General features: G+C 39.3%; 3 protein-coding genes across 3 annotated transcripts; 1 reads left to right on the top strand and 2 right to left on the bottom strand.

Annotated features, from left to right (window-relative positions):
• The first annotated feature begins 13,377 nt into the window (after window positions 1–13,377).
• On the top strand, window positions 13,378–51,257 carry LOC140237993 (aminopeptidase N-like). Its single transcript, XM_072317921.1, has 18 exons — window positions 13,378–13,478; window positions 24,859–25,606; window positions 26,496–26,769; window positions 27,857–27,977; window positions 28,685–28,839; window positions 29,278–29,391; window positions 31,976–32,110; window positions 34,566–34,697; window positions 34,919–35,094; window positions 35,809–35,900; window positions 36,428–36,564; window positions 37,470–37,673; window positions 41,517–41,596; window positions 42,147–42,284; window positions 44,454–44,621; window positions 44,848–44,988; window positions 45,727–45,808; window positions 49,133–51,257. Exons 2-18 carry the CDS (start codon window positions 24,891–24,893, stop codon window positions 49,286–49,288), a joined length of 3,021 nt encoding a protein of 1,006 aa, XP_072174022.1. The 5' UTR covers window positions 13,378–13,478; window positions 24,859–24,890; the 3' UTR covers window positions 49,289–51,257.
• A 26,205-nt stretch (window positions 51,258–77,462) lies between these two features.
• On the bottom strand, window positions 77,463–98,379 carry LOC140237901 (uncharacterized). Its single transcript, XM_072317833.1, has 8 exons — window positions 98,243–98,379; window positions 89,327–89,599; window positions 85,568–86,116; window positions 85,127–85,260; window positions 83,814–83,940; window positions 81,880–82,085; window positions 79,425–79,690; window positions 77,463–78,745 (listed from the first exon to the last, which is right to left on the bottom strand). Exons 2-8 carry the CDS (start codon window positions 89,585–89,587, stop codon window positions 78,066–78,068), a joined length of 2,223 nt encoding a protein of 740 aa, XP_072173934.1. The 5' UTR covers window positions 89,588–89,599; window positions 98,243–98,379; the 3' UTR covers window positions 77,463–78,065.
• A 22,658-nt stretch (window positions 98,380–121,037) lies between these two features.
• On the bottom strand, window positions 121,038–140,285 carry LOC140237639 (uncharacterized). The gene is made up of 8 exons (XM_072317565.1): window positions 139,753–140,285; window positions 136,597–136,869; window positions 134,436–134,984; window positions 133,972–134,105; window positions 125,526–125,652; window positions 124,671–124,876; window positions 123,568–123,827; window positions 121,038–122,998 (listed from the first exon to the last, which is right to left on the bottom strand). The coding sequence occupies exons 2-8, from the start codon at window positions 136,855–136,857 to the stop codon at window positions 122,319–122,321; spliced, it is 2,217 nt and encodes a 738-aa protein (XP_072173666.1). The 5' UTR covers window positions 136,858–136,869; window positions 139,753–140,285; the 3' UTR covers window positions 121,038–122,318.
• Between the last annotated feature and the right edge of the window lie 409 nt (window positions 140,286–140,694).

Here is a 140,694-nt window from a genome sequence, read left to right as displayed (position 1 = left end):
CTGGCAAAAGATGATGTAAAAGGAAGCTTCATCAATTTCCTCAAATTGAAATTTGTTTATTGCGATTGCCATCAAATTAGCTTCCGTCAAAGTAGAGTCACACTGCTCCCAAGACCGGCTGAAATAAAACCATTCAGTACAATGTCCTTCTTTCCAGGATTTCGTTCTGAGCACCAGCAGTCTTCAGAATGCGTCTTTCATTATCTAACTAATGTCCCCTTGATGCTTAAAATACCCTCTTTCTTTTATAATTTATTCCTGCAGCTGTAACTGTTTGCTGAACGTAGAAACAATGAAGCCAAAACGCAACTATTATTAAGAGAGGAGGTGACTTAATATCATTTACAGGTGAAAATGTAAGAATCTATTAACGTTTTTAACCACAAACCCAGCAAACGCTGCAATAAGATAATTTCGCGAAATTGTTAATTAATCTCAAATGTTTATCATCCACTAACATGATTCTTTGTCCACAGTATACCAATACCGTGAAACTTTTAGAATTCCAGGGACTTTGCCTCCAAAGGTATAATTGATACACTGCAAAAAGTCCGGTGTTGAATAGTGAACACCGAGCTGGTGTTAAATTTTCGGTGCTCATTTATGGTGTTAAATTAACACCCCCGGGTGTCATTTTCAAATTTTAAACTGTTTTTTTGAAGAGTTTCTTAGTAACTGCACTTCTTGTTGATTTTTAATTTAAACAAGACGATCAAGAATTTTACATTAAAATACTAGATTTTTGAAAAAATGTGAAAATAATTTTGCACCAAAGTAACACCAGCTGGTGTGGTCCCTTATTGAAGCTGGACGGGTGTTAAACCATTGATATTAACACCAACAAGTATCAAATCAACACCATGTGGTGTCATTTTTCAATTAACACCAGTACAGTGTCAAAATAACACCAGGTACAGTGTCAAATTAACACCACGAAGTGTCAGGTGAACACTTTTCAACACCATCACAGTGCATTTTTAACACCTGTGGGTGTGGTCCTTTATTGAAGTTTGATCGGTGTTAGATTTAACACCCGTGGTGTTAAATCTAACACCCATGTTTTTACAGTGTAATACCTCCAATAAACCCTATAATTAATTATGTACAACTTTGGTCAAAAAAAAAATATTCGGAATGATCAGTCGGAAGTAACTGCATGTACTGGCTTTACCACAAAAGTTGAAAAGCAGACACTTTATTTTGAAGATGACGACTTCTGAATTGTTTAAAAGCGTCTGTAAATTCGCTTCACTTTACTCTGCGCCCCCCCTTTTTTTTGGGGGGGGGGGGGGTAAATTGGTTATCACTGTGGTGACGATTTCAAAAATGCTATCAGACGATTCTTAAGATGTTGTGAAAATGCTTCTTGTGAGCCTACGCAAGTTCTGTATTTTAATGGATTTGATTCCTGTCGTCGGCAAAGAGTTGGTAGGCCTATTTTGATTTTGATAGTGTACAGGAATGCCGCGGAATTCGTGTAACATCATCGCGGAAGGTGTGGTTGACCATAGCGCCCTCTCGTGTCGGTGGCTGAGTGCATACTGCATATCACTGACTCCTTGCTTATTTTTCTCTATTGTTTTGTGTACAATTTGCAATGTAGGGCCTACTATTATGTGTCGAAAAATGGAATATTCACAGTTGGAATTCAGACTTGACTTAAGTAAATTCGGTCGTTGTAGTTTATCATGGCTGATTAAGATTTTCAGAATTAAACAGTTTCCTACAGCGCATGTGCGGAATTAATACAAAAAAAAGTGCTTTTAAAGTGTTAATCTGCATGGATATTGTTCTTTTTGCCAAAGAAAACCGGGAAACAGCTTTAATCAGTGGAACAAAGTAACCCTCCTGGAGAAAATTACAGAATAAAAACATCGGGTATGATATTGCAAGACAGAGGTAGTTTCCTGCATTAGTGGTTTCGGAAAGGTGAAATCGCTTTATTTCCGCCTTGTGGAAAAATAACCCACAAGGTAATTTAGAGTAAGAATAATATTCAAAAAGAAAAGAGTGATCGGGCCAAACAATCTTCCTCTGGTCGGCTTAAAGAGAACGCGTGACTTTCATTCACTCTAAAAAAGGCCAAACGAAGAAGACTCGTTTTGTGCCGGAGGAAAATTCAAAGTTTGAACAGCCTTCGAGATTTTGATGAAAATCCGGGTTTGTCTGACCCGGCGTATTTGCTTGTTTGTTTGCTTTTTGTTTGTTTGTTGTTGTTGTTGTTGTTGTTGTTGTTGTTGTTGTTGTTGTTGTTGTTGTTGTTGTTGTTGTTGTTGTTGTTGTTGTTGTTGTTGTTGTTGTTGTTTGAAAGGGTAGAACTCGAAACACAACAAAGTTTTTGTTTTGTTTTGTTTAGGTTTTTTTTTTTGTTTAGTCATTTAGTAACACCAATGACCCAAATTCCTTTAACCTAAAGTCTCCCAACATCTTTGTTGGTGTCCCCGCGGACCTCAACCGTCCATATCCTGTGAAGTCGACCCATTTCAAGACATATGAATAAACATCAATTAAGACAGAGGGCTGCAAAACTATGCAGAGCAAAGCACTTTCACCGTACTGTGTCAGCGAATGTTTCCCTCTGGAGCTCACGCGTCATTGATTCCTGTTCTAGAGTGTGATCTGCAAAACACACTTTTATCATGAACAATGAACCATGGGCATGTCGCCTTGATAAGAGTTTTTCACTCAAAGCATTTTCCAAGCTATCAGATTTCACATATTGATCCTTACTTATTAGAATTTTCATCAGTTTCTGATTCAGTGAAATTTATTTACTAATGATGAGGTCATGTCGAATAAAAAATCGAAAAGAAAAACCACCTTCATTTCATAATAATTTCTTGTTTTGTACGCACACCTTTACTTTGTCAAGTGTTTTAAACATCAATGCACATGCTAAAGAACATTCATGTCGGCTTATATTCCGCATTATGCCAGATCATTTATTTCAAGAAAGCAGAAATAACGTTTAAAGACACTTTTATTGCAAACTTTAGCATTCATCCATATCTTACCCTACCATACGCGATGCAACAGACTATCATTTAAAAAAATCCTAAACTTATCATAGCTCAAAAATCTTTAAAACAACATAAACCTGATGTATAGAACTCATTGCCTGACGATCTTAGACGCACTTTCTTCTCCACGATGTTTTAAATCATCCTAAAAAAAGAAAAAAAAAAATCTTCTCGCAATGTTTGACTCGAATTAGAAATTTTGCTTATCGATTCATATCTATACCACAAATCATAAATATTGTTTTCCTGTAAAATTATTTTCTGTTTGTGGGAATTCTTAGGTAAAGCTAGTTTTTCCCTTGTATTACGCTCCAAGCTTTACTAAACACTGTTCTATCACGTCTCTTTTCTCAACTTTTCCATACTCAGGCATCCCCTTCTTTGTTCCTTTAATGTTGTTATCCCCTTTGTGCTGTCCTCCTCAGTCATATGATATTAAAAATACCCAGAAGTTCAAGTCGTTTATCTATGAGTATGTGTTGTATTCCTTCGTTAAAAAAAGAAAGAACTGTAACAAACCATATCTACAAAAGGCCGTTATACTACTTAAGCAAATTGCCAACGCAAATTGATCAATTTCGATTTTTAATTCAATTATCTATTTATCTGTTTCCATCAATGAAAGGGAATACAAAGTATGAAGTGATACATTTATCAATTCAACTGTTGAACAATTTGATGGGAGAAATCTTTGTGTAAAATACAAAATATTTGTACAATGATAATGTAGCGAGAAAAAGGAAAATGTTCCTTTTGAACTTGTAACAAAAACATACAGATATGGCAATGGAAAAGAGAGATCTACTGAAAAACAAAGCTTGTAGGACGTGGATCACTGGAAAAAACAACAACAAACAAACAAACAACGACACCAATACCACGTATTTACTATGCCAAATTAATCTTTGTACCGTTGGAGCATCATTTATCATTGATATGTATGATGCTAATGATATAAAGGCATGTCATTAACAATACTTGTTTTAAAGTACAAAAGGAATACAAATATACAAAAATATAAGATAGCATAACAATGTTCGGGCACAGACACTATCCATCGGCCGTGTGTACCAGGAAAATAAGGTGATCAAAACAATATAAACAAAGACACGCATGTGCTCGTAGGTCACGCAAAACAACGACGACGACAACAACAACAACAACAACAACAACACACACACACACACGCCAGCGCACGCGCGCACACACACAAGCACCAACCATCTACGATGACATGTGTACTAAGTATATTATACACGTAATTAATATTTTTCTTTTGAGTACTCTTGTTTATATTTTGATGTGAAAATCATTAATTTTGTCATAATTATTTCATTACAAGTGGAGAAATAAAATAAACTCAAACGGAAACTGTACTGAAAAAGAAAAGAAATCTTAAAATGTCGTCTTATACACACCATAATATTATATCCGTTCTGTGATTAATTTCTCTTGTTTGTCGATTATCTCTTGAATGATAACAGCTCATGTAATGTCTCCTTGTTAAAAAAGTTCGTTATGCAACGCTGCAACAACAAAATGGAGAGAACACTTGGGGGGGGGGGGGGGGATTACAATCAAACCTCTAACAGTTGCACCACTCGATGCAATATCGCTGTATCGCCCGACCCTAACCCGAATGCGAGCGCATGCGTGATGACAATACAGCTGTAGCTAGTTTTATACATAGTAGTATGCTTGGTGGGCATCTCCTTGGATTATATGCGTGCGTTCGATGCATTACTGTCATTCATGTAGTGGAACCGATATGATATAGAAGCGATCAGCATTGAACCTTCCTGTGTCACGAAAACGCACACACAAAAGTCACGAAAGGAATGTATCGTTATGGGACCTGTACTAGTTTCTGATAACTTTAGTAAACGCCTATGTAATTATTTCTTCGTTTTCCCTTCACAGAAATCCCATAGCCATGGAATAATAAAGCATTAGTGGTTTGTGTTAAAAAAAAGGTAAACAACAGTCTTCCTTTTTCTAGAAAAATCCAGATTTATTAGTTTATCCGATATTGTGTAGGATCTATATTTTGCATAACCACGAGATTACTTTGTGATTATTGCAATTAATAATTGTCTGGTCCGTCCTGAAACAAAAAAATAAGAAGAAGGAATAATCATGATTTGCCTACGAAGTCATTGCAAAGTTCAAAGTCATGACTCATTAGATTTTTTTTTTTCAAAATGTTAAAGGGGAAGGCTAGTAACTGATCAGTGGGAATCAGTGGAAATGCTGGGAGATGATTGTTCCAATCCTTATGGGATTCATTCAAGAGTTCATTGTATATCTATTGTTGTGTGAAGATGATTTACTTCAGAATGGTCTCATATTCAAGTAATGTGCAGTTTAATGCTTCCAGGTTAGCGTCCCTGGTCAGTGACGGAGCATTAATCTGCACATTACTTGAATATGAGACCGTTCTGAAGCAAATCATTTTCACACAACAATAGATAGACAATGAACTCTTGAATGAATCCCATAAGGATTGGAACAATCATCTCCCAGCATTTCCACTGATTCCCACTGATCAGTTACTAGCCTTCCCCTTTAACATTGCTTCCAAGACTTCATGAAGGTATGTGAATAATCCCATATATATTATTCTTCTATAGAGCTTAGCCTTCTGGATGCACAATGGTGCTACATCCCTACAGTTGTCACTTATTCAATCCTTGGGTTCCGGGCGAAATGAGATCATACACCAGGTGATAAGTACGTTACCTGCTGACAGCCCCATGGTTCTTATTGTACTCACTTCTACGTTGGAATGAAACAAACTGCACACGATAATAAGAACAGGACTGGGCTCTATATATTTTGCCTGGTTGGTACATGAACGCAGAAACTGTAAAACTTGATAAGAATCGCTGTTACACAATGAAGTTCTGCCATAAAGTCTGTTCAAAGGAACACGTGTATAAGGTACTAGTAGGTAGAAAAAGGTTGGACCCACAGGGGACGTCTACGCGCTTACTGTACAGTACGGGGCCGTGCACTCTTTACCATAGAACAGATGCTCACTTAAAAAAAAAAGAAATAAAAGTCGTGATGTCGAAACAGGCAATATAAAAAGTGAAGAGGTTGAAGATTATGTGTGATATGTATACAAAGGCCTAGGAACGGGGGGGGGGGGGGGTTGCTGAACCTTCCACACGTATCTCATGGCTCTTTAAAACAAGTACGATCCAAAATCTATTTTTAAAAAATCCTTCAGCCCGAATACGAAAAAAAAGAAGATAGGTGTACACAAATGAAAGTATATAACATATACTCATTTGTATAAATCGAATAATAATATGAAGGCGACTATCAACATACTAAGGAGCATTGTGTGTTTTAATGCATTCAGTATAGTGACAAACCACTCTTTAATAGGCCATGACATAGATTTGCATCTGAAGTTGTTCGGAGCAAACTTAATTCCAGTTTCCACCGTATATACGTGTATACGATTCACGAAAATGCCTCCTCCAAAATGCATATAGATATTTGTGTTCGATTCACGAAAATGCCTCCTCGAAAATGCGATAAATTGAAAGTATATGATAAGTGTGGACAATATTCATATCATCGATTAAGAGCCCTCTGGAATACTTCCAGTGACCATGAAAAGAAGTCTTGATTAGGAGTATTTGCGTTTCATTCCTTTCTAATGACGCAAGCAAAACGCCGTGTCATATGATTCTTATAACTCGTGTTTATCAACCATATCTTGTGCCTGCCAAGAGGCGTATACAGTAAATACAACGGTCCATTAAGAGTGAGGGCAAATTGCATTTGATTATGGTAAGAAGATAGCGTTGACTGAACTATTTAATAACAGGTCAGTGTGTTATCCTGCCTAGCCTTGTACGGCTAGTTATCAGTAATCAGTTTAGACTTCAAACCAACAAATCAGACACAAAAGTATGCCTGACGTCTTATACACATATCATTCACGAGAATATAGGAAGAAAAAAAAAAAAGAAGGGGGGATCCTAAGCCAATTTTTAAAGTTATTGTACTCGTCAAATGGAGCTGCGTCATCAAATCGTGTCTGTGCATTGGTTTGCTTCCTTTGAAGGTAGCACGCCATGATGATAATAACATTGATAATGATAGCAATATTGATAGATAATATGAAAATGATAAGAGTAATTACAAAAACAATGATAATGGTTGTTATCATAATAGTGAAAATAAAAATCGTCATGTAGCAGGGACCACGTGCTGTCCTTTTAGAAATGTGAATTGAAGAGAGAATAAACACTTTGATAAAAGGAAATATTGATCCAATTGGAATCACATATCGACGTTCTTTCCTCATTTCCAGGGGCGGTAGCGGTAATGCGGGACAAAAAATATATTTCTATCTCACACACGACTTCAGATGGTGATTATAGCGACTAATCAAAACCTTCCAACAATGATCATCGCGTCCATTAGAGGGTTGAAAGGGCATGGCACTGTTTGAGTTTACCCGAAACGTTGTAAAGAACAAAGCAGCTGTAATAAAATCCAAGTGGCAACACATGACTTACCGTATCTATCCGTCTTATCAAATCGTATTTGTTCTCTTTCTACTCACCGAGTACATCAGTAGGTGGGCAAATAGCGACGCAAAGTAGCCATAGACTTTGGCCTCCATCGTTGATAGATTAACTTCTGTTTTGCCGATTCGCACAGGTGATGTACTACGTATAGCTCCTCTTCAAGCATTTCTACACTGTAAATGCAAAGTATGCTATTCTGTAAAATAATTAACATATTAATGACTCGCCATTATTACGGTCATTGGCTTTCCTTTGCAGTGAGTGGTACCAGGTTTTCTCTGTCTACTAGTGACGGCCCAATTTATTACTTGAATTGAAAGTCTACTGACGTTGTTTTAATTGTATTATACAATCATCTCCAGTATAAATTATTATCATGAATATCATAAAATGCTTTAGAATATCAATCGTGTTGTTAACTGATGCGTTTTCCTAAAGACATCCGGTGTTATCCGTTCTCCCTTTGTCGCCCTTTTCATTTGAAACTGAAATCAATTGCTGACTTGTACAATTGTCTGGCTGTTTCTGACAATGCCATGTATGTATAACTGTAACAGCTACGTTACTATCATATTCACATTAATTATTGGTTTTCAGCTAGAAAGAAATATTTTCCCTGATTATCCCCAATCACATAACGACTCTATACTGATGTGGGAGGAAGCTGGGGGCAGACGAGGTTGTTTTTATATCTTATGCATTTACTATTATTAATCGTCGACTGGCATGCTGTAATGACGATAATAATATGAACGGCGCGTGATGAGAGAACACATCACCTGTTCGATTCAAGAGCTAAGTTCAAGAGGCACGGTGGTTATTTAAGAGCGTTACGTTTAGACAGCGGACGAATGTGTCCTGACTTTACTTGTGTCTCCTGCATGGTTATCTTATGTTTTCATCACACTTGCTGCGTAGATGGACGGGATCGTACAGTTTTGGTTGAGACCTAATTTCAGGTTTCTAACATTTTTTTTTTTTTTTTTTTGGTGAGATAATGAGAAACCTCTTTCTTATGAAATATGAACAAGAGCATGTAATTTTATGAGGAATTCAACGTTTATTTGATGAAAATTGGTTTTGAAATGGCTGAGATATCAAAAAAAAAAGAGCGATTCTAATAAAGTGTAGGACCCACACTTTATTACGATCGCTTTGTTTTACTTTGTTTTTGGATGTTTCAGTCATTCCAAACCCGATTTTCATTAAATAAACTTTGAATTCCTCTTAAAATGGTATGCTCTGTACTATATCATAATTGTTTTCTTGGTATCTCGCAAAAAGTTAAAAGCCCAATTCTCATCTCCACCAATACTGTACTATCCCTTTAAATGTTATGTCTATCGACATTTAAAAACTAATTCGTGCTTAAGCCCATTTGGAGTATAGTGACACAAACGGGAAAGTCAATCGGATGTTTCTTCACTCTCAGGTCGTTTTGGGAAGTGGCATATCTCCTTCGTCCAATAAGTTATCAGTAATCACTTTCGCCAAGCTAAAAGTAAGGTAATGATCAGACAAGTAAGCAGATAGAAATTACCTTGTTTAAAGCCCATCGATTGGCAGGATCGAAACCACGAAAAGTTAATGTATATCAATTATGTTTATTCAACAATTAATAGGCATCATCACAGGCAGGCACACACCATGCACCGACGCAAACACTTGATACTACTTAGTATATGCACACACTGGATTGCCAATGGAGATTTTGTTGTTGTTGTTGTTGTTGTTGTGTGCAATGACTGATAAAGGTATGATGTATATCGGTACCTAATATTAAAGGGTTTGTACATTTCTGGTTGAGGTGACGATTTAACTTTTAATGTTTTGCGAGATATTCAGAAACCATTCTATGAGATGTCAATGAGCATGCAATTCTAAGGGGTATCGAAAGTTTATTTGATGAAAATCGGTTTTGAAATGGCTGAGATATCCAAAAAACAAGGTGAAACAAAGAAATCATAATAAAAGGTGTGGCCTGTCGCCTTTTATCATTATCATCACTTTTTTTGGATATCTCGGCCATTTGAAAACCAATTTTCATCAAATAAACGTTGAATCCTTCTTGAAATTACATGCTCTTTCATAAGAGGTTTCTCATTATCTCACTTAGGAATGTTCAAAACATGAATCTCCACCCCAACCAGTACTGTACAGTCCCTTTAATCCTCTGGAAAATAATTGAATTAACGAGTTTTTGAATAACTCATAGGTATAACTTTAGGGTACATAAAGTAATTGTCTACAGATATACAAGTCCTACACAACAGTAATCAATACTGACTTGCTGAACCTGCCTCATCCGTATTGATATGACAGTAAAAAAGTGATGATTTGGTAATCATTATCGTGATCACGTAGGATTTGATTATCATCATAATACCGTGGCCCTTTTGAAAACTGTAATTTTGACAATTTATAATGAATATACAAAGAATACGCCGATGACGGCAGTTCGTGGGCATCTGTCTATAGATCTTATTCTGAGTGTTGTAGACGAATAAATTGGCACACCACCAAAGCATGGGACTAATTATTACGTACTGCGAACTAACATTTGCATGTTGATAAAACGAGACTTTCGGTGAAAGAACAAAAGCTGTGATGCCAACTGCAAAGTCTTTGACAGTATCGTAGTTGCTGTTATGGTGATAATAATAATAATAATAATAATGATAATAATATTGATAATGATAATAGTTATTATTATTATTATTATTATTATTATTATTATCATTATTGTTATTATTATTATTATTATTATTATTATTATTATTATTATTATTATTATCATTATTGTTATTATTATTATTATTATTATTATTATTATCATTATTATCATTATTATCATTATTATTATCATTATTATCATTATTGTTATTATCATTATTATTATTATTATTATTATTATTATTATTATCATCATCATCATCGTCGTCACCATCATCATCATCATTGTCATTATTATTGTTATCATCATAATAGTATAATGATAAAAATAATGGTTTTCTTTATCCAGGGAGCCTTTTTAGTGTTGCCACTGCTTGCCATTATTATTACCTCATAGCGTTGCCAGGTATACCCATTAATATACCTGGGTCGAGAGGACATGCTGGGTAAAAACATCTTTTCCAAGGACGCAAGCACTGGACTGGATTCGAACTCTGGACCTCAGTCAGGAGTCTTATCCACTATTCCACAGTCCCCCCCCCCCCCCAATATATCAGAAACAATACGCTATATACAGTAAGAATGTGATTACGCCGAATAGCACGTAATGTCCCTGAAAAAAAAAACAAACCAAAATTACTTTCTATTGAAAATTTGCATTCGACATTAAGAGTAAGCGCGTAACAAGGAATTGTATTATCTATGAGATTATGTGTGCAAGTGCTCATAATTGTTATATTCTGCTTGCATTCTTTATTTTTTTACTTCTTTTTTTTCAGTCATTAAACATTGTTACTACCTCATGTCATATTTCTCCAAAGCGGAGATATTATTTCATATCTGATCGTTTTACAGCAGTTCAAACTATTTTAAAACGCTAATGATCTGACAAACACTTAGACAAGATAAGGTCATATAAAAAGGAGAAGAGACGGCTATAAAAGATCCCAGTCGTGCCAGTGATGTGTGTAATGTGGACCATATCACAGGTTACTGCATTACGTGTTTACGGTTTATATCTGAGTTTCTCAGTCGCTGTCTTTTGGCACTTACCAATTCTTCCACAACAAACGTAAAATCTGTCGTCTTTATGACATTAGTGAAAAATTGAGCAAAGAAAATGGGATTCCATCGGGATTCGAACCCGAGGCCTCCGGAGCTAGCCAGGTGCTCTACCGACTGAGCTATAGAAAGCCCTGGTTCAGTGTTCGTCCTAGAAACCCTAAATTCTCAATGCTTGGATGGTCAGAAGCTATAGCAGTGTGTTTGTGTGTGGCACACACGTACACACTTGAACCTGGCATAAACCCGAAGGATAATTCAACTTGGGGATAAATGCGAGGGATCACCGAAGTGATGCAGCTTTTTGAGTATGTAACAAACGCAAATAGAAAAACTGACCAGAATGAATATTATCTATTAGTGAAAAATTGAGCAAAGAAAATGGAATTCCGTTATGACATGATACATAGATGACATAAGTTTGAAGTTGATAGTCGAAGGACTTTTTGAGTTAACCTCTGCACAGCATTTGGGGAGAAATAAAGAAGAAACAGTACAGTTACAATCGGTGATCCGAGAGGATACTCGGATCACCTTATAGGGCGCCCCTCCAGAACCATTGTGGATGATCTTTAACACTGTTTTCTACTTTCGTAACAATTGTTTGTCTCTCTCTCAATTTTCACTGAGGAATTGCTTTTCTCAATATTTTTTTTTTTTTTTTTTTCGCGGAGGACTGTGTTCTCCCTGATGTTTGTTTTTCATTTTAGCCTACAGACATAAAGACTTTCCGTATTGGACTCGGGAATATCTAGAGATGATATGGTCTGCATGCCTTTGCCACTGTAGTAGTCAGTAGACAAAGCTGCAACACATGTGATGATGTATAACATAAAACATTACAATATTTAACAATATTGTAATATTGTTACATTGTTAAATATAGTATTCAATTTTCAGGTTATTTCCTGTGCGTTAGTGTGTTTGTGCGTGTGCGTGTGTTCTGAGTGGTAGGGCTACTATGACAAAATCCCTGAGTAGGTACATCCCATTTGCTTAACAACCTTTTGTGAAAATAGAATGATGGTGATGATGATGATGATGATGATGATGATGATGATGATAATAATAATAATAATAATAATAATAATAATAACAATAATAATAACAATAATAATAATAATAATAATAATAATAATAATAATAATGATAATAATAATAATGATAATAATAATAATGATAATGACAATAATAATAATAATAATACAAAGCAAACAAACAAAAAAAGCAAGAAAAAACAAAACTACAACTGGTACTTGTATATGCAATACGTATATCCCACACAGGAATCGAACCATTTCCTCTTTTGTTATTTTCTATTATTATCTCTCTTTTATTTCCTCTTATTATGAAGAGCGTTGTGTAAAAAAAAGATAATAATGTAGACTTGTTTCATTTATGTATAAACGACCAAGATCCTCATAGAACCATCTCACTATAGGCGTACTTTTCATCCAATTCTTACGATTACTTTGTGATTATTACAAAGTCTGTGGTTCGGAAAATCGGATCTTATTGGTTTCTCGCCATAAAACCTTAAGTATGTTTGTTTGTGTGTTTGTTTCTTATGTGTGTGTACATGTTCATCATGGTGCTGGGCGTACAGCACATACACGTATGCTTTTACTAATCCCTCAATCACTTACGAAGTGATTTTTATGCTTAAATTGTTGACTTTTCATGCATTTTTGAAAGAAATGACCTTTTGTCACCCATTAATATCGTCGCTCTTTCTACTGTAATGGAGTGAAGAAGCAATTGTATAAGGCAATATGATGGGGTTATAACTAACAATATATCACTCAGATACTTCATTGGGGATGTTTACAACCTCTCACGTACTCAAAGTTCAGTCAGTGCTATTTTATCGTGCCTTGATAACGAACCTTTGCTCCAGCAAACGAGTGAACCATTCGTGATGGGAGTTGAGCAGGCCGAGTAGCGTAAGCTCAACTACCTTTAGACTCTACTCAGCAACGCCCCTGAGATAAGTTGGCTTGCACAGAGATAAGACCTCCTCTCGGTGAAGACAGCGTTAACCGCTGCAGCCCATTTCATCACATCAATTGGTGGAGACAGGAGACACAGCACGGGGTCGTACGCCCTGTCACCAAAGATTGCTGTCTTACATTTCGTCCACAGTTGAACAAGATCTTTTTCTTCGTTTCATTCAGTAAGTCTCTATTTATTACTTTGAAAGAAATACTTGTAGCCAAAATAATAACACTTTTATGTGATGTTGGACAAGACCATTTAAATAGATCGTATTTGAGATGATTTCACTACACATTCTTTTCGTTATCGATAGGCGGCTTAGTGCGTTTCGGTGTCTCATCGATTTATAGACGTTCATTTCGTTGCAAAGCAGATGATATATACGCAGAAGGATATTCTGGGACTGAGAAAATCGTGAAACAGTGATGCAGCATGGGGTGAGGTGGTTGTTGGAACGGAAGGTTAATTGGTATCAAATTAACATATGTTGGGAATAGACAGCTAATGCTTCGGCAAAGAATGCCGGGAGCCCTGACTCCCATTGTAGATATACAGCACACTCTTGAAAGGTCTGACGGATTGAAATTCTCAAGTGAAAGGAGAAACTGGCATAAGAGACAGATTATTACTCAAACCGACCAGGTACCCGTAGTGTGCTTTACCATGTTTACTGCTTTCATTGTGTGGTGTCGAGAAAGAGCGACTAACTTTGTGCGCTTTGTGTGGATGCCCTCTGCGTTGCTATGAATCCAGTCATCCATTGGCATAAATCAAAACAGAACGATATCAACTTTCGTAACCTTTTAACCAAGCCCCTGCATGATCTCGAAAATGTATTACGGGTGTCGGTGAACGTATTAAATCATTATCATACCATTCTTCTCTAACAGGTATTAATCATAATTCTCTTTTTTTTTTTTCAAACTAAATGAATGATCAACGTCACCTTTTTGAGAAACAATGGGTTCATCAGGGACGGAAAGAAAGAATGAATTATAGAGTCAAGTTTATTTTTTCTCTCTTTTCACAATTAATAACGACTAAGTCAACCTCGACAGTGCGCATGATATATTAGTGCTTGTCCAATACAGGGGCCACAGAACGTTTTGTATAGTGTTGAGGCTGCAAACCGATTGGAGGGGGGGGGGGGGAGAGGGGGAGGAGGGGTCAAGGGTCAATGGTACCCCCACCCTCAACTCTTCAGGAAGACTCTCCAGACGGAGCCCGAAGAGAGTCGGGTTTTTTCTTGTGATGTATTCATTCCTTATACTTTTGCGTGCGTGTGTGTGTGTGTGTGTGTGTGTTTTAGCGAGCGAAAAGTATGTGTCTGCGTGTGCGTTGGCGTGTGTGCTGTTTGTGTGTGTGTGAGTGAGTGTGTGTGTGTGTGTGTGGGGGGGGGGGGGGCTGCAGCCCCCACCTCATACGCAGTTCCGAGACCCCTGATTATGTCTTGCATTTTGATTATGTTCAGCTGGCTATAACAGATATAGATATATATATATAGATAAATGGAAAACAAAAGGAGAAAGAGAAGAATAATAATTGCGGAGGAGATTAAAGGATTACTCTAAAACCTGAGAAAGAAATGTTCTGTGTTAGGTCTATTTTGCATGTCGCATTTCCTCTTCAATTTTGCTCTGCATTTCCCCTTTGTCATTAAGAAATATCTTCCTCCATGAAGAGGCTTACGAGGCAGTGACAGAAATGTTTTATCCGTGTCACTTTATTTTGGCAGTGTTGCGACGCGTCGCACAGCCTCTCATCTGTTTTAGTCACCCTACGAAACAGGCGTGAAAATATTTTACTTTCGTCTTTCGTAACTTTCTTATTCTGTAGCTCACTTTATCAAAACTTCTAACTTTTTTTTTAATTTATTTTACCTCTTACGGGGAATACCTATACCAATGACGATTTGAACAAGAAGCAGTTTCTCTTAAACCTTAACATGACCAAGAAACATGAACTCGTAAAAAAAGCTGTAAAACTGGTCGTCCTAGATCCTGCTAGAGACGATTTATAATGTCACAAAAAGGTTACAAATTATCATTGTTATCTGCAAAACTGGTAGACCGCTGTGCCATGAAATTATTTGTTGGGCGGAGTGGACCATGGGGATGGATTTCGTGGATTTTTTTTAACGTGTTTAAAATATTAAGTACCGATATGTATCGTACATTAAATGCTAACAGGGCTCTTTTTTAAAGCAGGCCTTTTGGCTCTGAAAAGACTACCCTGACTGAAAAAATAAATAAATAAATCCCTTTAACGTGTGATCGCCTTTAAAGTTTTTTAACGTTGTATCGCAGTTTCATCCTTTCATTTCTTCTTCAATAGATTAAATGAAAGAGAATGAAAGAAAAACAAACTGATTTAATATATGGAATAATATCAGTTGCACGCATCAGCGAAATTTGAGGAAAATCGGACAATCAGTTCAAGAGTTACAAGTTTCGGTGCCGCCGTTGCTGGATGAGAAGACTGTAACATTTCGTGACGACACACAGGGTTAACGATGTAGAGAAAATACATGATGTGTAAAGAAAATTCTACAAAAATTTAATTTTAATGAAAATTGCACATATTTCCTCGTCTTGGTACTGAAATATATATAAAGGGTTGTGTAAGTCCCTCCTGCATGTTTTCTGAAAGAGGTAAGTCATGTGCTCTTTAATTATGTTGGAAAAACGAAAATAAAATTGTTAAATTCCATTTGTTTTCTTTATTTTGTTGTTCGTGGGGAAGTCGCCAAATGTTGTGGTCTGCATATCCAGCCATGGAGGCACCAAAAATGTGAAATCTTATAACATTTGAATTCATTGTCGAATTTTCCTCAAACTTAATCGATGTGTTCTAGTTGATATAATAATATTGCTGCATCCACTCAATTCACATTATATTATAAAATGAGTGTGATCGCGTGTTTGTTTGTTTTGTTTTGTTTTGTTTTGTTTTGTTTTGTTTTTTTTTTAGTGGGTGGGTGGTGTCAAGGGTAGTGCTCGAGGTTTGCAATAGGTTGAACTATTCTCTCCCCACCCCACCCCCTTCGACAAGAAGAATCTGGGGGCAGAACCTCGGAAAGTGATGTTCTGTTTTTGTTTTGTTTCCGTATTTTCGTCTTCTTTTTTGGTGACAACCAAAAAGGCATGTATGTGTGTGTGTGGGGGGGGGGGACGCTACAGCCCCAGCCCCCCCCCCCCTTGTTCCTCGGCCCCTACAGTAGGGTAGGTCCGTCAAGGTGCGTGACGCATTACGTGTTATTCGAACCTGTGAAGGTGAGGACGGATGACTTTTTACTGAATGCATAAAATTCGGCCTAAGAGGGAGCTTTACATCTGAGGTAAAACGTAGGCCTTATAGTCGGGAAGATTTGTGCCAACTTATTTAGTATGAGCTGTGAGTGCCACTCTCTGTAAGACGACAGTTCATCCAAGAGTCCAGCCTTGAATGACGGACAATTTCTGTTTGGTGGATTATATGATAATGCCCAGTTGTAGTAAAATTTTGTTTTAGCTTGTTATGTCTGTCCCATTCTCTCTTTTCCTCGCGGTCATCATTTGAATCTGTCTGCCCCACGCGATAGTTGCCACCAAAAGTAGATCAAACTAAAATTGACTAGTAATCTGGGGAGAAGGGCTGTTTATCCCTTTGATCGCGATTTAAAGAGACCAGCTCGCAGACTATTGAAGGTATAAGGCCGAGTTATATAGCTCGATCGCCTGATTTATCTAAAGCCTTGTAACGGGGACTCTTAAGAGATTGATTTGACCTGATTTGATCTGACATCATGATCATATATAACTCTATTGATGGAGTATACTGCCCACTGACAGGGAGCATTGATAGCAAGCGTGACGAAGTCACATGATTATAGGCCTACCCGCCGATATTTTGTGACAATGCTCCATCAAAATGAGCACGCAACCGCTGATATCGAACAAAATCTCATTGCCTGGTACAACGTACTTGGGTCATTTTTGTTTAAAGTTACAAGCCATGTTTCTGAGAATGATGATAATAGTCTTCCATTTCGATCACTTTCATGCAAAGAAATGGTAGAATTATAACACTGTACTCGGGTACAATGTAATAAGGTTGTATAATGTAACTTCACTATACTGACGCCAGCTACGGTTGACGGAGAATAATCTGCTCAGGACGGTTCTTGTTCACTGATCTCCCCTCTAATAGTCCATGGGCCAGGCCAGATATTGGTACCATCTGAGGTTGCAAAACCTTTTTGGTGTCATTTTGTTTGTCGGGCATAGATATGCTTATCAAGCTATGATAGCATTTCCAAATGAGTAGCTTAGTCATAGTAAATGAATTTTAAACAAATTTGGTCTCGCTGTTATATCCCTGTACTTCTGAATCGAGACCAACCGCTATACAAAGAAGAGCACTGTCTTCTGTATGTTCACAGGTGTTCTGTTGTAAACGCGGTGCGCTTAGTCTTTATTCAAGGCAGCGAAGGGAATATCCAAGGGTTATGATGTCCACCGCGCTTAGTCTAATATTCAAGACGGCGAAGGGAATATCCAAAGCTTATAATACAGTGTATATCCTTTTATCTAAAAACAACAACAACAAAAAAGCAATTTCTCGTGAATTTTAGCGTATTTTTCAATTATTTATCATTTTCCGGTGAAAACGCTACGGTGAAAACGCTAATACCACACCAATCTCGCTTTATTTCCATCCAACAATGAAAGATTATGCAAAAACAATGTACCGGTACACTACAATACATTATGATTACTAATGTTGGAAATGAACAGAGTGATTTTTGTTTAAAACTGATGTATTTGTTGAGAGGGTGGTATAAAAACAGTATAGATAATCCCTTTTATTAGGAACTTTAGATATGATAACGGTACATTGGTCTAGATAAAGACTAAGCGCACCGCGTGACAGCTGTGGACATCATAACCCTTTGGATATTCCCTTCGCTGCCTTGAATAAAGACTAAGCGCACCGCGTTTACAACAGAACACCTGTGGACATACCATGGAGCTCTGTTAGCTCCATGGACATACAGAAGGCAGTGCTCGTCTTTGTATAGCGGTTAGTTTCGATTCAGAAGTATAGGGATATAAAAACGAGACCAAATTGGTTAAAAATTCATTTATTATGACTAAGCTACTCATTTGGAAATGCTATCATAGCTTGATAAGCGTATCTATGTCCGACAAACAAAATGACACCAAAAAGGTTTTGCCACCTCGGATGGTACCAACAACCCATTTTTCGGCTCTTGGCCCATGGACTATAAGGGGAGATCAGTGTTCTTGTTCTTAGTCTGAATGCCCGGTGAGAAAGCAAGTATGAGCCTCAAGATTGCTGGCGTGTGTCCGTTGACGAGCATGTACCCCTTGTCATACGCATCGATTGACCTTTACATGGCCATTGTAGTGTGCATCTTATTAGGTGATCCGAGTATCCTCTCGGATCACCTTCTGTTTTTGTACGGATTCTTTCTTTAGGTGATCCGAGTATCCTCTCGGATCACCTTCTGTATCTGTACTGATTCTTTGTTCTTCTTTTTATTAGGTGATCCGAGTATCCTCTCGGATCACCTTCTGTATCTGTACTGATTCTTTAATCTTCTTCTTCTTTAGGTGATCCGAGTATCCTTCGGATCACCTGTATCTGTACTGATTCTTTATTTCTGGACAAAAGTTGTGCAGAGATTAACTCAGAAAGTCCTCTGCCTATCAATTTCAAAATTATACCATATATGTATCATGTCACAAAGACGACAGATTTTGTAAAATCATTGTGATCAATGGACCGTGACGTCACTATGACGTCATTATATGAAAGCACATTTTCATTAATATCTCATTAATGGAATGGAATTTTTCTATGAAATTTACGTCACATATAGTTCAAATCAAGCGCACTCTACACATTTTCTCAAATTTCAGTTTCCACTTAAACCGTGCGCGTACGCGCACGTTAAAATGTTGACATGCTCAAATCGAGCTCAAATTTTTTTTGCACACGTTTCAGATCATTTGAAGCATTTTTTGAAAAATTGAAAAAATTGGACGGACGCGTACGCGCGCGCACATATACGCACGCACAGCTCATATGCAATAGAAATTTCCCGTTTTTTTACACTTATCGGATGACTGAAATGTCAAGGAATATTTCTACCAAGTTTTAAGTCAATCCGACTCAATATGACGTCATACGGGCCCGTCAAAATTGAAATTCCGCGCGCGCGTCAATAGCGATATACAGTGCAACTATGCCAAAAAACTGCCAATTTTAAATCCGATTTTACCCGTCAGGATGGACGGTGACCCCCCATTTTCTGTACATACTTTGAAAGCTGATGAGTTGTACATGTCATTTCATGGGGTGGCAATGCTGACAAAATGATTAAAAGATATCAAATTTCTTAATAAAGTAAAAAAAGTAAATTTTCAAAATGACGTCATCAAATTTCAAGTTCACTCAAGCGTATTTCACTAATCCTTTGCCAATTTACACCCAGATTTCAGTATGTTGTAGCTTATTATATGATCTTTCATTAATATAATAACAACATTTTGATTGGATGACGGCATCACCTCGTAATATTGGATTGAAAGTAATATTGTCAAATTTGACCAGTTTACGTGTTATCTTAATGGGAGTGCAGTTTTTCTGGAAATGAAAATTGACATGACTATCTTTTTCGAGCATTAGCTCACTTATGCTTCGGTGAATTTCTCTAAGATTTTAATATGTTGTAGCTGGGACTTTGGGCTATCGTAATGTGCCCTCCATTTTTTCATACGGTATCGGGATCACGTCCAAAAACTTGGTTGAAATCAAAGCCTATCTTCGATGTATTTTCATATTTCTTTCTTTTTCCAACTTTCTTTGCAATAACTCAAGAAAAAGATACTCTATCACCACCATATTTTGCACATGTTTAGTTCATGTCACGTACATTATTTCATAAAATAACAACTACTTCATCAGACGCCATCTTGGGTATGTAAATTAGGGTCAAAGGTCATAAATGTTTCATCCTGTGTCTTGGTGAATACATGTTCTATCTTCCCCATATTTTGCACACGTAAAGACCGTGTTACAAGGATCATTTCACAAAATAACCACTTTTTGCTCTGATGCCATCTTGTCTGTGCAGATCGGGGTCAAAGGTCATATGTACTTCTTTCTTTATCTTCGTTATGACGTGTTATCTCTATGGGAGGGAATTTTTCTAGATGTGAAAATTGACATGATTGTCTTTATCGAGCACTACCTCACTTACCCTTCGGTGAACTTCTCCCAGATTTTAATATGTTGTAGCTGAGACTTTGCGCTATCGTACGTGTTCCCTTTGTTTTTCATATGGTGTCGGGATCACGTCCAAAAACGTGGTTGAAATTAAAGATTATCTTCGATGTATTTTCATATTTCCTTCTTTTTCCAATGTTCTTTGCAATAACTCAAGAAAAATAGCCCCTATCAACCCCATATTTTGCACATGTTTAGTTCATGTCTCGTACATTATTTCATAAAATAACAACTACTAGATCGGACAACATCTTGGGTATGTAAATTAGGGTCAAAGGTCATAAATGTTTCATCGTGTGTTAATAGTGAATACATGTCTTATCTTTCCCATATTCTGCACACGCAAAGACCATGGTACAAGAATCATTTCACAAAATAACCACTTTTTGCTCAGATGCCATCTTGGGGGTGCAAAGTGGGGTCAAAGGTCAAATATACTTCATTCTGCATCTTTGATAGTGTATACGGAATTCGGTACCCAAGATGGCAGGTCTGACTCCCTTTTCAAAATGAGAATCCAAACATCACACGACCAATGTCCGTAATCTCAGGTGAAAACTCGAATCATTGATTTAAAAAAAAATCGGATCACCTAATTTGTCAGTCTTGACAAATTCCGAGTCTAGTTTGCAATGGTAATAGGTCGGTTCATGTTTGGTAACCATTTGTACTGGTGATAACATTCTTGCGTTACGTCCCGGGGCACTGAGACAGCTATAGACTCTCCTGTATTTCTAATACCTCATCCAACGATATTTTTACGTCTGCGCCGTTCCATCATTTTTGCAGCTCACTTTCGCAAAGCAAACAGTTGCCTGCAGATGGGCGTAGAGTAAAGAATAACCTCAGAACCAACAATTACAACATGGACCCCAAAGTGACTTATTCTTTTTCGTAAATATTCGTTAGACATACCCGATTTAATACTCCATTCTCTAATGCAGATTTTAAGTGACTTACATATTAATTATAGATATAGGATTTTAAGAACTCATTCATCATTTCTGGCCGTTTTCGTATCTATTGAGACTGTGAGGCTTGGAAATTCTGGAAAGGTCGCAGATATGAATAGAATAGTTTTTCTTTTGACATAATATCATGTTAAGGGGGTGAACTGAAACAGAAGTCTTGATATGACGTCTCTAGCAGTTACACGATTTGTATATCTATCGTGTTAATGCAAGCTTATATAGTCGCCAATTCGAAAACTGTTTGTCTCTGTATGTTATTGTGCCATAGTTTAGCCCCAGATCTTAGCGCTAGCAGTGGAAAACCAACGCATTTTTTGCAACTTTTTTCTCTCTTTTTGCCTTGTAGTAAAGTAACTTGCGTAAACGGAAAGAACATTGGCGCCGCGAAACACGACTATTTGTAGAAGCATGGTAGAAGGAATACCGTTGAAACTTGCCTGCTTTTAAGCGATACAATGCAGTAAATCACTGATTACAGACTGCGACCTCTTTCTTAGAATGTCCTTCCTATATAGAGTAATATAGTAAGTACTTGTATACATATTAGAGTATTTACGTCGATGTATAGGGTAATTTGTCACAATCAGTTGCAATGAAAACATCTCGACGGAAGAATTTCATGAATTTGAATAATTACGCAGTACCCGCTGCATGCTATAAGAATTAGAACCAACACTTGCTGTCGGGAGGGAGTTCGGTGGTCTAGTGGAGATGACGCCTGTCCAAAGATCAGGAGGTTGTAGGTTCGAATTCTGCTCGGGTATGTACACCCATGATATCTTTTATCAAACAACTAAAACACTGATCAATAAAGTGCTTGTTTACCTCGGTTTATACAAGGACAATTTGTCAATCAGTTGCAGTGAAAACATCTCGAATTTCATGAATTTGAAATGATAGAGTAAATGCTGTGCATTCATAGATGTTTATATCTCTTCGTCGATTCATGAACAAATGCTTTGAAAAGGTCTGATCTCACTTTGTCTGATCAAGAGAGTTTTTAGCAATTCGGTTTATGTTTTGTTATAACATTTATGATTGCTAACCACCAAAAATATTGAAATCAATTATCTTAACCAATCAAATAAGTGAAGTTCCACGGTTCTTTCAAGACATTTTTAGAAAGAGTTGAAAAAGAATGACATGACGTCCCTTTCAGATAGAGATTAAGCCACATCTTCCAGAACAAGTCGGCCACACCATACAATCTTGCACGCACATTAGGTCACCGTCCTCCGCATGGTGGCGTGGTGGAATCGTGTTGGTACAATATAGTATAGCTCCATGGTCGACTGAAGGGTCCCGAAAGCTTCCTTCAAGAAGTGAATGGACTGCTAACTCATCTTTTGATATCTTCTCAAAAGGGAGAAAAACCTAGTTGACCTTTGATCTTTTAAAGGTTCTGTTTACCTTTGGAAGCAGTGATTTTAAAAATGTTCAAGATATCAGATTTTATGCATATGTGTAGGTCTGTTGTATTACAAAACATCTTACTATATAAATTTTTGCAATAAAGCCTGAAATATAAGGAGATATCTGTATTTTTCTCAATAAACAGTAACTGTAGACGGATTAATCTGGGAGCATTCTTATTATAACTATTGTTCACATTTTGTATATTTAACAATACTTAACATCGATTATACGGATTCAAATATTTACAGTGGTTGTTTCTATCCCTAACTCACATTTCAGAACTATTCTAAAGCACAAATGCTGGGTTTTTGTTTCATCTGCAAATGGTAAATTATGCCTTTAACCCACCCCCAGTCTCCTGACACTGAAGTGTTATTCTTTATTCGGTAAGCAAGGAAACAAAAAACCTCCCAGTTTGAAATCCAACTCGAGACCATGGAGGCCGTTGCGATACTAATGTCAACAGCCGCTGCTATATCTAGAAGTCTCGTGAGTTCGAAAAGCAAACAGTGGCAGGTGCAGTGACTAGATTAGGTCCTACATGACAAGAAAACCCGCCTCTACCATTAGCTCTCGTCTATACTAGTATACTATTTAAGAGTTTTCGTATACATGCAAGCTAGATGTTAAAGTCATAGTGAAACGAACATCAAAAATATTTGGATCAAAGGTTAGAATTGTAAGAGGTCATGGCATACTGAATCAAGGGTTAAGAAACTTGAGAGAACGCTGTGATCAGGACTTGTGACTCTCAGTCAGGAAGAATATTTGCCGCCTTGAGAACGGTAACCTTAATCATCGTGGTTTGCCACTACTTGCCTATCCAGTTCATTGTCAGCATATCATTTTGATTGGTGTTTTGATCTGAAACATTCGCGTCTTCATTGTAGACGTTTCAGTCAGGATAGTCACTGCCAAAAGACGTACACTTTACTCTAATGCCGGTTAGTTATTCACTCAAGAAACCAATTATGGCAATCAGCAAGGAACAACGATGGATTGTTTTTGAAGCCTTCTGACAATGTCCAAAGGTAACCTTATATAACTTTTGATGTATTTTTTGAGTGTTTGATATGGTCTTCTTCTTTTTTTATTCAAAGTGTCCTCTTTAGTGTTGCCACTGATCTAGAGGGTCCGGCCAGTATTATTACCCTAGCAGTGACATGACAGTATACCATTTATACACATGGGCCGAGAGGGTCAAGTGGGTAAAAACATCTTGTTCAAGAATGTAAGCACTGGATTGGATTCGAACTCTGGTCCTCCGACTGTCAGGAGTCATTGTGTCAACATTTTATCAATTTTCCTACCACGATGAGCGGGATAACGAATAAAAACTACCGTTTACAGAAATTACTTTCTGCAAATTGCAGATGGTCAGGAAAATACCGACTGGTGAGGTTGTCGTCCCTTTTTTGGGGGGACAGTGAACCAATAGCTCTGTTATAAACTCCGTATACCACTGATTTGTAGAAAATGTAATGTCCAAAATACGATATCGCAAAGTGTTCTCTTTAATCTCCTCTCGTATACTTGACTAACGCTTTGGAGCGAAAGTAATGTCCTCCCCCAACGTCATTACCGAAAATTTTATTCTGCATGGCATTGGAATGTAAAAGGGAGCATTTGCCGATTGAAGTAGAAGAAAATTCAGGATCGACGCTAAAATTTAGATGCTCGACTTTATCATACACCGCTTTAATGAACAACACACACACACAAGCACACACGAGCACATAATCATACATACGTGTATATCCATATACCTCAGTATACCATCGATAATTACGTGCGTGTACGTACAGTTGTGTATGCTTGTGTATCTATGTTCCATCACTTTTCTATTTACACTCACATAATTATTTTATCCATGACTAGCTGGATCAGCGGCGCAAACGACAGAGAACAGCATGGGTATGGATGGCAAGTTTGAAATCGACGAGGAGACGGGCCACAAGAGCGGAAGTGGTTACTTCTGTAGTTATGGTCAGATCGGATTTCTTGTCGTTATTGCATGCGGTTTGATTGCCGGCGTGGGCTGCATGGCCTACTACCTTCCAGAGCGACCTTGTATTGAGGAGGTTGGACCAACAGAACCAGGAAGACAGACTGAGCCCCCTCATACAGAGAAACCACCTACAACGAAGCAGAAAACAGAGAAACCCCCGACAGAATCACCCACAGAGCCGGGCATGCAAACCACCATGCCGCCTACTAGTGGAACATGGAACGGTCGTCTGCCAGAGAACCTCATCCCAGAGCATTATGAACTCTACCTGAAACCTTACCTGTACGAGGAACATCTCGGGGCGGACAATCGCCTGTTCACTTTCGACGGCAAAGTCACTATCGTGATGCGGTGCGACATGCCTACCGATGTGATCACTCTGCACATCTATAATATCACCGTCGAAAGGTGGGAACTCACTGACAAAACCACAGGTAAGGTAATCAACATCACGCACTGGGACGAGACATTGGAATATCAGTTCATCCATTTTCACCTGAATGAAACGCTAGAGGAGGACCAGGACTACGTTCTGTGGATACAGTACGTGGGCGAGCTGAGTGATAGTCTGGCTGGTTTCTACCGGACCAGCTGGGCGGGTCCAGATGGTGAAACTATGTAAGGTTCCTGGCAGCTAAATATAGCTGAAATATTGACTCTGATTACTTTAATGTTAATGTTTCTTCACATTATGAATTTCATAGTTCCTATTAGTCAAACCCTTTAAGAAAAAAAATAACTCCAATGGAAATATTTCAATTTTTTTTCAGTCAGATAGTATAATCTAACGACAGAAATTGAAACGAAATCTGGTGAAATGAATTTCATGAAGATTCTTCAAACTCACTATGTAGTCCGGTGGCACCTTGAATCAATCCTCTCGGCGAGTGGACGTGGAATACTCTTGTTAACGACAAATAGAATGAATTTGGTTCTTCTATGACGTTATTCAGATCAATTCAATAGAAAAGAGATAAATTCCCGCTACTCTGAGTGGCTAACTAAAGTGAAATGACAAAATCCTCAGCACGAATCACGGTAAAAAGAAGAATACGTATATAATAAAAATAAGATAAAATCCTAACCCTTTCGTGGTAAGCATAGAGATGACTATGCACAGACAACGCAGTGTCTATGTCACAATGGAAATGTTCTTCCTCTTGTTCTTCACATACAATCTACACTCTACTTTGATTCCTGATTTTTTTCTCCCGAAAGTGTATAGGCGTCAGAACCTTAGCTGGTCAGTGATATTGTTAAACTTAACTCACGCGTTTCCTGGTAAATGATACAGTGGACTTTTCACTGCAGTGGAGGCATTATCTTACAAAGTCGATGAGATGGGTATGTCTGAGGAGAACAATTAAAATGAATAATCATCATCGATTAACTATTGTGGTGGCAGTCATCACAGGGGAACCCTTTCATATTTTGCATGCTTCAAATAAATGAAATACCTCATGACTACAATTCACAGGGATCAAATGAACTGAATTTCTGTTACCAGGTGGGCAGCCACATCACAGATGCAACCCACAGACGCTCGTCGTGCCCTACCCTGTTTCGACGAGCCCGCGCTCCGAGCCTACTTCGACACCACGATCGAACATCGCACTGATATGGTTGCCCTGTCCAATGGCATCGAAGAGGAAGAGATTCAACTTGGAAACGGCTGGATGACGACCTCGTACAGAACGACTCCGAAAATGTCTACTTACCTTTTGGCTTTTGTGGTCGGTTACTTCAACTACACTGAGGCTTATACAGAAAACGGTGTTAGAGTGAGTATTGCTTATACTAACGAAAAACGTCAGGCAATTTATTGTGTTAACATTTTACATTAAAAAAGTCTGTGAGCATATTTTGATGACTGGAATGATTCAATGAACCTTGGTGCATTTTTCAGACCTGTGGTTTTCACACCTGCGATGACGAACGGATAGCGTTCTTTTTGTATCAATTCAGTCACCTGATTTGATATAATGAATAATAGATTGAAGATTAGCAAAAATATAGGAAATATTATTAGTGTTGCAACTTTACTGTAACGTACTCTTTTTGATCGGTCGTGGTAATTTCTCCGATAACACACATCGTACTTTGAGACAGGGAAGCAGGTTTAGCAACACACATGAATATACACACACGCACGAGCACACACATTATTATCAGTAACTAACAAAATATGCCAAGTGCATCTCAGATTCTGTGTTTCTCGTTGAAGTTACCTGAACCTTTTCACTGTCATCCTGCGATTATCCATCTCAGAGCTGGATGTTGCTAGGCTTTGTATATGTATATATATATATATATATATATATATATATATTGCATCTAGTTCCCACGGGAGAAGAGTTACAGGGTTTACGACGATGAAGGGCAAATTGTTAAACAGTTGCAATGAAAACATTTCCCATTTCGATGCAAGAATTAATTACTTTGCACATAATAATGTTCAGTACCAGCTGCTACAAGGGATTACAACCAACACTGGCAAAAGCTCAGTAGTATAGTGGATATAACATCTGTGTAGTAATCATCAGATTGTTGATTCGAGTCTAACCGGAGTATGTATGCCCGTGATCTTTTATCATGGCTGCTACAAAACACTGAATAAATGGAGCTTAATTTTGTCGATGAAGGACAATATTTGCCATAGAAAACTTTTTTTATGTTGCCCATGTTAAAAACGAGCACGGTTCCCCATATCCACTTAAAACACTTTGTTCGGTATGTCAAAAGTTTCTGGATTACCTAGTACCCATAAACATCATATCCAAATGTGGGGTAAAATGTATTTGCATGTGATCAGTTACCTGCCCATTAAGTACATCTAGTTTTGATATGATTCAATCTTTTATCCTTTAGTACCGTGTGTGGTCGAGGCCAGATGCCGTCGAAAGCACCAGATATGCGCTGGATATTGGGGCCAACATCACCACCTACTTTGAAGAATACTTTAACATTCCATTTCCTCTTCCCAAGCAAGGTAATTTTCAATTTTCTTGATTCCACATCACTGCTTACACACACACACACACACACACACACACACACACACATACACAAAGATAAAGTTGTCACTACCACATTTTATCAAAGTCTATCAAAGTATCCATTTTCATACTCGTAGCAATGATAAAAGAAATTATGGGCTTACATACTCGAAAAGAATTGAACCTACCAGCTCCTGATCTCCGGACAAGCGTCATCTCCACTAGACCACCGAGCTTCTGCCCGACAACAAGTGTTGGTTCTAATCCTTAAGGTATGCAGCGGGTACTGCGTAAGTATTCAAGTGGTCTATAGTGGAGATGACGCCTGTCCGGAGATCAGGAGGTCATAGGTTCGAATCCTGCTTAAGTATGTACGCCCATGATTTCTTTCATCATAAAACACTGAACAATTCAGTGCTCATTTACGTCGGGTAGGGCAATTTGTAAATGAGTTGCAAAGCTTGTTGTGTTTTTGTTTGTTAGGGATTTTTGTGTTTCTTGCTGCACACTATTCTGAACATGTGTAAGCATCCCCCCCCCTTTACTCATATCTTCTTCAACACCTGATTTACGACTGTTACCTATGATATCATCACTGATAGATTACATGCGCCGTAGACAAATCTGTGTGATCTTTTCATTCTACTTGAGTACCAGGCACACTTAACTCCGTCTTTAACTGCTTCTCACACTCCGTCAGATATGATTGCGGTTCCCGACTTTTCTGCTGGTGCCATGGAAAACTGGGGACTAATTATCTACCGCGAAACGGCCCTGCTCTACGATGAACGGGTTAACTCAGCCAGTAACAAGCAACGTGTTGCAGTTGTTGTCTCTCACGAGCTCGCCCATCAGGTAAAATGGACTGAAATATAAACACCTTGCCAACCAAGTGGCGTTTGACTGACTGCAACGTATCTTGATAACCGTAGATTACAAACAAAATACAATTTCTTTCATCTATTTTAATGTTTGAACATGATTTTATATGCATGTATAATCATATATCTTTTCATTTTTGAAGCGCAATGAGCACTGAAAGTGGACCTGTGCGCTATACGAGTAGCCACTATTATTATCATATATCATTATTGCTATTATTATTATTATTATTATCATTATTGTTATTATTATTATTATTATTATTATTATTATTAGATATTTACCTAATCATACTGCACTTCTTTTAATGAATATGTGAGCAGTTTGCTCTCCTGTGTTGTTATCGCAACGTTTTTGATAATCAGATCAAACGTTTGTCTGAAAAAATATGATGTCAATTTTGATTTACAGTGGTTCGGGAACCTGGTGACTCCAAAATGGTGGGATGATCTGTGGCTGAATGAAGGATTTGCTAGCTACGTGGAATACCTTGGAGTGGACTTTGTCGAACCGACCTGGGATATGGTGGGTATAATCTATTCATTGAACCTCTATGATGTATCCGAATCAAAGGTATTGTCATAACGTGCTTTCAGAGTTTCTTTCTTTCATATATATATATAATATGTTTGTACACATATATGTTACATATTCATCATTTTATTTATTCGTATATATTTTTCTATTATATATCTATTATATATCTATTATATATATATATATATATATATATATATATATATATATACATATATATAATATTATGCAAGAACCGTCACACCTTTTTACAAAATATCACATAGAACACTTTACAGTGAGATCAGATAATGACCCAGATACAAGCAAATATAGGCAGTTCAACTTCATGATTAAATTGAGTTCACTGCTATGTAAAAAGTTACAGCTATTCTTCCCTGGATAAAAGATCTAATTTGATTCAATTACCTATAGTTGCTTGGTATCAATTTATGGAATCATACAGATAAATAGACGGTGGTCTATCACTTGGTGTACTCCCACTTTATCTAATATCCGTTTAGCCTCAACCCATGGTCTAATTCTGTTTCGTCTACAACCAGTTCGTCTAGTAACCAGTTAGTCCAAATGCCACTTAACCTAAAATGACCACTTCGTCTACAGATGGACTATGCCCATTTCGTCTAACATCCATTTTGTCTATATGCTACATGGTCTACACGTGGTATAATCTCCCGTTTGTCTAGTGTTCGATTCGTCTAATTCCAATTCGTCTAATATCCACTTTGTCTAATTACCATTTCGTCTAATTCGAACTTGGGCTCCACCCGTGCACTTAGGCTGTCCAATTTGGCAATTTATCGTTTAGTCTAATAACAGTTAGGCTACTTATCAAGTAGTCTGCTAAACAATTGATCTACTGACCACTTAGTCTAATGCCCAATTGGTCTGAATACCATTTAGTTGTGCAATATTTATGTTGGCTAACTTTGTAATGTTTACCCGGTAGATTTCAGAATTTAGGCTGTTGAGTTTTTCCAATATACGTCTTCATAACGCCCAACGCGCGGTGTGCAAGTCACAGGAAAATAATCATCTAAAGTCTAGTAGATAGTTGCTTATAGGTTATATGTTTTTTATTGTCTATTTTCCTGTTAATGTTTGCCGTACATCTTTATAACACTTGTAAGAGATAGACCGCCGAGGATGTTGCAGGGAGTTTGAATTGGAGAGTTAGAGTTAACATTACACCAAGGAGGTCCTACCTCCTTGCATAATCTACCCTCGTCATAGCTGCAGCTGTAAAATGAACCTTACCTGTACATGACACATCACTGGTGTTGAGAATTATCTGATATTGACGTTAACATGACATTGCAGTTGACTTTCTTTTCAGGTAAACAGGGAAAGTGAAAAGAATGCACAAAGTGGCACATTCAAGCCATCGTGTTAGGAATGTCTATCGATTTTATGATACTAAACTTTGATGTCCCGAGAACGTATTCCTTTTTTAAATCATTTTTTTTTTCAAATCAAACTTTCCACAAACTAGGCACGTGGGCGCAGTAGTCTAAAATATGAGCCAAATCTAAGGCTGTGCATTCACAACATGCAGAAATGGACAGATGAAATCACAATTTACTTGGTAAATATACCATACAAGAAAATGTGGTTGGACCAACAGAAGGTAGACGAAATAATGATTAGACGAATCGGCTGTTGGACTAACTGGAAATTAGTGGAAATAGGAGGAAACTAACTGCGTATTATTCCTGGTGTAATAGACCAATCTGGAGGTGAAAGAAGCAGTAATTAGCCGAAATAACCTTAGACCAAAATGATAAATAGACTAAATGAAATTTAGACGAACTGACAATAGACCAAAATGATAATATTAGACGAAGTGGAAAAAATCCAAACGGACAAAATTACAATTAGACCATCTGGTCATTAGACGAAATGACAGTTAGTCAAACTTGGTATAAGACCAAGTGACAGTTTGCCAAACTGGGTATAAGACCAAGTGAGGATTAGACAAAACGGGCGAAACTGATAGCATACCAAGTGCCTTTATCTATACTACCATACATGTCTACAAGAAGCAAAAAAATCCCAAAAGATTTTCTCTGCGAGATTAAATGAAGCATGCACACATTCAGATCCAAGATAGTTAAGGTTATGAAAACAAGACGTGGTATTAATAAACATCAGATGGGGTTACAATGGTATTTTAAACGTCGCTCTTTCCCTGTCCGGAGTAGATGTGAACACATTGAGTAAGATATCTTGGAACCAACTAGACATAGACAAGAGGTAACATTTTCTTGAAACAGATAATGCGTAAATTTCATCCTCTGAAAAGCATTGATGAAATGCCATTGTACACACAGGCGATTTTTTTTAATTTGTGATGTTTTATCTTAAATTTTGCATCCAGAGGGAACAATTTGTGGTTGAAGCCCTGCAGAGTGTGTTTGACCTTGATTCCCTTAACACCTCTCATCCTGTTCGTGTACCGGTCAATTCCCCAGCCGAGATCAACGAAATTTTCGACTCCATCTCCTACAGCAAGGTGAAAGAGACTATTACATTGTTTTAATTTGTAATTTGTGATTTTAAATTTTGCCTCCAGAGGGAACAATTTGTGGTTGAAGACCTGCAGAGAGTGTTTGACCTTGACTCGCTAAACACCTCTCATCCAGTTCGTGTACCGGTCAATTCCCCAGCCGAGATCAACGAAATTTTCGACTCCATCTCCTACAGCAAGGTGAAAGACATTATTGTTGTGTGATGATACACAAAGCTGCATGTGACTAACTCCTCCCCATTCCACTCTGGTGACAGGATATATCTCTTCATCTCCGGCCAGTCACTGACCTCTACTAATATTCTCCACCTCCAGTGAGTCATCGACCTTCATCATCCCTTGAGTACACACTCTACATCTAGCCCCATCTAATTTACGACCAAGTTAAGTCAAACCCAACATCCTGCCCTTCCCCCATTGATTACTAAGAATTTTTGTTGAATCCAGATCCAAGAATGCTACCTCCTTTAAAAACTAGTCCCGCCTTTGTTTCTATAGCAACCATTTTTTTTTTAATTCATGAATGAAATTCTTTCGTCGAGGTGTTTTCATTGTAACTGATTGACAAATTGCCCTACATCGACGTAAATAACACTGAATTGATCATTGTTTTAGTAGTAGCCATGGCATATATATATATATATATATATATATATATATATATATATATACATATATATATATATATATATATATGTATATATATATATATATATACCATGGCTACTTCTAAAACACTGATCAATTCAGTGCTTATTTACATCGATGTAGGGTAATTTGTCAATCAGTTGCAACCAAAGTTTTGCCAAATTAAAAACCTCTCTTTAACATGAAGACTCCACCCCCATTAACCCATTCATAGTATGTTACAACCGTATAACCAATGGGTATCATTCAATGTATGAAGAGAATTGTATCATGCAGAGCAAAAGGACGTGGAATCTGAAGCTCGAAGAGAGAATATCGCTCCCAAACACCTCTCGAATAAAGTTTTCTTCGAAATTAAACTCAACTGTGTCGCAAGTCATTCGTTAAACGTGTACTTCAAAAAATAAACCGATCCCAGCACAATATGGTGGAAAACCCGGTTTCATGTCACACCACCGAAGAAAGAAGGCACATGGTTGATATGAATCCGGTTCCCGTGACCTTCAACTACGATTTGTGATACCACCACTGTAGAGAACATGGCTGCTCTACATCAGCAAAACAAAGCAAAGTTCAGCGAGGCAGAAAACTTGTCTCCCTTCTCAGTTTCTTCATCGGATCCTTTGAAATTGAAAACAGGACGGATGCTGAAAGCCACGACCGAATGAAAACTGATGAACCAACTACTTTACTCCCTGAATGATCAGCGGACAACATGTAACCATCTTAACATCTCGTCTTCGAAAGCTATACTCCCTGAGAAAGTTCCAGGAGGAGTTCACCGCTTCAAACAATATCTATTTTTGACGGAACTGTTTTCCACAACATGACGACCACGAAAACTACAACTTCGTCATCGGCACCATCATAACATTACCACCATCATCTTCATCGGCATCGTCATTGGCACCATCATCGTCATCTTCATCACGGTGGCATCATCAAAGTAAAGGGTCATCATCATAGGCATCATCATCGTGGTAATCAACGCTTTCTTCATTGCCCCGTCACTCCAGTGGACGTCCTCACCATCGTCACCATCATCGCAGTATAAACATCACCGTCATTGTATTAAGCACCATCACCGGCTCATCGCCATACACCCCGTTGACATCTTCACATCACCGGACGAGGACGAACACAATGACTATCTGACAATGACAATCTTTAATGACACTACTACAACCAGCCCAGATCGGCTCCACTCCCATCCACCCATTCATAGTATGTTACAACCGTATAACCAATGTGTATAATTCAATGTATGAAGAGAATTGTATCATGCAGAGGAAAAGGACTTAGAATCTGAAGCTCGAAGAGAGGAGATCGCTCCCAAACACCTCTCGAATAGAGTGCTCTTCGCAAGTTATTCATTAAACGTGTACCTCAAAATATACCGATCCCAACACAACACTAACAATTTTGGCTTTCTTTTATGTACACAAACAAACACACATTATTTCTTCTTTGATGCTGGGACTGACCGGATTTTAGATTGACCCATTCTATTGATTGCGTCCTTTACCTTATCACTTTCTGGCGGAAAACTAAATATAGACAGTGTACATTCCCCCTTAATGTAACCTATCATAAAAATGAACAAGAAAAATCATGCAACGCAAAAGTGAGCTCAGGCATTGGAAGACGCGCTGTTCTGCTCATGATGTCACTACATGTTCGAGGCCCACAACTGAAAGTAGTAGAACTCAGACCCACAGGTAAGCAAACGTGGAATCAAAACAATCAAAAGGAAATTTTGCAGTGTTTGAATTGCATTAGGAACAATCAAATAGATACAAGAGAGAAATGAGTATATGAGTACATACCTTTATCATCATTTTATCGTACTCGATGTGATTTGAAACAGATAACATTGGATGTATGAACGTGACTTTGGCCATCACAACCTATCAGGTCATCATGATGATTTCACAGAGAATTCAAAGTAGAACCGAGTCTTATCTCCGCCTATCTTTGCCTTTACCAGGGCGCCTCTATCATCCGGATGCTGAACAACTTCCTGACGGAGGATGTGTTTGTTGATGGGCTGAATTATTACTTGACTGTCCACAGCGAAGACAACGCTGATTCAGATGACCTGTGGTATGCCCTAACGAGGGTAAGACGAATAACCCTGCTTCATTGGTTTTCATGTTTGCTCGATATCGGAATGATCATGTCTTGGAGGTTTTCAATATTCCTTAAGTTATTGGTGAGTCGAGCGGTTAACTGCGATCGTGAATTTGTAACTGATACATTTATTCTTAATTTCTTCCGAGTGGTTGGTAATGAAAATAAAATGGAAGTGAAGAAACCTTTATGCTTTCACTGCAAACTTAGGCTGACGAAGACAAAGGTGATAACAACGTGAAGCAAATCATGGATACATGGACGCTGCAGATGGGATATCCCGTTGTCACTCTACACCGACTGGATCGTTACAGAGTCAACGCCACACAGGAACATTTCTTGGTTGACCCGACAGCAGTGCCAGACGACACATACGAAAATTTGGGGTATTTTCACTGAAAACAATTTCAAATCAACCTAATTGTCTAAGTTAAAGCATTATGTCTTCATGCTGTTGTTTTTCAATATTTTGACAAGGTAGTCACAATAATGAAACTGTAATCCATATCGGTTCTGTATCCGTGAAATTGGATTCCCCCCCCCCCTGTAATTTGAAATGTCATTATCAATATATAATGAGAAAGACATTCATAGGAGTTGATAATAAGGAACAAATCCTTGAATACTGGTAGTGGTCCAAGACACTCTGAGTTCCTGTATCCCCTGGTATTAATCGTCACTTGGGGACAAAACGATTATGGATAATGTCAACGAGGCCATACAGCGTGTAGATATAGTACATTCAATAAACTACATTCATCAAGTGAAAATCAAGTGAGAAGACCGCATGGCATTATTGAGATTATTATTCTAATATTCAATCCTATAATTTCCCCTTTCCCACTCTCTTCGCCTGTGTGTGTGTCCTTGATTCTCTTTGTTTCGTCCATTCTGAATCTGAAAGCATTACACATTCTACATATGAGAAATCAATATAAAAAAGAAATAGAGAACAAGGTGCTTTGTAATCTGTTGCCAATTTTTGCATTATTACGAGTAGCGTCATCATCACTGGATTATGTCGTCATCAGCATTGCTTGTCCCAGTCACTGACTGATTAACACTGTTTTTCTTTTGTCTTCATATTCCAACAAATATAGCTACCTTTGGTATATTTACCTCACCATGACCCACGCAACAGAGCTGGAGTTCGCATTTCCTGAAGGTGCATGGCTAGAAGCAGAACCTTGGGGTAAGTGATATTGCCACTTTGTTCTACTTCCATCGGCAAGTACAATAACAGCTAGAAATAACAGAGCATGTAAACATACTGCATAATACAATTTACAAATCAGTAAAAAGAGAGCATATTACTGCATTCTGTTCTTCTCATGTAGACAATGATCATTATAGGAAGGAATACGGTAAATTCAGGATTGAATATAAGAAACGCGACTGCAGTCATAACCAGAACTTGACATGAATTGTGACCTCAGTAATGATAGATATTACGCGTGCATGTGTGTGTCGGTGTGTGTGTATGTGAGTGTGCTTTCGGTTGTGCGTGTACACCTTTTTCTGAAAGAATGCAACAATTTTAGCAAAGGATTTATGATTTCTCTACGTCTTTGCACAGGGATGTGAATATATGTTAGATGTTGTTCAGGAATGATGTTTCCTTTTTCCAATGATTGCTTGTACAAAATCGAATGTACCCATTCTTCAAATAAACAGCACAGACAAACACTTTTGATGATTATCTCTTTATCAAATTGGCAGGTGTGTTCAACCTCGAAGATAGTATAGCTGAAGATGACTGGTTTGTGGCAAACATCCGACAGTTTGGCTACTACCGTGTTAATTACGACGAAGAGAATTGGGCACGACTAAGTTCTCTCCTGCAGTCTAACCACACGGTAAACAGGCTCAAAATTAATATATGATAAGGTATAAATGCATTCATGCATACACATAGTTAGATTTACAAGAAATTGTCTGGCTGATGCGATTTGGATAATGAGCTATTATTGTAGCATTTTGAAATCAAAAGTGTGAAAGAACAAAATATTCCTGAAGCGCTATCGCCGCTCACTAGTGGGTATGCAGGCAATCTACAAAATCACGTAGCAGCCACGATCGCGTAAGCTCTAAGTGATACATCCGGTGGAGCCATTTTGCTAATATTTCGCATTTTTGTTGTTACCCAATTTAAAGGGATCGTACAGTTTTGGTTGAGACCTAATTTCAGGTTTCTAACATTTTGGTAAAATAATGAGAAACCTCTTATGAAATATGAAAGAGCGTGTAATTCTGTGAGGAATTCAACGTTTATTTGATGAAAATTGGTTTTGAAATGGCTGAGATATAAAAAAGAGCGATTCTAATAAAGTGTGGGACCCACACTTTATTACGATCGCTTTGTTTTACTTTGTTTTTGGCTGTTTCAGTCATTCCAAACCCGATTTTCATCAAATAAACTTTGAATTCCTCTTAAAATGGCATGCTCTGTACTATATCATGTGTTTTCTTGGTATCTCGCAAAAAGTTAAAAGCCCAATTCTCATCTCCACCAATACTGTACCACCCTTTAAGTGAATTCATGTTATCACAGCGTTATTCAACACATTTCTCATGCGTTTGTGTATATCCAGAGATAGCTCTCCTAAACCCCCGATATTCTGGAGTAATCAACTGTTCTGCAACCATTCGAGAATCATGTTTTCACTTTAATGAAATCAGATAAGCGATAGATTTGAAGACTGGAAGTAATGGATACAGTGATAAGAGTAATGGTTTGATACTTTTGCATTTTGTCCTGTAGATACTACCAAGAGAGAATCGGGCAGCGTTGATCAACGATGCATTCAGCTTAGCTGATACTGGCCGTCTCAGTTACCCCATTGCCCTCAACATCACCCTCTATCTAGATAACGAACTGGATTACATCCCGTGGGAGGCAGCCCTTGGGTCTCTCGCTTATATCCGCGATATGTTCAGCAGGTATTCAGGCTACGGACCACTTGAGGTGGGTTTTCATGAGACTGGTTGCTTCATTCAGTTGAGGTTCTACTGTTAAGATATTCACTCAATTTCAGCTCTATGGCCACTTTGGTGTTTAATCTATGTAGGCACAGCATTTTCTGACCCAAGAGAACCGTTTGTCCACCAAATATTACATCATTTTGCCAAGAGTGTGTCACTCCTAGCTGTGTGCACTCTTGCCTCAAACTCAGCGTAGTGTACTGTACGTGATTATAAAAAAGATATAAGGTAAAACGGGCATCTCATTGGACTGGAGACTATAATAGGTGGTGTCCTGGTAGTGATTCGAGTCTCCACTAAGTCCGGAGACGTCTCCGCGAAGTCTCCTGGTGACTAGTCGGGACTCCGGATACGTCATGGGAGAGGTGAACATGTTCGATATATTTTTAATTTTCGGAAACGATCTAGTCTCCAGCTGGCCTCGGAGACATCTCCGCGACGTCCCGGCCACATTTCATCAGTCGCGGGCACGTCGTGGAGACTAATTTTACCAGCGACTGTCCGCGACGTCTACGCAACCTTGCGGAAACCATGGCGACCTATCGTTGCCGATGCGTAGACGTCGAGGAGAAATCGCCGCGACTGCCGAGGACGTCGATCGCAGTGACTTTCGGGCGAATAAGTTGTCACCTTGTTTGGAGAAGTCTTGGACGTCGCCTTGCAGTCACCTTGTCGTGAGAACGCGAGCCATTTTTGTCGAGCCCACTGGAGGTGAGGGGAGACTTAAGCTGGTATCTCACTGAGCGGCGAACGTTTGCGAACGTAGCGAATTTGAGATTCGCCAACTTTTCTGACGAATGTTTGCGAAAAATCAAAGTTCGCTTCTGCCATTAGCGACAGTTAGCGACTTTTAGCGATGTTTAGCGACAATTAGCAACACTTTAGCGAATGTTTGCGAAAGTGTTTGCGAACACAGGTGGCGACTATTAGCGAATGTTAGCAAATGTTAGCGACAATTTTGCAAATGTTAGCGACAATTTTGCAAATGTTAGCGACAGTTTTGCAAATATTAGCAACTGTTTGCAAATCCTTTGCGACAATTTTGCGAATGTTCTTGGACGTAGAAAAGTATCAGGCGATTGTGTATAGTAAGACCCATAAAACGACATAAAACCTTCCACTGAATTCAGATCTCTTGTGACAACCGTTCAAGATGGATTTCTAGGATATGGAAATAAATTTCTGCCAAGAAGAGGCTCAAGGTGTTGCTATCTTTGAAGAGCTGCTTTGTCAGGCTGCTGCTACAGCTATTCTCTCTCAAAAAGAAAGAGTGAAAATGTTCACTCTTGAAGAAGTGAATAACAGAAAAGAGTGAGTTTCAAGTGAAATTAGAGTGATTTTGGACTGAAAATGTTCATTTTCACTCATTTTGGAGTGACTTCAGGGATCACTCCAAGATTTTCGAGTGATCCCTGAGGTCACTCCAAAATGAGTGAAAATAGATATTTTCACTCAAAATTCACTCCAATTTCACTCAAAACTCACTCTTTTCTGTAATTCACTCCTTCAAGAGTGAACATTTTCACTCTTTCTTTTTTAGAGAGTTGTGCAGCATAAGAGAAATAAAATAAAGAAAAACAAGAAAGGAAGAAGAAAAGAAAGAGAGTCAGAGAGTGCTTGTTGCATAGGACAGACTTTAGTCAATATGAAAAGCTTTTGAAGCAATTACAATCATGATGGAGATGTCAAGAGCTTCAAGAACTCTCTTAGAGAGGAACCTTGTCTGTTTCAGAAGCTTTTGTATAGGAACCATGTGGTTACTTGTTCGCTAGCAGTGGCGAATCATATAAAAACGTTAGCGACACCGTATTACGACCGTTTGCGAATTCTAACGAGTGTTTTGCGAATGTTTGCAACTGTTAGCGAAAATACAAATTCGCAAAGGTTCGCAAAGAAATTTTGAACATGTTCAAAATTTCTTTGCGACAAGAAAAACTGTTTGCGACAATAAAAACCGTTTGCGAACTTTCTTGCGAATGTTAACGAACCTCTTGCAACCGTTTACGAACCCTGGCGAATTCCCAAATTCGCTACGTTCGCAAACGTTCGCCGCTCAGTGAGATACCCCCTTGTCTGCGGCGTCTGTCCGTCCGTCGTCCGTCCGTCCGTAACGATACAAAAACTTGAATAACTCTCTACTGAGGACTTCGATTTCAATCAAACTTGGAGGGAAGAATGGTTATACAAAGTTACACATTTTACGAAACATGAAGGTCACCTCAATGTCAAAGGTCACAGGCAGGGGTTAATGAACTTTAGGGTCCAGTGTTAAGTTTTTAGGGCGCGTTTCGAATATGGCTCATAACTTTCGATGTATATGCCCGTTTGTAACCAAACTTGGATGGTAGATGTCCCTTAGGAAGTTAAAGGTCATCACAAGGTCAAAGGTCACAGACAGGGGTCATCAAACTTTTAGGGGCCAATGTTAAGTTTTTACGGCGCGTTTTGATTGTGGCTCATAACTTTTGATCCTTATGTCCGTTTTTGACCAAATGTTGTTGGTAGATGTCTCTTTGGGAGTTGAAGATCATCACAAAGTCAAAGGTCACAAACAGGGGTCAACAAACTTTTAGGGCCCAATGTTAAATTTTTACGACACGTTTCGATTTTGGCTCATAACTTTTGATCCATATGTCCGTTCGTGACCAAACTTGACTGGTAAATGTCCCTTGGGGAGTTTAAGGTCGCCACACAGTCAAAGGTCATATGCGGGGTCAATAAACTCCCGGAGTTAGAAAAACATTAATTCTTCTACGCAAATTGGCGAGACACATTTTGGCACTTGCCTTGTTTGTTTTTTGGGTTTTTTTTTTAGGATGACTGTAATAATGACTAATGACATATTAATTTCATTCCCGGTTGCATAAATATAACTCTCCAAAAATTGACCAAGCCAATCGTGAAGACGTATCTCAAGGGAGGAGACTTCTCCGTGACTTGTATATACGACTAGAAAGACAAAAAAAAAAAATTGCTTTCGCTCTCACCAAGATGACGACTTCAGAGACGTTTGCAAGTAGGGTGATTATTTATTCGTTCACAAGTCGCGGACACGTCGCCGCGACGTCTCTGGTAAGTCGCCAATGGATCTCCGCAAAGTCGCAGAGACGTCTTGGAGACCTCTTGAATGAAATTGATCTCCGCGACTTGGCTACGACTAGGAGACGTTTCCGCGATCAGCTGGAGATGTAAACGTGTCACCGAAAAAGATCGGACATCTTCTATTCTCTCGAGACTCCCCGGAGACTCGGTTGCATTCCAGGAGACGCCAGGGAGAAGTCTCCGCGACTCGGGAGACTCTAGTCGCAGGTCGCCAACTAGTTTCCGTCTCGATGGGATACCCACTTTATTCATGATTGCTGCCAAAAACATTGAAAGAGACAGAAAATTGCTATTATTTTAGGTTTGTTGTGATTGAGAAATGATGCATACATACAGTAGTGCTGTATTTTGTCAATGCTGATTCATTAGCAACTGCAATACAGCGCATGACATCTCCGCATCTCAGAACATGGGTATAAAGGAGAAATTTTTTAATTTATCCCCTCTCACAACTTTCTGATTTAAATTTGTATATTAGTAATATTATGATCTCTTAACTATGACACATCCCTGAAGGAACGCGCGTAACGGTTATTTTTATCTTGTCTTTTTTATAGTGCCTAGAAGATCCCCTTCCCAATGGAGCTTTTCTTACTTTGAGCAAGGAAAATGTAATTACAGTTTTCAAGCCTATGTTCACGGACCTTTACCCCTACATCTCTCACGCTCCCTCGTGTAAAGATTCGTTTAACATATCGATCTATATTTTCTTTTTCCATATCAGAGGTACATGCGGCAACAGATCAATGAATTGTATGAGACTCTCGGTTGGAACGACACTGTAAACGATCCACACCTCCAACAGTGAGTAGGATGAGAGAATCACACTCAGTGTTATATCATGTAGACTGCACTTAAGCAAATGTCCCCTAAAATACACTGGGCTTCTTCTTAACCTTTTTTCTTTTTTCTTTTTTTTTTTCTTTTTTTACCGGAGGACCATTTTGGCTCCTTAATTTTTTATAATTTTTATTATTTTTTATTTTTTAAGACAAAGTTAGAGCAAGTACGAACCTTATTTTTTATCTATTATTTGGCCAACATCGCGGCCGACTTCAGGCCTTGCTTCGCAGCCCACTGGTTTCGAAGCACTGCTGACACATACAAGTCTGTGTCCACTCGAACTCGCACACTGATCGGTTTATGTACAATCGATTTTCAAGTCTACGTGTATTATGGAGTCACTTTCGAAAAGAGAGAATGAGTCAATAATTCGTACATGTCTTTTGTACCCAGAACCTATCCCAGAAGTATATAATTTCATATCACCAACAGACATAATGAATGAAATGAATTGATGTGTGAGCGCAGGATAATGATTTTGTCGACTTCTGGCTTGACTGTCATAAAACAGGTATAATCGGATTAATGCCGTCGGAACGGCGTGCAGATACCGCAATGAAGACTGTCTTGCCGAGGCATCCAGGTTGTATGCCGAGTACATGCAGAAATCCGAAGCTAGACCCGACGAACCAGATTATGATGTCAACCCGTGAGTACTTTCAACAGTGTCATAACACAACCAAGTCTTAACACACTATATATTATTCCATCACATCATCATTATTCCTGCACTGTGCATTATCATCATCAATGCTTTTTATGAAAGAAAGTGCATGGCCAAGTATATTGATACTTGGCAATGATACTGTTGCTGGTAGGTGCCTGTGCCTTGTCATGGAAAAAGTCGGTTCAAGAATAGCACTGTGACGATAGCAAATTACCAGTAGTTGATGAGCCATTGCTTTGCGATAAAAATATTGTTATATTATTGTAATAATATCATAATACACGTCTACCAGATTTAATAATGTCAGGGTGCCAAGCTCATTTAGTTCGATTACAGTGTGAATATAACTGATCTCGCACGTTTAGCTTACATTAAAGGACAAGTTCACCTTCATAGACGTATGGGTTGAGTGAATGCAGTAATATTAGTAGAACACATCAGTGAGAGTTTGAGCAAAATCGGACAATCCGTTAAAAAGTTATGAATTTTTGAAGTTTCTGCTCAGTCACGGCTGGATGAAAAGACTACTATAGCTTGTGATGTCACATGAGTACAACGATATAAAGAAAGAATAAAGAAAATTCAACATATTTCCATTTTTCTAGCATAACGAAAGAACACTCGACTTCTCTCTTTCAGAAGAAAGGGGGAACAATATTACCCTTAACATACGTCAGTAGCAAGTCGAAGAACTGTTCACTTTATTCAAAAAGTAAAGTTTTGTGAAATTCTCTTTTTATTTTCCTTATATAGTTGTACGCATGTGACATCAAACACTGTAATAGTCTTCTCTTCCAGCATGACTGCGCAGATACTTAAAATATTTGTAACTTTTGAACGGATTGTCCAATTTTCCTCAAACTTTCACTGATGTGTTCTACTAATATTGCTGCATTCTCTCAATCCTTATGTATATGAAGGTGGACTTGTCCTTTAACTACAGAAGCTTATACATGTATTCTAATTAAGTTTTGCTTGAAGTTTTCAAAAAATCAATGTTCCCATTCATGGTAGGGTTAATGGTGTCTAAGAGCAAAATTTCTATATTATGATAAAAAACGTGTGACTATACTATATCACATAAAGCGGACAAATATTGATTTTCTTTTTTCTTTAGTTGGAGGTCAGGTGCTAGTCCCACCAGGTTTATTTTCTGTTTTGTAAAAGGTATCGAGTGTGGTGGAAAGTATTCTAAAAAGTGCGTCCATCACAATGGTGCAATTTGATTTATCAACAGTCCGTTTTTCTCTTTTTTTTCAAGGAGATGCATCACCAGGTTAAACTGGATCTGTTAATACTATGATTACTGCAATATTATACTAACCTTCACATACACGCACGCACATATCTTAACTTACTTTTTACCAATTTAGGTATTAAACTATCGAGATGTAAGGATTTCGAGTTTTTATTAGTGTTCTAGTCCAGTCCATGCACCTGTACATTAGTATTTCAGATAAAATATCTATGGCTGGGAAGAATTAGGTGGCTGCGTAAACATTTTGTAAAAAAAAGTGCGCCATTGCATGAATCTGGTCATCCTTCATGACCTCATCACTACGGATTATAACTTCCGTCACATAACTTTCTGCGGTGCTTTTACAAGAACGAACATACATGTACTAACATACAAGCAAGTCTCTCTGCTTCTGAGATTGCAATTCCCATGCAAACATTTTATTACTTGCGCCTCTTTCTTATTCGTCATTCCTGTTCACTGCAAAATTTCTCAACATTTCTTCGTACAAGAGAGAGGACATAGTTGAGATGTTACACGCAGTGACATTAAAAAGTGAAATCTGAAGTAATCTGCTGGTATGCACAACATGTATATAGGACTATGGGGTTGAATTTCAGGTTTCACTTTATTTGCTGTTCTATATTGCGGTTTTTTGTTTTGTTTTGTTTTGCTTTGTTTTGTTTTGTTTGCAAACGATATATAAACAGGATGCCTAATTGTCGTTGGATTTTGTGTAATACCCTCTTAAAGGGCACAATTAATGACATATTCAAATTTTCTATCTCTTCGAGAAAGATTGTTCCTGCACGATTCGTCCCAGTCTCGTGACTCTATAGGCAAGAATTCAAAATAAGCAATGAATGAACCCACATACGGTATTGTATACTTTCTTGTTATTTTTCCCCTGTCAGTATCACACCAAATCTGAAGACCACTGCGTACTGTTATGGTATCCAGGAAGGTGGTCAAGAGGAGTGGGACTTTGGATGGAACAAGTATTTGGCCACCACCGATGCAGCCGAGAAATCCAAGTGGCTCTACGCTCTTTCATGCTCTCAGGCACCATGGATACTAAGCCGGTAAATATCCTTCGAAACCATCGACCAGATAGACATTACGAATGCAGATATCACCACTTTGCTGCACTAATTGCTATTCTCCCCATAGGTATTCCGCTATATAATCCAGTTGAAGATACACTGTATCCCTCCAGACTCTCCATGTATGTATTGTTTATTTTTTTTAATAGATATACTGGAGCTGTCACACGATTTTCCCATGCATTCTATTTTATTCCTATTCCAGGTATATGGACTATTCACTGGATCCGCTCTTGGTTCGCAAACAGGACGCCTCCTATGTCGTGAGATATGTGTCTGACAACTACGTGGGCCGCTCGCTAGCATGGGACTTCCTGCGAAACGAATGGGACACCATTTTCGAGTAGTAAGCATGTTGACCTATGATTTGCTAATCATAGAAATGGTTGATCAAAGACGCTATCCTTGATGCAGCTTTGACATTGTCTTCTCTTGCGGATGGGTTCATTCACGATATGATAGTAATGGCAATCAATGCAATGACAAGATTTAACAGTATACAAAGAATGTTGCACAGGACAGAGTGGATCGGTGAGAATTGGATGCGCGAGTTTAACTTTAGAACTGTTTAAACCCATGAGCGCAGCGAGTGGGTTTTAGACTTTTCCAAACTTAAACGCGGTCATCCAATTCTCACTGATCCACTTCCCCATCATGCGTCCGGTACACCTACTACACTATACCAAGGAGGTACTAGGCGAGTTGTGCCACGCGTTCGTATTTTACCGGACTCATGGCCATGCGCTCGGATTTTACCGGACGCATGACTCAGTGTGGATGAGTAAAAATCAACGCATGACAATATTGACCAATCAGATTGCAGAGATTCTAATGACCACTTTATAGCACAGTCATGACAATGGTCACAGTTGTTCTGTTGCTCTACTAGGGTTATGTAATTTACAATTATTTCAAAGTGAAACGGATGCTACGATCATCTCGCAATACCTATAGTATTGTGATAAGGATTTCTCAAGAATCGTATCTGCTGGTGTCCCTGTGTCTTACTGCGACTAATTATCATTTCTCTCTCTCTACACACACACACACTGCGTTCGTTTACTTCTGACTTCTTCTCGCGTAGCTACGGAGGCAGTTCTTTCTCCTTCAGTAACATAATCGCTGACGTGACCGAGGACTTTAACACTGAACTAGAACTACAGGAGGTGAGTCTGTTACCAGTGGGCCCGTTAGATAGCACATGCATTAAGCATTACGCTCACATCGTGCTTGTGTATGCCTAGGCCTGCAGCATTCGTTCATTTCGTATGCAGTTTGCTTTTTTTTTCTCTTCGTTTGATCATTACTCAGTCCGTGTACATTATGATTTACGTTTGCAACATCATTGCTCTATTACTTGGTGTCTTCTGAAGCCATGGCATTGCCATTGCTGTTGTTTATCTTTAGTACGTCAAGCGTGTTAATCATTGGTAGAAGTTCTTCGAACCTTTGTATACTACCGAGTGACAGTGCTACGACTGAAATTTTGTGAGTATCTACACCGAGAATGTACCCAAAGACAAGTTTCTTTTGCTGATCTGTCGTCTTTCTCAAAAAAAATGTTTCCATGTCATTGTTGTTGAGAACGACGACAGATCAGCAAAAGAAACTTGTCTGTGAGTACATTCTTGGTGTATAGATTGTTAAAATACTCGCAAAATTTCAGTCCTAGCACTGTCACTTGGTAGTATACAAAAGTTCGAAGAAAGTGTTGTTGCTGTGCATCTTTACTTGGAAAAAGAGTGTTCATCCTAAAATCGAGCTCATTGAAATCTTAGGCACTATAGGTTTCTCCATTCGTATTTCTTTTGTCTCCATCAACCTACTCCCTTAACCAACTGCTCTACTAATCAAGCAACTTCATTGTGACTCTCATACCCAACTTACGCTCGTGCAATATACATTCATAGTGGGCCATGTCTTCGCAAACATGGCGTCACCTCATGATTCCATTGTAAATACTATTATCTCCATGCGAAATGAATAGTTTTTAGTTTAACGCCATCTCAAAACCAGCGAAGACTGACAACTCACTGAAGCTAAATTGTTCTCTCTTTTTCCTTGTATTTATCTATCAATATAATAATTTTATGTCATATTATGTAACCTGTTTCAAAAAGAGTCAATTAAAGTGCTCATACGTTCTATTAGCCACGAATTTACTGATGTTTCCATACATGTACATCTATGCAATTAGTCATTCATGAATTTGCTTGTCTGACTGTCACTATTAAAATATCTGTGACAAAGACACACGACGAAACTAGCGTAGTAAAGTTTTTTGCCTCATCGTACTGACGAGTGTTGTTTACATGCATGACGTCATGATTGTTACCACGCTCTGTGTGCATGAACGCCAAACGCGCTCTACTAACCAAATTCATGCATGCCCATTATAAGAAGATAGCTAAATGCTGACATAATTTACATCTCATATAATTCAAAGAGCATCATGTAGTCGTCAAAAGTAAACTCACAGCAAACTAGAAACTGTTTTATTTCAGTGAAATAAATAATGAATGTTTATGAGTGCAATAGACAGAATACGTCATGACATGAAGATGAAAATGATCCATTCAACGCCTCGTTGAATGGATCAAACATTTCATCTCTCACCGAATGAAATATTCTGTCCTTTGCACGAATGAAAAATAATTCATTATTTGTTTTATATAACACCTAAAAATAGATCCTTGTCATTTGATGTTTTATGAATTTAGAAACAAGAGAGAATGTGCGAGATCTAAGATCGAGAGAGTGCTAAGCGCTATAAGCTACAGCGCGCTTTCTGTCAATACGCTTGATCGCATGTAAATCGTTTTACGTAGGCCTACATAGAGAGGTGTGTTAAAATTCAAAATTCAAAAAATTTTGTAAAATAGCTGGGAGAAATGAGAGGTTTCATCTTCACTACCTGAAAAAGTGAGATATACCCTTTCATCCATCAAATTTCCAAGGGGGTTCTTCAGCTCAAACTCTGTCCAAGGGTTCGCAAATCTAGACTACGACTTCTTTTCACTCAAAAAAAAAAAAAAAATCACCTATAGTGTATTTTCTGTATACTTATGCATCCAATCAAAATCAGAAGTCCCTTCAAATTTCATGACAAAAGCTTTCATCTTCCAACCAAAATGCAGTTTGTAGAGAATATCATACTCAATATCTGCAGCTATTCAGTTTTTTGCCAAACTGCATACAGTATCTGATTTTTACTGAATTTTTTTCTTCATTTATTTTAATATCTTTGGTACGAATTTGTGAAGCGGTGAGGGGCACTCCATTATATTTACAGGTGTTAGCCCTATGTAGTGTGTCATGCTCTTGGCGTACGTGTAATAATATTGAGCAAATCGCATGGATCCAAGATTGCACTGAAGATAAAGCCACAATTGCACGAATGATGACGTAATAGTAAAACGGGACAAATGTTCAATATTAAATTTTAAACAACCAATCAAATGACATGGATCTAATTAGGTGTTACAATGGCAGTTATGGGACGTGATATCCTGGACGTAATGTTAAAACACATTTCTCTCATTTTCGCTGAGCAAAATAGTGCGTTCTCCAGTATGTTAGCTTTGACTCCGGTTAGGATAACTCGTGCATGATTGTGTGTGTGCATGTTGAAGTTGAACAAGCAGTATGTGACAGTGCATGTCCCTAAACTCGTTATACACATGCTTAACAACTCCCCCCCCCCCCCCCCCTTGCCCGTCTTTGGCTGCACGTGCGAATCAAGTCGATGCGTCCAGCAGACACCAGGTTGTTCTTCTTGGCGATCCAAATAGATGCCGTTAATTATTTCAAAAGGTTGAGAAAAGCTGCCCGAGCTCAGTTATCAAAGTAGTGTCTTTAAGATAGAGCGTTACGTGATTGGAAAAATTACGTTTTGAACACAAAGTATTATATTCCCTTAGCATATATTCGAATAGAATTTAACATATCACGGCAGACATAATGGCAGAATTAATTGCTAATCGAACTGGTGTTCTGAAAAGTGTTGAATGACCCATTAGCAAAATTTTTTTTTTTAATCCATGTAAAAAAAAAGAAAGACAAAAAAAAAAAAGGTTCGGCAAAGGATACTAACTCCGGCTTCAAAAGACCATTAAACCGGTATCTTTTCCCTGAAATTCAAATCTCATAACCATCACAACTAATTTCCATGATTGATTTTTACTCTTACTTATCATTCTAATCCAAGAAAGGTTAGCTATTTACACAGCAGACACAAAAGTGGACGCAAAAGAGACGAAGGCCTGTCAAAAATAAAACAATTTTAAAAAATTGTATATAATGTCAAAATGATAACTGAAATTCCGAATTAGAACTTATTCTGTGCATCATGGCCAGCTTTGAAGAAAAGGGCGCCATGGTAAATAGGCGAGATTTTCATAATGTCATAGCAGTTAAATCTTCGTGTGATAAACGACATTGATCATGAGACATGTTATGTCATATTATCTACATTTCTACTCTTTTTGTAGTTAATGGAATTCGGCGAAGGGCGTGACTTTGGGTCGGCTGCACGAACTTACCAACAGGCGATTGGAACATGCACAGCAAATATCAACTGGATGAACAACAACGCTGCAACAGTTGCCAACTGGTTGGAAGCTGCAGCGCCGCCTATCAGCGAATAACGTGTCCCTACGCGAATACCCCCCTCCCGTTACCATAACTCAGCGACGATTTTGTGAGGGTTTTTTTTAGTGAAATTTCATCCCATAGAGTGAAACGTTCCTCCTTAATCACTACTAGTTAGACAACCCTTCCGTTGTCCGTATAATCTCAAAATGATAAATGAATACAGAACAGGAGCCGTCAGCTTCATTATTGGCTGTTTGCCAAAATTCATCGGAGGGAATGCATTTTGCTGTGTCTCTTTTCAATGCTTCTAAGTGCTGTGAAAGAGACACTAGTTAAAAAAATTCCTGTCACTCTATAACTTACTAAGTCATTCATGCAGTTATTGAATTGAAGTTTATGATCAACAATCTAAAATGTAAATATTGCAGTAATTAAATCATAACTATCTTCGGGATATGTATATAATGAAATTCTACTTAATATTCAAACTATATTTTCTTTGTGGATCATAATGTTTCAATCACGTTTAACGTAGGTGCTCATAACGGAAATTTTCTTAAAGATGTGAATTATGGAGAAATGGTTGAACGCAATGACATAAAAGCAATGAACCAGTGGAAATTGAAAAAAAAAAACCAACATAATTCTATGTGTGCATATCCTTCCTCCTTTGAAGGAACATCACAGTAAATGTGTATTATTGTATCACAAATTCCTTGAAATAGCTTTCACCTCTTGGTACTTACAAATTGATATAAATAAACATTGTTTGGCCAGTAACGATGTAATGATGCCCCGGACGTATAACTTTAGTGACTGCGAGCATCCATTCCCTGTAATATTTCGGCTTTAGTATTCATCGCATATCCTTTAAAACACTTTCATTTACTATGAATATGTTAGTGCATGCAATGATTTTGCAGTTTCTCATTTTTCATAATCATGGTAGCAGCCTATAGGACCTACTTATACATGACCAGTGCGTGATCTGACTCTCCGAGCTGTTGAATAAGAAATCGAAGATGAAATAATTTGCAAATACGGAATTTACATTGGTAATACATAGGAGTGATGTGATAAATGTGATAAGAATCCAACAAACACATTCAAAGATCACGTGACGTGATGTAATCAGTGGTAAACGAAACATGAGAGTCGTTGTGGCTTTATTGTATATTATGAATGTTAATCGAGGTCCCGTTTGCCCGTTAGACAAAATGTCTTTGAATTCATTGACGCACTAAGTGATCAACTGCAATATCCGTGTATTATTATCAATGTTTGCCATCGTTTTTCAATTATTTACCATAATACCTTATGTACCGTCAACGAGTAAAAGTTGACATTGCTGCTCGGAATGAAGGTTTTATGAAGCCGAAAATTGAATAATTGAGCATGAGAGTATTCAAGGTATATGCAGCGAGGCAAAAGAAGTATTAGAAGCGAAACATGAGTGAATGCTCTAGCATTGTTTGACGAGGCCTTAAGCAGCAAGGCGCATAAGGATTTTACATTTACAAATAAATCAAGCACCCTAACATATATATTTAGATTCGTACACATTGTTGTATTCATATATAGCAAAGCAGGATTCCTTGTGATTCCTTGTGATCCTAGCAACGATAAGAATTAAGTTTTCTGCTGGATTTGCGTGTTCATGCAGCAGTACAAGTTTACATTAGATAATGTCCGTTAAACAAAGCAACAAGCATCGTATAGTGCGTCGTAAATGTCATGTATGTGATTTAAGTTCAGTATACTGTATGTATATATACTATCTTCTAATGCAATATGGAATTGTATAAATGGACCGATATCATCAGTACAGTAGTGCTTTGAGTTGTTTTGTTGATATTGTGCTTGATGATACATAAATGATTTGTACATTGATGAGAAAAAAAGATGTGTTAATGATTTGTACATTGATGAGAAAAAAAAATGTGTATATCAATAGAAAAACTATGATTATAAAGACGCCCACTTTTAATTCTTATTAAAACATTTCACATGATCAGATACCATTTTGCCGACAATTTGCTCTCTTGTGTTGCTTTTTGTAACTTGTTATGTTATTTAAAGGATAAGTATACTGAAATGTTATGTGTGAATAAAGTGAATGCAGAGATGTAATAGAATACATCAATGAAGAGGGAGCTCAGAGGGGGACAATTAACACGTATCATTAACAAGTTTAGGGAGTGCGTACATTTCTTTAAAAAAAAAAATGAAATTTTGTGAAATTCTTTTTTATTTTCTGTATATCGTTGTCCTGCAGTGATTTCACAGTCTGTTGTAGTATTCCGAAACTTAAAAAAAAATCATAAATTTTGAACGGAAGTCCAATTTTCCTCAAAATCTCACTGATACCTTCTACTAATATTGATGCATTCACTCAATCCATACACGTACTTGGTTAAACTTGTCCTTTGAGTCGTCGTGATTGAGCGCATAACGTACGTCCAGGCTTTGTGGATGTAAAGCATAAGTGGTAATGAGAAACACAACAATGTTTTCTTTTTGTTGTGTTTTAAATACCGTACATTATTTTGTTCAAAATGTATTCGAATAAATCAGAGTTTGGCAGGACATTGCTGCTGAAACTATTATCACACTGAACTGTAAGAAACTGTAAGCTCACCAACTATAGCGTGGATGGTGTAGGCCACTTCATTATTACTATGTGATGTAGGCAGACGAGATACATGTAATTGGAAACATAGGGGGTGACGAGTTCCGCCATCATTAAGACAGTTTTTTAGTTTTAAAAAAGAAATACTTAGATTTGTTTGCTTGTCTTGAGTGTGATATTCAGAGTTTTGACGTCCCTAGGCCGAGAAAGTGTCATTCCACTCTCGCTATTGGTTGAATCCCCTAAGCCGGATGATGTTCTTTATTCCAAAAGTTTGTTTATTTTAAAATGAAATAACGCTCGTTATTCTAAAAGTTCGTCAGTCCGAAACACACAGTCATATTCCCTATTTACCTAGAGGTTTGTTTATCCGAAAATGAAAAAGGGTTCGTTAATCGAAATGATTATTAGTGACGTTAATCCGAAGGTTTGTTATTCCAAAGGTTCGTTATAAATCCGAAAAAGGAAATCAATTTCGAAAATTGAATGAGCTGTGACGAAGAATGGCTCACCCTGATGTACAAGAGGAGCAAGGCGAAGGGTGGCAAGTGGAGGAGAAAATACTTCTTGTTTAATCAATAACACAGTTACAAATTACAATTGTATTTAATTTCGTCAAGTCTATGTTTACAGGCCCGTATTCAGGATTTTTCAAGGGAGGGTGCGTAAGTCAAGAAATCGGATCTCTGCGGCAGGTTGTGTGTGTGTGTGTGGGGGGGGGGGGTAAGATGTTGAGCAGGGGATGCGGAACCGGGGAGGGGGCTGGCTTAAGCCCTCCATCTTTTTTAGCTCGTCAAAAAAAAAAAAAAAAGAGAAATACATGTGTAGGTTAAAAAAAAAAAGTAACAACACTCATGAATTTCCAAAGGTTCAGTCCATTGATTCTTCTCGTCTAAGCTGGGGCTGCGGGACGGGGGAGGGGTCTTTTGCACTTGATTCCCCCCCCCCCCGGTCCAAAGTACTTCCACATCAAAAAACAAAACAAACAAAACAAATATAAAGCAAAAAAGTTACGCTGTCAAGGGTGGACGGCAACGCTCACTATTTGTGGAATATTTACAAATTAAAAAAAAATCAAGCCAAAAAGAAAAAAAAAGGGAAGAAAATTGAACATCAAAGATAATGCGAGTGGCTTAATCGTGTATCTTTCACTTCTTCATCCGTGTGTGCATCTTCACCGCGGAATATTTTATTTTGTTAAAGATCAAGAAAAATCAAACATTCAATAAGAATGGCTAAATCGTTTTCATCTCCTGATCGGCGTTTGCAGCTAATATGGAGGTGGACCAAAGGGGGAGGGTGTAGGAAGGGGTTGACCCCCTCCCAGACGAGGGAGCTTGGGCATTTTTAGAATTTAAATTGAGCAATCTGGTACACACTTGGCGGAATATTAGCAAAATATTAATGTTGCAATTTAAAGGTGTAAGAAAAAAAATATTCAAGGACACCGTCAATGGCTAAATCATGGTATTTTCACCTCTTGATCCGCGTAGGCATCTTATATGATGGAGATGGATCGAAGGGGGGAGGGTGTCTCGATCCCACACAAAGAAGCTTTTGTCTTTTTTCGAATTGAAATTGAACAATCTGGTGCAGATGGAATGTGAATGGCTAAATCATGGTAGAGCCTACTATCTGCATGTCTCCATCTGCACATGCGTTTTCACTGTGTCCGTACTAAGTTTGCGGAGGTGGGGAGAAGGGGGATTGTGTATCCCACCTTCCGCAAGAGGGAATTTTTGTATTTTTAGAACAGAAAGTCGGCGATCTGGTGCACAATTTTGGTGGAATATCTGAAAAATTCAATCATTGATTATATGATTCATATTCACCTTTTGAGCAGCTTCACAGATACAAATCCATCAAAAATGCTTTAAAGAAAAAGAAAAAGAAAACCAATGATAATATTTAGCTTTGAGATAAACGGTAAATGAGCAAGACCCACATAAAGCGCAATATCAAACAAAATAGGCCTTCGAGCTATGCGGTCCACGAGCTATCTAGGCAAAGAAGGCCCACGAGCTCGACATTACATCACGGGGCGTAATTTAAGTGTCGAGTTCGTGGACCTTTTTACCTATATGCCCGAATTCTCAAAGGTGGAATAACTTTATTAGACCGCTTATTCCGCCGATTTATTACGCCTCTTATGCAAATCAGGCCTTCGTGACGTAAAATGACGCGATTTATTCCCCGGAATCTATTCTCAAAGGTGGAATAACTTATTCCCCGGAATAACTATTCAGCGGAATAGTTATTCCAGCTGTGAGAATTCAGGCCAATGTGTTGCAAACGTGGGTCTCCTAGTGGGTCTTATTTGCTTATAAAGCAAGCGCGCCGGAACACTTCTGTTTTTTTTTTTTTTTTTTTTTTTTTTTGAGGGGGGGGGGGCAAAATCTCAACGGGGGCACATTTATGTGACGATGTGAGATCCTCGGCGCGGGAGCGAAGCGACTGAGCGGGGGGGGGGGGGGAAGGGGGATACCCCTCCCCCATCCACTATAGGGAGCTTTTGTAAAACAGGGTACAAACGTCGCGTTTATAGACCACTTAAAATCAAATTTCTAAGGAATTAAACATAGTGAAAAATAATCAGTGCGAAGGACCATGATTATTACATACGGCCGAGTACATAATAATGTGATTGTGTGAGATCCTCGGCGAGGGAGCGAAGCGACCGAGCGGGGGAGGGTGTGGGGGGGGGATACCCCCTCCCACGGTAGGGACTCTTTGTAAAAACAGAGTATAAAAGTTGCGTTTATAGAGAATTTAAAGCAAATTTCTAGGGAATTTACATATTGAAAAAATCAGTTGGAAGGACTATGATCATAACATACGGGAGTACATTAATCATGTGATGGTGCGAGATCCTCGGCGAGGGAGCGAAGCGACCGAGCGGGGGGAGGGTGATACCCCCTCCCACGGTAGGGACTTTTTGTAAAAACAGAGTATAAAAGTCGCGTTTATAGAACATTTAAAAGCAAATTTCTAGGGAATTAACATATTGAAAAAAATCAGTTGGAAGGACTATGATCTTAACACACGGGGGTATATTATGTGATGGTGTGAGATCCTCGTCGAGGGAGCGAAGCGACCGAGCGGGGGAGGGTGTGGGAAGGGGATACCCCCTCCCACGGTAGGGACTTTTTGTAAAAACAGAGTATAAAAGTCGCTTTTATAGAGCATTTTAAATTAAATTTCTGAGGAATTAAACATACATGTAGTAAAAGAAATCACTGCGAAGGACTATGATAATAACTTATGAAAACTTTTCATTTCACTATAGGTACGGGCAGAACGAGCGAGCCACTTTTACTTTGCAATTTATCTGAAATGTACTCATTAAAAGCTTAAACGTGATTGCATCGTTCGAACAATAAAAAATATTCTTATACTGCTAGAAAGCAAAGAAGAAAATGAAATGTGTAAGGTTTACTAAAGGTATGTTTCAGCGGGCACACGCGAGGACACGAGGCTACCATCTATACACTAAATTTACTCATAAGTTACTATTAGTGTATAGATACAACAATGTATGTTGTTAGTGTATTATAATCTTCGCCCCGTTAGGGGCGAAAATTTTTGTATTTTCAGTTATGAAATTACAACATTTAGACAAGAAATATGCCTTTATTGTTCATTTTGGTCTTTAAATCAGTGATTAATTATTTGTTACACGGGGCTCTTTGAGGGGGCAAAAACTCGTTTTGCCCCCCCCCCCCCCCCCAAACATTTTGTTTGGGGGCAAGTGCCACCCCTGCCCCCCCCCCCCCCCGCTTCCGGCGCCCTTGTTATAAAGTCTAATTCCCCGTCGCAACATTACACAAAACGCGACCGGGGAAGCCTCCAGGTTGCACCTGGGTAAGATTGTGTCATATAAAACGCAACACGGTGGACAGCTAGCCTCCGAGTAAATCTTCCCCTGCTATCGGTCATTGTAGACGCGAGGTAGCCGCCGGAGAACACCCGGGTAAGGTGTCTGTATACGCTCACGGGCCGTGAATCTTACCCGGGTAAAGGCCAGATGGCGTCATGTGACCAGGGCTGCGCCACATAAATCCTGTGAATTCTCCCTTTATAAACCTACACGTATCCGGTTCTCTGGGTTGAATGGTGTCGTAATACAGTGTCATTCTATTTGTAAAATATGTTGCTGATTTTATGATTTATACTCTCTTGTTTTTGAAAAAAAAAATATCCTTAAGAAAATGGAAATTAAATGCGTTTACAGGTAAACGTATTTTAAGAGAAAACAGTAATCCAAACGCCTCTGTATGCACATGCCTCTATCAGTACACACGTGCACAGTATAGTACACAATCATGTCTGCTACTGCAATGGCTATGATGTGATATGCTTCTACTCCCAGGGTAACGAACTGGCCAAGGACATGCAGCTGAGTTAGTAACGTAGGCTACCCGGAGAAGGTTTTCGGTACACGCTCATCGTTCACCCCATGTTTTAATAAGATCTGTGGAATGTCACCCGGGCAGTGGCGTATCTAGGGGGGGGGGGGCAAGGGGGGCACGTGCCCCGGGCGCCACTCCTTGGGGGCGCAAAAAAAGAGAAAAAAAAAGAGGAAGAAGAAAAAAAAAGAAAAAAAAACGAAGAAGAAGAAGAAGAAAAGAAAAATGAAAAGAAGAAGAAGAAGAAGAAAATAATCGCCCGGAAGGAGGGGGGGGGGGGGGGGAGGGGAGGGAGAATGGTGGGGGGGGGGCAGAAAATCAAATCAAACAAGATAAAAACAAAACATGATGATGACGCGGACAAAATGACAATGTTTATTGTGTTCACACAAGAATTCCATGTTCTGTAAGCTGAAATACAAACATTTCCGGCTCGCTCGCTGCGCTCGCTCGCCAAAATTTATATAAAAAAGAAAGTAAAAACAAAACGTGATGATGGCGCGGACAAAATGACAATGTCTATTGTGTTCACACATGTCATTTTATATTTAGCAGGAAATATGTTACACGGAGCAGCGACTGCAATTTCATTCGTTCTGAAGCGATCGCCGATTGGATCAAAAGAGGACGCCAATGGTATCGAACATACGGGGGGGGGGGGCTAAAAAAAATAAAAAAAAATAAGAACAAAACGTAATGACGCGAAAATATACAAATTTCGGCACACTCGCTCGTACTAATTTAGAGTATTTTTTCAAGTACTCAGTTTGTTGGTATAAATCGTTATCTATAAGGTCGTCACTGTATCTTGATTAGAATTGTAAGATTTAACAAGCAAAAAACGACAAGAATTCCATGTTTTGTAAACTGAAATACAAAAAATTTTCGGCTCGCTCGCTGCGCTCGCTCGCCAAAATTTATCTAAAAAAAAAAAAGAGATAAGAACAAAACGTGACGATGACGCGGAATTATACAAATTTCGGCTCACTCGCGCGCACTAATTTAGAGTATCTTTTAAAGTCCTCAGTTTGTTGGTATAAATCGTTATCTATAAAGCCGTCACTATATCTTGATTAGAATTGTAAGATTTGATAAGCAAAAAAATGACAAGAATTCTATGTTTTGTAAGCTGAAATACAAAAATTTTCGGCTCGCTCGCTGCGCTCGCTCGCCAAAATTTATCAAAATTCATAACATTTAAATCACCCTCAAAAAGACCCCTTTTAAGTGCTTGAAAAAGCATCATGTGGACTTTGTTTAAAGTCCCTACCGGGATGGGGTTGGGGTTGAACACTTTTTCAGAAAATAGGGGCGCAATTTTCGCGCTTGCCCCGGGTGCCGTTTTCCCTAGATACGCCACTGCACCCGGGTGATTCTTACCCGGGCGATTCTTACCCGGAACGTCCGGGTATAGCCTCTGAGTGAGTCGGTGAAGTCTAGGCTCTGGCTCCTGAGTCTGTTTTCATAATTATACCAGTAGCTCATGGGCCTGTTTTACTTGGTGTCTATAGTTACGTTCAGACGGGAGCCCTTAACCTCGAAGTTAGGAAACTTCGAGATTAGAGCTTGTAGTTAGGGACCGTGAAGACGCACTCGTAGTTAGCAAACCTCGAGGTTTGCTCGATGTTTCGAGCCACGAGAAATGTTATGGTTAGCGCTCTAACCACGAGCCGCGGGGGGTCCCCACACGTAGTTAAGCACCGTGTGGACACAAAAAACAACGAACTCGAAGTTAAGAGCGACCTCGCCGTAAACTCCAGCCCCCACAATTTCCCTCTGCTTCCGGGTCAACCTCCCAAACGTACACCACAAATACACTACACGTGAAAAACCTATGACGCACGACACAACAACATCATCTTTTCTTCCCATGCGCTTGATCTCTGAAACTGAACACGTCGAACTCGCTACTGTATTCTATATTCTTCTCCGACGCTTAAAAAAATGTTTTCGACGAATATCTTCATAAAGGCATAAAGTCATCAGTGCAGTGCTATCTCTGCATACCATGACATCGAAAAAGAGTACACTACCTGTAAGCGAGTCCGACAGGGTTGGACTAAAAAATAAATAGACGCCTTGTTAGCAGTGTGGGCTGAAACTTCCGGTTTTGTGGTTTTAACATCGAGTGGGACCCACTCGTAGTTACGGGGGGCAGAAGCTTAACCTCGAGGTTTCGTAACCTCGAGGTTAAGATTCGTCGTGTGGACACACGTCGTATTTAGGGGGCAAGAGCTAAACCTCGAGGTTTCCTAACCTCGAGGTTAGGGCCTGCCGTCTGAACGTAACTTATAGCTCATGGGCTGTATGATTCCTGGGTACATGACTCATGAACCCTTTTTTTTCAATGTGTAGCTCGTGGTCCGTAGGCCCTATGACTCGTGGGTATTTAGCTCGTGGGATGACCTCACTTTCTCAGCTGTTCCTGCGTCACACTTCATTTGATTATTTTTGTCAATTCTTTGTAACTGTCTTTTGACCTTTTTTTTTCTGACGTAATGTGTATCTCTACAGAATTTCCTCATGTTTTCTCCATCTCTCCATAGAATATTATATGCATAAAAAAGTAAAAATGAAATATTTTTATATAATTATAGCTACATAGCTATTAGTTAGCCAGCCTGGCCTGACCCTCGGGTCAAAGTGCAGTTAAGCATGCGCACAATGTTTATTTGTTTGTTTGTTGTTTGTTTGTTTGTTTTTTTTTTGGGGGGGGGGATTGGTAAGTTAGATTAAACACCTTTCACAACAAATCATGTGGCTTTAGCCTCTTTTTAAACAAAACTCATTGCCTGATTTCTGAACTCTATCACAAGAACTTCAGCAGTTTGAAGAGTTCATTGTATTGCACTGCATGTACGCAAAAATGAATACATTTCTGTAAAAAGAAAGAAGTATATATTGATGAAAAAAAATCATGAATTTAGTACATGTATAATTTTTGGAAAGGAACTCTTCAAATACGGATTCCACACGTTGCAACCACTTACTCCTAAACCCTTGCTTATTGTGCAGTGATTAAACGACAACAAACGTGGTGTTATATTCCCATTGTTCACATAGCTTTGGCAACCCCTGGTTCGTATTCAGATGGCTCATATACGACTTGATGGATTCTATCAACACTCAAGCAGAATTAGACCTGGTAAGGGAATGTCGTGCCTAAAATCAAAAACACCAACTTGCTTTGTTTTGCTCATACATTCATGTTATATATACTGCCTATACTAACATGTTTTTTCTGTATTAAAACATTATCTCCAGATAAAGATGGCATTATGATGCCTCCTATACCCCTTCCATCTACACTCCCTTCATTTCCCCCTTCCTCTCTCTCTCTCTCTCTCTCTTATATTATATATATATATATATATATATATATATATATATATATATATATATATATATATATATATATATATATACACACATATGTATATATAATATCGCAAAATGCATCTGTCAAACAACATAGTGTGTTATTTCCAAGTTAATCGTGACGTAAGTATGGTTTATCCCTCAATGATAGGGCAGGCTTTCAACCCACAATACACAGTATTTGGCTCATCCATAAGTTCGTGTGTCAGCTTAGATTTTCATATGACACGAAGGATTCTTGAGACAAGTCAGTTCAGGTATGCAGGTAGTCATCTGTTCATGGAATGTTTGCTTTCTTCCGTAAGGTACTGTCTATCAAAAGCCCCAACAATGGTTCTTTTGTTTTTAGCTAACTTTGCAGTCATCTGCACGTGTTATGACCTGTACCTCTAGATGACGTATCTTTTTATTGTTTGGTAACAGATAAAGCAGTTTGGCCAAGGAAGGGACTTCGGTTCAGCTGCAGGCGCTTTTCTCTCAGGACTCGAGAAAATACAGAGTAATATTCATTGGATGGATGCAAATGCAGCAGTCATTGAGCAGTGGCTCAATGACCACATAATATAATTATCATCAGTCTCAGCAGGGGGCAAATGATTGCTCGAGTATTCAAGGATGGTGATGCAGAGACAGCTTTAAACATATTGGCAAACGTGAAACTGACTGTTCTGACTGACTTTGTTTCCGGTGATAATGTTTTGAGATGGCAAAAGTTTGTAAACATTATTCAATATGAAGCATCCATCGACAGTCATCAATTGCACTTGCCATTAATTTAATACTTAGAGTTATTATTACCTTTACGGACACCCAACCCTGCAAATGCATACCTCCCAATAATGAACGGTCTGTATAATTCACCTTTATTCTGTAGCTCAAATTGTTTTGCTATTTTTTTAATGTCTGCTTTAACGATGAAATGACAAAATGTACAAATAATGTCCCTTCTCATGTAAAATGTGACTTCAAAAAAGGTACAATACATCAACAATTCTTTTTATCTATGCATTGTTCTGAACGTCGTATTCGAAATATTGCGAGTACTCAGATACAATATTGATTGTAAAGACATTTTCATGACATTGTCTGTATTTTGTATACGCATTCCAAGCATTTTATGATTTGAGGATTGCGATGTAAAGTGTTCAAGTTGCTGCAGAGATATCGGTTCATTAAAAGATGAGAGCACCCAACTCTCAAAACTCCCCTATGCAAAATTTCTTCTGCACTTGGAACATGGTCTGCAAATATTAGAAAATACTCAATACTGTATATAGATATATCTGTTCAGTAGCGCTAATAATGTGAATCCTCAATTTTCAGATTGATCATCAGTTTTCTAGTTTGATGATTTTCTTTTATTGCAACTGGCTTGTACTCAAGGAAATTGACTTTTTTTTTTCTTCATGACGTATGTGACATTTACAAGTTTCGGTCCGAGATCACAATGAAATGGTTCAATTACCTATAATTATGTTAATATTATAGTAACCAGAACCGTGTGATGACACAGCTATTTGATGTAGTCCCCCCCCCCCCCCCTCTAGTTTTGGTTACTGATGGACGTGAATCGTGATAATTCTACTTTTATTAGACAAAGGATTGGAATATAAGTAAAACTCACTGTTGAATATGATAGAGGTTCCTTATTGGCCACATACAAGTTTTATATGAAGTCTTTTTAATGTTTTGATGTAATTCCTGGAGAAACAATGCAGAAAATCCAGTGAAATAAATGTGGAGGGCATCATGACCGTAGATTATCAAGGGACTCTACCGTATGTCCCCCCCCCCCCAAAAAAAAATACAACGTTAACCTTTGCAATGATAACTTTAAAGATCGTGAATCAATTCAAATATGATTTCAGGGTATAAAATTGTAACTCATTACCTACATCTTCAGAAAACCCCCATTCGATTTGCTTCAGTGGTCAAAGAGAAATGAGGAATTTTGCAGCCCATGTCAGGAATCCCTTCCCCCAAGTTCCGTCCGTTGTTATCACACATTATGCAGTTCCAAGAGCATCCAAGTGCTAAACTTGTAAGAATCAGACCCATGACATGCTTTACAACAATCCTCATTTCTTTGTAACCGCTTTACCAAACTGAAAGGAGTTTTCTACAAAATATAGCTGAGATGTTATATTATAAGACCCTGAAGTAGCATTTAGACAGTTCGATCATGTTGGTAGTTATCAATGCGAAAATCCGATTGTATTTTTTTTTGGGACATACTGTATAGATAACATATCAATAGAGGTATTATTTGATTTATGATATCATGTAGTTTGAAGCATGTTTTCCCCATCAATGATGAATTGTAAATAGTAATTCTATCAAGACCAAGGTCATCGAACGAAATTATATTAGGAAGTGTCGGTATTATGAATGATAATACTTTGTGTTTATGTGTGTGACGGGAGCTTTTTTTTTCGGGGGGGGGGGGAGTTCACATTTAGAAATAAAGTATCAGCCTTTAACCAGGGAAAAACATAATCCATGAATGATTATATGAACTGAATCATGAGGGTCATGATGAAATGAAAGCATATTGTATATTTATGGGATTTAAGAGCATTACATTGTAAAAAAACAAAAATCGAGGAATATCATAACCATGAAACAATAGCGAGTGTTGCATTATACTTTTCCGAAAGTCAAAAATCAGGAAAGTATAACTGTTCTTGTAACAACTCTTTCTAAGCACATGCAAAGGGTGTTGATAAAAGCGAATGGATTAATAGGGGCCTTAAAGCGCCGATTTGCTGCGCATCCCTTTATGTAGGTCACAACCTTGGACATTTTTATGGTCGCTAGACACTAAAATGAGGATGGAAATTGCTTGTACATTAACTCTCTAAATGTGTGTTGCTGACCTTTATATTGATGCCTCTAAGTCTGTAAATAACCAAGTCACTACATACTTCATGAAAATATTCATCACATATTAGTTAACATTTTTCTCATTTTTTCTGCACCCTGTTAAGCCCGGAATCTTAAAAAAAAATGAAATAAGATAAAATCCTTCTGATCATTTCCATTTATATTAAAGTTGAGATATCATTCTCCCGTAATTTTTATAGTGGGGGCGCTGTGGCACAGTGGATAAGACTCCCGACTCCCGATCGGAGGACTCGAGTTCGAATCCCGCCCAGTGCTTACGTCCTTGGACAAGATGATTTTACCCACTGTGTCCCTCTCGACCCAGGTGTATAAATGGGTACCTGGCAACGCTAGGGTAATAATAATAATAGCAGGGCCCTCTGGTAGAGCAGTGGCAACACTGAAGCGGCTACCCTGGGTAAATAAGACCTTATTATCATTATTATTATTATTATTATTATTATTATTATTATTATTATTATTATTATTATTATTATTATTATTATTAATAATCTCAACAATAGACACAGTTGATAATATTTTTGTATGTGTCTCTCCATTCATTGCTACATCAAAAATTTGTCAGAAACGTTTGCATAAAAAAGATAATGTTCTGAGTGAGTGCAGGTATAGTAACTGTAATGAATGACCATTCAAAGCCATAATCATTTGCCAACACTATGCCAAATTATTCCCAGCACCACTTTATCATGCCGCTGATATTACACAGTAATTAAGAAACCATCTCGAATATCAAATCTTGAATTGTTGTGGTACATTAGGTTTGAAGAATTTTTCAGAATGAAATAACATTTTAAAAGTGCTTTTCTTTACTAGGCGTTTTCACATCAGCCCGATGTCATGACCTCGTCGAGTGTGGCAGTATGAATTTTCATGAGTGTTAGACTGAGATTTTTTTTTTTTTTTTTTTTTTTTTTATATACAACCGGCAGTCGAGGTGAAGCATTGATTTCGACACGTCTCTATTGTGTACGTCCTAGTGCTATGTATCAAGGATCGTGTTTTGCCTGTTTTCACCATTTATAATGAAAAATTAAAAGCCACGTTCTCGAAATGAGGTACCTCTCTTTTTTATCATTGTGAAAAAAACAACCGAATGACAAAAGAAAACATCAAGTTTAAACTATAACATTTGTATGTTCATCCCCTTTCATCATTTGCATACGAGAAATTAATGTCTGCCCGTAGAAGATCAGCATCGATGTATTCAAAGGAAAAATAAATATTATAGCTTGATGTGTTGGTCCTACATGACACTGTGAGCTCACAGAGATAAATAGACCGTTTCTGTGGTGTATTACAGTATACCTACAAATTATTCTTTTCCTGTAGCCTAGCAAAGAAGCATTTCATTCACCTGCTCAATCCCATTACGTTCCATGCATAGGCAGGAATTTACTTTAATTGCTATAGGTAGGACAAGTCTCCGGCAAGTTTTGTGGTTGTTATAAGCATGCAACATATTTTGTGAACAAAGCATGCATAAAATCTGACTAGATTTACAGGACAGTTAGGCGTTTTCACATCAGCCCGATGTTTCGAAATTGCGCGCTATTTTCTGACATGGGAAATTTTCCCGATAGCCAAATAGCGCGCTATTTGATAATGTGAACACAAAATAATTAACGCGCTAATTGTATCGCTCTGATCGAGAAAATTTCTCGAGTCCAACTCGGGAAATTTCTGAAATAGCGGGATAGTAGCGCGATGCATCCCATTATGCCTAGCGTGTGTGACCCGATCGATCGAGGCAAACTGCACACAAATCACGAGGAATTTTTGAGAGGGCACACACATTACTTATGCTGTTTGCACATACTCAGCTGTCGAATTAGCTCGACAAAAATTCGGGCTGATTATCTTCGGGCTGATGTGAATAAGAAATGAAATAGCGCGCTAACTCGCAATCGCGAAAAATTTCTCGAGCTTGGATTTTTATCGGGCTGACGTGAAAACGTGTGCATCGTCTTAAGCTCTCAAGCTGACGATTATTCATGAACAGGTCGGCTGAATTCGCACAGCATAAAGGCATAATTCACCATTTGCAGATGAAACAAAAACCTAGCAGTATTGCTTCAAAATAGTTCTAAAATGTGATTTAGGCCAAGGGATAGAAACAACCAATATAAAAATTTGAACCAGTATAAGCGATGTTAAGTATTGTTAAATATACAGAATGTAAACAATAGTTATAATAAAAATGTTTCCAGACTGAACCGTCTGCAGTTATGGTTTAATGAGAAAAATAGTGTTATCTCCTTTTATTTTAGGCTTTATGGCAAAAATGTTATATGGTAGGATGTTTTGCGATACAACTGACCTACACATATGCATCAAAAGTGATATCTTGAACACTTTTTTAATCATCGCTCACAAAGGTAATCAGGACCTTTGAAGGCATCTACTGAAAATTTTAATTATCGCATACCTTTATGACCATGATTTTCCTAGTCGTAATAGGCATTTTCACATCAGCCCGATGTTTCGAAATAGCGCGCTATTTTCTGAAATAGCGCGTTATTTGATAATGTGAACACAAATTAGCGCGCTAATTGTATCGCTCTGATCGAGAAAATTTCTCGACTCCAACTCGGGAAATTTCTGAAATAGCGGGATAGTAGCGCGCTATTTGATAATGTGAAAACGACTCGAGAAATTAGCGCGATGAATCCCATCATGCCTAGCGTGTGTGACCCAATCGATCGAGGCAAACTGCACACAAATCATGAGGAATTTTTGAGAGGACACACACATTACTGATGCTGTTTGCACATACTCAGCTGTCGAATTAGGTATTTTAAAGTTTTTAACTATTCGGGCTACCCCCTCTTCGGGCTGATGTGAATAAGAAATGAAATAGCGCTCTAATTTGCAATCGCGGAAAATATTTCGAGCTTGGATTTTTATCGGGCTGATGTGAAAACGCCTAATGATATCGCACGGGACAGCTTTACCTTCTTGGTCTGCGTGTTACTTCGGAACTGAGAACGTATCAGTCGGTCTCTGTCAGGGTTTACTATAATACTATAGTCAACGAAATGTCACAACCCAATAGGTTTTTTCACATCAGCCCGATAAAATTCCAAGCTCAAGATATTTTTCGCGATCGCACTAAAATTAGCGCGCTATTTCATTTCCTATTCACATCAGCCCGAACATTATCAAATAGCGCGCTAGTTCGCATTAATTATCCTGCTATTTCGGAAATTTCCCGAGTTGGACTCGAGAAATTTTCTCGATCGATTAGCGCGCTAAATTGTATTCACATTATCAAATAGAGCGTTATTTCGCGATCGGGTTAATTTCCCAAGGCAGAAAATAGCGCTATTTCGAAACATCGGGCTGATGTGAAAACGCCTAATGAGGCAAGTGCCACGATAAGCATTCCAAATGTCCTAAAGGAAGACGCAGTCTATGTCCTCTTTGCACAAATTTGCTTGTTCCTATGCGGGAAACGCACATGCGGTAGGCCAGATTCACAGTGTTTTGATGCAAAACTGCTTTGGGAAAGAAAAAAAAAAAGAGTACTGCAAACAACAAAGCAATCGAAATGGAGTTCAACACTTGCGTACATGTGGTGTTTAGAATGTTAAAAGATTATTCTTCTCTTAAAAAAACAAACAAAAACAAAACAAAACCAAAAAAAAAACAAACAAAAAAAAACTTTCCAAAATAGAGCTTGATAACTATTCCATACATGCTAAGATCAAAACTATGAATCTGAAATAAATCCGAACCCACCTTTCCTATCCCACAGTCAGCTACGACAGGTTCATTTCTCTCTCAGATAAGATTAGATATGCAAAATTTTCAAGAAACTAATGAAAACATCCGAAACTCACCGGCTTTAAGGTTTCTTGGGTAAAAAATAGAGTAATATTGTTCCTTTCTGAAACAAATAAATCGGGCTTTCAGATAACTGAAATCAATGAAAACAAAACAAAACACGAGTGGTTTGCATGAATGCCACTCGGAGGAAAGGAATATTAACATTTAGTCTTGTTGAAGACTTCAGGTCATACAAGTCCATGGCTACTTTTATCATACCATCAGGTAATTCACAGTCAAATATATGAACCGGCATTTCACAGATGCACTTAATCGGAGATTACCATTTCTGTCAAATTTACAGACATTTTAACCATGCGCTCGTCAGGTTTGAGTCACAATTTGCACAATCTTATCTCTCAAGGCACAAAATTCAACTACTGCATCTGGGCTTACTGATTTTAATTCCGAGAACGCTTTTAGGTCCGATCAACGGCGTAGCCAGGATTTGATCATAGGGGGGCGGTTAGTCTGCGAGCCTGGGAGCGAAACGACCGAGCCCGAGCGAGCGGAGCTCGCGAGGGGGGGGGGGGGGGGGGGGGGGGAGGAGGGTGTGGGAGGGGGTGTCCCCCCTGCCACGGTAAGAACTTATTGCATTTTGATGTTGTAAATGGTGCAATTTGATGCATGTTTTTGCGCGTTTTATCGACGTGAAACAGTTCCACTTGTTTAAGGTAGCAGTATATTTTAGTGTAGATTATTATTGAACAATTTGCCTATAAAATGTTATAATTTAAAATACACTTCTTGTATTAATTCTTTTCACTGAATATCATGAACGCGACTGAACCCGAGCGAGCGGAGCGAGAGAGGGGGGAGGGGAGGGTGTGGGAGGGGGTGTCTCCCCTCCCACGGTAAGAACTTTTTGCATTTTGATGTTGCACATTGTGCAATTTGATGCATGTTTTTGCTCGTTTTATCGACGTGAAACAGTCCCACTTGTTTAAGGTAGCAGTATATTTTCGTGTAGATTATTATTGAACAATTTGCCTATAAAATGGTATAATTTAAACGCACTTCTCAATATTAATTCTTTTCACTGAATATCATGAACGCGACTGAACCCGAGCGAGCGGAGCGAGAGAGGGGGGAGGGGAGGGTGTGGGAGGGGGTGTCCCCCCTAGCTCCCACGGTAAGAACTTTTTGCATTTTGATGTTGTAAATGGTGCAATTTGATGCATGTTTTTGCGCGTTTTATCGACGAGAAACAGTCTGACTTGTTTAAGGTAGCAGTATATTTTGATGTAGATTATTATTGAACAATTTGCCTATAAAATGGTACAATTTAAATACACTTCTTGTGTTAATTCTTTTCACTGAATATCATGAACGCGACTGAACCAGAGCGAGCGGAGCGAGAGAGGGGGAGGGGAGGGTGTGGGAGGGGGGGGGGTGTCCCCCCTCCCGCCACGGTAAGAACTTTTTGCATTTTGATGTTGCAAATGGTGCAATTTGATGCAGGTTTTTGCGCGTTTTATCGACGAGAAACAATCCCACTTGTTTAAGGTATAGTAGCAGTATATTTTGATGTAGATTATTATTGAACAATTTGCCTATAAAATGGTACAATTTAAACACACTTCTTGTGTTAATTCTTTTCATTGAATATCATGAACGCGACTGAACCCGAGCGAGCGGAGCGAGAGAGGAGGGATGGGGAGGGGGAGGCGGTAAGAAGCGGTAAGAGGCGGTAAGAACTTTTTGCATTTTGATGTTGTAAATGGTGCAATTTGATGCATGTTTTTGCGCGTTTTATCGACGAGAAACAGTCTGACTTGTTTAAGGTAGCAGTATATTTTGATGTAGATTATTATTGAACAATTTGCCTATAAAATGGTACAATTTAAATACACTTCTTGTGTTAATTCTTACACTGAATATCATGAACGCTGTCTGCAGTTCAGCAATCAAACAGAAAAAGCATGCACACGAGGGTGTAAATAGGGGCATATCCCCTCCCACACGAAGGTGATTTTGCGTTTTCAGACCTGAAATTCAGCGATCTGGTGCAAATTTTTGGTGCAATACTTTTTCATCGAAGTGTGAAAATCACGGAATTTAGCTCTTATTCCGAATGTGCACCATCTGTGTGTATGTATAAAGTCTAGTGAGGTAGAGCTTAGGGGAAGGGGGATTCCCCCTCCCGCTCGCGGAGCTTTTGCGTTTTTAGAATTGAAATAAAGCGATCTGGGTATAGCCACAGTCTACTTCTATGCATGGCGGAAGGGGGGGGGGGGGAGGGCGGGCGAGCAGGGAGAAGGCGTGGGCGAGTGTTATCTCCACCCTTTCCTTCCGATGGAGCTTTTACCTGAAATTGAGATATCTCGTATACGCATATTTGATGGAATCAACATTTGGGAAATCAAAAAAAAAAAAAAAAAAAAAAAAAAACTGATGGGGGGGGGGGCTGAGGGAGGAAAGGGTCGATTAAAAGGGGAAATTCCCCTTATACATGAGGGAACCTTGAGTTTTCGGAATATAAGTGATAAGTCTTGTGCACTCAGAATTATTCATATTTTTTTTTTTTTTTGTAAATCTAAAAAGTGTACTAGGCTAGGGAAAGAGGCACAGAGGGGGAGGGTATACCCCCTCCCAAGCACGAGAGATTTTGCATATTTTGAATTGAAATTCAACGATCTGGTGCACACTTTGAGTGAAATATTCAAAAAAAATATCTTATTTGATGAAAGGTTGCAAAGGAGACCCGCTTCATGTGCATGCATACAGTATACCGCATTTTTTTTTTCGCCTGCCAAATCCCCGGTCCAAATCTTAGGGGGGCGGGGGGCGACCGCCCCCATCGCCCCCCCCCCCCCCTGGCTACGCCAGTGGGTCCGATCCAGGACGCTTCATCAGCTCGACTGATGATATGGTGGCTGAAAACGTCACCGATCGGCGCAGACGCACTCAATAGCACTGTCGACGTTATTATTCGGAGTAAGTCATTGAGAAATTCTCCGGATACCTGGGAGAGGTTGTGTCGCAGTTCAGAGTTTCCCGGACGCCCCTCTCTTGTCTAGGATGAGCACATCTTTACTTCTGAAGTTATGTTCGGCTGTCTTCAGGTGGAAAAAGACGTTGTTCCCCAATGTCCAGATGAAGGGATTTAATTTTGTGCCTTATTTGAACGTTACGCCCATAATTTGGCATGAAAACATAACGGGAAAGTCAAATATACCAGACGGGTGTATACAGTACTGTAATCTTCAGTCAGAGGGAGGTCACTCACTTCAAATCCAAAATAACCCAAACAAACACGAGGACAAAAATTAGTCAATAATCCAATTCAGAGTTTCACTTTGAGCATAGGCAGAAAAACGTAATTTCGTACTGACAGGCATGTCGGTTTTAAAAGTTCACAGAGATAAGCACCTGTGATGTAACGACTATCGAAGTAATCCTTATAATTGTGTTTAAAGTTCGTTATCAATTCCGAAGCTTCGTTATTCCGAAAATTCGTAGTTCCGAAAATGAAGTAAGGTTCGTAATTCCGAAAAAGAAATTAACCTCAATTAGTGACAAAATACAGTGTTACTATTACCCCCCCCCCCCCCACAAAAAAAGAAGAAATGAATGAATAAATGAAAGTAAATAAATAATCAAATAAATAAATAAAAATGAGAGGATATTACGCAATGAAGACAAGCACACACAATCCCATAAACAGACACGCACAGACAGTCATGTAGACCTATATTATACCAACACAAACACTTATATACATATAACTTAATTAGCGAACTGGAATACAATCGTTATCTGTAACAAAATTGATACTGATAAAAAAAGGGAAGTATTTCTCCCCTTCCCCCTCCTCCGTGTGACACCCTTCCCCTATCTCACATCATCATCAGGATCTAGAAACAATGATGAGAGATTAGTGTAATTACATATTATTATTATGCAATTTCCGGAGTAACGAACCTTATTTCCTTTCGGATTTAACGAACCTTATTCTATTTTCGGATAAACGAACCTTCGGAGTAACGACCCTTCGGAATAACGAACCTTATCTTTTACTTACTTCGACGTACATGTGCTAGTAATTATTTTTTTATTTCATAATTCATTCTTTCCCACTGCGCCATTTTATAGGTCGATAAAGGAGCTTGGTTTTAAGTCCTCAAGAGCAAAAATCCACAAACTTCAACTCTAGTACCCTGTATACACTCGCCCATTACAGCTCAACATGCACATTCATTATCTAACATACATAAATATCGCACGTCGATTTCATCGCAATAAATTCACTGTTACAGTCCACACCTGAAAAAGCACATCAGAGAAAATAGCCGACCTACGGCTTGAAAAGATCAGTATCACAACCATTTTACTGGAACATTAATTTTGAGGCCTGTTTGGCACGGAAATAATTTGTTATACAGTACCTAGGTCTGAATCATGATATGCCGACCATTGCAGGGGCGGATCCAGGAATTCCGTAATGCCCCAGTCACATATAAACACGGATGCTCAAGGATCTACACGGTGATCCGGGGAAATCCGGGGACGTCCGGGGAGATCCGGGGAGATCCGGGATTTGTACACACGGTATCAACACGGCAGCTACACGGATAAGGCCGGAAGAGCGCGGCGTCTACACGGACAAACACGGCATCTACACGGCAGCTACACGGATCAACAGGGCATCTACACGGCAGCCACACGGACCACCCCGGATTGCTCTGCCAACACGGCAATCCCCGGATGACGCCAGATGTTTTTGACCTCCAAAAGTTGCCGTGTTGGCCTCCCGGCGTCAACACGGATCTCTCCAAGGATCAGATCCGGGGTGGTCCGGGGTGATCCGGGATGTCTATGTGACTGGGGCATAAAGTTGAGGCGCTTACAAAATTAAAGGGACTGTTCAGTACTGGTTGAGGTGGGGATTCAGGTTTATATTTTTTTTTTGTGAGATAATGAAAAAACCTCTCATGAAGTATGAAAGAGCATGTAATTTCAAGAAGGATTCAACGTTTATTTGATAAAAATTGGTCTTGGAATGGCTTAGATATAAAAAAAAAAAGCGATCCTAATAAAATTGACAGGCCATGACTTTTATTAGGATCTTTTTGTTTTTCCTTGTTTTCGGATAATTATCTCAGTCATTGCAAAACCAATTTTCATCAAATAAACTTGATTCCCCTTAGAATCGTATGCTCTTTAACATTTCATAGAGTGGTTTTCTTAATATCTGGCAACTCATGTTACAAGCTGAATCCCCACCTTAACCAGTACTGTACACTCCCTTTAAAGGGGACGGGCGCACCCTCCTCCATTTTGTCTTTTTATTTCTTTTATTTTAACAAAAAGAGGGGGCGCAGGCTCGGTGCGCTCCCCTCTGGATCCGCCACTGCATTGATATGCTTGAACGAGAATAGAGATACTCATCATGGATAATGTAGAGATCAGTGGACTCACAGCTATTTAAAGAGAAAAAGAAAAGAAAAAGGAGTACACAGTCATTTTTGTATTAATGTGTACATATAAATGTTTTATATATATACATATATATATATATGTGTGTGTGTGTGTGTGTGTGTGTGTGTGTGTGCTTGTTTATGTGTTAGCTGAGGTCATGCTCCCCTTGAGGAAAAAAAAATACATTCACATGCAAATTAATTAGATAGCCACGGTGATTTAATTTTGGATACATGGGTATAGTGGCAGTGCATGAGAAGTCAATGGTCTGTGGTACACAATATGTTCACATGTAAAAACTGCTTTGATATCGTCATCATGTACTTTGAAGTAAATCATAATGGTGAACATTGTTAGATGATATTATGATGCTGCAAAAAGAACAAATGAACCATAACTTAATACAAGTGTACATTGGTCGTGAAATATATCATGATAATCCGCAGATCATGTATTTCCTCGAAGCTTGAAACACGATCAAAGAATTCCTCGTGACCAACAATACGTGTGGAGCACCGAACTCTTCTAGGGTAGGGAGGATCTTTTACGAAAACAGACTAACACGCAGCGGAAGGATTTGTTGGTTAACTTGTTGTGTGTGCAAAATATGTTTAACATGCACCAACACTCAGATAAAGTATCCCCACCTTTCAGTCTACTAGAAGAAGGTTTCATAAATTATCAATATCACTCAAACGCAGTTTCACCTGCACACCAATACCTTCACACATACACACCAGATATAATCATACATTAAAGTAAAGGTGACTTCAACATAATGTAACTAAAGTCTATCAATTTGAAGGAAATAATAGTATCCTTTAATCGTTGGTTATGTAACACATTACATGTATATACAATATATACAATTTAAGCCAATAGGCAAAGGGCAGATCTAATTTCCTGGTCATATGCTTGTGTGTTTAGCCATACACAATTACACAATAATTAAACCCAAATCTGTCATATTCTACATTGAGGGTTTCACCTGACTTTAGTGTTTCAAGTCATTTCGGGTTTAAGAGGGCCATCCTCCTCATAGTTCAATGGACTGAAAGAGATGAAAGCGTAGGAACTTTTCTAGACAGGTTGAAGAAGCATCCTCTTCCATCAAGAGGAAAAAGCAGAAAGAGGTTATTACCAATTAATGCAATAAAAATATACATGTAATTCATTGTATTTCTAAAAGGTTTCAATATCAGAACATTAATTCTCTTCACTGAAGCCAGTTGATAATCCTTTTGTAACATGGATGCATGGACGCATGCTAAAAGCACGATCTGTTTAGCAGAGCTTTCAAGAAATACATTAAGAGCTTGATGTAGTATTGCTGCCACAGATAGCTAGCCAAATCTATCTGGCCAACCTGACGATATCACTTGATTTGGCATATGCAAAAAGTTGTGTGACTTTCATTTCAAAGCCATGCTATTCCAGCATAAATTATTGCATCACATTCAGCATAATCAAGCTGAACAGATGTACAAATGACCATGTCTGTGTTTTACAGTACAGTGGACTCCCATTATAACGAAGTCCTTGGGACCGGCCAGTTTTCTTCCGTTATATCAAAATTTCGTTACAACCAATCAAATACACAATAAAAAAAAAAGAGAGCGGGTAATGCTGCCGCCTGAATTTTTACTTCGTTGTAACAGGAATTTCGTTATAACCGTGTTTGTTATAACGGGAGTGCACTGTATAACGTACAAGAGATAGTATACTCATTGGCATTATGTAACTCAATGAATCCATATGCATGGAAATGTGGCAATCAAGTTGTGATGGTTTACATTACCAAACTCCATCTAAATTTCTTATACCTTATGCAACATAATCTTATATGGCACATTAATAGCCACTGTTCATTTCGAAAAATCACAATAATACTGTTTTGGTATGATTCGCTTACCTGAAATAGAGGAAAGTGGAGAAACTTTTCTAAATGGGTTGGAGTAGCATCCCCTTCCTCCAAGAGATAAAAGCAGAAAGAGGAAGAGGAATGGCTTGGCTGATGCAAGATGGGGATGGCTGTACCATCTTGCTAGATTAATAGGGGTAAATACAGCAACCAAGGGGTTATTGGGTGTTCAGGTAAAGCCTATCAGTACCCAAGTCAAACTCACATTTGGATATATAATTCTTCAGCCAGTACGAATCACGGCAGAACAAATTTCCTTAGAGGTCTTCATCCAATAAAAACACTCAATTAAATTGTTCTTTCAAACTTTTACTAAAATTGAAATATTCCAACTTCAGAGTAAGAGAAAAGCTTTGTTCTCTCACCTTGTTCCTACGAAACAGACAAAAAGTTACTTGGGATGAAGAGAGAAAAGGGAAAGGGGCAAAGAGAGAGAGAGAGAGAAAAGGAGGGAGTGGTGCGATGACTAACCATCCCATGGTCTAGTCCGACATACATCAAGTGTGCGTTGCCATGGGAACCACATAAAGCACTCTAGTGTGCATGGTCCACTGTAGACTCGACCATAAAATGAGTGACCAAAATGGAATGTCCATTTACTGTACAGTAGCTGGCTTTTACTTTGAAGTTGGCATATTAGTACACATGGCTTCTATACACTTAAAGGGTGTGTACAGTTCTGGTCGAGGTGAGGATTTAGCTTTTAACGTTTTGCGAGATATTCAGAAACCACTCTATGAGATGTCAAAGAGCATGCAATTCTAAAGGGTATCAAAAGTTTATTTGATGAAAATCAGTTTTGAAATGGCTGAGATATTCAAAAACAAGGTGAAACAAAGAGATCCTAATAAAAGGCGTGGCCTGTCGCCTTTTATTATTACAGTGTATCACTTTTTTGGTATCTCAGCCAATTCAAAACCAATTTTCATCAAAAAAACGTTGAATCCTTCTTAAAATTACATGCTCTTTCAAATTTCATAAGAGGTTTCTCATTATCTCACTTAGAAATGTTCAAAACATGAATCCTTTACCTCAACCAGTACTAAACAGTCCCTTTAAAGTTAGAATGTCACACCTAACAGGGGCATTACATTAGTATCCAGCAATCTCCCCGAAAGGGAAATGGGACAGGGTTTGAAAAAGCCTTTTTCCACAATGCACAGCATTGTTTGGCCTGTAACAGCTGGATGACACTATCTCAATCATTTTTGGAACTAAACAATCAGAGCATAAAATACACTCATTAAAAAAAAGTCTTTGCTATCTCTTCGCTTTACTTCAGCAGAGTGAATAAAAAATACATAAAAAAAAAATCACATGGCTGAGGACTGATTAACCTTGCTGTAGCTTTTTTTTTTAATCTACAACTTAAAAAACTCTCCCTCATTTTTGTCTTCTGAACTGATGGCTAATGAGAAGAAATTTACAATACAGTAACATACAATACAATCACATTGATATTCATATAATGCTCTTACACAGTCAATGACTAGTTTCACAGCACTTTACAACAAAATTCAGTTACAGATTGGCATTAAAAAGAAAAGTCTTTGATTCTTTTTGTAGACATCAAGGGATGAGGGAATGCGGACGAACCGTGGTTCACAATGCTGGGATCTTGTTTAGTAGTGAACAATGATTTTCCTATAGCGTTAGGAGTGAAAACAATCCTTTGACACAAGAAGAATGATTGTAGATAGGTCTACTGCTGAGCTTCGTGAAGTACAAACAATCATTTTCACCCCCCAACGCCATAGGATTCAACAGCAACAGTCAAAATCTTCAGATATCATTTCCCTTTTTTCAGCACCTTAAAAGTCTTCATTTTAAGCCCAACTTCAGTGCTTTCACTAAAAACAGCATACTCCTTTAAGCTGATGCAGACTGTGAGAAGATATTCACTCTCTCATTTTTCTCAATATTGTAGCTTGCAGGGTAAAATACGAAAATCATGCATTACACAAAGAATATTGATAGTACATGTACAGCTCTGTTTCCCATAACTATAAGATCACATTCTTTGAGATCCAATATAGCTAACACACAACATAATATTTTTTTTCTCTCATCCCTAGGAAAAGGCACAAAATATCAGTGGACAAGATACACTGGCAACTTAAGCATACATGTACATGTATATACAAGGGAATGGTATGCAATTACACATGCTGCATGACTACACCAGATACATGTACCTCACATTGTAGAACGATAAGCATCTCCCTACCTACCATTGCTCCAGAAAAGAAATCAATGACTATACTTCATCTTTTTTGCAAATCTTGTAGATTTAGCATCTGACAGGCAGGAAATGATTTCTTTGTACAATTCTTGGTATTGTCAATATCTAGGTGTCATGCGCAGAGCAGGGTTTTAGATGCATTATGGGATAGCCCAGGAGACAAACTTGCACTGGTTTTGGCTGCATATGCACTCAGGTAACGTTCCACTTTTATCCAGGGGTATTTGTTTTAAAGATTTCTTTGCTTTCCATCATGTGACCAGCACAATGAAGCCTTTCAGAAGTGAACCTTGACTCTAGTGAATACAAATCAGTAAAATTTGAAATCATAAACTTTTTTTTTTAGTTGACTTCTAAGTAAAGAAAAAAGCAGTAACAAAGGAAAAGCAGACAAAAATTGCATTGAATTGCAAGGGAACAGACAGGCACAAGACAACGGGAAGTGGCAATGCACCAGTGAATCCCACAGTGCATCTGTGACAGGGCTTTTTAGCGTGCGCAGAAGTTTTCTACGCTTTGGCGACATCGAGAATTGTCCCAAGATCTGCGCATTGGCGATACCCAGAATTGTCCCAAGAGTGCACTTCTCATGTGGATTAACCAGCTTTAAACAACTACACCACAATCCTCCAGTCCACGTCACCTTTGAAACTGTATATAATTATTTACTATGATTGAAGTTCACTGAATGCTTCGAAAACTTGATGATTTTTCAGATCTCATATATCAGACATGATGTGATCTGACTCTCTCTATGTGCATGGTAAAAACAAACAAACAAACAAAAGAACATATAAACAATGAGACAAAGTTCATTAAGCTACTCATCCTCGTAAAGATAGAATAAGTGTCGTATATATGGACAATCAGAAAACATTATACAACTTGTATGTTCATTGCAACTAAATGAAAGGGCATGCAATCCCAAACATACTCTAATAATCAAAATTCTGAACACAGTTTACCTTTGCTTACAGTATTATGTACTAGTAAACTTTGACAAAAAGTTATGGTTAATGGGGTAAAAAAAGGACTTGCACACAGTTATAAGACCAATTCTGTGTTGATGACCATCCTTTGTCAATGTAGAAGAGGGCATATTACAAGAGAAACAGCACCTTTTCAATGGAGATGGCATGTCATGTGGCAAAATCCACACCATTCAATATATGATCATCATGGAACCAAAACAAAAGGAAAACAGTAAAACCAGCTGTTAAAAGATGGAGGTAAAATTTCAGGGTGACCAGGAAAAGGCATGCACCATGACGACACTCTTATGGGCATACTTTTCTTCTTTTTTTAATAAAAAAAACTTTGCAAAATTACCGCTGTTCTTTTGTTCCATGTTTTCTGTTGGGACAGCTTTCCATTTATATGGAGAAGAGATTGACTCAGATCTATGGCTTTAAAACAAACTTCCACAGGGGTGGTATGCACTTAATTTTGTGAAACACAAACACACAACAAGGTGTAAGGATTCAAAATACTGTAGCTTTGTTGGTTAAACGCTATTCAAACAAATGTCCTGGATAATTTTTGTGGGAGGTTTTGACCTGTGAGGTCTTTAGTTCAATCCGTCAATATCTACAGGATGAGGGAGTGACCACATGATCACAGCAATGATGGCTAATCAAAATGTTGCTCACTACAAGTATTTGACTGTCCATATATCACAGGTGCACACAACTAATAAGGAGCAGACTCTGTCTACTTTGATTGTAGAATAAAACATGACATGAAAAAAACAATAGAATACATAGTTTTATCACAGAAAAAGATGCTCTGTGATATCAACTTTTACAAAAATTCAATGACTATGAAATACTTAGTGGTGCAAAATGTCATTTTCACAATGAATTTTTTTCTCATATTCTCAGTAAACTACAACACCACAGCAGATTAACATCCCTTCAAGCTATCTCTGTGAAACAATTGTGCATGCCTGTGGAAGCATATCATTACTCATGACCATCAAAAATGTTTCAAGATTATTTGTGTACAGTCAGACCAACCACCATGGAAGAGGAAAGGCAAGACAATGGGTGTAGCTATCAACAAGGGCAGTTTGGAGTGTCCATCAGCCTTTGACAGTCTGTTGCTACAGCGGAAGTCGAGTGGGAATGGGCTGCGGTTGGGAAGTGACCAATTGCTGGTGGTGGTGATGTCCAATCAGAGTGTGATTGACGTGACTCCCATCGTTCATGTTATAGCCCATGGTCTGCTGCCGATACTCCCCTAAAGCCTGGGCAACTCGAAACCCTTCATCCATGAGGAGATGTTGCATCATTTGCCGCTGGGCTTTAAAAGCTGTCCTCTTTGGGAGCCCAGTGTGTGGGGATATCTCCTCACCATTGACTGGATTTGGGGATTCCCGCATGGGATGGGCATAATGCTGTCCATTGCTGATAGCACTCTGATCAGTAGGTGAGTTGTATTGGTTGCCACTCAATGCCTGACTAGGGTGCCGCGGTGAGTCTCTCGAGTGACCACTTCCACCACTGTGTTGGTGACTCCTCACATGACTGGGCGGGTGACTAATCTGCTGACTAAGTTCAAGCTTTTCCAAGACAGACAGACCAACCTGGGGTACAACTGGGTGCCGTACAGTCAGTGGGCTACTGTGATGATCAGATCGAAGGTTGCCTGCCTGCAGCGAGTTGTGATTTGTGTGATTATACTGATGGTGTTGTGGGCTCTGGGGCTCGTGTGAGTTGTTGGATTGGGTATACCGGTCCTCAGGATTTGGGTTGGGTGGCGAGGAACACTTGGCTCTCCGATCTGTCAGAGACAGTGGGTCAGAGACAAAGACCTGTTTTTGCTGTGAATTACAGGCCTTGCAAATTGTGAAGAATGATTTTTTTTCTTCTCACCTTGACTTAATCTAAACTCATGAATTAAAACTCATGACTTAAATTTTTCCTCATCTAAAATGGAAAGCAGAAACTGTAGGGATTCTGAACTCACAATTTCCATTTGAAATGAAACGATAAGCTTTTTGGTATCCAACTAATAGAATGTACAATGTTGGTAGTGTACTTAATCTTTTAAAATGGAAGGAAAAAAAATAAAAGCCAAGCACTACATTTTGCAGTAGGAATACTCTGATGCAAAAAATATGATAGGCCATATGCATAAAAAGTAGCAACTGCTTGTGCTAGGCTTTTGCTTGAATCTGTATACATAAAAACAAGCAATTGCTTGCGAGCATAAGCTTTTGCTAGCAAGCACAAGTAAATGCTTGCTGCCTGCAATGACCTTGAGCTTTTGCTTAACTTGGACGTTTGCTTTTAAGCATCATTTTCAGATTCATAAAAAAAAGGCCAAAGTTGTGCAGGAGTGGTATAAATCTACAAGAACTTTCTCCTACAATGAATAGGAAACTTTTTTGTTTCAAGAAGGTCACATACATGGCAGCAACATACAGCAAATGCCAACAAACAGTATGTGACATACTCACCAGGATGTGGCTGTGATTGCTGCTGTGGTGCAAGATGTTGCGGAAGTTGCTGCTGCTGCTGGTTTGGCTGTTGGTGTTGTGGCTGTTGTTGTTGTTGAGGTGGAGGAGGTGGTGGTGGTGGCTGCTGTGCCTGTTGTTGTGGTTGTTGAGGTTGTTGCTGCTGCTGGTCATCATGCAAGAGACTGTTGGCACCATCAGAGAGTAAGTCTTCATCATCAATGTCATCTTCATCACGGCCTTCTGCTTTTGCCTTGGCCACATAATATCTATTAGGCAGATATATTGCACACGGAAACGTACACGTGTAGCTAGATTTATTTGTAAAGCATGACATTTTTGGTCTACATCAAATCTGTTTTGCTTCATACCCTTTCATACAAACACATTAAACGCAAAAAAAAAAAAAAAAATTTGAAAACCAGGAGCACAACAATCAGCATTCATCAAGCTGCTAAATGATATAGCCAGCTCATCATGCAATACATGTATTTTGGACAAATACATACTAGAGGGGGATGACTGTGTGATCTTGCATTTCAATTTTTGTCTGGAACAAACCAAAACGTCATCACAAAACTCTCAGTCCTGGTCATTTGTAATACTATCATTTATAACGCTCATAATTCAAAGATACAAATATCTTTCAAATGTTTTTGCCAAATTTTAAAACCTCAATACATGACTGTGCCAAATTAAATGTACTGAATACTATTATCCTACAAAGGGCAGCCTACATAGTAGGTTGCCTACATATGTGGCTTATTTCAATTAATTGTGCCTTGGTCGAATCACACTAGGGCCATTCTCATTGGGAAAATTTGCGAAGTGAAACTTTGCGAAATTACACGTTTCCATTCACACTGCAACGAAACTTGCAAAATTATGCACCCAGTGAGTAACAAGCAAAATTTTGCAACAAACTTCACATGCGCGAAGGTGATCCCAGCATGCCATTTAGTTTGGCACAGGTTTGATACTCTTCTGTTGTACAGTTGCACGTATTGTAAACCACAACCATACAATCGTTATATTCCATGCATTTGTTTCTGGGTGTATTTCAATACATCTGACTTCCAGGCTCCCTACTCTAGTTTCTTCCTAAAATATGTCGTTACTTTGTTGATCGTACACATGGTTACAGGAAGGTCACGCAAATGTTCATATTTCCACAATAATTGATCATCAGATTCCACCATATCTGAGAAGAGAATGAACATTGAAATAGACTATTTTTTTTAGGTATTTGAGTCAACAGCAAGAAGAGATTAATACGAAACTTGTATTGATGCTGCTGTTGTTCTTCCCACATTGTACGCAGCTGTACCAGGCTTGCCACCATCAGTGTGGTCAATATGCCACTGTCGTTCATGTAAAAAGAGGTTCTATTAAAGGATCTATAGAACTTGCTCATTATGTCCTTTAACCCGTTGAGGACGAGTCCCGAGTATACTCGGGCAGGTGTCTATGGGAAATGCGTGTTGTAGCAAAATCAGTCCGTCCTCAACGGGTTAAGATTTTCTCCTCCCTCCCCACCTCCCGCCGTCCTTATGTACCCTCTATTGATTTCATCACACCCTCAAAATTTTGTCTTGTTTCCACGTTATCAGAGACATCTCGTCTCATTTGTCATTCAGGTTGCCATTATTCCTTTCCGTTAGCAGTACAGGATGACAAACACTGCTACAGTAACCAAGATGACTGACTCTTGAGAATGATGTAAACAGAATTTAATAATGAACATTTACGAGAAAGTGTCAATAATGTACTCGCTGTTAGAGACATATCCCTTTTCTCTAATAAAGTAGTATGCCCTAATCGCAATGCTATGGTACAAGCAGCATTGCGAAAACCCCTCACCTTCATAACACTCCCATCCATGGTACACATTCACCATTTTGAGCAGTGAACATGAAGTGTGCACGAGTCATGTGGCAAACTTCACAATTTTTCTGTGGTGAGTGATCACATCACAAATCGTGGACATGAACTTCGCACTCTAGCTTGCAAATTTTTCTGCCACAGTTTCAAGGGGCGTATCGTGAAGTTGCCTAGCAACTTTCATCAAAACTTAACAAAATTTCTAGCTTCACAAATTTTCACTTGCAATGCGAACAGCACTAGTTATTGTCACGAGAAGTCCTCCTCTTATCTTGCTACTATATGCAATCTATTTATCGATAATTTTTCACAAATCGGGATTTCCAAAAAATTTTGCGAATAAATTCACGATCGTGGAGTATAGGAAGAGACGTACATGTGCATGCCACAGTCATGTCAAGATCAGAGTTTATAGTTTTATGTGTTGTTAAATTGGTGAATAGCACACGACTTGTGAAATTCACAAAAACAAAAACCTTACGAAATATACAGGGCATACAGTAAATGAACAAAAGCCTACAGCATTCACTGCAAACCAAAGGAAATTCAACATTGCAGAGTGAGAGCAGGGCTTTACCTGTCTGAGCGCTTCTGCTTCTTGATAACATCTGTCTGCTCTGTCATGTAGGCCAGCTGCTGAGTGGTCAACTTCTCCAGCTCCAGTTGGAGGTCGTAAACTTTCTGGAGGTCGTTCTCTGCCTTGGCGATAGAGATCTTCGCTTTCAGGTCGTACTGCTGGTTCTTGATGCTGGCCAGGAGTGTGGAAATCTCGTTCATCCTTTCCTATGCCAGACATAAAAGTATTAGAGTAAGGACATTCTAATATAACTGCCACTGCATGTTCTATTACCTCAACCCTAAAAGGGCGGGGATTTTTTGGCTATGCTCCGGGGTGGGGGGGATTCCGTAGCACAGGTAGATATGACATTTGTATTCGAATCATGATACATGAAGCATAGTTACGGCATATAATGCAATGATGACCTTACAACTGAAGAAAGCTAGGAAATTTGTGGCATCAAACAAAATCTATCATATATAAATCTAATAACCTTCACAAACATATATATATATAGCATACATACAAGGGCGCCGGAAGCGGGGGGGCAGGGGTGGCACTTGCCCCCCCAAACAAAATGTTGGGGGGGCAAAACGAGTTTTTGCCCCCCCAAAGTGCCCCCTGTAACAAATAATTAATCACTGATTTAAAGATCAAAATGAACAATAAAGGCATATTTCTTGTCTAAATGTTGTAATTTCATAATTGAAAATGCAAAAATTTTCGCCCCTAACGGGGCAAAAATCATAATACACTAACAACATACATTATTGTATCTATTAACTTAAGAGTAAATTTAATGTATAGATGGTAGCCTTGTGTCCTTGAGTGTGCCCGCTAAAACATACCTTTAGTAAACCTTACATTTTTCATTTTCTTCTTTGCTTTCTAGCAGAATAAGAATATTTTCTATTGTTCGAACGATGCGATCACGTTTAATCTTTTAATGAGTACATTTCACATAAATTGCAAGTGAAAGTGGCTCGCTCGTTCTGCCCGTACTTATAGTAAAATGAAAAGTTTTCATATAAGTTATTATCATAGTCCTTCGCAGTGATTTCTTTTACTATGTTTAATTCCTCAGAAATTTAATTTAAAATGCTCTATAAAAGCGACTTTTATACTCTGTTTTTACAAAAAGTCCCTACCGTGGGAGGGGGTATCCCCCTCCCACACCCTCCCCCGCTCGGTCGCTTCGCTCCCTCGACGAGGATCGCACCATCACATAATATACCCCTGTATGTTAAGATCATAGTCCTTCCAACTTATTTTTTTCAATATGTTAATTCCCTAGAAATTTGCTTTTAAATGTTCTATAAACGCGACTTTTATACTATGTTTTTACAAAAAGTCCCTACCGTGGGAGGGGGTGTCCACCCTCCCACACCCTCCCCCCACTCGGTCGCTTCGCTCCCTCGCCGAGGATCTCACACCATCACATTATTAATGTACTCCCATATGTTATGATCATAGTCCTTCCAAATGATTTTTTCAATATGTTAATTCCCTAGAAATTTGCTTTAAATGTTCTATAAACGCGACTTTTATACTCTGTTTTTACAAAAAGTCCCTACCGTGGGAGGGGGTATCCCCCCTCCCACACCCTCCCCCGCTCGGTCGCTTCGCTCCCTCGCCGAGGATCTCACACCATCACATTATTATGTACTCCCGTATGTAATAATCATAGTCCTTCGCACTGATTATTTTTCACTGTGTTTAATTCCTTAGAAATTTGCTTTTAAATAGTCTATAAACGCGACGTTTGTACCCTGTTTTACAAAAGCTCCCTACAGTGGGGGGGGGGGGGGGGAATCCCCCTTTCCACCCCCCCCCCCCCCCCCCGCTTGCTCGCTTCGCTCCCGCGCCGAGGATCTCACCTCGTCATATAAATGTGCCCCCGTTGAGATTTTGCCCCCCCAAAACCGCGCTTGCATACATACATATATATATACCTCTCGTCTGATCTTCATGATTTCAGCTTGTACTGTTCTTGGGTTTGGATTGAGTTCTGCTTCGTTGCTCAGCTTGGCTCTCTTGCTCTTGGACCGTCCCTTGGAAGATCCCTTCACCTTTGTTGATCTGCCAAAATTATCATTTCAAATACAGAAATTATCACTTAAATGGTGGCTAAAGGTGAATACTCGCAATACATCTTCTACTGTGTATTACTGTCTCACCTTTACATGTTTGGACTTCATTTTTTAGTTATTTTGTTTCAGGTTTAAACAGATTATTAGTTTCTCTGAGTACTCCACGTTGGGCTGAATGCTGAGTAACTCATTATAAAACAATTAATATTTACTCCAGTGAAAGTTGTATGGTAACTACATACTAATGGTTTCTCCCATACTGTAGAACTGACCTTCCTAAGTTGATATTGAGAAATGATAAACATGCGTTTTCAGAAAGTGTTTTTTTTTCCTTCCATGAAGCTGACAAAATAGCATCAAGCACACAACAAATGCTATTTGCTTTTGTAACCTTCGTGTGATAGCAATCAGTGGTCTAGTGTGCAGCATTTAGAAAAAAAAGGTGTTGATATATATTGCACTTTCAGGCTGTCTAGTATTTGATACATATGCATGCATACAAACATCCTCCTGTGAACTACACAACACGCAGTAACTCTGTATTGCATATTTTGTTAAAGTGTGCATTTCTAATATTTCTGTGTTGCTTTTGCTGTTGTTGTTGAACATTCTTGTTGTTTTGCATGAACACCTATGTGTCTTCTGTTTTGGTCACCATATTTCCCTGGTACACACAGCCCAAGAAATAGCGTCTGTGGCGTAACATTGTCATGTTACCTTGAGTTTGTATTCTTAAGTGAAGTACTGTTAATAGTATGCTCTGTATTATATCAGCATCATCATATCAATGATCAAAGATCCAATTGTACATAGACCACTTTAGCATAAACATGTTATACTGGTATTTTTTTTTTCTTTGAGTAATCCACGTCCTTCAAGCATTGCTTTTTAGTCGCACACCCTTTTCCATTATCATATTCACTTTATTTTGTCTCAATGACAAACTGTGCATTGTTCTTTTTTATTGCTATAACACAATTTGTATACATTTGCATTATATCCACTAATTTGTCCTTCCGAATGGTTAAAAACTTGATTTGGTAAATGTATCACTTTGTATTACATGTATTTCCTTTTATTGATGGAAAAATAAATTGAACTGAATAGAATTGAATTGAACTTTTCAGTTGTCCAACCCACAGTTGCCACCAACCAATATGAGATTCTTACTGTACCTTGATTGTCCATGTCTGTACTGGTAGCCACTGTCTCTCACAACTTGTCTGGCAAGAGGAAAGAGTTTGTCCCTTTGCAAGATGAGATGTGGGTCTAGATTACACAGCTGGGTTGCAGCTTCATTCACTGTCACCTAAGGGTGAAATGATAACACAAATTCATTGATATTTATAAACTCTGATAGAAATTTGAAAGCTCTTAGTGTTCAAACTTGCCTGATTCTGTTGGTTTTGGGCCTTCAAATATCATCTTTGGAAAGATCCTCTGTCTTTAGCACTTTGCTCTTTGTCATGGACTCAAATGTAGCTACTGTTCCATTCCATAGCGTCCACACATTCACATTCAGGTGGAAGTATCTGTTATAGATACGACACACAAAGAACATTTGAAGACTGTGCTGTTAATTTGCGATATACACAAATCATAGTTCTTGCACTTACCTCATGTAGAGTGAGTGGTTTCTCCAACTTCCGTTTTGAGTCAAAACGCCCATAGATGCTGGCCCACTTTTGGATCTCCTCCAACCTGTTTGGGTGGTCAGGACTCATGCTGAGAATGTACTCTACCTCCCTGGTGATCTTCTTGGTTGGTGGAAGATGGGATGGTCCTTCAGCACGAATCACCTGCTCTGCAGTAGCCCGCAAATTGTTGATCATCTCCCGGCTCAGGGTAGGGTTATCAAGACGACCAATAGGTGCTGAATTGAAAGCCGCTGGAGAGGGGGAGGACAAAGTACCAGCTGGCCTATAACCTGGAGGCGTGGAGGAGATTTGCTGAGATGAGCCAGGTGAGGATCGATTGTTAGAAGCTGATGATGTTGAAGGAGGGTGACCAGGAGATGATGATGAAGAGACAGGTGTGTTGGTCTGTGGCCACCTGTTAGACGGATGATGCACTCCAAGGCTGCCATGAGGCTGTAAGTTCACAGCCAAAGAAATGTCCATGTTTGTCAGTGAAGGATGATGAGATTGCTGCGCAGCCAGAGGTTCCTGGAAAAATACAACAACAAAACACAAAACTAGAAATGTTGCTATGGCGACTAGTATACCTCCATCATAATGCATGGTTCTCCTAATAGGTCTATAGTAGATCTTGACAATGTGTGATGACAGTTTCATACAACTGGCAAAATATCAAAATGACATGTTTGTCATAAATATGTTCAATGTTCACTTTCCTTGAACCACAAGTTTAACTGGATGAATGGTTACAATTGTACATTGAGAACAGGTATTAGGGGGTTTGAGGATTTTACTTGACCTTTGACGCTTCTATAAGTTAATGAAGGGAGTAATCTCCAAGGTATGGAGAAGAAGTGTAATTTCTGCTTTAAATAGTAAAATTTTAGCACTTTAAGCTGGCCTTTGACCCTTGACCTTTGAGCCCATGACCCTTAAATTCCCAAGAGAAACACTGTCAGGGAGTACATGCACAGATATACACGTGTATAAACTAAGTTTCATGATGATACATTACCACGGGCCACTTCTTAGATATGGAGGAAAAAGAGAAATGTAGCATTTTCATTTGACCTTAGACCTTTTGACCTTTGACCATTTGGCCAAAAACATTCCTAGAGATTCTCTGTTGGGTAATACATGTATACACGAAGTTTCAAGAAAATACCTTCAGGCATTGCATAGATAAGAGGAAAATCATGAAATTTTGAGCATTTGACCTTGACCTTGAGCATGTGTACCCAAAAGTTGAAAAGCACAACTTTGTCCACTCACACATACTTGTATACATTTTTTTTTTTCCAAGTTACGCTGTTCACAAATTGATTACGGACGGAAGAATGGATGGACGGTGGATGGACATCCTGAAAACATAATGCCTCTTGCGACACTTCATGGCGGAGGCATAATGATGATAAAAACAAGAATGAGATCCAGTCTGCCATGTGCTCACTGGAGCATGAAAATACTACCATTTGGGCATTGCCAGAGACAGTTACTTAATTCAGACATTTATGGGCAAATTTGCAATGATCCGATATGTCTGGACAAAAGACTGCATTTCATGTTGAAAAATATGAGCATACAGGTACTGTGCACATGATGCAAGGGCGTGTGTGGGTTACACGTAGTGAAGACTGATACATTGAGTTACAACTGTAATTTCAGAGAGGCCCAACTGAGTGTGGCTTTAGACCAATTTCAAAGTACATGTAAATGTGCATATCCCATTCCACCTATCACAAAAGATTTGTGCATCATGTTTTACACAATAAACGCATAATCAGAAGACGTGGTAAAATACATTTTCCCAGTGCTGTGTCTGGTAATAGTGAGTCATGTCTCCAGAGCTAATGTTTGCCTACCACAAATATACCTGAGGAATGAACTGACGCATGGCTTAAAGACATGTGCTAATGTGGCCGCATGTTTAGTTAGCACAAACGCTTATATTGTGACAATCAGTCAATGAGACTGCAGAGATTCTGAGACTCATCTTATAACTGTCTATTCTGCCCTTCTCATCACAAAGCCAACATCTGCCAAAGGGCAACAAGTTTTGGGACTGTGCTTTGGGCCCCAATGTGACTGCCAACACTTAACCTTCTATCTTCATCCACCAAAGTACAATGACTTGGCTAACTCAATTTCGGCTCATGACAACCGATTTTCAGCTATGTATCTACAATGTGTGACCTACTTGTATGTTCTCTCCTGTTACACATTTAGGGTCCCAATGTTGAGGCTCAGTTTTGGTACCCACTTTAAAACAACAAAAACAACCAAAAATCTCAAGCCTGTCAGATTCAGCAACATCTTTAGATGTGCTTTTCACAGAACAAACAAGTTGTTCAATTTCTCAAGAAGAAGAAGAAATCACGATCAAAGATTCAAGACCAAATGCAACCATTCTGGGACCACCAAGAGTTCCTTCCTTCACCCACCAAGGCACTGTGAATGCATCCTATACAAGCAAAAGCTGATAGCATTGGATCAATTCATTACAAAGAAGAAGAATAAAGAGAAATAGCTAACTGCTTACAGCATGCATGCAATAGGTCCCCACATGGACAGAATAGGCCACCCCCAGGCCTTTCATGCACATCTTTTATTTCTTCATGCAATGCACTTGTGCTACACCTAGTAGGCCCTACTTTTCAAATTCCACAGTAGAATCATTTGACTTTGGATCACAAACAAATTCTCGCCCTGAATTAACATAAGGACTAAAAATAGGTGAAATGGGTGATCTTCATTTTCTTTTTAAAAAATCATTTTCTGAAAGGGCAGTTGGGAAATTGTGTTTCTGCAGTTTTTCCAGAAAACCTTTCTTTATTTGTAATAAATGTGATAAGGCAAGTCTTTAGTCCCCTTCTCATATCTTATGGACTCTTTACTACACACTCCTCAATTTCAATTCTGATAACTTTTCAAATGATGGTGCTACTGCATTTACAGTTGGCATTAGTCATGGATAGCTGTTTCATGAGTGTTGAAAAGTTCAGCTTGATCGAATAATCCCCTCATTGTTGCTGCTACAGAGCTTTACCTCCTGTTTTTTGTTTCATTCACTGCAAAGAACACAGCACCGTGAAATTAAGCACTAGCTTGAATAGACCCTGAACTTGAAAGACTCATTTCGCAGTTTACACTGTTCCATAAAGAGTACACTAATTTCTTTCCATTATTGAGATAAGTTTAGGAAAGTCCAGTTTTAATGAGTTATCTGCTCATCAGATTCTTCCCTTAACAAAAACAATCCATGTCTAGTGACTTTTTGGTGGTTTTGTGATGCAGGGGTGACATTTGAAACCCCCTAAAACCATGATTTTACAAACTCTGTACCAAGTTTGGTTGAAAACAACTACATTGTATACCTGTATCATATATTGCAGATGAAAACTACAGTATGAAAGCTCTTGCAAGCTGAACATGGCTACGGGCTGCCTTCCACCTCTTTACCAGGTCTAAAATCTTCATTCCAGATATAGTGATGTCCATAGAGGTTGTGATTAGATTTTAGTGTACATCTCAAAGTTGACAAATTTTTCGCATGCAAGGTAACTTGAGTTAAATTTTGTTTGCAGTTTGATAATCACTTCCAAGAACTGTAAAAAGAAATCAATTCTTGAGATGAGCAAATTTTGCAGCTTTAGATGTTTACCTTTATTGTAAGAGGCATATTCTTTGTTATTTGCAGTGTTGTGAAATAAAAAATGGGACTGAACTATGGCTTTATACCTGAAAAGCTCCTGGGCTTGCCACCCACTCCTGAAGGGCCTTTTGCAGACGTCTCACATGGAGTGGCTTGTTTCCCATGCCCACAAGCGACATGATCTCTAGAAACTCGTCTTCCCCTGCTTCGCACAATTGCTGAACGTCGTCACCGCCCTGGTGGATGAAGTTAGAGTAATATGGGAGAAGGTTGGCCCGCTCTAAGACCCGGTACAGCTGAAGCTCGCTCAGGGTCTGAGGTGCATGCGAGCGTCTGCTCTCTGCCATTCCGTGGACAGGCTAAGTGTGAAAGTATGGTTTAGGAGACCTGTTTAATATGTGTCATGAATTTCTTGGTCAACTATATCACTGAAAACATTTTGAAAATGTGTACAGTACATCAGACCAGTTTATAAAAATTTTATGAGTTGATGTTGTGCTCTAATCCAGTAATACATACAGTGTACAAATGGCACACAAGTCTGAGTACATTGTACGTCAATAGGAATTGTGTGCATAAGGTAACTATGGAATGCTGAACCCACGACACGAAGCCTGTGGATTTAGGCTAAATTTCAGAGTTACTGCATGCACATGGTACCATTCCAACTGACGCATGAAAAGGCATGTGCATCATCTGTTTTACAGAATGAGGGACCATTTTCTTGCTAAAAATCCAGTTTTTGATCATGATACCTGATTGTAAATTTACTGCATGGATACATGTACATTTCTTTTTGGCTTGCCATATATTGTATTATACAAAAACCATGCATCCAGTACTTCCAACCATGCATCCACTAATTACTGGATGCATGGTTAGCTAGTCAATGGGCTATATAGGAGTCTCTTCCTGAGTGCACAAACGCTAGCTTAGTGCGCAGATGCTTGCTTAGCGTGCAAACTCTTGTTACAAGTGTGCAATAACAAAATCAACACACAGTTTTTGACCAATGAGATCACAGAATTTTTGTAACCTGTTCTGTAATACCTACTAAAATTTTTTGATATACTGTAGATTTGTACACTAGAATGTACAATGTGTACATACAAATGTGTACATGTACCTATACCTTTGATAAAGCAGCCCCTCACCATACTTTTCCTTGAAGTATTGAATTCCCATAGAATCCATGTTGGAGAGACTTACGGTAATCATTTTCTACTTTTTTTTTTTTCTCCGGATGTGCCCTGCTTTGATTAAATCTGATGTGTTCATTTTTTTCTTTTTAATAAATCTGATACTTAGAGCTTCCCCCTCTTTCTGAGATTTATTCAGATACAAATGTCCACTATGTGCAATCTGTGTGTACCCGTACATCGTAGCAAGGGTGGATTGTCTCTGTTTTCTACCAGAGTAAGTTTTCACTTCTGTAAAACCGGAAATTTTTGTGGCATGAAATTTTTTGGAATTTGAGATGACAGCATTTCTCGATGCATGAATTTTTCATGAATTGCCACTGGCATTCACTGCATATAGTGTAGATGAGAACTTTTCAGTGTATTTTAATTTTGCAAATCTTGGCTATCACAAAATTAAAATGCATGTGAAAATGTCTGGTTTTACAGAATGGTACAAGATACAATATTGTACAATTAAGTGTAGTTACCTGATCATGTACATGTGTTGTAGATCTATGAAAATGCGAATATATGTGTAGGATACAATGTACAATACACTGTACATGTCAGGGTGCTACAGAAGCACTTGCCCGATTGCCCGGGGAAAGTGAAAATCAAATTCGGGCAAGCATTTTTGAACAATGAGAACAAATGCTTGCCTGAATTGGGCAAGCAAAAAATTTTTGAAGCCGTCCACAGACCCACAAAGTCAACCATACAGAAGCCCAAAGATAATGGCTATTTAGTAATGCAGCACACTTTATACAGTATTTCATTTCAGCAACTTTCCTACACTTGCGTTAAGAAGCCCCAATGGAATGCAACGCCAACACTTGATCGGACCAAGTTTGTTACTCCACTGTGTTAAAGCGTGCAAATCAATGTGTGCTGTTCATTCAAAATGATAGTGACTTACAAATCATTTTCTATATTATTTCTTCATATTTTGGACTTTCTTTTCGGGCAAGTAAAATTACTATTTGGGCAAGTGTTTCACAATAAATTTGAAAATCTGCTTGCCTGACTGGGCAAGTGATAAAATAAAGTTACATGTAGCACCCTGCATGTACAACTCCTACTACAATCTGTATGTACACGTGTGTAAATGTACTGTAAGTTACATACATGTACATGTAAACAGTGTACAGCATACTACACTGTATCATTCAAAGCAGTGAAATCATTTGACAATGTCCTGTTTGGTAAAACAACATTTTTCTGCACAATTATATAGGCATTTGTTTGTCCACGTAATTGTGTAATGGTACTGAGGTTCCATAATAAATATAATAATGATACAAATATGAAAGAAAGATATTATTCAGAGGGGTGAAGGTTCAGGTGTGAGTTTCTTCAATTTGTCTTCCTCTACAAGTGAAATTTGTTAAGAACGCAACTGTTAATCTGTAAATTAACAAACATGTCGGAACCAGTGGGACTCAAACATGTCATCTACTGCGTTCCGGGCAGCGACACTACCACCAGCTGTGTCCCTGGTTGCCGGCAGTGACACGATGAACAAGGAACAAACCCAAGCTCCGAAATTCCGACATTGTTATGTTAAGTAGTCACAGGTGGAGATGGCATATTACTGTAAATGACATATATGTGATGATATACAACATACTGTATAACATGTAACAATGTCGGAATTTCGGAGCTTTGATATTTGTTCCATGTTCATCATGTCACTGCCGGCAACCAGGGACAGCCTGGTGGTAGTGTCACTGCCTGGTAAGCAGTAGATGAGAGGTTTGAGTCCCACTGGTTCCTTTTTTCTGACATGTTTGTTAATTTACAGATCAGCAGTTGGGATCTTAATAAATTTCATTTGTAGAGGGAAACAAATTGAAGAAACTCCCACCTGAATAATGATATACAGTTTGAGTTATATTGTCTGACTGTATCTTTATAGTGCTGGATACAAAGTGCTTTGAGATGTCATCCCTGGTCGCCAAAAGAGATTGATACTTGGAAAATACCAGGCAGTGACAATATGAGTCCAGTGCATACCGCTACATAGGATTTCAGAATAACTAGGTCTTCAAATGTTGTCAAAAGCAGGCATCATCCTGGTCCACCACACCATCTGTACACGATGTATACAGCTGCAGCTCTTGCTGTTGTTGAGATGCCTCCTTCCTAATGATGGCAATCAATGACAGATGGCAATGAAACAACGGAATGCCATCCCGCTACATATCATTCTACGCTGCATGGAGCGTAATTCACGTAGATGAGAGCTGTGAGTGTGAATAAAAGTCTGAAGTATCTTTCATTTTATGACAAATTGATATTAATCACGTGCATTATGGTGACAGTTTTCATCACAATTTATAGTGTATTGTTTATCAATATTATTCTTTCCTTCAAGGAAACAGTGCCCAACATTCTATTTTTCTCTCGCTATCAATCACTGTAAACTGCAAAACGCCTACTTTACCCAGATGACTGTCACTGCCACAGCGCCATGCGCTTCCAGCTCAATTGTTGCAATTCATCATGGTGTTGAATGCATGTTTTGCGCGAATGTTGACCCAATTAGGGGATTGACAGGTGCCGTTTACAAAAACAAACAAGGTGGATCGTAAAATCAACCAAAAGCGTACAATTGGATTAGTCTAGATACTGATGAGTAAATTCAAATTTTAGCATACGACCACATATTTCAGATTTGAGATCTACAGTGTAGACTCTTACACTTAGGCCCTATTCAGTTTCTGTCATAATCAAAAGATAATAAGAGTGGGTATGAGCCGCTAATGTTTGCTAACGTACAAAAAGTACCGAATTTTAGCAAAAATTTTAGGTAGAGTCGGGGCACCAGTTTGCTGCAGGGGTCCAGTTTGCGGCACCCCTAGGAATATCTAACTGTATCTTCAAAGGTAGAAGGGTATTTTTTTTTTTATTGTTTTATTTGAAGAGCAACTGAAGAGCTTTCTTTTGATACCAGAATCATGAAATAACTCGGATGATGGCCTTTATAATTCTAATTTAAACCGTCTGTGTTACGCTGTTTTTAAAAACGTATGACTTTCTTAACAAAACGTTAAAGTTTTGTTCTGTTGCTAGGCAACCACCATCATTCCTTGTTTGTATCTTTATACAAAATCTTACTATGAAAAGAGGCCTGGCATGGTAAGGATTCCTTGTGTAACTGTGTTAAATATTCTAAAATTCATTTCCTTTGTCAGTTTTGAGGATTGCAACAGTGACCAAAATGTCGGGGATGGGTCTGGTCTGCGGCACCCCTATGGGATTTACACACATAGCGCTTTTTTTAATGTCAAAATGGGTGGAAATTGATGAAATACAGTGTGTATGTGCAATCTTGAAAAACTATGGAATCGTGACGGATCGAGATAATGAATCCAAATAAAGCGTTCTAACATTTTAACAAGCTGAAAATCAGTTGGACCAACAAAAAATATTTGTTTTTTGCAAAATTTTAATGTTTGAAGAAATCAGGGGACATTTTTGTGTGGGGTGCTGCAAACTGGACCCCCCTGCCGCAAACCTGGTCCTCTTGGTGGTTGCAAATTTTCTGTATAAAATTGATTATTATGACCAGGGTAATTGTCCACCATACAAAATTGTGATGCAGTGTCAAGAGTCCTTTGGTACCTCTTCCAATTTAAAAAAAAAAAAAAAAATTATTTAATTTCTGTTGCCCGTTTTGATTCCAGAATACTACTAAATACCCTTGAAAAGGCCTTAACCTGCCGCAAACTGGGTCCGCTACTCTAGACTCTAGATATCTATACTCATACCATAGATGTACACTGTACATGTTTTAGATCTACATCAGATATTTCGATGCTGTTCTATCATGGCTGTCAGAAAGCGACAACATGAACTTGCGAAGTTGTGCCGCTCTTTTTGTGGCTTGATTGCATTCTGTTTGGGAGTGTACACGTACATTGTAGGCCCTGCTATAGAACCTTGAAGGTCCAGTTCCAGAGGTCTACATGTTCAGTGATGTTTTCCTTATCAATTTCTATGTTAATGTTGAAACTCAGTAGAGGTCTACTTTAAACTCTCCTTTTTATAACTGAAATAGAATCAAACTAGAAATCTAACTGTGTACTGTTAGACATTGTTGTATTTGTAACTACTGTAGAAAAGCACTCTGAGAGCGCAGACCTCCGCCAAGCATGCAGCTCATTTCCACCACTGATCTTGTTCTTCCATAATATCAGTGATTTCCACCCATACGTACTTATATAGCATTGTGTGCTGAAAGTCGCCCGATTTCCCAATATAGAAGCCTTTGTTATGTCATAAACCCTCAGCTGCAGGGCGCGCACCCCGCCCTAGCAGAAACTAGAGCACGCACTTCAGTGCGCGCAAGCAAACCTCAATACGCGCAGCCTGCCAAGTTCATTGACCCTACCTGCCAAAATGTCAAAAATCCTTCATAAATTCCCCCAAAATTCTTGGAACACTATCAAAATGGGAAGAGTTCCTTATGCCCCCTCCCCCCCCCCCCCCCCGCTAAAAAATAAAAAATAAAAAAAAAGATAAGAAGAAAATATATTTAGTCACAAAACACATTTATCTATATAGGCAGAAATAGTGGCAGAAATGAATAAAAACCTACAAAAATGTAATAATAGTGAAAATTTACTCACCAACTTAATTTCACATAGGTGGGACTAACATTACGTTGCTAGCGATTAATCCTAACTTTTGTGTGCACTTTACAGCCAATTGGTTGTCGTGATCAAGTTTAAGAGATAATGCCACGTCATTTCCTTCTGAATTAAGCTTCTGGTGGACAGTAGTTGTAAAAAAAGATGAATTCTGATGTTAAACCAGATCGTATTGCTAGCGAAATGTAACTTACTATTTAAAGACTGATGCGATGGATGGACACCATGCCTACTGCTAGCATGCTGCATACTGTGTGTAAGCGTTGCACGTACGTCCGTCGCTCGGTTGAAGGTAACTCGCCCTTATATAAACTCGCCACAAATATTAGACAACTCGGCCGTGACCATAGTGTACAGGTTGACAGTCAGGATGTACTGCGATGGTTATGTTAACATTAGAGGTAGTGATTAGGGATAAGGTATAAGGTTAGGGTCAGGGTTAGTGTTAGGGTAACATTGATCCCAGAGTCCGAAGGTGATGCAGACCCCGGTGTCCTAGGGTTACGCGGACCCCGGTGTCCTAGGGTGACGCGGACCCGGTGTCCTAGGGTGACGCGGACCCCGGTGTCCTAGGGTGACGCGAACCCCGGTGTCCTAGGGTGACGCGGACCCCGGTGTCCTAGGGTGACGCGGACCCCGGTGTCCTAGGGCGACGCAGACTCCTGGGTTATGCGATTCGCTGTGACATAGACTCTTATCCACCTATAAACCTTCTATGGCTTTCATTTTACGCATATGGCGCTTCAATTGCCTGAAAAGCAGTCAAAACTAGAAGAAGTCTGAGGTCGGTTTGTACTGGGGTGAAACTTCAATTGCCGAGACTAGTACTATGCAAAGTAATAACAAGGCAGACGACTCGGAAGAAAGTCAGAGCCTTTCGAAGGCTCTGAAGAAAGTCTGTAAGTAGGGCCATCTACGACGAGCATAGTACAGTTGATGCATTGTGTATTTGCCACGAATTACCTCTGCCTCCCAACTCATTGTGCAGCACAATCGTGAGCGCACTGGGCTCAGATACTTATGGTATACCAGTAACTATACACAGCCCAGTCGCCGCTGTACATACGTAGCGCGACAGGGCTGTACCAGCGAAGCTCCAAACACGAAGAGGGTCCAACGATCGCATGCGATCGGATTGAATTTTGATACTTTAGATCAGTTTTTTGTCACTTCAAACTCATCTGATGAACAAAATGATAATGAGACTTCATATCTATGCTATGAATATTGAAATTTAGATTTAATAACTTACCTAAAATGATGGTTATATGATGACATAAATGGTACCCTGGGGTACCAGAAAAAAATCGGCCATTTTGTTGAATTATTTATTTTTTTTTAGGGCTGTACCCTGGGTTACCAAAAAGTGGGAAATTAATTTTTTTGTGTGTGATTAATTCTTCAACATTCAATTATGGCCATTGTTCTTGTAAAAAAAAACCCTCTTCATCCTGTAGTTTTCTCAATTAATCCCTGAGCCAGCAGGGTCATAATAATGCCATCTGCCTCCGCCTTATCCCCGGCGTCACTGGCCTTCTGAAACACCTCCAGAACATCGGCGGCCCCTTCCTTCCCCAACTTCCGAGTGGCGCGAAGCCTCGCGTTTTCCAGCCTCTCCTCTCTGGAAATTTTCCTTCTTTTCCGGCCCTTTCCTTTCAGTGCGGCATAGCCCCCATCACCTGCTGGCATTTTTGCAGCTTGATCCTAATTGCGAAAGGATATTTTGTTCGGCACAAAGTGCACAAAGCTTACAAAATTACGGGATCGAAACTACGTCTACGAGATCGTAACTTTGGCACAGCAAGCGGGCTATTATAATAGTGCGTGTAGTCAGTGCATGAAGCGCTATACTGAGTATCGCACCGTACCACGGGTCAGTACAGTGCGCATACGTAACGCACTAACTCTGCGGTTGTACTCGAGTGAACGTGAGATGGCGCTACACAACGTGGTACCCCGGGTTACTACGATACCCCGGGGTAGCGCGTGGTGCATCATATGCAGCATGCGTGAACGGTTCACGAACGGTACATCGTCTTTCACGCCAGGCCATTTCCAATATTCGGGAGGTCACATGATCTGAATGCCCTTTTTCAAAAGGTCAAGCAGCGCATCGCACGCACGCAAAAGATTTCCGCAGAGATCAAGGCGCCATTTTGAATTCTGCAACGATGAACCCCGACGGTGTTAGGGAATCCGCCAGAAAGTATCATTTTTTGGTTCCACGGACTTATCACAAGGGCTCTCAATGGACTTACGAACCTTCTGTAATACAAGCATGCACTTAGCGTGAGTAACGTTTGGTAACGTGTACATTGTTTATAAAGAACGTATAAATTTTCATAAGTTTTGTAGTTGTGTTGTGGTTCCCCACTTTGAAGGTGCCCGCTCGCTGGTCAGACGCTGTATCGTATTAAATGTGAACCTAGACTCGAGCTGTTATCACGCAATTTTAGCGGGGGGTACATATCGAACACTGAGCGGGGGGAGGGGGGCGGACATGATAAGGAACTCTTTCCTTAATGATAATCATCTGTTAAACTATAGAGTTCTACTTGTATAATCATTCTAAACCTTTCATGCAAGTTTTATCCAAATCTTTTTGAGATATTTTGCACACGGACAAACACACAAACCAACGGTAACGAACGAAACATAACCTCCTCCCTTGGCGGAGGTAGGGCCTAATATTTAAATAGACCCTAACGTTACGTTAGGTCCTATGGCATGCCTAACCGTGTTAGACTAGTAAAGACTAAAGTTTAACGGGAACCGTTTAACGTTAGACCCTCTCTAACATTAGTCTACCCTAGTATCTAATCATTTTCTTTATGATATGCACCTAACATTAGTCCCTAACGGTTAAGACTCCTATGTAGTAGTACTAGTAGGCCTAGGTGCCTAACTAATGCTAATAGAATACTAACCATTAGTTGCTAACGCGTAACGGTTAGCAAATAATAGCACAGATGTTTCAGATAATCGTGATAATGACGGCCAAATATGTAAAGATTAAATAGCTCTAGTGTCTAACGTTAGGCCTACTCCCGAACATAATTACGTAGAAAACCTAGGTCATAGTGTTGTAAGTAAACTGTTGTTAGATCTCTTAGACATTTCACCTTCGAGACTCGACTGTGCAGCTGCAACCTGCAGGAAGGAAGCTTACCTTTGGCTTTTTGCTCCTCGCGCCCTGACGAGCCCGCTAGACACTGCTCACTGGCCGTGGCTAGCTAGAGATCCATGCCCCGTGAGTGCAGTGAACATCTACAGTCACTTTTCTAGATACCGACGAGATCAATCATATACCGTTACAGCCCACTGTGTTCATATTTTCATATTTTACCACTTGGATTGACGCAAGACAGCCGGAAATTCACCCATGCGTACGACCATTTTCTCGCTTGCGACGATCCCTGATATACAGTCCCACATATATACTGTACTAATACATGTACTTCCTTCACCCATAGAGCTGTACAGCTCTATGACTTCACCTTACTGCACATATATCTATTGTGCAAATCGTGCTGTACAATACAGTCCATACGTCCGCGTCCGCGCCACCGTACCGTGCGCGCCGCCGCGCGCCTGATGAGCTGTGTACGTGTGTAAATGAAGCTTGGATCGTTGGATGGAATTGGTTGAAGTGGATTTCTTTTTCTAATTATTAGATATCGTTTCGTTTACACTGCCAGCCAATCACAAAGTACATTGTATGAGCTTCCAAAGTAAAGCCCAATGCCCATACTGACTGGGGGTGTCCAAACTGCGAGATCTTGCCCGAATGAGCGATCTCCTGCGATCCGTGTCGAGGCTTCACACAACGGTCGCACCTGATCGCGGTAACTCGCATCCGCAAAGGTGAGGTCGCTGGCGGTCGCAAGGTTATGGACACAGGGGGTGTTGCAAGAAAGTCATATCTATTGCAACTTTGAAATAGATCGATCTATTGCAACTTGCAATTAATCGCAAGTTTCTTGCAGCACCCCCATAGACATGTTCCAAAAAATATGACATCTGCTGCTGGCCTCGGTCGAACAAACTCGCAAGCAGGGCCGCATTAATGGTAGTAGTGAGCACCCCCAGATCGGCATCAATCGCATACCGGACCGGATCGCACAGGTTTGTGTATTGGACAACACATTCAACAATATAGAAGCAAACAGTCTGGAAGAATCTTCAGCTTTATATTGAAGGAACCGGAAGGAGAAGAAGAATAGAGATGGATAGAGGGATTGCAAGTTGGTTACAGGACGGACGGTCATTCTTCTCATACATCTGCGAGCGTCACCTCGGGTGTACCTCAAGGCACTGTCACTGGATCCGACCCTAGTGGTTCCTGTTATTATAAACGACTTACCAAATGCTGTTTCTTCCAAAGCAAGATTATTTGCTGATGATTGCCTACTTTACTCACCCATTTCACCTACCCAAGATGTTAGTATTTTGCAGGATGACTTAAAATCACTGGAAAGCTGGCAGGACACTTGGTTAATGAATTTCAACCCATCTAAATGTTGCACCACTACTTTTGGCAAGAGAAATCCTTCCCAAAATCTTTGTAACTTGGAATCAAAGAGCGTATCATCTCATCCTTATCTGGGCATCACCTTATCCAACACTTTAAACTGGAACCCCCATGTTCAGCAAGTTCTTAAGAAAGCCCAAAATGTGCAGAATGTCATCGGCAGGAACTTATGGAGTTGTGATATGAAAGTTAAATCTGCTGCATATCTGGCTCTAGTGAGACCTATCTCGAATACGCATCATCCGTCTGGGACCCTACAACTAAGCAATCCATCAACTCTAAGATCTCTCGAGAGAATTCAACGGCAGGCAGCCAGATTCTGCACGAACATCTACATTAGGGAAGAGGGGTCTGTTACAAGGGCATTATCCGAGTTGGGCTGGGAATCACTCCAGACAAGGAGAAAACATCAGAGGCTTTGCATGTTGAACAAAATGAAAAACGGACCAGTCAATGTCCCCCTGCATGACTACGTTCAACCCAACACACGTGACACCAGGGTCCCGTTGCATAAAACTTTTTTAGCAACCTTAGAAAATTCTGGTTGGGATTTGCCCAACCTGAATTTTTTAAGGTTGCTATCTAAGAATGTAAAATCCGTTGCATAAAAACTCTGGTTGGGAGCTTCCGACCGGAATTTTGTGATTTCAACCGGAAAAAAAAAATCCGGTTGGAGTTTTATGCAACGGGCCCCAGAGGTAATAATCAAAAATTCATCCAACAACGGCACAGAGCTACAGTTTTCCGGGATTCCTTCTTCATAACGACTGTCAAATACTGGAACCAACTCTCTAACGCAGTAGTTCAATGTCCGTCACTGTCTCTGTTCAAGCAAAATCTGAAGCAATTTCAATAGTATTTTTTCCCCCTGGTCGCACTTTGTCCACACGTAGTGCTCCTCAACAAGTTAGCGTGGCTTCTTGGACATTTTGCTGACTAAACCATACAGATATAGGGCATCTTGGTTAAAAGAAGATTCGTAGAATTATTGGTATAAAACCATATTCAATGGATGAGAAAACGATGTAAGGAATGCCGGCATGGATGGTAATTACAGTTCACAGAGAATAGAGCCTGAGGAAGGATAAGAAGGGACAATGATTGGGGAAAATCAGTGAGGTCATGTGAGAAAATAATTATCACAACAGAAATAAGAAGACACATTTTGAAAAAAAAAATTCTTAGGACTCGGAAATAAGATTTTCAACTAATTTGATCAGTAAGTGAGAAAATGATGTTACAAGTGAAGAACTTGTGTTTTGTTTCAAATAAATGAAATTCTTGCATTGAGTTGTGTTTTTTTTTTTCATTGCAACTGGTTTACAAATTGCCCTACATCGACGTAAATAAGCACCAAATCAATACAGTGGACTCCCGTTATAACGAAGTCCTCGGGACCGGCAGTTTTCTTTCGTTATATCGAAATTTTGTTATAACCGAACAAATAAACAATTAAAAAACATACAACCGATAATTTTGCGACCTGGATTTTTATTTTGTTCTAACCCGAATTTCGTTATAGGCCTAATTACGTGTTCGTTATAACGGGATTGCATGCATAAAGCTTAAAAATGTCGCTATGGCGACTGATATGCCTTTGCCACAGTATCGCGATAAAGTTTTCCTTATAGGTCTACAGTACGTCTTGACAATGTGAGATGACAGTTTCCCATATTTAGCAAAAATTTAAATGACATGTTTGTCACAAATGTATTGGGTGTCTATACTTTCCTTCAACTAGGTTTCAATTTTAGATGGACGGCTATCGAAGTTGTTTAAAGGGATCGTATTGTTTTGGTTGAGACCTAACTCAGGTGAAATAATGAGAAACCTCTTAGGAAATATGCACGAGCATGTAATTCCATGAGGAATTCAACGTTCATTTTGCTGAAAATTGGTTTTGAAATGGCTGAGATATCCAAAACAGAGCGATCCGGCTCGCATCCGGCTCATCCCCAGATCTGGCACAAACAAACTCAGAATTGCAGTCACGATCAGAATAATCTAAATTGCACATATCACTATACTGTAGCTTGATTTGAGAGAAGATTCCTTAATTTGGGAGGCTTTGTCAGCCCCCCCCCCCCCCACCCTCGGGTGTGTGGTCCAGAGGGCCCCCTCCTCCAGGTGGGGAATGGTGCCCATTTTGTACAAATTTCTACTAGATCACCCAAGCGATATCTGGCAAGTTCGGTAAAAATTTGACCATACGTTCGCGAGTAGAAGATGAAAATCTACAATGATTGCCCCATGGACCTCTCCTCCCCTACCCCCCCCCCCCCCGGGCTCCAAGGAGGCACCTCTGGATCCACCATGAACAAACTTGAAACTACAGAAATCAATGCACTTACTCATGGTATGAACTATATTCACTTCTGGTTCTAGAGAAAATTTTGAAAGATTCCTTCATTTTTTTTTTAGGGGGGGGGGGGTGACCCTCCTGCCCCCCCCCCCCCGAGATGCATGGTGCCCATTCAAACAAATTCAGATCCTATCCCCCTATATAGGCTACCTGCCATATTGGTGAAAATGGGCACCCCTGGATTCGCCGCGCAACAAACTTGAATATGCAGTCATCAATGTGCGCGATTATTTACTAATTCATAGTATTATATAACTTATGGCTCTATACACTTCTAGTTCTAGAGAAGAAGACTTAATATTCCTTAATTTGGGGAGGGTTGGACCCCCTGGATGGGGGCTCCAAGGTTGGGCATGGTGCCCAATTGAACAAATTAACGTCCTACCCCCCCCCCCCCCTTGGGATACCTGCCAAGTTTGGTGAAAATCCATAATGGAGTTTCAAGAAGAAGATGAAAATATCTATACATAAAGTATATAGGCCGCCAACTTGGACCCCTCGCATTTCGTCCCCTGGGCTCCAAGGGGGCACCCCTGGATCCGCTATGAACTAACTTGAAACTAAAGTTATCAATGTAGCTACTAACTCATAGCATTAACTTAAATCAATCACTTCAAGTTCTCTAGAAGAAGATTTTTTAAGATTCCTTAATTTTAGGGGGGGGGGGTGGCTCCCGCGGGGCTCCCAGGTGGGACACGGTGCCCATTAGAACAACTTTAGATCCTTTCCCCCTATAGGGATGCTACTGTATACGCTGTTATTTTCGCGTGCAGATATTTTCGCGAATAACGAGGTCATAGACATTTTCGCGCGATGTTGTTTTCGCGAATCGACGCCGACGCGTACGTTAACGCTCAATTAACACAGAGCATGGAGACATTTTCGCGTGTTGTTAAATTCGCGATCCAACTGTGATTCGCGAAATTCGCGAAAATATCAGCTTAATAATACAATAGTCATGTGCTAAGTTTGGTGAAAATCCGTCGTGAGGTTTTCAAGAAGAAGTTAAAATGTAATAAGTTTACGCACGAAGGATCGACGTTGATAACGAAGAGTGATCGCAATAGCTCACTTAAGTCGTGCAAAGGTTCATGAGCTATAAGTGAAATATTAGCAGTTTCACGCGACCTTTGACCCTATGTCCCAAAACTTTCCCTAGAAAATTTTTATCTGGTTATGTAGGCTTTCATTAGGCCTACTAAGTATCAAGAAAATACCTTCCGGCATTGCATATAGTGAAATTTTGAGAATTTGTCCTTGTCCTTTGACTCTGCACAACTTCGTCCACTCGTTATGCAAGGTTAATCCATCAGGAAACCTCGAACGATTTTTAAGTTACGCTGTCTACAAAGTATTACGGACACCAGTGGCGTACCGTGGGTCAAGACATGGGGGGTGGGGGAACCTCGTGGAAAAGTAATTTTGAGGGTATGTATTATATGCTTGTGCGTGCGTGCGTGTGTATGTGTGTGTGTGCGTGTGTGCATGCGCTGTCAGTCTGCAAACTTAATCGGACTACGGAATGTGATACATTCCACAGCGCAGTCATTGAGCAACATTGCCACGAATAGGACTCTTCCTTTTAATGTGTAATGTATAGTCAGGGGCGGATCCAGGAATTCTGTAAAAGGGGGGGGGGGTGCAAAGCGAGCGGAGCGAGCGGGGGCGGGGGGGGGGGAGGGTGTGGGAGGGGGTGTCCTCCCTCCCACTATCGGGAGATTTTTTTATATTTATATGTTGGTTGTATCGTGCGACAACGGATTTCAGGCATACTTTTGGTAGATTTTTTTAATGATTTCATAACTCCGAATAATTCTTGAAAATGGAATGGAAATATTGTTTTACTCGAGGAATGTGAAATATGAATGCAGTAGAATTATATAAACATAGTTTCTGCGCTCATTAAATAAATGATTGATTGATTGATTGATTGATTGATTGATTGATTGATTGATTGATTGATTGATTGATTGATGATGATGATTAAAATGTACCTATACATAATCCCAATTTTGCATTAATTGTATAAATTACTAATTTTGACCATGTTCTCCACTACGAAATTACGAGCGAGCTTTTATAGCGAGCGCTCTAGAATAATGTAAGAGAAAGTTATCTTTCTGATAACCCAGGACGTGTAGCTCCAATCTCTTATTGCAGGCTGTAACTGCTGGCATTGCTGATAATTTATTGCGAATACCTTATAACAATACCCTCTATAAAGTCATTCCATACATCCAGAATCATTATTTACTTCACTTATTTGTGTGTGCGAGCGAGCGAAAGCGAGCCAGCGCCTGAAGAAGCATGCTCTTTTCATGTGTCTTGAATACATATGTTATCATTTTTACCCAATAAATATCTTCCCAAAAAATATAAACTCCAGGTGCAAAAAAAAACCCAAAAACACACACACACACACACAAAAAAAAAAACTCCTATCTATCTTGTCGGCGCAATGTTTGTTACATGTTAACAGTTTTCCTTACATTGATTATGGAATGACGGTGTGAACCGATAAATTACTGGCAGCAACATCAGGAGAATTGCATAACAATAAATGCGAGCGAGCGTGAAAAATTTTGACATTTTACAGTCCAAAAACTGCCGTTTGTAGCTATATTTTTTCGCTTTGGAAATTTAAGGGGGTGCGCCCGGTGCGCCACCCCCCCCCCCCCCGATCCTCCACTGGTAGTCAAGGGTGTCGGTTCATGATTGGGGGAGGTATGACCAGCGAGGGGGCGTCGAAGTGACCAAGCGGGGGAAGGATGTCCAAAATCTGCACTTTAAATAGAGCATTCCCTAATTGTTTGTGTGTGAGTGTGTGTGTGTGTGTGCGTGTGTGTGTGTGTGTGTTTTATACATGGAAAAGTTAGGAAATAGCCCAGTTCAAGTCTTATTATTGGCAATGCAAGGCATTTAATATAGACTAGTATATTATGTAAAGCGACACCGTAAAATCAATGATAGCTTCGATATAACGAAGCGTATTACTACATCACGTTGCGCAACATTGCAGCGTCTCTCTCTATACCGTTCGGATGTTCTGAGTACACTGCGCACATCCTGCTTTTATTCAGAATGCCAACCAGGGGCCCGTTGCATAAAACTCCAACCGGATTTTTTTTTTTTTTCCGATTGAAATCACAAAATTCCGGTTGGAAGCTCCCAACCAGAGTTTTTATGCAACGGATTTTACATTCTTAAGTTAGCAACCTTAAAAAATTCAGGTTGGGCAAATCCCAACCTGAATTTTTAAGGTTGCTAAAAAGTTTTATGCAACGGGACCCAGGAATCACGCCCAATCACAATCTTTTGTCGACGCCGGGCTTTTTGAACAATGTTTCACACTATATACCTCTTTAATCATATTATGTTTTTTAAAAAAAATCTCAGAAAAATATCTAATTTCTTGATCACCCTTTCATGTCGATTTCAAAAGCAGTTTGATAACCCTTGAATTACCATTTTCGTAAGTTTTTGTTTTTAGTTGCACCACTGTAGGACACACAGACGGACAGACAGACGGATGGACACCCCGATGCCTCCGGCGAGACTTCGTGATGGAGGCATAAAGAAAAGAATACTCGGGCAGGATTCGAACCTACAACCTATGAATTTTCTTGGCACGACAATGCAAAGTTGATCAAAATCAGATGACATTTATGGAATAATGATGATATTTTGAAGTTTTGCTAATTTTTCAAGAAACGTTTCTTTAACAGTCAAAATGAATATGAAAATAATAGGCCTATAGTGAAATGATAATCAACGTCATTCTCAAAATCGTGCCATATAATAGTTTGTATACACAAAATTTGAAATTTCTAGTTTTTCATTCAAATGCAATTAGGTCCTACTCCCAAGCGAAGTATTTTGCAAAACCTGAGACAGTACTATATATAGTAAGTGATCATTATTCAGAAGTTATTCAACCAGAATAATATTACGTTTTTCACTTCAGTGAATAACAGGAGCACTGTATTTTCTTCACTGTTTATGTTGCACACAATCAGTTGAAAAATGTGAAATGATGACATCATCAGCTCACTCATTTGCATATTCATATCAACTGAATGTCAACTGTTCTGGAGAAATTATCAAAAATTCCTCTGTTTTCATCCCATTGTGATCAAATTTTCACTGTTAAATCTGTAAGATTGTACACTTTCTTATTAGATGAACTCATAGCCGGACTGGAATTCCTCTTTAACTCAGTGAGGTATAGGCCTACATTTTAAGCCCCGTTTGAACAGAACCTTTCAGACCACAGGTCATCTTTTTCCTCTACCTGTTAAAACGGTCCTAGCAAAATGTTGCTCGGACGTTTAACTTTTGCCAAACTTTACCCTAGCCAGTAAGGGTGACTGCCCCCGAAATTACCCCGGCAACCCTTCTGTTAAGTGCTCTCGCGGTAACATGCCTTTATATACACTCAACACGCATGCGCAATGGTCCAAGACTGTTCGAAAGTTAAACGAGAGCATCCAACTCTCACTGATCCACGAAATAGGCCTGTGCATCATTACAGTATTTAGTATTTATGAAAACAAACAAACATAAAAATTCACTCTGTTCATTTACAATATTATTTGTCATATAATGTATTGTAGTGTACCACGTACCGGTACATTGATTTTGCATTATCTTTCATTGTTGGATGGAAAAAAAGCGACATTGGCGTGGTGTTCACCGTAGCATTTTCACCGGAAAATGATGAATAATTGAAAAATACGGCAAAATTCACGAGGAATTGCTTTTTTTTTTTTTCGTTTTTGTTTTTAGATAAAGGGATATACACTGTATCATAAGCTTTGGATATTCCCTTCGCCGTCTTGAATAAAGACTAAGCGCACCGCGAGACAGCGGTTCATTCAGAAATGTTGTGGTTCACCCCCAGAGTTTATCAAGCCAACCAAAGATGGCATTATGGTAAAGTGTACAAACCAAAAGCAACGTCAAAAACTTCTGGAAATTCAGTCAATTGGCAATGTACATGTGAAAGCTCGGGAGGAGGGTCTCAACGTAAAGGGTGTCATTTCTGGCGTGCCGATAGAAATGTCGGATATTGAGATACAAACGGAATTAAAGAAACAGAGAGTATCGCATGCAAAGCGAATCATGCGAAATCATAAGAAACAGAATCAAAGCAAAGAAGAAAAGAGTGACAAAGCAGCACCCACCCCGACGCGCAGTGTCATTCTAACATTCGAAAAGACAGAATTACCAGAAGAAGTGACTCTTTGTTTTCAAAAATTCTCCGTGAAGCGGTACATTCCCCCCGTGGTCAGATGCTTTCATTGTCAGAGATTCGGCCACACCATCAAAAACTGCCGAGCTAAACAAAGATGCGCCAGATGTGGGGAGATGCATACATTTGACCAGTGCCAACAGAAAGACGACCCGAAATGTGTGAATTGTGGCGGAAAACATTCCGCGGCATACAATGGTTGTAAAATGGCTAAACAGGCTCAGGAAATTCAGAAAATCAAAGTAGTGAATAACTTTTCCTACGCCCAAGCTGCCCGTCAGTGGCAGGAAAAAGAAGAAAAGACGCAAATCCCACACAACCAACCAAATCAATTAGGTAAAGAAAGTCATTGTAATACGACACAGGCAGTCACAAAGAAGAACGGGCTAAACAAATCGGCAAGAGCACCTGTTACTCCCAACCAGAATAAACAGGATGATGTAACTGAACAAAACCATGGCAGTGGCATTCAACAGGCAAAAGACACAGCCATGCCTAGACAGCCTGAGACAGAAGCCCACCACTCAGTACGAAAGAACGAGGAACCCACCAAATGGCACTCAAATTTTTTCATGTCAGCATCAAACCAAGATATTACTGGTTTTATGATTCTCGTGATTCAGACTTATTATTAAAGATAAGTCGGAATCAGAATTGCGCACTATAATAACAACCATAGCTGAGCAATTCTTACCATGTCTCTAATGTCACATTGTGTGATAACAAGTTTATTCATCCTCCAGTGGAATGCACAGGGAATGCACTCACATGGAGGAGATTTAATAGCATATATAGAGTCTGAATGTCATGAAACAGTCCACATCATATGTGTACAAGAAACATGGTTTAGACATAACCAGTCTTTCCAAATTCCGAATTATACATGTCTTTCGAAAAATCGCACAAACCAGTGTGGAGGAGGCGTGGCTTTTTATATACATAACTCATTGTATTTTGATTATTTGACAGATGATAATGATGTAGAAATGCAGACGATTAAGCTGTATATAGAAAATTCAGAAATCTCGATAGTTAACTACTATAACCCATGCAAAAAGATCAGCATGAAAATCATGAATGCATTAATGACGCATGTAACAAACCCCAAGAAAGTAATCATTTTTGGGGACTCCCACAACACTTTATGGGGCAGTGTAAAAACAGATAATAATGGAAGAATAATTGAAGAGTTTTTGTTAAATACAAATTTGGTTGTTTTAAATGACGGATCTGGTACTAGAAAGGACCCGTCCTCGGGAAAAATGTCATGTTTGGATTTGACTATAGTGTCAGCTGAAATGGCTACCAAATGCATCTGGGACTCCGGAAGTCATACCAATGGAACACAGGAGTGACCATGTTATAGTTGGTACAAAGTTATTTTTAGGAAGTACATTGAAATCCCGTACTAAACAGAAAGAAGTGGGAAGGAAATGGTCAACAAAAAATATAAATTGGGCCATATTTCAGGAAAAGTGTGAGGAAAAAATAAACGAAAGGTGTTTCGGAAGTTTTGAAATATCCACATCAGACCTGCATAGTAAATTCATGAGATGTTTGACACAAATCTTAGAAGAAGTAAGTCCGATCAAATCAAAGGGCAAATGCAAACCAGTTCCATGGTGGACAACAGAGTGCTCCACAATCATAAGGGAGCGTAACCGAATTAGAAATAAATTAAATAAACATTGGACTAAGAAACTGCAAGAAAATTACCATTTGAAAAAAGTCTCAAGCTCAAAGAACAATAAGACAAGCAAAAAGAAATTATTGGTTATCTTTTCAACTCAGTCTTAATCGTTTCACGTCAGTATCTCAAATCTGGAAAACGGTAAAAACCCTCAATGGAACCCCTTCCACCGGTATACCAACCATCCCAAGTGAATGGGCTTCCCATTGTGGAAGATGGGAAGAAAGCAGATTACTTGGGAGAATACTATAAATCATGTGGACAGGAAGAAACATCTGATGACATAAATACAGCGTTTGAAGAAGTGAAATATTCCGAAAATACATCGATGTTGTCCGTCCTAAATGAATTGTTTCATATGACGGAGTTAGACATGTATCTAATATCCAGGAAAATGTCTACCCCAGGAGAAGATAGGGTAGGATACGAAGTATATCAGCATTTACCTGAATCATCAAAATCAGTACTGTTACGAATATATAACAAGATATGGGTAACAGGGGACATACCTGAGTCCCTGCTGCATTCCATATTGATACCCATTTTAAAACCAAATAAGATGTCAGACAAACTGACATCATATCGACCGATAGCTCTCATCTCATGTTTTATGAAAATCATGGAAGGAATGGTGAAAGAACGTTTGAGTATGTACATAGAAAAACATAATATCTTGATCCCAGTACAACAAGGTTTTCGGAGAAATCGAACATGTGTGGATAACATTGTTAATTTGGAAAATGAAATTCAGAAACATCTGAAAGTGAACGCCAAAACCTTGGCAATTTTTATTGATTTAGAGAAAGCTTTCGATTCTGTGTTGAATAAAACTCTTCTCATAAAGTTATCGAAACTGGGCGTATGTGGGAATATGTACTTATTTCTAAGAGCATTTTTATTGAAACGTACTTTTCAAGTTCGAGTTGGGCATGAATTATCCAAAACAATGAAACTACTGAATGGGCTTCCGCAAGGGAGCACATTGAGCCCATTGTTATTCAATGTTATGATGTCTGACATTCCGCTCAGGACCGACATCCACACCTTGTTGTATGCTGATGATTGTGTAATCTGGCAGTCGGGAAAGGACATTAGGATAATGACCACTGCGTTAGAACAACATTTGAACACCTTGGATGGGTGGTTTTCATCGTGGGGACCTAAAATCTCTCACACAAAAACCACACCTATGCAGTTCTCTCACACTCCTAAGGAGGCTATTTTGTCCCTCAAGATAGGGAGAGAAATTTTAACGACAAAGGATGATTATAAATATTTAGGAGTGATCTTTGATAAGAGGTTAAATTGGAGAGCCCATATACAAGAAGTGGCATCCAGATGCAAACGTAAAATCAATATACTAAAGAGTTTAACTTATGTGAATTGGATTAGAGGCTCCAATGATTTACTGTCTGTATATAGAGCAATAATTCGTTCTTTGATAGATTACGCCTGTGAAGCATATGATTCAGCTTCATCGTATGTAAAAAACATTCTCAATTCAGTACAATACCAAGCTCTCAAAATCTGTCTAGGAGCCAGTATAGGCACCTCTCTGACAACCCTGCAAGTAGAATCAGGTGAATTACCACTAGATCTGCGTAGGCAGATGTTGACTGCTCAATTCCGTAGGCACATTGATACTGTTCCAAACTATCCCTTAATACAGGATATCAAAAAGTGCTGGCAATTTGATTTTTACGAAAGTGAAAATCCCCACAACCCTTTCAGTGAAAGAATCATGAAAAGTGCAAATGAAGACATATTATTTTCCCAATGTATGGAAAAAGTACAACCTTTTCATCAACCGTTTTGGCACTGGCAGATGCCAGCAGTGTCCATGGAGTTAAGTTCAGACATGATGTTATCAAAGTGTGATCATGTTATACATCAGCAGCAAATGGCTCTTGAATTGATAAACAGGAAATGGCAACATTATGTTCATGTATTCACCGATGGCTCAAAGTGCCCAAAAACTTGCAAAGTGTCCGCTGCTTTTTATGTTCCTTATTGGAAGTATGCACAAGCAAAACGCATACAAGACTTTACGTCTGTGTACAGAGCTGAACTGATTGCTATTATTATGTCTTTGATCTGGTTAGAACAAGTCTCGAATTTGTATGCTGGAGTGGTTATTTTTTGTGATTCATTAAGTGTTTTACAGGCTATAAATTCAAATAAGCCGGAGAGTTTTGTAAGTGAAATTATTATAAGATGTACGGAATTGAAATATAAAGGAATAGATATAAATTTTGAATGGATACCCAGCCATTGTGGCATTAATGGAAACGAAGTCGCGGACAAAGAGGCAAAAGCTGCTTTGTGTCGAAATGACCATTGTTATCGATATTGAAAATGGTTTGAATATGGCAGAATGTAAATATATACTTAGAGAGCACTTTATGGAAAAATGGCAAAAACGATGGGAAAAAGCAGAATCTCCACTGAAGTTGATACTAAAAACAGTTAAGAAAACTTTTCAATGTTCCCTAAGCAACTGGAAGGAACAGTCTATTATGCATAAATTGAGAATGGGAAATATTTCTTTGAATTATGATTTGTTTAGATTGAATATCCATGAAAATGGAATGTGTCCAAACTGTCCACATATTTTTGAAACAGTCACTCATTTTTTATGTGAATGTCCAAAGTATATAATAGAAAGAAGTATGTTATCAGCAGAAATAGATACCACTGACGTGCGTCATATTTTGCTGTTGGTAGGAACTACTAACTCAAAGCATATGCGTGCTTTTGTTCAGTATGTCCAGAGGACAAAAAGATTTACTCAAACACATAATTTTACTAGATAAGTATATGTCTTGATTTAATTTTGCACATTGCACACAGCCCAGATGTTTGCTTTATATCTTAGCGTTGTTTTGTTTTTCTAATTTCATGTACATTTGTGATAAAATTCGCGTTAAATACTCCCGATTAATCACGAGCACCGATCGAGCCCCTCTCGTGTATTGGAGTGGCCTAGGCAGGTGGACAGCCAATCACGGCCCCTCCTTGCCGAGAAGTCTGCTCAAGGTACCGAGCCGGACTGGCCAGAAAATACGATCTTCGATTGGGCAACTCGAACCGAGGCCAGTGAGGGAGATTTATTTGATTTGATATGATATATTAATTTTGATTTATTTGCAAAAAAATGAAAATGATATAGGGTAAAATTTGGAAATTTATAGAAATTTTATGAATATAGATTTGGCGTAAATATTCCTCGAGGAATGATAAACGCCAAATAAATTCAAACAACAACAACAACAACAACAGCAGCTGTGGACATCATAACCCTTTAGATATTCCCTTCGCTGCCTTGAATAAAGACTAAGCGCACCGAGTATACAACAGAACACCTGTGGACATACAGAAGACAGTGCTCTTCTTTATATAGCGTTAGTTTCGATTCAGAAGTATAGGGATATAGAAACGAGACCAAATTGGTTATAAATTCATTTACTATGACTAAGCTACTCATTTGGAAATGATATCATAGCTTGATAAGCATATCTATGACCGACAAACAAAATGACACCAAAAAGGTTTTACCACCTCAGGTGGTACCAATAACCCATTTCTTGGGTCTTGGCCCATGGACTAACTAGCTTCGCGCGCTTATGAACGACTAGGTTGTTATGGAAACGCACCTGGAGGAGGATTTCGGTGTGTAAAACGTTCGCTTTCTCCTAAGTTGCGGATTTATTGCCCGAGGCGAGAAATGTTGTTTTCCGAACGTTGTCCCGACGTTGTTGGGGGTGTAAAGGTCTGCTAAAACAGAGCTTTAGACTGTGGCTTCTACGTGTAGAAACTAATACATGTAGTCTAGAAACCTCTCTACATGTACTATGTTCTACAGCGCCATGAGTATCTTTTTGGGTAGAATGAGCGCTTTATAAGAGTCTCTCTATCATTATCATTATTAAACGTACCTTCGTGGTTTTGAACGTCGGTCATCGTTCCGCTTCAATACAGTTTTTGATATTCCAGTCGATAGTAAGCAAATACAGTGTAGTCAACGTTGGTGAAGGTGATGGGACAAAGTTAACTATCACTTCCGAGGCGATCTGGATGTAGCCATCTTTTTGAAGCGCAGCTGAGGAAAGATAGCGTACACATTCAGATCGCCGAAGAAGACTAGTGACAGTCTGTCTCATTGCTGAAACTAAAAGTTGATTATTTGCTTCGATTGCACACATTCTATACAAAATGTATTCCCATCTTATTCCACATCTGAAACCAATTTAACTGCATAATATAGAAAACAAAAATGATATGGAACATGACAGAAGGGGGGGGGGGGGGCAAACAACACCGCTAAGTTAGACTAAGTAGAATCCTCTATAAAAACATGAAAATGCAGATCTAACACTAGGTCTAGACTCTAGCTGGAGTCTAGACCTATCCTAGGTAGGATCCTTAGGGCTTAGGTTGTACGTTAATTCACTTAGCAATCAAGTTGTTGCTAAAAATGCTGAACGTTCTGAAACACGAACAAAGCAAAACTTCAAGGCAACTGTTAACACTAGGACCTCGTAGACGCAGAGACTCCAACTATCCCGTTTTCGACGGGAGGTCTCCCGCCGAAGCCAATTTTTGCAAAATCTCCCGTTCTCCCGCTTGAGAGTAAATTTCTCCCGCCCCGGCTCTGTATCGCTCCCGCTTGAAATTATTTCTTACTTTAATCTCATTGTATGTTGAAAAATAAGCCTTGGAAAACACGAAAGAGCATCTAAAACCGCTCTTCCAGGGCCCTGGACCCCGGCCGCAAGGAACTTCGCGCTTTGCGCCTGTGATGTGCGCTTTGCGCACGTCAAATTGGAGTCTCCCGTTTGCTAGGGGTTTTAGGCGGGAGAATCTCCCGATCAGAAGGTGCTTGGGGTTGGAGTCTCTGTAGCCCGACCAGACCCCGTGCGCGACTTACACTTGTGTACAGCGATAGGGCTGTGTATAGTTAGAGTCTCTGTAGACGTAGCTGACAATAACAAATTTGTAGTTACTCCGCACCGCGGCACTGTCTACGGACACTTGGACTATCACTTGACCTAGGTCAAAGGATAGTCCATAGTGTAACGCACTTTTATTTCACGCGTACTCATCTTCTGTTATAAGTGTTCACGCGTTAGTACTGCAAGTGCGGACTGAAGAGGTCAGCTAAACAAAATGGATTATATTCCACATACAAAGAATGTTGCAATAGGATTGGTCCAGAGCTGATCACGTGATGAAGCGTAGTTTTGCCATAGAGCTGATCTCTATGAGTTTTGCCCATCACATATCACCTGAGAAGAAAAGTTCGTTACACTCTATGTTGATAGTCCCTTTTGTTTCGCTGATCTCCACACAGTCCACACAGTCCTAACGCAAGATGAGTACGGGCGAAATAAAAGTGCGTTGCACTGTGGACTATCATGTGACCTAGGTCACTTGATAGTACACAGTGCAACGCACTTTCACTTCGAAGCCGCGCGGTGCGCGCAGCAAATTCATTGTTTTGTCATCTACGCGCACACGTAGCCTAAGCGCGAAGGATACCTAAAGACAGCTAATACGGTTTCAGATGTGGAATAAAATGGGAATTTCTAGGACCCTAGATGTGGAATATAAAGCAAATAATCAACTTTTAGTTTCAGGCAATGAGACAAACTATCACTTCCTCGGCGATCTGAATGTGTACGCTATCTTTCCTCAGCTGCGCTTTGAGTGTCACAAACTTAATTTTCTTCTCAGGTGATGTGATGGGCAAAACTATGCTTTACCACGTGATCAACTCTCTGATCCTGATCAATCCTATAGCAAGATTCTTAGTATGTGAAATACAGAAATATGATTTTATATAGCGCACGAGGCTGAATGCGCGATAACGAATACACCCTGTATCGTTAAGCACCGATAAATTCTTAATTTGGACCAAACAATAATGTAAATTGAATTTACCTTCAATATAACTGCCGGAGGGCAAGAGAATCTAAACGTTTCTTTAATGTACTACAATTAATGGATGTTTCTCTTTCTAAGTTAGATCTACAGCCTAATAAGGAAGCAGGTCATTCGCCTGCTTCCTCCGTTAAGTTCTACAGGCAGCAATGCACTTAATTGTTGCTAGGTAGAGAAAGCCTCCAGGTTCCGTCAAGCTTTATAGTTGTTACGGGTAACTTTTGTGAGCAGGGCATGCATACAATTTGTATACAACATTACATACTGTAACCGATCTATTCAGAATTTGGAGGTGCTTGGTAGCCTACTATTTTTATGTATATGTATACTTGTAAAATGTTATACAATAAACATGTCAGTGACGGATCCAGAGGGGCGCAACTGGCGCACACCCCCCTTTTTATTTTTCGTTTAAAACAAAAGAAATAAAAGAAAAAAAATGAAATGAAACCCGGAAGTGGCACAAGAAATACTAGTTGCGCCCCCCCCCCCCCTTTTACAGAATTCCTGATCCGCCCCTGCATGTATATTTCTTATAGTGAAAGAAGAATTCATGCACTAGTCTATCATGTGTTATACGTGTATAAAACAGTACACGTACAGTATTTGAGCAATGGTCTCTGACCAGTCATTTAGTAGTGTAAAGGTCATTAGCAAAAACTTGGTCGCTGTGGTCACATGATTGTTCTCAGAATTAAATCGCACAAAAATCACAGAAAAAAAAGCCTTTCAAGTAACTGTACAGCTGATGATTTATGGCAAGTTGAATGAAGTCAGTTGAGAAGTGCAGTTCCTAGAGCGCACATGAACACGGAGACAGAGACATACAGATACAAGGCCATAGTAATTAAACTCCTCAAAATAAGTTCTGCAATTAAAGTTTGATATATCATCTTCATGACATCATAAGGAAGCCTGATTAATTATCTTTAAAATGACACCTCACTTGCTATGATTGGGTGTTCTTGGAATGTGCAAAACAGCTGAGTATGGGGACAGATCAAAAGTGAAAAGTCACAACAATTCTGCTATTGATAATGCACAGTTTTAATGAAAAAAGGCCACGGGAATAAGCAATGCTGAAATGACAGCACTTTCAGAAAACTCCCATTTCCTAGACATTAGATGACTGTTTGGTCAACCTTTATGTTTAATTTTAATCTGCAGATGCTACTGCAGTTTTGAATTCATGGATGAAGCCTGGAATGTTATGATAATCTCACAATGCATTCTTTTCAAGCACATTCCTTCCCTGAAGCGACAAAGCAAATGGGAATCATACTGTTTGACATAACACGTTTGCTCTATTTTGCAACATTTCACATTCCAGGCCCAAGGGGGGGGGGGGGGGGGAGCACATTGTGCCCCCTATATAACTTCTTTATTTTATGATGTATGACCGTCATACATGTATTTGGTACATGGGTAGAGCAACTCATACTCTACAAGACCCAACATTTGAAATTTCTCAAAGTCACCAACTGAGGGCGCTATTAACCAAAATATAAAGAAATACATAAGAAATACGCTAAAAACATGTTTTTTTTTTCTTTTTATTTCTTTATCATCAGTATATTACTCGTATATTTTTTATTTTATATCAATCATTTTCATATTTACCACAAAGGAAAAGCAAGTCAACCTTCACTAGTTGTTATGGTTGAAATTTCTCAATGTCAACATGTGGGGGTGCTATTAAATACAATATAAAGAAATATATGAATCCTATGATGTATTGCTTGGAATGGGTACATATATTGGTATCACATTTCATATTTCCAAAATATTGAAATTTTTAGTTTGCAGATTGATAATATGATGAAGAAATGATATTACAGGCAAAGCTTGTGTGAAGATAACACAAAATAAAAGGGTAGTCTTTGGAAAATGCTGTATTTTCGATTATTTCTATTGTATCTATTGTTTGATGCCTATGTCTTATAGAAAATAAAGGAAATAATAAGAGGACCATGTCAGGGTAATTCACAACCATAATTACTTCACATTTTGGTCCTTCAGCAAATTAAAGCCACGAAAACCCCCATTCCATCCATTATTATATTGTTAACTGAAATTGGAACATAAAATCACGCAAAATCTGACGAACATGGTTGTCAGTTTACGGTTGCCATGGCAACCAGCAATATCGGACATAGCTAAATTATATATCAAAATGTTCGCGATAAGATTTTAGGAAAAGTCACCAAATTTGGTTGAAATCGAGTAAAGGGTGTAGGAGTGGCAAACGAAAATATGGTAGGGTGCCCCCCTTGGGCTTTATAGGGTTAATCAGGCTTTATTATGATGCCATATTTCATGAAGATAATGCGGGTATAAAAGAAATATGATATATCAAACTTTAATTGCAGAACGTATTTTGAGGAGTTATATAGAAGGGATTCTTTTTCATTGACGAATGAAAATGAGCTGCTTGGCAGAGGTCTGCACTCTCTGAGCGCTTTTCTATAGTTTGCTACTGTGAATGACCTGGTATTCTAACATTAATTCTTTACGCATGGTACTTTATTCTTTTCAACTTATTTTTGCTAACTCTTTGTTTCTTTTTTTTTCCGAAAAAAAAAAAAGGCAAGTGCATAAGCTGATTGCAAGTCACTGAGAATTTACAAAACTAATGTGACGTATCAACACGGCCTCTTGCGTGGAAAGTATAGTAACAATAGCTTATGAGAACTCATCAAATGTTATGTTCGGGGTGAAAATAAATGACGTTGTTTCTGAGGGTTCTGACCGATTTTGTTGGTACTGTTGGTAATACAGATTCACTATAATGAAGAGCCTCGGCACTGAATTATATAGCAAGGGGTGAAGAATAGAAAGCATTAAAAGGTTAAAGCAAGTAATCAGCTGCCTCATGCTGATTGACGTCGAAGAAAAAACAGGCATGTCTTCTTATTTATTCTTTGTCAGTTATTCCTTGAGGTCATTTGTGAAAGATTTAAAAATAAGATTTTTTCTAAGTCCTGAAGAGCAAAAAATCCACATATATTTGAATACGCTAGTACACCGGTTGATTACAGCTCAACATGCAGTTTATTATCAAATAATTATGAACATGTTGATCACATCATAATATAGAGTATATCAACGAAAATAAACAAAAACAAAACCTAGGTCTTGAAAATGTGCAATATCACAGCTGTTTATTGGATAATACGTGTTTGGCACTGAAATAATTTGATACCTAGTTCTTAATCATAATACACTGACCACTGATATGCTAAAGGCAGGAAAAGAGATATTCAGATGGGTAATGAGATTCATTGACTGACGGCCAAAAATAACCCCCTCCAAAACAAAAACAAAAAAACCCAAACAAAAACAAAAGGAGTACACAGTCACTTCTGTATTTACCGGTATGTGTGACATAGATTTGTTAGCTGACAACATGCTCCCCCATGAAGGAAAAAAAAAAAGTCAACACTAAAGTTGACAAAACCTGGTTCAATGAGATAATGGTTGTACAGTGAGAAATCTGGTCTGTGGTACACATTAATTTTGTACGTATGTATTGTTCTTCATGGTATGTCAACTTGTAAATCTGAAGTTAAACTTACTGGAGAATATTAACAGATACAATGCCACAAAAAGGACAATGAATCTATGATTAGTCAAGACATTGGGGCTGAAGTCTATGATGCTGTCATACACTTCCTCAAAACTGTCAACATGACCAGAGATTCCCCATGACCAACACAAAATGTGCAGTACATTGTAGCATCAAGTGATCTGCCAGCAAGGCATAATAGTTTTGTGTTAAAACAGCATTTTTCCACAATGCATAGCACTGTTTGGTAAAGGCCTGTAATAGCTGGACGAAATCATAATCATTTTTTTTTAGAACAAACAATCAAAGGAGAGAATACACTCGTAAAAAACAACATAGCTTCCAATTGCTATCTTTGCTTTACTTCAGCACAGTGAAAATAAAAAGATTTTTTAAAAATCAGATGACCGATTAACCTTGCAGTAGCTAAAGCTATCTCTTAACTTGAAAAACTATCCCTTTTTTTCTAAATCAATGGCTTACCATTGTATACTGCGGGAATCTTGTTACAAAGTGATCAATGATTTTTCTCTCTCTTTTTTTTTACATTTAAAAATCTAAAATTAAGCCTCAATTCAGTGTTTTCACTAAAATCGGTTGTCTGCCTCAAGCTGATGCAGATTGTAAGAAGATAAACCTTGAATATATTCACTCTCTCATTTTTCTTAATGTTGTAACTTGAAATATATAATATGAAAACTATGCACTACACAGAGGAATACCTGCTAGTTTTGTTGACAGTACATGTAAAGCTTTGTTTTCCATTCTTTGAAATCCAATATAGCTTTGCTTGTACACACAATATAAATATTTTTTTTTCTCATTCATAGCAAAAGGCACAAAATATCGGTGGACAAGATACATTGGTAACTCAAGTATACATGTACATGTATATACAAAGGAATGATATTCAATTACACAAGCTGTGCAATGACTACAGTAGAAAAATGTACTGTACCTCACATTGTAGAAAGATTAAGCAATCCCTTGCCAACCATTGCTCCAGGAAAGATATCACTGTATGTAATCTTTCTGCAAATGGATTTATCATATGACATGCAGGGAATGATTTTTTAACCCTAATCAGGCTGGGGGGGGGGGGGGGCGGAATCCGCCCCCCTCGACGTTTCGCGCAATATCTTCGCAACGCGATAAGCTCCCGCCGCGATGTTTCATGACTTTTTTCTTTCAAGTATCGCGCAACTTTTGAGACCCAAATTGTTGCGCCCGCGCATACCGTTTTGACGCGACGCCCGTTTGAAAAAAATTTGTCAACCCCAAAATTGCTCCAAAACGTGATTTTGTGTACAAATCCAATGCAAATTGTGTTTTTTCAATTAATTCACATAAAAATTCTTATCTTCACTTAGAATGGCCGAAATTAATTTATTTTAGTATAATAATGCTTCGAAAAATGTCTGTAACAAATTTTGGCCAAAAAACAAACAAAAACAAAAGGTCAAAAAACAAAGAAATACATAAGAAATTCAAAAAACAATAAAATACATAAGAAATTAATTTCGATACAGATTTTTTTTTATCCTATGTCTCAGAAGCATGATACAAGAAACATTTTAAAAAAGAAATTAGCTTAATTGGAGCATTAATAAGTGATTTAGAGCCCAAAACTGATTTTATGCATAAATTACAATAATTAATTAATATAAAATATAAGAACAATTTTTCGGAGAAAGCAACTGTACATTTTGATAGTATACGTCCCGGGCGTTGCGTGTGCCGATTTTCGGCGCGATCACGCGTTCCATAGGCGAGAGCTGAAGGGGGGGGCGGAATCCCCCCCCCCCCCCCCCGGATATAGCATAGCCAAAAAAGCCCAGCCTGATTAGGGTTAATTGTCCCTAGAGTGCACTTCTCGTGTGGTTTAATGCGCTTTGAACAACTACACTACAGCCAATGTCACCTTTGAAACTGTACATCATGTACATTTGTACTATGATTGAAGTTCACTGAATGCTTCTAAACGAGTGAAATTGAAGATCTTATATCTTGGACTTGATGTAATCTGTCTCTCCACTGCATGGTCAAAAAGAAAAAAAAGACACAAAATTTACTCAGCTACCTCATCCGAGTAAAGACAGAATAAGTGCCACATAAAGACAAGCAGAAAACAACATACAACGTGATTACAACTGAATGGAAGGGCATGCATTCCCAAATAGACTCTGCTAACTGAAACTGAAAACAGTATGCTTTTGCTTGCAGTAACAATGGGGTAAAATTGGGTTAAAAAAAAGACTTGCACACAGTTGCAAGAGCAATTCAGTGCTGATGTTAATCCTTTGTCAATGAAGAAGGAAGCATGTTACAACAGAGACAACACCTTTTTAGTTCTCATAAGCCTGCAGAAACTGCTGAATTTCACTCTAAAATGGAGACACATGCTTAAGAAATGTGTGGAATACTGCTGTGATAACACCATATCAGTTGGTAAGAACAAAAGTGCGAAATATGATGTACAAGTGGATAACCTACAAAGGTATGCTGGAAGTATTGCAATCTCAGAGCATACCCGATCAAGTTGTTACGTGAGCTACTGTAGTTAGCACCATGTGATTCAAAACTACTACAAGGGCCTGAATTGGTGGGGGGGGGGGGGGGCACTTAAGGAATAAAAGTTATGGACTACAATAAAAATTATTACTCACTTCTGATTGCAAAATACTTCAAACAACTCATTATCGCTGCAAACTGCTTCAGCCATGCAGGTTTCCTGAAGATGAATTTGAGCCCATCTAAGAAATATGTTTTAGCTTTAAATGTTGATGACAAGTCATCATTTAATTAATGGTCACGGTGGAACATTAGCATGTTTTGCATCTGTTAATATATCAGCAAATAAGATAGAAAGACAGTAAAACCAGATGATAAACAATGGAGACAAAATTTCAGGATAAGCAGGGGGAAGACATGCAGCACAATGACACATTAATAGTCATACTTTTCTTCTTGTTTAAATAAATTTGTACCAATTGTAACTGTTCTTTTTTTCCATGCTTCAGAGACATTATGTAATACAATGTATTTCCTGTTGGAATAGCTTTCCATTTAAATCAAGTTCTGGCAATAACAAGCATTGTGGAAAAGAGACTAACTCAGATGCCATCTATGGCTTTAAAACAAACTTGCACAGTGGTGGTATGCACTTAATTTTGTGATACACAACAAGGCGGTAAGGATTCATAACAGCTTCATTAGATGAACACTATAAAAACATAATTATGGCTTTGATTATTTTGGGGAAAAGTTTTTGACCTCTTAACAATGACAGCTCTTTGTTCAATCCATCAATGTCTACATCATGAGGGAGTGAACACATGATCACAGCAATAATGGCTAATAAAAATGTGATCCATTATTTGATTGTCCATAAATCATGGGCACAAACAAGTAATACGGAGTAGAATCTGTCTACTTATTGATTGCAGAATAAAACATGACAAAAACAGTGAAAATGGGAACATACAGTGATGCCAAGACCAACATTTAAAAGGTTGCACAAGACATATTTTTATCACAGACAAAGATGCTCTGTGATATCAACTTCTTCCAAAATTCAATAATTCTGAAATGCTTAATGGTGCAAAATGTCACTTCCAAGATTTATTTCGTTCTCATACTCTCGACAAATTATAATACCAAGGCAAGTTTACATCCCTTCAAGCAGTCAGTCTTTACAGCGGTCCTTTTGAGAATGGTCCATAATACATAAGTGAAACAATTGTGCATGCCTGTGGAAGCATATCATTACTCATGAATCCTCAGAAATGCTTCAAGATTATTTGTGTACAGTCAGACCAACCACCATGGAAGAGGAAAGGCAAGACAATGGGTGTAGCTATCAACAAGGGCAGTTTGTAGTGTCCATCAGCCTTTGACAGTCTGTTGCTACAGCGGAAGTCGAGTGGGAATGGGCTGCGGCTGGGAAGTGACCAATTGCTGGTGGTGGTGATGTCCAATCAGAGTGTGATTGACATGACTCCCATCGTTCATGTTAAAGCCCATGGTCTGCTGCCGATACTCCCCAAACGCCTGGGCAACTCGAAACCCTTCATCCATGAGGAGATGTTGCATCATTTGCCGCTGGGCTTTAAAGGCTGTCCTCTTTGGGAGCCCAGTGTGTGGGGATATCTCCTCACCATTGACTGGATTTGGGGATTCCCGCATGGGATGGGCGTAATGCTGTCCATTGCTGATAGCACTCTGATCAGTAGGTGAGTTGTATTGGTTACCACTCAATGCCTGACTATGGTGCCGCGGTGAGCCTCTCGAGTGACTACTTGCACTACTTCGTTGGTGAGTCCTAACATGACTGGGCTGGTGACTAATCTGCTGACTAAGTTCAAGCTTTTCCAAGACAGACAGACCAACCTGGGGTACAACTGGGTGCAGTGCTGTCAGTGGGCTACTGTGATGATCAGACCGAAGGTTGCCTGCCTGCAGCGAGTTGTGATTTGTGTGATTATACTGATGGTGTTGTGGGCTCTGGGGCTCGTGTGAGTTGTTGGAGTGGGTATACCGGTCCTCAGGATTTGGGTTGGGTGGCGAGGAACACTTGGCTCTCCGATCTGTCAGAGACAGTGGGTCAGAGACAAAGACCTGTTTTTGCTGTGAATTACAGGCCTTGCAAATTGTGAAGAATGAAAATTGTTTTCTTTCTCACCTTGACTTAATTTGGACTCATGAATTAAACCTCATGACTTTTCTTTATCTAACAGGGAATGCAGAGGCTGTAGAGATTTAAAACTCATAGTTTTCATTTGATCTTGGGTTTAATAAATGGAGTAAGCTTTGTGTTATCCAATTCCTAAAATGTAGGTAGGGTACTTCATCTTATGCAAGGGAACAAAAAAGCACTACATTACAAAGTGGGATCACTACAATGTAAGAAATATAATGATTCATACGCTTTTGAGAATTTGGGGCTGATAACAACAGAACCAAAAAAAAAAAAAAAAAAAAAAAGGAATCCTAATGCTGTCTTTGCAACAACAACAAAAAAGCACACATACTTTTTTTTCCCCCACACATAAATATGCTTGCACATTAAGGCCACAAACAGCACACTCCGACTTTCAATGTGTGACAACTTTTTTTTTTTTACCACTGTTAAATATCATTCATGTAATATACTCACCAGGATGTGGCTGTGATTGCTGCTGCGGTGCAAGATGTTGCGGGAGTTGCTGCTGCTGCTGGTTTGGCTGTTGGTGTTGTGGCTGTTGTTGTTGGGGTGGAGGAGGTGGTGGTGGTTGCTGTGCCTGTTGTTGTGGTTGTTGAGGTTGTTGCTGCTGCTGGTCATCATGCAAGAGACTGTTGGCACCATCAGAGAGTAAGTCTTCTTCATCAATGTCATCTTCATCACGACCTTCTGCTTTTGCCTTGGCCACATAATATCTATTAGGCAAATATATTGCACACAGAAACTATTCGTAATGCCAGACATCTTGGGCCTACACCTGCTTTGCCTCATACCCTTTCATACAGACATGTTACATGCAAACAAAAGAAATTCTAAGAACCAGGAGCACATGAGCAATCAGCATTCTTCAAGCTACTAGTTGATACAGACATAACATCATGCCATACTTTGAGCAAATGCATAGTAGAGGAGTGTGACTGGCATGATCTTGCATGTTAGTACATTGTACACATCTGGAACAAGCCACAACTTCATCACAATAAGTCCTAGTCATTTGTAATACTATCATTTATTACTGTCATAATTCAAAGATGCAAATTTCTTTCAAATATTTTGGCCAAATTTTAGAATCTCAATATATGCATATCGTCGCTGGGGTGACAAGACCTTGTATCTGCAATTTTGGTGAAAATTACTTTTTTGGATTAATGGTCAAAGAATGGGTTAAGTGATGTCCTGTCCAAATCCAAACTGTCTTACTCCAAAAATGAAGCCACCACGGCATGTCAAAGGAAAGGCTATCCCATTCAACACAGTGTTTTGGCCGCCATGTTTTTTGGCTCTCCTGAACATTTGACATTTTGTAGATACGAGGTCTTGTCGCCCCAGCGACGATATGCTGAATTAAACATACTTTGTAATATTATCCTACAAAGAGCAGCCTGTGTAGTACACATGTGACATACTTCAATCAACTGTGCCCTGGTCAAATTAAACATTCCTCCTTTTATCAAGCTATTCAAAATGGGCCAAGGTCTACTGCATTCACTGCAAAACCAAAGGAAATTCAACATTTCAGAGTGAGAGGAGGGCTTTACCTGTCTGAGCGTTTCTGCTTCTTAATAAGGTCTGTCTGCTCTGTCATGTAGTCTAACTGCTGTGTGGTCAACTTCTCCAGCTCCAACTGGAGGTCGTAAACTTTCTGGAGGTCGCTCTCTGCCTTGGCGATAGAGATCTTCGCTTTCAGGTCGTACTGCTGGTTCTTGATGCTGGCTAGAAGCGTGGAAATCTCGTTCATCCTTTCCTAAGCCAGACATGAAGGTATTAGAGTAAGGGCATTCTACTACATCTGTCACTACAGGCTTTATTGCCTTTAAAACAAATAAAACTGTTGACATACAAGCTTATTAAGATATACAGTATAAACGATACTTGTATCTATTTGGCACATGAAATACAGTTGCAGCATGTAATGCAATAATAATAATAATAATAATAATAATAATAATAATAATAATAATAATAATAATAATAGTAATAAGCCAAAACGTGTTGAGTATAAGGGCATTCCAATACACACTGTAACAGTTACTATGGGTTTTATTGCCTTTAAAACAAATAAACAAAAAAAGCTGTTGACACAGCTGAACTTGATATACATTATAAATGATACTTGTATTCATATCATGGCACATGAATCACAGTGGCAACAATAATGACCTTAAAACTGAAGCATTTAACAAGAACCATGACACCCGAGTATCGCAAGTTTGCCTTCCTCGCATTCTTGCAGACCAATACTCGAGCAAATTTGGGGATGGGCAGCTTTATGAATGACAGATGACACACGACACGTGCCAGACGGGTGAGTGATTGCATAAGGTGGGCTAAAAATGCATCTTATTACAATCTGATAACTTTCACAAACACATTTTTTTTTTTTTTTTTTTTACCTCTCGTCTGATCTTTATGATTTCAGCTTGTACTGTTCTTGGGTTTGGATTGAGTTCTGCTTCGTTGCTCAGCTTGGCTCTCTTGCTCTTGGACTCTCCCTTGGGAGACCCCTTTACCTTGGTTGATCTACAGAAATCATCATCATAAGTAATCACTTATATTGTGGCTATGTTTAATTAAGGTGAATATCTGAAATTTCTCAAATAACAGATTATCAAGCCGAGTAATCACCTAAACACATCACCTGTATAATACATAACAATTTGTAACACATGTACCAGTAGGTGCCTACATCTTCTGTTAAAATGTATTAGTATCTCACTATAACATGCTAAAAGTTAATTTTTGCATTTTTGGTTTCTGCTCTAAACTGATTATTAGTAACTTTGAGTACCGGTACTTCAGGTAAGGCCGAATGGTAAGTAACTTATGATGAAGCACTTAGTATTTCCTCCAGTAAAGATACCACGGTAACAACAAACCAAAGCTTTCTCCAAAGTTGTATGACAGACCTTCCTATATCTAGCATGTATCATTGTTGTTGTATGCTGGATCTCTCAGCTACCTTACAACGACTCGGGTTCACTATCAATGGTGGGGAATCATACTGATTGAAGACATTTCACATCGGGTCTAAGAGTACAACTGTTGATTTATTCACTGTAATGTCTCTCTCCAGAGGTGGCGCTATACACCTCTTACATCTTCCCTTTTTTAAAGAACAAAACGCCAAGATACTTTGAAAACAATTTCTGTACATCTGGCAAGTATTGATCTGTGAAAATATAATACCCAGTAAGCCACCTTGCTAAATATCACAGAAGCCCTGTGGTTGTTATGTACTGGATACACGTCCTTGATCCACTGTATCTAATTACATACAATGTATTTCAAATAATGTACTTACAGTTATAAGTACAGTTATAGGCCTATTGGTTCTTGTTGTGGCTTTCATTTGCATTCATTGTTACTCAATAAAATACAAATACTATACAACATATTTGTTTGCTTATGTGTGTTTCTTCCAAACCTCCTCTAAACCTTAATTCCAAAACTCTTCTTTTTTTTTTTTTAATATAACTTCAAGTTCATACCTGTATCTCTCCTTTCTTTCTTTCTTTCTTTTTTTTTTTCATTAAACTAAATCCGCCTATTTTACCAAAAGTACAATAGTGTGAAGACACGATAGTATCGTAAACTCTACTATTTCTCACCTACAGTGTAACTTGAAACACCTGGTAAAACAATACTTTCAACACTGTATTGTTATAGCTAACACTCACAAACTGACTTACACATTGTTACACTACTATGTACATCAAGTATGTATATATACTTTGTCTCAACCATATTGTAGCTACTATTTGCCTACATGCTAAATACGGTAAGCAAAAATGGTAGTTAAACTGAAAAAATGTTGTGAACTTCAAAATCCTCACATCCTTTGTGTAATAACTCCAACTTCAAAATCCGCACATCCTTTGTGTAATAACTCCAACTTCATATGTGAGGGGTTTGTTTGGTTTAAATCTTGTCTTTCTTACAAAAATGATATGACATCACAATAACAAAATACGGGGTTTTACTCACATCTCAACCAAAATTTCCTAACTGTTGGAGAGGTACCTTTGAAAACTAGCAATACCATATGACATCACAACACTGTGTGCTAAGCACCAATACCATCCTTGTCATATCTCATCCTTACAACTAATTTTGGTTTGCATGCGGACACTTGAGAGCAAAAAAAAAAAAAAATGTATATATAAATGTATATATATCACCAGATACCGATTTGAAGAAAGTGCAAAACATTATGCACCAATCCTAAGTATATACAGTATGTGTAGCTCCTTGCTACTTGGGTACAGAAACAAATAAATTTGCATACTGACATAACCAATACACACGCATTTTCAAAAATAACTGTAAAGGAAAAACAAACAAACAAACAAACAAACAATGATTCATCTCGTGTGCAAAACAAATGTTCGCCAAAAATGGCTGCTGTGAAGCCATTAAGAATTGTATGTAAAAAAAAATCCCTACAAATCAAAGTCATATGGGCATATTGCTCATACATTCCATTGTTTTGTGTGTGGTGCAGTTCTGAAGAAAATACAAAAACATAAGCAATTAGGTCTTAACTTTCATTTTGCTGAAATTATTAAACAATGTATTTGTTTATTGATATTTTTTTTAATGTTATTGTTGATCTTTTTTTCTTTTTTTTTTTTTAACACCACAGAGTTCAAAAACAATACTTAAAACTGAAACAATCCTCTAAAAAAAAAATCAAACATATGACAGAGTAGATAACAATTACACCTCACTCTGCAGTGATAAAGACTGGATTTTGATAAACTAAACTACATGATCTATGAATGTTTCACAAAAGAAGTACCGCTGAGCGTCCATTAAAAAAAAAAAAATGTCTGTCCAAATAATCACCAAAAGCGTCCGTTTCAAAATGTAATTTTAAATTATTTCTCCAGAGCGTCCAGTTGAGAAAATTGTCGTCCAGAAAATCACCAGAAAGCGTCCATTGCAAAATATAGTTCACTGAAGCAAGAAAAGGGGGAAAAAAACAACAACAAAAAAAAAAACAATTTATGGGACTTAAGTCTTGGTCTATATTCAAACCTTTTTCTAATTATTGGTTATTCACTTTGACACGTAATCGGCAAAACGCTTGGGGGGATGAACTATCCGTCCTGATCTTGTGGTTACAAGCAGCCTTCCATTGCGGTGTTGCGGTTGGGCTGCCTGCTTGGGGTTCACCGGTTGATCCTCTGGAATATCTATCTCAACTGAGGTAGACATGGCTGGTTCGTCTGTACAAACCAAGTGGCGTCGATTTCGTCGATAGAGAGCACCATCTGCTGTCTTTACCATGTATGATCTCGGCTCTCCTGTCGCCTGGACCACAACAGCTTTCTGCCAGACCTTCTGCTGTCCAGTTGTAGGCTTCATCCGAATGACATCACCAGGTTGTAGAGGTTTTAGATCCTTGGCATTCTTATTGTAGTAAAATGCCTGTCTGTTCTTTGCAGCTCTCAGTTCTTTTGCAGCCTTTTGTACCTTTGGTTTCATCAGTCTCTCTGTAGCTGGAAGTACAGTCCTGGTCCTTCTGCTCATGAGTCTCTGTACAGGGCTGCTGGTCATACCATTAGTAGGCGTATTTCTGTATGCCAAGATACTCAGATATGGATCTGAGTGCGATGCTTTCGCCTTTGTCATAATGGTTTTCGCTACTTTCACAGCATTCTCGGCTTTCCCATTACTCTGTGGGTAGTATGGGGACGACGTTCTATGCTCAAACTCCCAGTCGTTACAGAACTTCTGAAAATTCTCTGCTGTAAACTGTGGGCCATTGTCCGTGATCAGCACCAGAGGTATGCCATATCTTGCAAACTGTGCTTTCATCTTCCTGATGACAGTGGATGATTTCGTATTTTCCAGATAGTCGATCTCCCAGAATCCAGAATAGTAATCGACTGTCACAAGATACATCTTGTCTGAGAACTGAAAAATATCAGCTCCAACTTTCCTCCAGGGATTCTGGGGTACATCATGGGAATGCAGCGTTTCTTTCTGTTGGTTCCGTCCCAGGGATCTGCAGGTATCACACTTTTGGATGAAGTCTGTCAACTCTGAGTTCATATTAGGCCAGTAGATGCATTCTCTGGCTCTTCGTAGACATCCTTCTATCCCGAGGTGGGAAGAGTGAACTTTCTGCATCATTACTCTCCGCTTCGACTTGGGAATCACGACTCTTTCCCCTCTGTACACTAGATTATCATCTAGGCTGAGTTCGTCTCGCACATGGAAGTATGGTCGCAACACTGGGTCAAGATCATGTTGTCTTTCTGGCCATCCTGACCTGATTACTTCCTTTAGCTTTGTCATCGTCTCATCCTGATTTACTGCTTCAGTCAACTCCTCCATAAGCGGTTGGGATATTGGGACATGTCTAGCCATATTCACTGTTTCCATCCCTGTGGCAGGTTGATCATTGCTGTCTGTCAGGTACGCTCTGCTGAGTGTATCAGCCAGATACATCTCTGGTCCTGGTCTGTAGATAATCTTCGCGTCATACGTTTGCATCCGCACTAACATCCTCTGTAGACGTTTAGGAGCTCTATGTAACGGCTTGGTGCTGATGATTTCAAGCGGTTTATGGTCAGATTGGACATTCACCCTCCTGCCATATGTATAGATGTGGAACTTCTCTAATCCATATACAACTGCTAAGAGCTCTTTCTCTATTTGGGCATACCTCGTTTCAGCATCCGTGAGGGCCCGACTTGCGTAAGCTAGGGGCTGCCCATTCTGCAGCAATGCCGCACCAAGTCCTACTTCCGAAGCATCTGCTTGCAGGGTAAGCTCCTTCCCGGGGTCATAATATCTCAAGACAGGTTCAGCAGTCACCAATTTCTTGATTTCCGCCACTGCTGCCTCATGGATATCAGACCACCACCACTCAACATCCTTCTGTGTTAGTTTTCTGAGTGGTTCACACTTGTCACTGAGTCCTGGTAGGAACTTGCTCAGATAGTTGACAAAGCCAATGAATCTTTGGACTCCCTTGACATCTGTGGGGTTTGGCATGTCCAGAACCGCTTTCACCTTGGTAGGATCTGGTTTGAGACCTTGCGATGTGACCAGATGACCAATGAATGGAATTTCTGTTACTTTCAGATTGGTCTTTTGTTTGTTGAGCTTCAAATTGACAACGCGACATCTCTCCATGAGATTTCTTACATTCTGGTCATGGTCTCTCTCTGCCTCTTCGATGGTCTTGCCTTCACCGAACACCAGTATATCATCAGCGACTGATCTGACACCCTTTAGACCTTCCAGCACCTGGTCCTGTCTCCTCTGGAACTCCTCTGGGGCTGTATTCAACCCAAATGGCATTCGTAACCAACGATACCGTCCATGTGGTGTGTTGAAGGTAGTTAGGTAAGAGCTCTCTTCATCTAGCATCACATGCCAAAACCCATTCTTGGCATCAAATGTGCTGAAAACTTTGGCATCCTTCAAATCCACTACAATATCCTCTATTGTTTTCATTGGGTGGTGACTTCTCTGCAGACCTGCATTGAGATCTTTTGGGTCCAGACACACCCGTAATTGCCCATTCTTTTTCTCAACGCAGACCATACTGGAAACCCATGGGGTAGGGACATCAACAGGTGCTATTATCAGCTTGTCGGTCAGACTATCCAACTCAGTTTTTAGCTTAGCTTTCAGGGCAACAGGGACTCGTCGTGGGGGATGGACCACCGGCTTCGCTGTACTGTCCAATTCCAGATGGTACAGACCTCCAAGCTGTCCTGTTCCTTCGAACACCTCTGGATACTCATCTGCGAGCTGTTGTACATTTTCAATGGTCGCTTCAGTTGTGGTCACCTTTAGAATCTTCTCACTGTTGATTTGGATCAAGCCCATTTCTTGCACAGTCTTGCTACCCAAAATAGGCGTCACATCTGGCAGGTCAACAATCAAGAAATCAACCTGGAACTGTTCTGTATTCCTAGGATTGATGACATCAAAGGTACATCTGCCAGCAGGCTTGACAATTGTCTTATTGTACATTGATAGTACGTTGCTTGTCGGTCTTAAGCGTCTGTCATCAAGAGCTATCTTGTGTCGTGGAAGCACATTACATGTTGCGCCAGAGTCGAGCTGAAATCTGATTTGTTGGCCTTCTACCAACATTGTTGCATGTAGACTTGTTGAAGGTGCTACCTTAACTGACTTGATGTCATCGACGAGTTCTGTCACTGTTTTCAACTCTTGCTCAGAATCAGATTCCTCAGTTTGCTCAGTCATTTCATGCACTTTTGAGGACAACATAGTGGATTTGCAAACCGAGTGGAAATGGTTCATTTTGTCACAACGAGTGCATTTCTTTCCGTAAGCAGGACAGCGTTCTTTTTTCAGGACATGCTTTGTCCCACAAAAGTGACACCACTGAGGATGATTGCCGGTAGACTTGCCTTTCTTCTGCGGTTGGCCAGTCTGAGGGTGACTGACGGGGAACTTGCCTTTCTTCTGTGGTCGGCCAGTCTTTTGTACTGCGTGTACTTCAGCATCAATCTGCTGTTGAGCAAGAACTCCGGCATCTCTTTTGCTCAACTCTGCTGCTCTGCAAGCTTGGACACATTTATCAAAAGTCAATGTCGATTCTCTCAGGAGCCTTTCCCGCATCGCATTGTCCTGAATGCCGCAGATGATGCGGTCCCTGATGAGGGAATCTCGAAGGTCACCAAAATTGCATTGTTCTGCAAGCAGTTTCAATTCTGTGAGGAAGGAGTCAAAACCTTCTCCATGCTCTTGCTTCCTGGTAAAGAAACGATAGCGATTCACAGTCTCATTCTTGGGTGGGTCACAGTGCTTGCCCAAGGCATCCAATGCATTCTGTAGCGTTTCCACCTCTGGCTGGACAGTTTTGTAGATCTCGCGACCTCTAGGTCCAATCAAGTATTTGAGCATCTGCACTTTCACTTCATCCGGTTTTGCAGTCATTGCTAAGGCGACAAACAAAGAGAATTCTTCCCTCCACTGCTTCCATTCTTTTGGAAGGTTGCTCGCTTCAAAATCTAACTCTTTTGGGGGTTTCAACTGCTCCATGATGAAATTTCAAATCTGAAAAAATCTGGTCGGTATATCCGGTCACGAGCACGTGTTATACCAATGGCACTTTTCCTCGCTGGTATATCCGGTCACACAGCTTTCAGCACCCTTCTCTGCAAAGCGTGAAAATTTTCTCAATTCACGCCAATCACTCAGTTCATTACAGTTGTCCCTTCATAATGATAACTTGCATTTCTGCACGATATATTCATATCTCCGAATCGGGGTTGCAAACTCACCGTCGCAATGCACTGGCCCACTGTTCAATGTTCACTTCCAACCAGCCCCACTCATATCATTCGATGTACTGTGTTGCCGCTAGGAGCGCGATCATCCCGGCAGTCGGCACAATTTCCGACCGGCAACAAATTTTAGCTCCTCTCCTGACACCATGTATCATTGTTGTTGTATGCTGGATCTCTCAGCTACCTTACAACGACTCGGGTTCACTATCAATGGTGGGGAATCATACTGATTGAAGACATTTCACATCGGGTCTAAGAGTACAACTGTTGATTTATTCACTGTAATGTCTCTCTCCAGAGGTGGCGCTATACACCTCTTACATAGCATATTGATATTTGAGAAATTATTAACAACTGTTTTAAAAAGTCACACATTTTCTTGCATGAAGTTGACAAAAGAGCACCATGCACAAAACAAACGCTACAAGTGTATCTGCCTTTGGGACCTTCAAGTAAGAGGAATCAGTGGTCTAGTGTGCAGCATAACAAGAAGGGTGTTGATACATTGCAATTCTCCCTATTGCATACAGCCGATATCAATCGATATCACCTCGCGATACCGATATCTGATTGGTTGCTTTTGGGATGTATACTTCTTGTTTTGCGGTTCTGTAAAATCGTACCAAAGATCCTACGCAGTGTAGGATCTTTGATCGTACATTCCTTTCTGAAAATGTTTTGAACAAATATGCGAGTTTGACTTCAGGTCAAAGTGGTCTTTCCTGCAAAGCAGATTTTTCCATGCTCTCCGCTGAGCTTCTGTCTGTTGTTGTTGTTGTTGTTGTTGATTTTCCATCTGTGAAGATGGCTGGATAGCCCATATTCAGCTACACTAAGCTGGTCTTCCATGGGGTCCAGTTGGATGTGGGGTGGGACCACTTCACCGGGTTAGACACCCTGCTCTTTGCGATGAATGAATGAAGCGGGATCTTTTACGTGCATGAGCTGTGACTCTCTCACACACGGGACCTCCATTTTATGTCCTATCCGAGGGACAGAGTGTTTTGCCTCTTGCTAGAGGGGACGGTATGTTTACACACAACATTGCTCAGTCCAGACTCGGGTTCGAACCCGGCCGCGTGATCGTGAGGCAGACGCGCTACCGACTGAGCCAACTCACCGGGAAACTTCACCCACGTCATGTCCACATCTATGGATATTTTCCATAATTTCGTCGTTTGGCATCATCGGCCCTGCACTGGGCCACTTCGCAGAAGAATCCCATTTTTTATGTTAAGTTACAGATTTGAAAATATTTCTATTATTTGCAAGATAATAAGACAGAATTTGATACAATCTATGAATACTAGCGAGTACTTCGGCTTTCAATGTGCATAAAAGCATACATTTACACATCACACGTTCACAACCAGAAGTTTATATCCCAAGAATTAAAGGTAGAAATATTAGAGCGCGACACGCATTCAGATTCGGAGAGCTATATGTGATAGGGAGAATTGCAGGCTGGCTAGTATTACATGCCCTTGTGTCATCATTACCAAGTGAACTTCTCAGGTGTCTAACCCATAGTGGCCACCAACCAATATGAGATTCTTACCTTGATTGTCCATGTCTGTACTGATAGCCACTGTCTCTCACAACTTGTCTGGCAAGAGGAAAGAGTTTGTCCCTTTGCAAGATGAGATGCGGGTCTAGATTACACAGCTGGGTTGCAGCTTCATTCACCGTCACCTTAGGGTAAAATTATAACATAAATTAATTGATATTTATAAACTGTCATCCAAATCTGAAAGCTCTTTCTTTTTTGAAAGCTCTTAGTGTTCAAACTTGCCTGATTCTGTTGGTTTTGGGCCTTCAAATATCATCTTTGGAAAGATCCTCTGTCTTTTAAATAGCACTTTGCTCTTTGTCACGGACTCAAATGTAGCTACTGTTCCATTCCATAGCGTCCATACATTCACATTCAGGTGGAAGTATCTGTTATAGGTACGACACACAAAGAACATTTGAAGACTGTGCTGTTAATTTGCGATATACACAAATCATAGTTCTTGCACTTACCTCATGTAGAGTGAGTGGTTTCTCCAACTTCCGTTTTGAGTCAAAACGCCCATAGATGCTGGCCCATTTGTGGATCTCCTCCATCCTGTTTGGATGGTCTGGACTCATGCTGAGAATGTACTCTACCTCCCTGGTGATCTTCTTGGTTGGTGGAAGATGGGATGGTCCTTCAGCACGAATCACCTGCTCTGCAGTAGCCCGCAAATTGTTGATCATCTCCCGGCTCAGGGTAGGGTTATCAAGACGACCAATAGGTGCTGAATTGAAAGCCGCTGGAGAGGGGGAGGACAAAGTACCAGCTGGCCTATAACCTGGAGGCGTGGAGGAGATTTGCTGAGATGAGCCAGGTGAGGATCGATTGTTAGAAGCTGATGATGTTGAAGGAGGGTGACCAGGAGATGATGATGAAGAGACAGGTGTGTTGGTCTGTGGCCACCTGTTAGACGGATGATGCACTCCAAGGCTGCCATGAGGCTGTAAGTTCACAGCCAACGGAATGTCCATGTTTGATAGTGGGGGATGATGTGTTTGCTGTGCAGCCAGAGGTTCCTGGAAAAAAAGACCAAAAAAAAAAAAAAAGGACTAAAAAAGGGACAAGAAGAGATGGCAGGTCATAAGGCAACATAGATAGCTGCACTTCAACAATTTGAATTAGTCATTGATCTTCTCCACGTCAAATACATGGATGCTCCATGATTTTTGCTATTCATCGTGTGTGCCTAAACTTAGAAAACAATGACAAGGATAAAAACAAGAATGAGATTCAGTTGGCCTTGTGTTCACAGGAGTGTGATAGCACTACCATTTGGGCATTGCCAGAGACAGTTATGTATTAAGATATTTATGGACACATTTGCAACAATCTCATATGTCTGGACAAAAGACTGCTCTTCAAGCAGAAAAAGAGATTGTAACAATTTACAGGTGACTCACATTATAACAAAGTCCTCAGGACCAGCAGTTTTCTTTCATCATACATGTATAGAAATTCTGTTATATGCAGGCATATTGCCAAGCAATAATGTAAATAAATATGTAGATGATAATTTTGGTAAATGAATTTTCACTTCATAGTAACAAGAGTTTTGTTATTGCCATGATCGATATAATGGGAGTGCAGTGTATATGATGCAAAGGCTTGAGTGGGTTAGTGAGAACTGGATGCATTAGGTTAATTTCATAGAGGCCCAACTGAGTGTGGCTTTAAACCAATCTCAAAGTAAATGAGTGCATCCAATTCCACCACTTGCATATACTGTATGACTGTGCATCATGTGTGAGTCAATGGGCACACACATGCTTGAAGTTGTAATTCCCAGTCATGTGTCTGGCAACAGGAAGTGATGCCTCCAGAGTATATTTATGTTTGCCCACACATTGACAGACACAAATTTACTAGAATTGAACTGCATGGCTTAATTATGTGTGCTAATGTGGCCATATATTCAGTGAGACAAGCGCTCTTATCTGGCAATCAGCCAATCAGATTGCAGAGATTCTGAGATTCATGTAACAATTTTCCATTATGCCCTTCTCATCTCATCAAAACGGGGCTACTAATTTTGGGATTGCACATAGCGGCACAAATGTGATTGCCATTTTTTTCTTCATCCACCAAGGTACAAAATGTACAGTACAGTGACTTGGCTAACTGGGTTCTGGCTCAAAAGTAATGATTTTGAGAAATGTATACACTGACCGTAGTATCTACATGTACAATGTGTTACCTACAAGCACATTGTATTTTCTTTCCCGTTATACAAAAGAGCCCTTCTGTTGGGGCTCTGCAGATTTGGTACTGACATAAGAAAAAAAAAAAAAGAAGAAGAATGAAATCTCATTTTCAGTGAGAGAGTGGCTGCCTTGTACTCCTTTAACATGTCTTACATCTTCATTGAGATGTTAAGTGATATCCTCCATTAAGGTTCTGACAAGATTTCAATAAATCAAACTTTCAACAGTTTTCACGTACTGGTAAATTGTGTTTGCTTGTCTTTGAAGATAACTTTCCAAGAATTGTAAATAAGAAACTGATTCCTCAAGAGGTGCTTCAATTTTGCCACTATTAGATGTACAATGATTTGTATATCTACAGGCACGTCCCTTATTCTTAGCAGGGCTGTGAAAAATCTTTATGACTGAACTATGGCTCTATAGCTACCTGAAAAGCTCCTGGGTTGGCCACCCACTCCTGGAGGGCCTTTTGCAGACGTCTCACATGGAGTGGCTTGCTTCCCATGCCCACAAGCGACATGATCTCTAGAAACTCGTCTTCCCCTGCTTCGCACAATTGCTGAACGTCGTCACCGCCCTGGTGGATGAAGTTAGAGTAATATGGGAGAAGGTTGGCCCGCTCTAAGACCCGGTACAGCTGAAGCTCGCTCAGGGTCTGAGGTGCATGCGAGCGTCTGCTCTCTGCCATTCCGTGGACAGGCTGAGTGTGAAAGTATGGTTTAGGAGACCTGTTTAATATGTGTCATGAATTTCTTGGTCAACTTCTTCACTTAATACATTTTTTAAATGTGTACGATAAATCATTTTATAAACTAGAGATGTCCCTATGGCAACTGGTACAGTATGTCTACCACATTGCATGGTTCTCCTAATATGTCTTGAGAATACTCAGTATCTTGATATATGAGATGGCAGTTTCACATACTGTATTTGACAATAAAAAATGTGAAATATGTTTGTCACAAATGTGTTGAGTGGTTACTTTCCTTGAAATACAAGGTAAGTTTCATATGAATTGGTGACTAACTTGTTTGTATCTGGGAATTTGAGTATTTTCACTTGACCTTTGAACCTTGCCCTTTGACCCCATACACCCACAATTCTTCAAATAATCACTGGTAAAATCCGTTCCATGTTCCAAATTCAGTTAACAATGTAATAGTGAATGTCAATGGGATTTTCTTGGCCATACTATGTAATTTGACCAAAATATAGAGTTGTGAATGGCTCTAAAACAGTTTCATTTCATTTGTTTTTTTTTTTTTTTGTATGTGACAAAAATGCATCAAAACAGTAGATTTTAGAAAAATGATTGAAAAACAGCATTTTCTAAAAATTTCCCTTGTATTTTGTATAATTTTAATCTTTCACACTGTCTAGTTTTGCATTCAGTGTCATTCATTTATCATATACTATCAATCTGCAAACTTAAGATTTCCAGTATCATGGAATCATAATGACATTTACAGATTGGGCAAATTCTAAAGATGTAGGCCTACTAAAAAGGTACACTTCCATGTAGCCCTATAGTGCATTTATTCTATTTCTTTATATGTGATGAATATCACCCCTACAAATTGACCTTGAGAATTGTTAACCCAAACAGTCATTTTTTAATTCCTCTGTATGTGGCAAATATGAACGTGATACAGTAGATAGTGATACTGTAGAAGTAGGTCTAATGATAAAAACATATTTTCTATGTATTTCTTTGTATTGTGGTGAATTACATAGGATGTAGAATAGCAATGCCAATGGGCGACCTTGAGAAAGTTTGATGGTGGGGTCATGTTGAGTGGAGTTGTTCTACCCATGTAGCAAGTATGACTGTGTTATATCAGGGAGGTGAGCACCTCCCTGGTTATATCAAATAACAAAGAAATTATAGAGGGGGCAAAGAAATTATAGAGGGGGCGCAATGTGCCCCCCCCCCCCCTTGGGCCTAGGAGGGGTCAAAATGGATTTGTTTACAAGTCCATGTCATGGTGTATTGAGCTTCAACTGTCATATTGTCAAAAGTGGACAGAATCCTGTACACTGTCTACAGCTGCAGCTCTTGCTGACATTGAGGACCTAAGAATCCTTGAAATGCAAAGTACTTTGAAATGCAATAGTCATTAGACATTTATCAATTCTGTAAAATACAAACTTAGTGTAGGGCCTATAAATGCACAGATACAAAGAAAGCATTCAATACATTATCATTAAAAAAAAAATCAACATGACCGCACAGGGTGCACACTCCCCCTTTATTTTTTGTTGAAACATAAGAAATAAAAAGAAAAAAATTGGGGGTGTAAGCACCCCCCTTTAATTCTGTAAAGGTGCCCCCTCTTTACGGAATTCCTGGATCTGCCCCTGAAGTACATGTAGGTCTACCTAAAGTCCAAAGATCTCTTCCCACCTCTCTGATCATACACTAGGTCTGCGTCTGCACAACATCAAGGTCAAAATGAATTTCCATACAGTCAGTGCCACATTTTTGAAAGGGGGGGGGGGGGGGGTGCCCAGTTTATAGTGTGCCACTTCCAGATCAGCTAAAAATATTAATAGAGTTTTAGTAGAGCTCTATAGAAGTCTACTGTCTAGAGGATTCTAATACACTTGTATAATTGCATAAGAAAAAGGCCTTCAGCACAACTTGTGCTGCTGCCACTCCCTGGAATCCTTGAAGAAAAAGAAAAAGAAAAGAAGGAAAAAAAAAAAGGGCATTCAGCACAACTTTCTAAAAAAAGGGCCCTCTTAATAGTCTACACCATGCATGCTCACCACTTAACGTTATAGACCCCTTCTAACGTTAGTGTCTACTCTAAAAAAAAGGTTAACTCAAGTAGGCCTAGGCCTACAGTCTAAATAAAAAGGTTTCATTGCCTGACAAAAAAATAAAATAAATAAAAATACCAATATTCAATAACAAGTGTTAACACTTGTTAGAGTAATATCTAGGGCCTACCGTACCGGTACGGTACCACATTCTATTTTCTCTCTCTCTCCCTCTCTCTCTCTCTCTGGTGCCACTTCCGGGGTAGGCATTACAGGGCCGGCGGAGCATTTTCAAAAGTGTGGGGGCCCACTTCCGGGTTTCATGAGTTAACAAGGAAAAAAACACACAAAAAAAAAGGTCCTCAGCTCATCTCTCCCCTTCCATTTCCGGGTTTCTTCAGCTGACAAGTGTTAAAAAAAAAAAAAAAAAAAAAAAAAAAGGTCCTCAGTGGAAAAACAAAATTAACGTTAAACTTACAACGCACTCACACTTCAAGATCTCTATCTATTTTTCTATTTAATAGTGCCACGTACTTACGTAGAAATCTACTTCTGGGTTAAAAAAAGTGTGGGGGCCCAAAGTGATGACACCTATTTAAACGTTATGTATTCCTTTGTATGGTGCACAAAAAGTGTGGGGGCCCGAGCCCCCACGGGCCACGGCCCCACGGTTCCGCCGGCCATGAAATAAAGTGGGGGGGGGGGGGTGGAGGGGCAAAGTGGTTAGACCTCTGGACAACTAAGACTGGTTAGGGTAGGGCCTACACCCACCCTACTGTGCAAAAAAAAAGGGGGGCGGGCCAGTCACGCAACAACTCACCCAAAATAACCCAACTCGGTCAACCCCCTCTCAGTGCGGAGAGTGTTGACGACAACTCGGACGGACTCGTGGAGCAAGCTGGAAAGCCGTGCTGAAATACATACAGGATGTGCAGAGCAGCAGCAGCTGCTCTCGAGCTGGGTGCCTTCCCACACCACCGTGTGTCCCTGTGCGTGAGGGGTGTGTGCGCAAATTGTGTCTCCCTAGAAAACACACGGTTTACTGTGGTCCTTGTGTGTCTCGGGTTGCGCTCCGCGTTGTGCCACAGTTGTGTCTCGTCCGGTCTAGCTCGCTGTGTATTATGGTATATGGCGCGTTTGCTGTTACTGTGTGTTTCAGGGTATGCGGCATAGTCTGGGTGTCACCCACCGTCCAAACAATTGCTTCACACTCTACAGTTTTCAGGAAGAACAATGTCTTGAAAAGTGTCCTGTTGCTTCTTGGATACAACCACAAAATTCAGAAACACATATAATCCAGAAATGCACCCGGCAAGTGACATTTTCGTGCAGGTAAAGTCAATATTGGTTCGCTCTCCCCCACCCAAGTGTAGTGCGGGTAATGGAGGGGCACGTATGTCAGGCGAGTCCACGTAGGGGGGTGGTGCGAGAACGTCACAGCCAGCTACACCGTTGATTGGTGGAGACTGAACATGTGATGCATTTTTGCCGCCCCCTGGCCCAGGCGTCTCAGGGGGGCACGGGAGGGGTATGTGAATGATCATCTTTTTCGACCCCCGTCACGTCAGTGTACGTGTGACGGCCGAGTGCTGTGTGTATCATACAGTAAAAGCATGGAGTTCTGTAGTAGCTGAAAGTAGAAGAAAATACTGTAGTTGGAACGTGAAAAACAAGTTAGTATACTTGGAAACAAAGACGATTTACACAGTATGCAATAAACTTGTTCTTCCGATAGGCCCCTGGGCGATAGGCCAACTGTTCA

The sequence above is a fragment of the Diadema setosum genome, chromosome 14 (genome assembly GCF_964275005.1).
Source record: "Diadema setosum chromosome 14, eeDiaSeto1, whole genome shotgun sequence".
NCBI classification, from domain to species: domain Eukaryota; kingdom Metazoa; phylum Echinodermata; class Echinoidea; order Diadematoida; family Diadematidae; genus Diadema; species Diadema setosum.
This window is presented reverse-complemented; position numbering and strand designations above follow the sequence as displayed.

Bases quoted from the DNA above. Each gene is read 5' to 3' on its own strand.
- LOC140237993 (XM_072317921.1), top strand. From the start codon at position 24,891: ATGGGTATGGATGGCAAGTTTGAAATCGACGAGGAGACGGGCCACAAG. The intron at 41,597-42,146 runs GTGAGTAGGATG...GTCATAAAACAG, and splicing joins AACGATCCACACCTCCAACA to GTATAATCGGATTAATGCCG. The intron at 44,989-45,726 runs GTAAGCATGTTG...CTTCTCGCGTAG, and splicing joins TGGGACACCATTTTCGAGTA to CTACGGAGGCAGTTCTTTCT.
- LOC140237901 (XM_072317833.1), bottom strand. From the start codon at position 89,587: ATGGCAGAGAGCAGACGCTCGCATGCACCTCAGACCCTGAGCGAGCTT. The intron at 83,941-85,126 runs GTACAGTAAGAA...TAATTTTGGCAG, and splicing joins TACAGACATGGACAATCAAG to ATCAACAAAGGTGAAGGGAT. The intron at 82,086-83,813 runs GTATATATATAT...TGTCTGGCATAG, and splicing joins TCATGAAGATCAGACGAGAG to GAAAGGATGAACGAGATTTC.
- LOC140237639 (XM_072317565.1), bottom strand. From the start codon at position 136,857: ATGGCAGAGAGCAGACGCTCGCATGCACCTCAGACCCTGAGCGAGCTT. The intron at 125,653-133,971 runs GTAAGAATCTCA...TGATTTCTGTAG, and splicing joins TACAGACATGGACAATCAAG to ATCAACCAAGGTAAAGGGGT. The intron at 123,828-124,670 runs GTAAAGCCCTCC...TTTGCCTAATAG, and splicing joins AAGCAGAAACGCTCAGACAG to ATATTATGTGGCCAAGGCAA.